The following is a 144,179-nucleotide window of genomic DNA, read 5'->3' on the forward strand; positions in this document are numbered from 1 at the left end:
GGGATGGAAACTCAGTTCCCTATGCCTTTATTCTGAACCCATATTCTGAAGCTCTGCTGGCTCAAGGCTAGGTACTGCCTCAGAGCAAGAAGGTGGAATGTCACCCTGCTCCAGTCTTGTCTCATGGTTTTCTTGCAAAATCCATGTAGGTCTTTTGCAGTTGTATAGCTCCAGATAGCCCCAAGATCTTCTGTCACACACTACAAGACATAACTGCAAGCTGTAACAAAAAGACAACTAGTTAATACACAGGTAATGATTTATGGTTAAAATAATACATGATTCTTGTACCAGTACTTGACTGTCCTCTAAAAATGTCATGGAGGAATTGGGGTTTCTGCATCAGTTCCTGATCTTAGTGGCTGTTGATGCTCTAAAGTAATATGTCCTTTCACTGCTTGGTGCCTGTTCATTAATTTTTTAGCTACTTGTTCTATTTGCTGTGATTCCTTAGTGTTTTTGTTATAAAGCTTCCAAATTAGCTCAAGGTTGGTGGTGTTCTGGGTAATTCTGGTGTTATAGGCAAACATTGCAAAAGTTTACCATAAATTAGATAGATAGATGATAAATGTTGCACACTTATTTCTCTACGCAGAGCACAGTTTTCTGGCAATTCCTACTGAAATAGATGCAGATAAACAATAACATACCCATATCTGGTGTCACAGATCCTACAATCATTAACTGCTAATTGGCTCCACATGCAAGTAGTTACTGCTATTGTAGGAGCAATATTCTGTTTCATTGTGGGGGCTTCTTCAGACTGCATTCCCATAGGGCAGACCTCGGTCTCTAGAACCCCATTTCTTACAGGGCCTTTCCAAATCTGTTAGTACACCATCAGTAATGCTACTTAGCTTCTGTGCAGTGACTGATAGATCTCTTCAGGCAGTAGCAATGCATGGTTGTGCATGTGCTGTTTTACAATCACTTCTGTGCCTCCTCTACAGTAGCTTGGCCTTAATTTCTCCTAAAATCACAGCTCTATCCCATTTCAATGATTGAAACTTTGGCCATTCTACACACTGACTGTCCCATAACTTGTGTGTTGGTGATTATTGCTCACGGAATCTACTATGCTATTAGTAGTTTAACAATGTTAATACCGCTTTCTAGTTCCAGCACTTTTCTTTCTATAAAACAAATATTTTTGCTACTTCCATCCACATTTTGATTCCCATATGACATTGTTAAATCTCAGTTAAATAACATTCAAAGATATATTTATATATATATTGTTGTGTCCCAAAGTTGGAGTGACTCAGGTTCATGGATTTCCTTTGTCAGAATTAAGGTGAAACAACACAAGGGGAGTTCATACAACAGTCAACATTTATTCAACCAAATACAAGTGAACTTATCAATATGAACCTTGCATCATGTCATTAAGCCGCCGTTTGAAAAGAGAAGGGAGGTGTAGAAAAAGAAGCAGAAAAAGGAACATGAAACTGTGTCAGAAGGAGAGCCCACCTGTTGAATCATGAAGTTCAGAGTGGACCTCCTTGCTTTCTGGACTCCTTCTCAGAGGAGACCCCAGGGGCAGCTAGATGCACTCCTAGTCCCAGACTTGGTCAACGGTTTATGTTTAAAAGGATGAGGTGTAGGGACTGTGGAAAAGAGAGAGAGAGAGAGGAAGAAAGAGAGAAGAAAAGGGTTTCACCAGTCCTGGGTCCAGCATTGGTCCAGCCAGCCTAGAGATCCAGTTCCAGAGGGCACATGCCGAGAACTCATCCTCCCTTCTTTTATAGTCGGTGGTCTTGACATGCACAGTTCACATTCCCGGGGTTCTCTGGAATCGATCAGTGGGCTTGGGGGGTCATTGGGGAATTGCCTCTCTCTGCCTGCTGGCATGACCACTTAAGATAGAAGCGCAGTCCCATCCTCTGTGGGGCTCCCTCCTCCAGGCGCATATGCTGTGCTTCTTCTCATGGTCGCTTAAGATAAGGAATTGCGGCTTTGGAGAAGAGCGGTCCCACCCTCCATGGGGCCCTCTTCTCCAACCACATTTTCCTGTTCACACAACTCCAGCACTTTTACAGAGGCTGTCCTCTCCACCAAAGTTCTTTAACAAATGTTTGAGACATTGACTATAATTTGTCAGACTGTCACATATATATTTATGTCATGGGTTTTGAATGTTGCATATAATATGCCCCAATTTTGATAATTTACTAGTCAAAGTTTCTACATCAATGGTGTCCAAAATTCCAGTTGTAACTGCTACTCCCTCTAAAATGGTATCCCTAAACCCTTTTGGTATGTTGTACTCAATCATATGGAATCCATTTCTGGGTCAATGTTACAAATGTCCCTTTAATAAAAGGAGTATATCTGTTCTGCCTTGGAAAAGTCAAAGTTCACAGTAATATGCACTCTATTAATTTGCTGCCACTGAGTAGTATCTTGTATTCCCAAAATTGCGAATTATCTCTCAACTGGAATCTCTGATTTAAAAAGTTAAATAACAACAACAACAACAAAACTCTGTGAACTAAACATGTTTGACCTTATTTTTTGGTTCCAGTTTCTACTTTGCTTCTGGCTTTCACACTTGGTTTAACCATCTCTGGTGTTTTCTACTTGTATTTCAGTTGGTGTGGTTGTTCACGTTCCATCACAATTGTTGTAGGTTATTTTGATTTTTAGCCAAGTAAGTAGAAATAAAATATCCAAGTTAAATTTGTATGCTGCTTCAAGCCCCCATAATACATTCCCTTAAAATCAGAGACATTCGTTAAAATCATAAGATTATTTTTGGCATCATGGAACACAGATGCTATTGTTTAGCCTTCACACGTGTCTCTCATAATTTTAAAGTGGTGGAGACATGTATCCAATGTTTTCACGATCTTTGGTACAAAAAAGCTTTCCATTGCCACTAGAGGTAGGGTCTATTATAAACAAAAAGCAGGGTGCTTGCTACTCTCTTGAAACACAAACAAATATTCACAATTTTGAACCTAACATAATTATCAATATAAATAAAAACATGCAAACTTCACTCAGACAAAGCCTAACAATTAATTTATGCTGCTGCTTTTAAGAGCCTTTCCGCTGATGGTGATTCTGGTGAGACTTCCCATACGCCTTACTCACTGTTAATTTTTAATAGCAACATCTATAATATAACATTCTTGCTTTTTTGTTAACTTATTTACTTCCCATAATTAAAATTGAAACTGGAACTACTTAGGCATTTTTCCGTTCTGGAGCTTTACTTGATATGCAAAAGGTTCCCTGCTTTATTTGTAATTGGAGCTAGTCCACCCCACTTACAGTTTAGACTATAAACTTGCGTGGAAAATATGGAACATTAGTTTCCATCTTCCTTCCCGTTCTGCAGAGTAGTGATTTGTTCTTGTTTGTTTATCCATGCATTGAGCATTCCTTCCCAGTTGAATTGCTATAACAACATTAATCTCTTTCCAGTGTTTAGATAGGGTTTGTAGCCCTTCTTCAGTTAAAACATTAGGCAGTTTTTTTCTCCCAGGCATAGCTATAAATCACATGAACTTGTGAGAAGCTGTTGTGGCTCACAGGTCATTAAAATGACAAGATGATATGGTAGCCCAAAATTTTCTGTAATTTTTCACTGTTTTGCTTAGTGCTATTTTTATAGTCCCATTGAGTCATTCAATTTACCTTGAACTGGGAGTTACGTGTAGTGCGGAACCTTTATTTTCTTCCCAGGCCTCTGCATAATTCCGTGATGATTTGTCCCAGAAAACATGTTCCTTGCTCCAAATCAATTTATTGGTTTAAATGTCATCTGGAAAACACATTAAATGCCTGCACTGTGATAGACTTGGTTGTAGCTTTCTTCACTGGAACTACCTCAACCCATTTTGTCAGTGGATCTAGTATTAGCAAAAAATACTTGATCCCACTTTGCATGGTAGGTGGGATTAAGATGGGACTACACGTGGTCTAGTGTAGTCTGTATCCTAGCCTGTGGTTCATGAATTCTCTCATGTTTTAATGTTATTTTTCTCTTAGTGCGGGTATTCAACACAGCACAAGTTAAGCAATTATGTATCCATCTGTCTTCACCTTTGGCCAACTAGCCATCTTATAGTATTCCCTTTTCCATTCAAGCAACCCCTACATGATCTTGTTCATGCACCTATCGAAACAAATCTACTTGAAGTGTATATAGTGCTCTCCATCTACAACTGTTTGTTATCTGGCCGCACTACGCTCTCTATGCTTTACCTATGTCTACTAGCCTCTATAGTAATCACCCTTCAATTTCCTCATTGTAGATACATTGTCAGTTGTTGATATATGGATTAGGCCAGAAAGGGGACATGATAACCCCTTCACTATCCATGTAATTTCCTCCACAAGTTGGATCTGCTATAGTAAGAAAAAAATATATTAGTTGAGATACAAGTATGGTAACTCTTTCAGTTTAGGCAGCTAGGTCTTTGATACCTTGCTTTGTATGATTTCCTTTGTTTTGTTTTCAAAATGGTTGTTTCTTCAAATCTGAAGTCTACTGGGACCACCACAACCTTGGTTGGCAAGGGCATCTGCTTGGCTATTCCAATACTGCTGCTTCTGTATTTTTCCTTCTGCTATGCTTTTACATGACCTGCATTTTTTTTTTTTCCTCTCTGCTTCTTTTTTTTAAACTGTTCAGGATTTCCTTTCCATGATTGTTAGGCTACCAGATTTCCATTCTGTGTTTGCAGGTCATCTTCATTCCATGTTGGTAGCCAAATAGTTAAAGCTTGATATATCCGGTCTGAAACTATGTACAAAGCCAGATCATTTCCTTCAGGTTCCTCTTTTAACATTGTTAGCAGAGCTTGTAGCTCTGCCGCTTGTGCAAAGTGAAGGCAGGCAGCTCTTTTTATTTTTCACAGGGGTTGCAGCATATCTAATTAAGGATTTTCCATCCTTTTGATAAAAACTGGACCACACTGAATATCCTGTGGCACGAGGTCAGCAACGGAGCTTTTATCTCGTGAGAGACACGTAAACAGGTAAAGGGCACTTATGTTCTGTTCCAGTGGTTAAAAGCCATATAGAGCTGGTGACAAAATCTTGTCGTCTTATACAGCAAGCTCTTCATTTATGAAGGCCAATGTCCATCCAGCTAACCTAGGGTTTGATACATATCCAGTTTGTACTTTTCCACTGATGATTTACTTTTGTGGAGTACATGTGATATGTACTACTGCAAAACAGTCTCTAGTGACGTATTCCCAAAGCTCATTGCCTATGCCAATGCTAAACCTGTTTTTTAATATGGACTAGTGTTCTTTCCCACTGATCTTAAGACTCTCAAAGCAAAGGCTGTAATTTGCATCTTATTTCTGTGTTCTTGAAATAGCACAGTCCCAAGGTCTAGATCTGTAGTGGCCAGCTGAACATGAAACAGCTTACAAAAATCAGGGCATCTGATGGTCAGGGTTTGAACTAGTGCAGCTTTGCTTTTTTCTGTTCTTTCCATTCTTGTTTGTGAGATTTCTTCACTAATTTGATTAGTGGTTTACTGATTTCTGCAAATGTAAGGATATTCTCAAAAAAATTTAAGCAATTCCAAAAGTGAATCTAATACAATTATTGCTGTGGGGCATGGGCTTTCATAGTCAGTTCTACCCTTTGGTGATCCCAGCATCACCCTCCCTTCCTGACCTAAAACTATTTCTGAATATTTCACTTCAGATTGTACCAGCTGAGTTTTGTCACAATTAGCTTTAAAGCCTGTGTTTTGAGTAATGCTGATTACTTCTTGGGTGTATTCCTGGACTTTCAATTCAGTTTTTCCATGTACCAACACGTCATCCATGTATGATATGACATAACACATTTTGATGGTAATTTCATCCACATTTGATACATTTTATCTGAAAGTCTTGAGGTACATGGATAAAACAATGTTGCTTTTCCTTATATGTAAATGCTTATTTTTACCAGCTTTGCTCTGCTAGGGGAATTGCAAAGAAAACATGGACTAAGTTGATAACAAAAAAGCAGTGAGATACTCCACTTAGTGCTACAAGAATTTCAGGCATGTTTCCATACAAACAACCTGAGAGGTGGCTACCTTATTTAAGTGTTAAAAATCCACTTTTAGGCTTTTTTCTTTGCTTTTAACCCTGGACAAAATGGGATGTTAAAATTATAGGTCTCTGTGCTAGGACCTTGCTTTCCAGTAAACTTGTTGATGGTGTGTTGGAGTCCTTCCTCTTCTTCTTGCGGGTGTTGATATTATTTTTTGGGAGGGAGGATCTGGACCTCCAATTAATACACAACTGCTATTTTTCCACATTTTAACTTAGAGACACACAAAACTTGAGGAAATTCTGTTGCCCAAATATCCACTGTTTTTACTTCCTCCGGATTCTTAATAACAAAGCATCAATGACTTGCAGGAATCACTCCACCCTCACCTCCCACTGGTCAGCCCCAATTCCACAAACATCCGTAGCAAAATCTGCAGCTAATTCATTTTGTTTCAGCAAAGCTGTGCCAATAATTCCCTGCTGTTTATAAGAAGGATCCTCCCATTCCTATACTCAGAAGGAACTCCTGAGCTTGACAGCTATTTAACTGCAGGCAGAGATTTAATACAGGTGCCTGAACATCCTTTCATGCATATAATACAATTTTTATCATTTTTCCACTTTCTTGAGTTCCAGCTGGAACAAATATTCATTGAAGAGTGTTTGACACTACAGTATCAATCAACATCATGGAACTAGTGGTCGTTAATGTTCTTTCCCTGACCACCCAGTACTAATATTGTTATTGGCCATTTGCATTGGTTATATTGTAATTTTACCACTAGACTGGGGCAGGTAGACAGCAGACTGTCCCTACTCTTTGTTTTTGAGAGGAAGAGATGATGCCCGAGGGCTTCACTGAGAGGGACCTGTTATGTTCCGTAGTTTTTGTTCCTCCTCATCTATTTTTGTTAGCTTGACAAAACAAGCCAGCAGGGAATTTATGGATTCTATCCCATTTTCTTGTATCTTTGCCTCTTTTTCTCAGATTTTACCATGTTGCTTTCCTGCAGTCCCATTGGTGTTCCCTAAAGGAAGTTTTTATGTTCTCCAAGGGTCTTTTGCAGTTACTCTTTCCACCTCTTTTTACACAAAGAGCTAAACCCACACTGAGGACTGTTTTCCCTTTTCTGTTCCTTTTGATCTTTATTTTTAAATGGAGGCTGTGGGTCCTTTATGACCACATTTCTGAAAATTACAGTATGTGCAGACCTTTTGTTAGATCCACAGAACTGAGATTTCCTTCCCTTCCTTCTTACCTACATTACCTTTCCCATTTGTTGAAGTTGAATTTGCTGCTCCTCCCACTGTATTTCTGCTTGATTCACAGGTCCCACAATTACTCTTGCTGACTTAACCCTTGTATGACTGCTACTTTAAAGGCACTGGTTCTATTAGGTTCTATTAACTTAAAGGTTCTATTAACTCAGATACTTCCCCAGATGCCAACCCCAACAATTTTTCCAGGATTCATATGATTTTACATTCTCATAGCGTTCTTCTAGGTGGAATAACCTGCTAGCCAAATCTCCTTTCAGTGCTCAGATAACTGTTCTGAGACATCTACCTACTAAATTTCTTACAGGAGATTTTTCCTGCCATGTAGCTGATAATCATACTACACTCTGGGGCAGTGTTTTTAAAAGTGGTGCAATCTTTGCTAGTTAAGGAAAGCTAATCCTTAAGGCCTGAAATCCCATTTTACAAGTTTCTGAATTCAGTGGCCTCAAGGTTTAAGCAATTACTCTTGCTTGGTCTGCAGTCAGGTCAGTTGCTATTGTTGTAATCTCTCAAGTTTTAGGAGCAATGCGACCAAGCAGAAGTAGCCAGTGCTGTGAGTTCTGGTTTTACCACTGTTTGGTTGTAACTGTGTAACTGGATCATAAAAGCCTATTTTGTTCTCACATTAACATGAATTTTCAGTATAGTTGTGGACTGGGTTTCCCATATATCCCTCTTTTATTCTGGATAGAGAAATATTAACATATTCATCGTGTATAGTTGACAGTTTTGTCCTGGATGACTGCTATTGAAGTAAAAGGGATCTCTGAGTGTGCAGAAATCCATCTGTACAGTATAGATTTCAGGATCTGTCTTCAAGTTAGTTAAAGGTTCACTGCAAAAACTATAAGGTAAACCTTGCAATCAAAACTGAGAACCTACTCTTAAACACCATTAGACTAGTATTATATACCCAGATCAAAAGAGAGACAAAAGTCTGACTGCTTTTATTATCATCTAGATCAAAGTTGATGCACAACAGAGGGGTTTGGTAACATTTGCCATTATTTCTACTCCTATTTTGCTGGTATAGAAGATATATATACATATTTCTTTTTTTCTGTTGTTCACACCCTCTCTTTCCATATATTCATATAAATATACGTGTGGAAGAAAGGGGATTTTTGTAGGTGATTAATGTCTTTATTGCTTTCCTCTATTTCCTGTCATGGTTTAACACTGATGTATGAGCCATCTAATATGGCATGACAATCAAGTCGTTATGTGTGTCCATGCGATCCGTTGGGAGGAGATCAGTTTACTCAGTTTACCATTATCAGAATAGCCACTACTATTAATATTGTGCTAGCACAAAGGATGTTTTGATCACTACCATAAAAAGAAACAGCATAATAATTTCTACCCATTTGGGGGGTTAAAATGTTTATGGGTAACATCTTACTGTGAAATCTTGGAGTAAGCATTGTTCTGCCTTCCTGTCTTCACCCTGTTGTGAACCAAAGGAAATTGTCAGTGCAGGTGCCATATTTCACTGGAACAATGTGAACTCTGTAACAAATTAAGTGTGATCACCCAATCTAACCTCCAGTATATGAAAAGACCATACATTCACTCATGATGCTATAGACTTATCTTCATTTTTAGGCCTTACAGAAGCATGTACATGTACTTTCCCTGAGAGACCTACCACTCTTAAATAGTTCAGTCTACTTGAAATATGAATATAGGTGGAAATTAATTAGGAAAGTAGGTGGTAATTCTGTCCTGTGAAGTGACCCACCACACCAGTATTCCAAAAGAGTGTTTGTCACAGATACATTTGGGACAAGATGAAGTGTCACATTTCAAATAATTTTTGTTCTTGTAAACACTATTTCACATACACATTAGATTTGGACTATCCAATTGGTGTGTGAGAAATTCTTCCTGGTCCTGTCATAGGAACAGGCATCTTTCTTTGCTAATGTGTTGCCAAGATGTTCTGTAAATAACCTAGGCAGATATTTCTCCTCCCTCATGTACCATACAATGGAAGAAGATTTGGTTATAGGACTTGGCCTTGTTCTGGTTACACCTCCTTATAACTGCCAACTCAATGGACCTCTTCATGAACCAATTGCCAGCCATGCCTGATCACTGAAGAAATCATCTATCTTCTTTAGGATGTGGGATAACCTAGCAATGCATCTGTCCCCAGACACCATGGAAAATGCTATAATGTCTTCTGCAAATGGCCCATGACATGGAATCACTACCAGATCATTTCCTCTGGTGGGTTAGATAAAAGGCTTTGTTTGCATGCCAACAAGTCCCAAAGATACTCACCAGAGGTAGTTTAAAACGGATCCATTTTCTAAATTCAGTTCTGCTTCATAGTATTGACTATACAAGGAACCCCAGAGGATGCTACCATGAAGGAATTCCTGTAGTATTTAAGAAGCATACATTGCTGTCGTGGTTTAAGCCCAGCTGGTAACAAAGCACCATGAGGCCACTCGCTCACTCCTCCCCACCCCAGTGGGATGAGGAGGAGAAAATATAAAGAAAAGCTCGTGGGTCGAGACAAGGACAGGGAGGGATCAGTCACCAATTATGGTCATGGGCAAAAGACAGACTCAACTGGGGGAAAAAACAAAATCAATTTAATTTACTACCAATCAAATCAAAACAAAGATAGTGAGAAGTAAAACCAAATCTTAAAACCCCTTCCCCCACCCCTCACTTCTTCCCAGGGTTAACTTTACTCCCAATTTTCTCTAACTCCTCCCCTCCAGCAGCACAGAAGGATGGAGAATAAGGGTTGCGGTCAGTTCATCACACATTGTCTCTGCTGCTCCTTCCTCCTCAGGAGCGGGACTCCTCACTCTTCCCCTGCTCCAGCGTGGGGTCCTTCCCACGGGAGACAGTCCTTCACAAACTTCTCCAATGTGGGTCCTTCCCATGGGCTGCAGTTCTTTATGAACTGCTCCAGCATGGGTCCTTTCCATGGGCTGCAGTCCTTCAGGCACAGACTGTTCCAGCGCAGGCTTTCCCATGGAGTCATGGCCATCTTTGGGGTCATCCCCCTGCTCCAGTATGGGGTCCTCCATGGGCTGCAGGTGGGCATCTGCTCCCCCACTCACCTCCATGGGCTGGGGGGGGACAGCCTGTTGTGTCACCACAGGCTGCAGGGGCATCCCCTCCTCTGGCGCACCTCCTCCCCCTCCTTCTTCATTGACCTCAGTGCCAGCAGAGGTGTTTCTCTCGCTTCCCGCTCCCCTCTCTGCTGCAGGTTTTCCCTTCTTAAATCTGTTCTCCCAGAGGCGCTACCACTGTTGTGGATTGGGTCGGCCTGGGCCAGAGGCGGGTCCAACTTGGAGCCAGGGAAGCTTCCAGCAGCTTCCCACAGGAGCCACCCCTGCAGCCCCTCCCCCACTCCCAAAACCCCACCACACAAACCCAAAACACTTGCCCACAAGGGGAAGCTGTGGATCCATAGGATGTAGGCCTTAGGATCTCTAATTTCTACTGGAACAGCATTCATAGTGTGCCAGGTGCAGACACTTAGTACGAGGGATATAGGCCTTCTCTTACAGTAGCAGGTATCTCAGTTTGACTAAGTGCTCAAAGGAGCTGGTGAGAGTTGCTTCCTTGAACATTGTTCCACGCTAACGAAATCACTTGCTCTCAGTGAATGGTGACGTGGAAAACAGGGCTGCTCTGAACACTTTATTCAGTCAGGATGAACTGTTAATCATTCATTATTTGTTGAAGACTATAAAAAGAAATCAAGGAACTGCATTTAGTGTCATGACCCTCACACAGGGTCATGTGTCGTTGTGTGCAAGAAGAATGTAAACTGGGTAGAGGTAGTGACTCAGGATTGAGTCAGAAAGGAGGAAGTCTGGAGTGCAAAGGGTGAGAAAATTGGAGTATGAGCAGAGATGACTGTGTTCCTTCAATTATCTCTGATGGTGCTGGAACACTGTCCTAAGCCTCATGGTTCAAGGGTCCATGTGAACATTGACTTTTTGTGGAGCCAGTCCCCAGTCCCTCTGGCTCTGACCTACGGCCTTCATCTCCCGTTCTGTCTGGGAAGTCGACAAGAAATCGTGTTGTGATTTCACCGTCCACACAGGGAAGGGGAGGAAGCATTGGGGGAGACCCCTGTGGCTTGCTGATTAGTTAAATACTTTGTATTTGTTCTTTCTGCTGTTTATTGGGCAGGAAGGTCTCTGTGTACTAATATTACTCTATGAGTTTGGCCATGCTTAGCACTTCTTAAATTTCATTGATCGTGTTGCTGTTTAATATGGTATGTCATGTCTATACAAAGTTTATGCTTAGAAATGAGTAAGAAATAAATAAGAAAAGAGATGAAATTTGGATTTGCAAGGCAGAAGTCTAATAAATTCAAGTTTCAGTGGAAAATGTATAGGAAAAGGTTGTTTTGCCCTTGATATGGAGAATATTTGGGAGTAGAGCAATAAACCTTGTTGGAATCAGAATACATTTTAATGATCTTACAGTGTGCCAGCTTGTCAGAACTGGAGTCAGTTTTGACTGAAAAGAAAGAACAGAGAAAAATGGCATTTTTAATAGGTGAGAAATTAGTTTTAGTTTAGAATACTGATATAAGTTTAAGTAAAATAATAATATTATTGTAGTATAGATATTAATGAAATTATATCAAGCACTATAATACTGTACCCTATAGTGGCTGCTTAATAAATATATGAAGTAGTTGCTGTGAAGATAAGACAGTTAAGAAATGTTTTTTTAGGAGTTTTTCTAGGACTGGCGCTCATTTAGATTTTTACATAGCAGACCTATCAATAAGATAGAATATTTTACTGACTTGGGAAGACAATTCTTCTATCCTTTAAAAAGTATGAAATGTATAGGATAAAGCAGATCAGCTATCAAAAGCTAACATCTAAATGCTATGCAGCTGTTTAGCCAATGATGAGGCAACTTGAATTGTGCTCACTAGTGACTTGAGAGCCTGTAGCTTGTAAAAGAGTTGATCTGTTTGGTAGTGTGAGAATAGATTTATCATAATTCTTGCAGACTAGAGACCAGAATAAGTTATGAGTCTTGGGCTTTTCTGGGTCTCTGTGAAAAAAATTTTTCTGTATCAAATATAAGCCACACTCCATATTTGTTTTTCCTAAAAGAAATAAAATAAGTTATTCCAAGAGAGGGAAAATTCCTTTATTCCCAAGAAACATTAGCTATTGTATATTTATCAATAGCTGATTAACACTTTTTAAAAACATATCTTGTACCCAGGAACTGGAAGCAGAAAATGGAAATGATACCTGGTAAACAACCAGTCCACAGGGAGACTAACAGTTGTAGTGAGTAAGCTTAGATAAACGTATCTTGCTTGGGATCAATGTAAATGTGCTTGCTTCTTCCTGACCTCTTTTTCTAGCCTCTGCCACCAGCTTCAGCTGTTGACAGCCCCTGGACTAAAGATGGCTTAGAACTGCAAGCAAACCGGGAGCTTGTACCTGGAAGTGTCGGGAAAGATGAGGAGCTCTGATTAGCCATTGGATAGGACTTTAGGAAATGACTTTGTGGAAATTAAGGTTAATGAACCCTTATGGAATGAGGGAAACTGGGAGTTAAGAGAAGATACAGATAAATTAACGAGACAGTAGAGCATCTAGTCTGGGTCAATAGAATGACTGCAGGTAATTGGCTCTTCAGTAACTGTAGCCATGAGGTAGCTGGTCACAACATCCAGAAATCTGATGTTCTAATCGCCGAAATCCTGCATGGTGAGAAACTTAATTCCTCCAGTCTCTTTAGAACTATTTCTTGCAAAGTGATCACATGCAGGCACATCTTGATATCATAACTGGAATCTTCCTGGTGGATCTATCTGGATTGTTGTCAGGGATGCATTGACATTGCAGCATGTAAAGCAGACAGAGCTGTGGCATGTGGCAGTGTGTTTCTGGAAGCAGAAGTGGTTGGTAAGAGGAAGCATTACCCCTAGTGTCTATGGGTATGGCTGTTTAAAAGGTTTGGAGCTTGTGAACAAGTGTGTATCTGCACTGAATGCAATGGCCTATAGAACCACATTTACCTTACTGTATACAATCATTTGTTTTACAGTAAACATCAAAAAGGAACAAAGCAATTTGACTCTGGTCAAAGACTAACATGCAGAACATGGTCATAGTGCCATAATCAATCTCTTGAGATGAACTGAATAAAGTGATTATTTTTAGTCATTTCACTACAGTAACAAATTTTTTTTGCCTAGAGAGGACAGACAACACTTGTGAAAGAAACATTAACATTTCAAACGTACTGCAAAGTGGAATGGAAGAAGTAGTTCTTCATATTTGCAGTGGGTAGGAAAGGAGTAAGAGGCCTAACCTATCTCAAGGGCAACTCAGGTTAGACATCAGAAAAACTTCCTAACTGTTCAGATAGATAGTCTAAAAGTCTCTATCTTTGTCTTTGGAAACTACCAAGGGAGAGACAGAACTCAAACATCTGTCAAGAACGACAGATGGAATAGTTGATCTGATCTGGAGGAAGGAGGATGGATGGGAGGACATTCTGACATCTCTTCCACTCCTCATTTTTGTGATTTGTAAGGGATATGATGAACTGTAACTGTAGAATAGAGAAATAAAAAAAACTTTTGAATTCAGTATTAATTGGCAGAAGTTGAACAACAGGGTTTTTATTCTCGTAATTTCCTGTGTAATCTAGACATTTCACAAATTGTATGGAATAGAATGCAAGTACTTATACAATTTTAAATAGTGTTGTAGAAGGGAATAAGTCAATATGAATAGCTTTGATTTCTGTATAGGATATAATATTAATACTGTTATATATTTCATATGTAATGACTTGACTTTGTAAACTCCTTTCTCTCTTCCTCAGGAGTTCAGCTGTCTGTGATCCATGACACAACTGTGTAACCCTCTCTGACTTGTGAGGAAATTGCTAAATTCTGAGCAAGAAATGTGAAAAAGTTGATAGAGTGGATTTCTGCAAGTTAAGAGAGGTAAAATTGCAGACAGAGGTAAGACTCTAGAGATGCAGCTAGGCATCAGTTCAAGGATTCAAGAGGAAAAACATCATCATGAAAAGGAATAAAATTCTAAGGGAAAAGCAGGGATTGGAAGACGGCAGTTCAGTCACACTGAGGTTCTATTCCAGGGGCAGTAGAAACCAGCCCTACCCCACCTCACTGAGAACTTCCTGGCCAGCAAAGACATTTTCTGATTCTTAGTCAGGGCAGTGAGCATACTAACGCTCAGTTTAGTGTTTCATTAATTCAAGTTACCTTTTTGTGTAGTAACTAATCAGTAACTGCTGAATACTTTTAAGTTGTATATATTCAGCTTACAAAGGCTCTTTGTGCATGGCAAAAGGTGTCCAATCAAAGTGATTCAGTGAGGGAAGGATAAAAGTTCATTCAAGTTCCTTGATTACTTGTACTGTTACAAAGTTACCAGGCATATCGTTGGCTAGAAAAATTATCAGGAAAAAAATTTGGATGTGTCTGTAATAATATATGCTTTACTCAATAGGGAAAAATATTTTCCACCTGCACAAAAAGCCACTTTTATTATTGTTTTTCCATCATTTTTCATATAGCATATTAAATACAGTAAACTGTGAAATAAGTCCTGAACACTTTTAAATCCCTAATGTTCTACACTATATTTCTTTGAATTAATATATTTTGGTTTTCCAGATTCAAAAGGCATCTGTTTTTCTAGATATGCTGAGGGTGAAAACATCAGCTCATCAGCTAGAAAGATGGAACTTTTAAATCCTGCTTTAAATAGTTCAAGAAATCTTACTAAATCTAAGACAAATGTAAATACCACTTCAATTAAATACATTTTTCTGTTATAACTGTAGTAAGAATCTCATTTTAAATGCAACTATACTGCAAGCAATGATTATGAAAAATATTACCTCCTCACACATTAATGCATCAAGTCGTATTTAATAAGTTCAGTGATAAATAAACACCAAGAAAGTTGTTTTCCATATATAGGAAATATCTCTCAAAGTGAGCTGTAGATTTGTCTGGATTTTCTGTTGTTGGTTAAGTATAAGCCAAAAAAATTTGAAGCTTTCAGAAACAAGACTGAGTTAGTAAAGCTGAAAACTGACACATTACTAATAGGAAGCTGGTGACATTAGTTTGTGGCAGTGCACCTTACTAGAATAAAAATTTAACTCCAAATCAAATCACCAGGCGATAGAAGGGGAGCTTTGTAATATCATTAAAACATACTTTTCAGAGTAGACTTTCTTTTTAAACACAAATAGAAGCTTGATGCTTACAATAACTTAATTTGGCCTCATGCTTAGTCCAGGACAAATAACATGTCTAGCAATTCCTATAGGTGGTATCTTGTGGCTGACCATACAGCATTGAGGAGATTGAAATAGACGGACGCCTGTAATCTTGAGAGCAGACAGCAGACGACCCTTTATTGCTAAAACACACACATACTTATAGTCACATATTCTGCAAAGTCACTGTACACGCGCACAAACATAAAATATGATTGGTTATATCAACGCTGTACATGCGCATAAACATAAGATATAATTGGTTATACTAACACTGTACATACGCATAAACATAGGACACAATTGGTTATATTAACTAAAACACGCGAAACTTGTCTCAGTCTAATTGGTCAAGATAAACTGCCGAATTGCGGTTCTTTGTGCCAAGTTCCCTTTATCTTGGAATGTGCACCTGTGTTCTTCTAACTGGCATCTTTCTTTTTTTGCCTTCTTGTTTATTCTGTTCAAGGTCTTCTAAAGGCATCTGGAATGCTCTTGCGACCGTTAGCTAAATATGTGTCCACACAGCATAATTCAAGGAACACAAAATTGTGTTTTCTGACGGCATAATTCTCTTCATATAGGACAATTCTCATTGATAGAACAGTGGCCAAGTTGGCAAAATTCCTGTATGAAGTAGTATTCTTTTCCAACACTGATTAACAGGAAAGAGGCTGCTAAAATGGAACAGAAGTTCCCTGAGTATCATGAATCAGAGCTTGTTCACAGTTGTTCTAACATATATTAGGGCTGAATGACATTGAGGAATCATTACAAGATTCCTGGGACCCTCTCCACCATTTCGCCTACCTGGAGCTTATTGGAATATCCAACTCTCCATCTTTAAAGGAAATAAAAGAAAAAAATAGTTTGTGTCCTTTTCTCTGGTTATAATATATAAAGGCTTTGAAGTATTTGCTTCAGTTTCTTGTCTTGTTTGCTATTTTTATTGATCAGCATTCAAAAAATGGTTAGGTTTTTTTGATATTGTTAAAAAAATTTTGAAGGTATCAAGCTGTCATTTCACAATGTTTTGACTCTGATGTCAAAGTTAGATTAAAGTTTCTGTGCCAGTTGTTTATTCTGATATCATGTGTCAATTGGTCATCCCCTTTGCTGGCCTGCATCAGATAAAAAAAAAATACATGGTACCAATGTGCGATTTGTGGGATGACATTCTCTCAACACAAATTCTTTTCTGGAAGCATAACTAGTTGAAACTTCACGACAAAACATGAAAGCCCCATTTTTCAAATGCCTTTTTTCTGCCATTCCAGCAGCTGACTTATGATCAGTTTGTTTATAATATGTTGACACTTTGACATATAGGAGAGGGTTGGATAAGTAAATTTAGATAAATAAATGCATGGAAACGGTCTGGAATAATTAAAAGTGAGTTATAATACAGAATCATCTGTGTTACCTAACTGCAGTCCAAAAATTGTGTTATAATCATGCAAAATATGACTTAAACACTTTTGTGAAGAACAGACCTATACTGACAAGACTGCTGAATGGTCTGTAAGAGCAATGATTTAGAGAAGGATTTAAGGTTTGTCATAGTTTATTGTTACAGTACAATCTCTCATTGCAGTAAGGTGCCCAAGAGAGATGATTCAAACCATGCATTTTTATCAAGTAGGAGAAGGGAATTAATTGTGCCTCAGTCAACAGCACTACAATGTCTCCAGAATATTTCAAGGGACCTAATGGTCATATTTCAAAAATGCAAGAAGCTCTTATGCTCAAAATTCTAAAAAAGATATGTGAATATAATCCAGGAGACATAAAACTATGTCAGGAAAGAGGAAATTGGCTTCTACCTTAATAAAGAAAGGGTTGAATAAACCTTATGAATATTTATAAGTATTTTCACATAGAAAAGGTATCTGACAATGAAGGTCCTCATAGAAGTAATAATATCCAAGATGTATTGTTCTGTCTTAAACTAAACATTTCCATGAAGGAAAATGGAGCATAGAAACAGCTAGCCAATAAGTGCAAGGAACTTGTGAGCAATTGCAATTTTTAAAGTAAAACTAGATGTTTTCCTCATGTATAGCGTTTAATTTAGACAAGGTCAACTTTCCTGATCCTATGAGTCACTTTCCAGAATTTTCAACTGGCTAAAATCTCTTAAGACATTTACCACATAACTCAATAGAGGTACCTCTTCAAGCTGCAGTTGTCTTTATCTTCATAGCGTCCCACTGATCCACTGTGGGATAGGGCTGAGGGTGCACAAACCTTATCAGCCATTTTTTACTTACTTGTACAACAACGGATTTGATTTGTCCAACAGTTCCCACATCAGCAGATCCCCGCTTATTCTGATCATAGGATAACAAACTGGTTTGGGAATGAACTTTGAATAGTTTATGAGCCTTAAATAGCTTGAAGGTCATAGATTGGTCATCTCTGTATAAATCCATCTTCTGTGGGAAATTTTGTGACTAGTAAGTAGAAGGAGAAAAAGAAAGGTTTTCCTTCTTCTTGGACTTTTGAGTGAACGGGACACTCCTCTTGCAAGATGTTCAGAACGTCTTTACTTTGCATCAAGTCAATGTACATTTGATACAGACAATGTCTATATGAGATTTCATGCTTCAGGGCTTCAGCCTACAGAATTAAAAAGAAATCTCCCCTGATGACATCAAAGATCGCTTAAAGCTGGGGGTAAGCTATTGATTTAACCAAATAACTGATCTGAGGCAAGACAGAAAGTATTTTTCAAACACTGGGTTTATGAATCCTGCTTATACATTTAGGGCAAAACTGGTTGCCAAACTTTGGATGAGAAAGTATTTCTCCTCAGATTAGATTGACTGGCACCTACATTGTTTCTGGGTCTTTTCATACATCTTGGGTTGTGAATTAGCTACTATGTTCACCTACATGTTTTTTATATACTCAAGTGCAGGTAATGTGCAGTGGTGATGCCCCAGATTCTTCTGTTGTTGGTTTATGACAAAAATTTAATCTCTTCAGACTGAAATTATACAATCTAACTCAAATTATCAGTTTTAACATGGAAATATCTGAATAATTTATAGCAAACCGTGAGATACAAGGGATTAGAAGAAAGATATTAGAAGAAAGATTTAGTGACCTTTTTCTGGCCTCAAGTTCTGTGCAACTGTGAAGCTATGTCACTGAAAAGTCAAAGTACAGAAGCTGTAGAGAAATAACATAATTTTGTAGCTTACTAAGTAGATGTAAAATACTGTACTTTCCCATTTCCCACTTTTTAAATATCAGTTTAATAGGTTCAGCTCCTAGTGTGATAAAACCAACTGTACAACAGTTTTTCATTTTCTTTGCACTACTGTATGCAGGCAATAGAAACTCTGGTACAAACTGCTATTCTGATTTATTTCTATTTATTTCACTTTCTTCTCATGATTGTACTGCAATAGCATTGAGACACTGCAATGAGATAACAGAACGTTGTGGCAGATCTTGTAGTTTTGTCCATTTTCGCTTTAAGGTCAAACAGTCGTGAAAGACCTGCATATACTGTTTCATTTGTTTAAATTAATTGACTTTTCTCTAGAGTCTCTCATTCAACTTTATTCAGTTCCCACTGAAATAATTGGACCAGTCCATTAAGATCAAGTCCAGCAAAGCACTTAGGCACACAAGTTAAAACCCAGAAGTATTCCCATTAACTGCTGTGGATAGAGGTCTATACAAATATATCGGGATGACTTCTCATAAACAGATAATACTTATATTTACTAATCCTTTATATTTTGCTTGACTGACAATGGTAAACTACCCTTTCTAAAGCAATCCTCACTCTGATAAGACTCTGTATTCCAAAACATTGTAAAAATACTCAGTTTTATCAAAATTTTGAGATTACAGGCATACATGACTAAAAGGAACAAAATTTATCTCTTCTGGTTAAGTATCAGATTAAGTAAGTTTTGTTCGAGTCAAGTGATAGGATACCTACAGAGAAATTCCTATAAATCTACTTGTCTCCTAGGACAAGGATTTTCATTTAACTTTTCATAAATTTTATTTCTCTAAAAGTGTTGAACATTATCTAGTTTACTATATACATTGAAATAACAGTTAAGAAGTGCAATTAATTTCTTTTAAATGTTTTAAATATTTGTTATTATTTTCATTGAAGTAATGCCTACAGATACTGATAAAAACAATACATTCCACAGTAAAATAAATGGTCCATTTCAAATAGTTTAGAATCTGAACGTACATTCGAAAATCAGGAGGATACTAATTGAGCAGATTTCTGCTGACCATAGCTATTTCCAAAGCATTTCTAAACTGAGTCTGAAATTCATCTTGCTGTTCTGCGGTTACTCGAATGAGAAATGATATGCACTACAGTGAAATCCTGTTTTCTTTCAGGCTAGATGGGTCATGTTTTTCTGGATTAGACTTAGAAGAAGGGAAAAGAAGCAAAAGAGTAAAACACTCCTTTTGTGTTATTTGGTTTCATTCTCACTGTGTATTCAAGAATGGGTTAATCTTTAAGTATAACAGTTACTTGGAGCATTCAGCACCATCTCTAACAAGGTAAAGAGGAATTCCTGGGAGTTTTAAGGGGCATAATTAGCCAACGGTAGATAAGGGGAACTTTTCCTGCTGGAAGAATAGACTATTCAGGCTTGTTTTCCCCGGGGTGACAATGAAAAAAGTGCGGGTCTAAGGACTTTGTTTGCTAAATATTCCCTTTAGGAAAAGAGAGGCAGAGTCCAAAGTGCATACACTTTACTGTCCAAAGTAGGCGAGGCAACAGGAGTGGTTAAAAAACAAGAGAAAGCTATTGGTCATCTCTGTTTTACCTAAGAAGAGCAAAGTCGAATCATGCTGCGTGTCCTTAACCATATTAATTCTGCTGATTTTTGAATAATTTTTCAGAGGACTAGACACAAACCAAGAACAACCTTCATGGTATGTCAATAATTATTTTTTTTAAATCAGAGATATTTTATAAAATTCACTGATACCTAAAATTGGGAAAATTCCAAATAACTGCATATTCTTTTAAATAAACATCTACTTTCTCATTTATTTTGTACATCTGTGCTGAATTGCAGAAAATATAATGCTTATATCATTCAAATGAAATTAAATGAAGGACCTGTATCTGTTTGTATCAAACAGATACAAATACAAAATGTAGATGTTTGTCAACAAGCTCCAAACTTCTGGACTTTTTTCAACACGTTTCTACTTGCCCATTGTAAGAATTCACTTGCAATGTATGACATTAATAACTTTATTGATTTTAAGAAGTATCTATATTTTTCTTTCAAACAAATTGTCATTGAGATTACTGTCCTTGGCTTAACATTTATATATTTCTTGGTCAAATATTATTTTACAGGGAGCTATCTTAAATTTAAAATGCATTCTGAAGATGAAAAGAAGCAGAAGTGTACTGCAGATGGAAATAGTCATGAGATCACTGCATCCAGCCAGAGTCATGAATCTGAAGACAAACAGTAAGTATTCTTAAACATTGTAAAGATGTTCTGTATTGAAGCTTCTAAGGTTACATTATCGTATTTTAGATTTTATTTTATCTTTTGTTTATTTTATTCTATTTTATTTATTTTATCAGGAAAGCCTAATAGCAGCAAGCTTTGTATCAAGTTGAGAGTAGCATTGATTGACACATTCATTTGGTGCAGAAGGACCTTTTATCTTTTTCTTTTAAGGACTAAGTGCCCACAATATTGACTACAGGTTATTGAAAAACAATTCTAAAATATGACAGAAATGATGTTGGAATGGACATCTTGGATCCAGTTATGTCATCAGCTAAAAATTATCTTAAAATTTTTAGTATGGCAGGGAATCAATGTTTTACATAACCTGAACATTTTATGTATTCCCCATCCCCCATGTGCAAAAATTTGATTTTATAAGTTATATCTTCTTCTTTCCTGTTTTGAAAGCTACATACTGCTTCAGTTCACAACTTCCCTAACCAGGCAGTGGAACCACCAGCCCTTGTTGGTGTTGTTTCACCCTTGAGAGGGGTGAACTGGAAAGAGCTTGAGTTAAATTTACAGCAGTCAGGAGCTAATGCTACTTATATACCTGGAAGTTTAAATACAAACATCTCAAGAATGCTCAATAAATCATATTCATTTTTTACACAATTCTTTCCTGTAAAATTATTTCATAATTGTATTTTAATTGAACTTCATTAATATATTACATTAGTATTTCTGTGAAATGTTGTCGCTTTTTAAATGCCCTAAAACTATCATACCTTTTAAGCAAGGGAAAGAAGAAGAAGAAAGTGGAAAAGGCTAAGATGGTCAGCCCATTTACACTGGTAAGATTTATTCTCTATCTATACATATATATACATGCACGCACATTTCAAAGTGTAAACAAAAAATAGTTAAAATTATGTTAGAGTACTGCATATATGATCTTGTCTTTACCAAATACTTTGACACTACAGAATATTTGATATAGTATAGCAATCAAGCCGTTCTTTTTGTGGATGTAGTTTTATTAAAGAAGCTGTCTTATTACTGATATGGATTCTTAGGAGTCTTCCCTTAGTAAGTTATCATGCTAAACACACCTGTACTAGATTTTTGTTTGTGAAAGCTAGGGATTTCCATGGTCAGTCATTTCCTCCGACACAATGAAAACGGTGTCCATATACCTAAGATTATGTGTGGTCTTGTCCTCTAAATTACCTGAGTCGGGTACTAATCACACTAATTAGCCCCATTAATCATTATTCAGTCACCTGAGTCAGCAGAAAAGGGCAACTCAATGGCACTGATGAAACTTAAAATTAAAAATTGTGTACTAAAATGTACTTTAAATTCCAGAATTTTTTAATTTTCTGTATATTTAAAAAAGGCAATCCATTATTATTTAATCAAAGTGAATCCTAGGTCCTCTTTTGGTAATACTGAAATTTTTTATATTTTGTAGTTTTAAGTGTGCATAATGCGCAGCAATGATATGGCAAATAACAGAAATAAAACTATAGCTCATGATACTGGCCAGTGCCCAATTTTTCTGCTTTGCTAGATCAGCTTGCACTTGTACAATTACATCATACCACTATAATTTACAACAGTAAACTTAGTATTTTACAGTACAGAATAAAGCCAATGATTTTGTAACAGATAAGCTCAAACTTTAAGTTCAATGGCAAGAGGTATTTAGGATTTCAGTATATTTTGATAATGCCTATGGTACATGAGGAACAGTTCTTCTGACTGCACAATAATTAATTTACAGTAAAAGTAATTATTGTCTTAGTTATCACAATGCCATTAAAATTTCTTATAATTTGATCTTTAAATGGCAAGCCTAAAAAGGGCAAATGTCTTAAGCCTTGTTTTCTTATGGCCTTTCTTACCCAGGTGCAGATATTGATACATTAAAATAGTGCACTTCTCTGGTTTTGAGAGTTCATAGTATAGAAGTGCTTATATTAGAAGGATTTATTCCTGTACATTTAAATTGTTTTGTAAACTTAATTTCTAATCAGATAAGGTTGTAGTTTTGTGACACTAGATGTACAATTCATAGCTTTTGCTTGACTTTCTTGACTTTGTAGACATAACACTGTGTTAGCATTCTAATACCACAGTTTGAATTAATTTCTCTTCTCACTCACAGTTTCGATACTCCAATTGGTCAGATAAATTACTAATGATGCTAGGCACTCTCCTGGCAATAGCCCATGGAAGCAGTCTCCCTGTTGCGATGGTAATTTTTGGTGATATGACTGATAGCTTTGTTGCTTCTGGAGACTCAAATTTTCCAGGTAAGAATATATCTGCTATGAAGAGAATGATGGCTCATATTTGGAAAAGAGCCAGGAAGATTCAAGCATCCTGAAAGGAGATACTGATGTCAGAAACCCCAACTTGCTACTATACTATGATGCAAATTAGTAACTCTTGTGTTTGTTGTAATAGGGATACACTATGGAAATTTTTTTTGCTCCTAATTCTTAGCTTCTGCATTAGGAGATTTTATTTTTAATTTTTTCAAATTATCCACTACAGCACACATTCAACAAATCATGTTTAACTGTGGCTGTGATAAATAGAAAGAGGCTGGTTTTCCATGAGTTCCTGTTGATTCCCTTGCATCAAATCTGACAATTATAGTTCACAAGGTGAATCAGATCAGTAAGTAGGTGCAACAGAAAATTCGTTACCAAAATAAAAGTACTTACTAACTTTCTCTTGGATCCATTTGTTGAATATCCTGATTTGCTGAATCAGAAGTATGAAATCAAACACAAAGGGGGACAGGCATGCACAACTGGATACAAGAGGGAAGAGTGATACTGTCACTTTGGTATCAACTCACAGTTAGACCAGATTATATTGTCCTCTGAACTCACACATTAGGTGTTAAACTTGTGAACAGGTTTCTTGCCTGAAATATTATCTAATAAGATTTCATTAAACATTTTAATAAAATAAAAGGTGATAGAGAAAAAATAAAGGATGTGACTGTCTTCTGTCCTGCATCCATTTTTGTTCTTATTATGCTGCTATCAGACAGAAACATGAGCATACTGCCTTTATCAGAACAAGTAATTTATGATTTACTCCTTCCCAAGTACAATAAATTGATCAGATTTTTATGGTGCAAATGCAAAATGCTGCAGCCGTAGTCTTCTCAAAAGGTTTGTCACTAAGTCCTTACGCGGGGCAGTAAAATTTTAGTGCCAACACCAACTTTATAGTCAATGTTTTCATAATGGGTTAAGCTATCCACAGTTACTGATTTGATGTCAGTGTCTAGACCTGTATTTTTAATGGGTTTTGGCAATATACAAATGCCCTATATTTTCAAAAAAGAAAAAAATCAAACAGCATTTAATGAATGCTCAGGAAGACCTTTTAGTCTCAAGTTACATCAATGTAGTTTTGTAGTCAGTGGAGTTACGACTAACCTTATATCAGTATAATAATTGTTTTTTAATAGGTAGAACCCTGAAATCATCACACTCCTCCTTTTATTAAAATCAACTTGATTCAAAAGGAGTTGTAGCAACTCAAAATTTGCTGGAGAGCATGCAGGAAAACAAATTTGTTAAAACTTGCTCTATTAAAAGTATTTACTCTTTTCTTCCTTTCTAAGGAAACATTTCTGCACTGAATTTCTCTTCAGATATTCTTGGCAAGCTGGAAGAAGAAATGACAAGGTAATGAGAAATTTATATTTCCTCTTTTTTTTTTTAATGTAGGCACACTTTTCTAGTCAAGTCATTCTTCTCCCACAGATGTTTTGCATACTTTAAACAATGTAAAAGCAATGGTTGATTGAATAATGTATGTAACTAAAGATTTGCACATGAGATTATTGGAGGCACTGGGATGATTCCTGAACATCCCCAGCCATTCCCAACAACTTCCCTGCAATGTCTTGCTCTCATCCATCCCACCCCCTTTTCAGGGGTGCTCTGTGTCCCAATGCCATCTGCATTTCCTTTCTTCTTTCTCTTCCTCTGAATTTATAAACAGTAATTGTTATGCTAAAAAATTATATTGATATCATCCATCGATTCTTTGAGCTGTGGTGATTTACTGATAAAAAGCAGAATTAAAATTGCCAGGTAGTACCTACTTTGCTGCCAAAGCATCAAGTTCAACTAAATTATCTGGGCTACAGAAAATACAGAGTTAGGTTATGCGTGACCTTAAATCTAGCACTCTAGAGCTGGCAATAGCAGAAGAGAATAGTCCAGTAGGTGCTTCTTCTACAAAGCTTCATAAAGAAAAGGTCAAATAAGCAGAAACATCAGCTGCCGATAGATATGTTTTGTTAAGGGGCTTTATTAACCACTGTCCATAGACTTGGTTTATGCAGAATGCCTAAAGTTCATGTACAATTTCTTGTACCACTTCAGCTTCTTTTCTTCAGGTTGAAGTCTGTTCCTCATTAGGTATTGAAAAACATCTGACATCTCAGGAATGCTGATGTGGTCTTCAAGGCAGTTGTCTTTTCTGAAGAGAAGGAGATAAGGCATTCACTCTAGCGACTCTTGCTCATTTATATTGAAGTGCATTATCATTTCTGGTAACAGTGGACTGTAAACTTATAGATCATTTAGATTAAGTAGTTAAGTTCTAATCAAAAATATCTATTTACACCAAAAATAATTCTTTACCCTAAAATAAATGAGCAAGAGCTAGTTAGGAAAAGGCTGTTACTTAGAAATGAAGAACTCTTATGTAATGAGAATGAACTGGCAGGGAACTGGCAATTATGTTTTATAAGAGAATATAGACACATAGAGTTTCTTGCTCCCACAGCATTTCTGTCAGTTAGTCTCTGACATGAATTCAAGTAATGCATACACATTTCAGTGGAATAGTTTTGTGCCCAGTGATTTGAAAGCAAATTTGAAGGCAAAATTGCAGAACAAAATAATTTGTGCATTGGTGAAGTTACCCTAACTGTTCTATGTTTTGTAAATACCTGATGCTTAGTTGCACAACATTTGTAAAGTCTGTCCTATGCTGCTTCTAAAGGAACTTTAAAAATAGTTGTTCTCACTACATATGCAATTATAGGATTCTTTTTCTGAAACTCACTAAGATCTTAGTCTCCAGCATATATTTTGACAAGTCCAATAGTTTTATGAAGTGTCATATAAACAGCAATTCCTGTTAAAATGTAAAGTTAGATCATTTGAATTTAATTGAGTGTTCTGTTATTCTTGCAAATGTAAAAAATACCTGATTCATTTTCTCTACAGCAGTTAATTGTTCTCTATATTTCTACCTGTTTAATTATCTCTTTCTAGTAACTGGTCTTATGGTTGGATTGCCTTTAAAACTGTATCACTTGCTGGTTTTAATTTCTCTTAATTTTAAAGATATTTGTGTTAGTGTTTTCATTTCCGCTTTGAAATGAAAGTAATGGCACAGCTTTAAAATCAACATATTTTCTTTTTTTTTATACTGAAGCATATCTAACCTGTATTTTAAGAGCAGGATGTACTAGAATTACACAAGGTATTACTGACCTTTATAGCATAAGAGTAGTGTGTAAATCAATGTGTCATTTATAAGTCTTTTAGACCAACAACCAATCACAACTATTTTTGATTAATGGTTTGGGTTTCTTTTAATCTCTGAACTCATATCACATCATCTCAACTAAAAACAATAGGAATCCTCCCATTGTCCTCAGTGGGCTGTTGTCTAGGAGTCACTACTGCTTAAAGAACAAAGAGTACAGGAAAACAGACAAGCTGACACAAGGAAAGTGTAAATGTTAATATAGATCTACATCAACATCTAAATGTTGAGAACTGCCTGTTCTCATGACCCTAAGAGATGGTCTATTTGAGGGAGCTCCAAGATGGACCCACTGCTGGCCAAGGCCAAGCCCATCAGTGACGGTGATAGATATCCTCTGGGATAACGTATTTAAGAAGGGAGAAAGAAACCCTGCGCAACAGAAGCTGCAGCCGGAGAGAGGAGTGAGAACATGTAAGAGAAACAGCCCTGCAGTCACCCAGGTCAGTGAAGAAGGAGGGGGAGGAGGTGCTCCAGGCGCCGGAGCAGAGATTCCCCTGCAGCCCGTGGTCGGGAAGACCACGGTGAGGCAGGCTGTCCCCCTGCAGTCCATGGAGGTCCATGGTGGAGCAGATATCCACCTGCAGCCCAGGGAGGACCCCACGCCAGAGCAGGTGGATGCCCGAAGGAGGCTGTGACCCCGTGGGAAGCCCACACTGGAGCAGGCTCCTGGCAGGACCTGCGGATCTGTGGAGACAGGAGCCCACGCTGGAGCAGGTTTGCTGGCAGGACTTGTGACCCCACGGGGACCCACGCTGGAGCACTCTGTGCCTGAAGGACTGCACCCTGTGGAAGGGACCCACGCTGGAGCAGTTCGTGAAGAACTGCAGCCTGTGGGAAGGACCCCTGTTGGAGCAGTTCGTGGAAGACTCTCCCATGGGAGGGACCCCACGCTGGAGCAGGGGAAGAGTGTGAGGAGTCCTCCCCCTGAGGAGGAAGGAGCAGCAGAGACAATGTATGATGAACTGCCCAAAACCCCCATTCCCCGTCCCTCTGTGCCACTGGCAGGGAGGAGGTAGAGAAAATTGGGAATAATGTTATGCCCGGGAAGAAGTGAGGGCTGAGGGGAAGGTGTTTTAAGATTTGATTTTATTTCTCGTTACCCTACTCCGAGTTGATTGGTAATAAATTAAATTAATTTTTTCCCCAAGTTGAGATTGTTTCACCCGTGACGTAATTGGTGAATGATCTCTCCTGTCCTTATCTCAACCCACAGGTCTTTCATTATATTTTCTCTCCCCTGTCCAGTTGAGGAGGAGGAGTGATAGAGCAGCCTTGATGGGCACCTGACATCCAGCCAGGGTCAACCCACCACAAACATCATGCATGCCACCTGGTCTTTTAGACATTAACTCTGAAAGTACAAGTATGAATAAAAAGCAGCCTGAGTTTCTCTTAAAAACAAATTGTTGAATGAGGAATGTATTACTTATTAGTAGCACAGGAGTAGGTTCTCTTTTCTAAAGTTTCTAGTTAAAGCCTTGAGTTGTTAGTGTGTTCACTGGTTTGAAGAAGTTGTTTGTACCCACCTCTTATTTCTCTAGAGAGAACGCCTGCCAGCAGGTCAAATAATGATAAAAACTGTTTACCAGGACAAAGTTCTCACACAGCTGTGTTCAAGTACCGAACTACATGTGTGGACTTGGTTGTATTTGTTACTCAAACAACAGTTTGCCTAAAACCCAACTATTTCTCAAAAGAAAAAGAACCATTATGTTACAATGCAGTGAGCATTTACTCTCTGTTAAGTTTCAGCAGTGAAATTACAGAATATATTTCATCAGCATGGAATCTGGCAAAGATATGAATCCCTTTTGATACAATTTCTCATAAAATAAAGTCCAAGCATAAAACAATTCTTTGAAGTGATGTAACATCATAAAGTAATTGTCTAAAGTAATTACTGCTGAATTTTGAAGCAGTGTTCTTGGTTTTACTTTGGTAGTTTCTGTGTAGAGTTTTAATGGAACTGAATATGATCAAAGTCAATATTCAACTAACCAGCATTCAGTTAGGCATTAACCCATTTTTATTAAACAGTTTAGATAAAGTTCATTTCATAATAAGTATAGTTCCAAAGTCCCTGACTAAACTGTGTAGTATCTTAGCCACAAAAAAACTGGATTAAAGTTTAAAAAGTTTCATCTATAAAGCCATTATCTCCTTCTTTGAGCAGAGCATTTACACACAGATTCCTGCAATTTGCTCCTGCCAAGTTTCATGCTACAGTTCTAAAGAATCTGTATGCATAACTAGCTACATGTGAGTGAAAGTCCTAAGAGTTTTAAAGCTTTTTGCTAATGATTTATATAAATGCAATGGTCTTACAATTGCATGTAATACACACGACAAATATTTAGCCATTGGTTTTGGTCATGTTTTACAAGCAGGGAATCAGTTCAGTTACATTTTTCTGGTTTAGTTCTGGTTTAAGTTCACCTGTAAGTGATTCTGATGTCAATTCTGTATTAAATCAAGTCTGATTTGATCCTGTTTGAACGGTTTAAAACTGTGGCTCAAATTCAATTCCAGTTCGAGAAATATAGTGGTTCACACACTCCTTGGTTTTGATTTGATGCCCTGCTCATAGCACAGAGCTGAATTAAGTAAAATATCACTTATGAATAAAATAGAGAGCAAAAGAATTTTTGATCTAATGGCATTTGCTTGCAATAGATGTATATATAGTAATGCTGTATTCTCAATCAGGAAATATTTACAGCATCCATGCATATATATATTTATATAGACAGGCATGTTGTATGATGTAAATTTGTGTGTAATATAGGTATACATGTTTAGGTCTGTCTATACGTGTTAAAACAAAAATGTTACAGCATTTTTGGAAATGAGACATTTAAGTGAAAAAGGTATTGTATCTGAAATACAGTCCTAAAATAATCTTATGAGAAAATATATACTATATTGACAAAAAGTAATTCCTGTCCAACCTAATTTATTGCGTATCTGAAAACGTATTAAATCCTACTCTTAGAAAACTTGCCAAGTTTTACAGAGAAGTGTGAAATCTAGTATAAACATATAAACTCTAATTCAGGTCTGAAACAGAAGAAGTAAGCATCAAGCTAAATACAGACTAGCAACGTAATTAAAAAACTAATTTCAGGGAATCCTGCCTTTTTTTTTTCCTTTCAGATATGCATACTACTATTCTGCAATAGCAGCTGGTGTTCTTCTTGCTGCTTATATCCAAACTTCATTTTGGACTCTGGCAGCAGGCCGGCAAATAAAAAAAATTAGAGAAAAATTTTTTCATGCAATTATGAGACAGGAAATTGGATGGTTTGATGTAAATGATGTTGGAGAACTTAACACTCGTCTTCTAGAGTAAGTATACTATACATTTCCCAGTGTTATTTTACCTTATTAAGCATGTATGAGTTACAATTTTTTTATTTTTATTTTAAAATTGAGTTATTTCATTGTGAAATGAAATTTCACTGTGAAATTAAATTGAATTATTTCATTGTCAATTGAAGTTTTCAAGTTTTCTCATGGAGAGTCTCAGGGACTGAACTTCTAATACTTCTGATACTGGACTGTCACAAGGATATCAGAAAAGCATTTTGATAAGTTCCCTTGAACTCTGAGGATGACTAAAGCCCAGCCTATGAGATTATCCCCATGACAAGAAAACATAGTTAATTTCTGTGCACACTGAGGACTGAATAAGGTGCCAGCTGACCCCAGCAGCGTGAACAGCTTTAACTGCATGACAAGCTATTCCTTTGTCTTTGCCTACATGAAAGGCTTTATCTTTTCTTTCCAGATATCCCACAGTTTCCAAACAGATCAAAAATTTGGAGTTAAGAAAGTGAGAGTAACTTTGCACTGCAGACAGAATTACAACCTTTTCAGACAAAAGAGGTTTATAGTATTACATTTTCACATGAAACATGAAATTTTCCTTGCCCAAAATATATAGTGCTTTATCTTGAAGCAAACTGTTGTTTGGAAGTAATTGAATAATAAAGATTGTCCTCCACACATATGCCCATGTAACAAAACTGAAAAGCTTTCTTGTGCTTCCTACATTTTCCTTCCTGTCTGGATGTAATTTGTTTTTCAGTGATGTCTCCAAAATCAGTGAAGGAATAGGTGACAAAATTGGATTGCTTGTTCAAGCAGTAACAACATTTGTAACAGGATTTATTGTTGGTCTCATAAGAGGATGGAAATTAACACTTGTAATATTAGCAGTCAGTCCTGTCCTGGGACTTTCAGCAGCCATCTGGGCAAAGGTAGGTTAACATACATTCAGTGACAGGTTTTATATTAATGAGAGATAATGAAATAAATCTACATATCTGTAATTCCTACTGTTATAATGTATTGCTTAGAACAATTATAGCTTTAGGCAACATCTATGTACATAAGCTCTCAGGTGAACTGTTTGTAAGTACTCTCATGTAGTTTGAATATTATAATTCCCATAGATTGGACAGACTTGTTTGATTTGAAGCTGTTTCTGTTAATATAGCATATTTTTATATAGAAAAGGAAGCAAGACATACAAGTAGAATCCACATCTGTAATTGTTAAACTTCATCCACTTGAGTACTTGTTCTGTTGAAAGGAATAATTGCATCTCTTGAAAAATAAGTGAATAAATTAGACCAAGCCTTGGTCCCAGACACAGAGTTTCTTTTCAGAGTTGTTAACAGCTTTGGTAAGAAATTTTAGACAGACTTAGGTGAGAGAAGTACTAAATTACCATGGGACTGGAGTGACTTACATTTGTAGTCCGGAAGCCTTTGGATTTTTATGGGATTTTATTTGCCTTACATTTCAAAGATCATATAAGCCTTCTCTGTCTTGAGTGAGTATATTGTGGAAAACGTAGGGGTAGAGAAGCATGTGCTACATATGTCTACTGCCTAAAAGTCTTCATGGACTGTGGCAAATTAATGTAAGCTATAGAGCCCTGTGGCTAATGTAGCCAGAGATGAGAATGAGCTGAGGAGATCTGCCTGGGGAGAACCACACCAGCTCAGTATGAGTAGTCATCTAATCTGCACTGGGTGAAAGCAAACTGGAAAATCCAGCCCTTAGCTGTTGAGAATGGGTAATGTTGAATTATTTGATTGAATTCATAATATACTTAAGGATTTTGATATTGAACATTCTGCACTCATACATAATATAATCAAAAGGCTTCATATTGGAAGAAAGTAACTGTGATAAAAGCCATGAAGTGCTTGAGCTCATTCTGTTTTTCTTAAGCCAAAATATTTGATTCTGTACTAGGTTCTCTCTGCTTTCACTGACAAAGAACAAGCTGCATATGCAAAAGCAGGTGCTGTTGCAGAGGAAGTTCTGGCAGCAATCCGTACTGTAATAGCTTTTGGAGGACAGGAAAAAGAAATTAAAAGGTAAGAGCAATGTTTGCTTTCATCAGCTGATTTTAAAGTACTTGCTTCAGATGGTTTGAAATTTCCTTTTATCTTTGCTGTTGAAAGTTTGTCAAAACAAGTAAGTCTTGTGCTTCCTGCATTTTTAGGTAATGCCAAATTGCCTATTACAGGCTATTATAAGTTTTACTGCATGTTGAAAGACAATTAGTCATTTTTCTAGAAAAGGACAAAGTAAGTTGATATATTGTCTCTACTCTAGAAAGTGTAAAAACTGCTTTAAACTTCACAGGGTGAGAGCTTTAGACAAAAAAAAAGCCCCTGCCATGAGAACAGATGATGGTATTCTTCATTATCTGATTACTCAGTAGTTGTGAAGGTACTAATAAACAATACCTCTATTTCCACTATACTGTCAAACATCATTCTTGTGATATATTTTAACCTTTTATCTTAAGCTAACAATTATAATCTCAAAACCTGTCATGAATGGTTCACGGTCAAAGTTCACTGACCTGCAGGTTATTTGAGGAACTCGAATGCCAGTCCCTGAACTGCAATGTCCTTTTTTTTCCCTATATACCAGGTTGGCTGATGGCCTTTGTAGGAGTTACCTTAAAGTCTCTGTGCCTGACTACCAGGCTTACCTTTGTACAGTCTTAGGGTTATGTATTTTATGTATCTTGTTGTACTTTATGAGTGTTCTTTTTCTAATTCGTCCACAGACTTTTTGGTGCTGTGTGCCACAGTACAAGTCTGAGGCTATTTTGAACTTCTTTCTTTCAGATACCATAAAAATTTAGAAGATGCTAAACGGATTGGAATAAAAAAGGCTATTACAGCTAATATTTCTATGGGTGCTGCTTTCTTACTGATATATGCATCATATGCACTGGCCTTCTGGTATGGAACTACCTTGGTCTTAACTGATGATTACACTATTGGCAAAGTTCTTACAGTAAGTATTAATAGTAAATTCCCAATAATAGTGAGAAATACTAAAGAAAATACATTAAAGTGTATATTTGGAACTTATTTGAGTTTAATAATAATTATGTCCCAAAATCGACAAAATAGCATCCCTTCTTAACAAAAAGGTTCTCACCACAAAAGTCTACATGTTGTTTCTATAGCATCTCAAAATCCACATCAAGCCAAATAAAAGACACATTATTTTCAACTGTTTCTACTTCTTTTCTGAATTCCATGAGATCAGACTGATATAGAAACTGTTCAATCAAAAACTGAGGTACAGTACCCTTCCTAGTTGCTTTTTGTTTTCACATTTGTTGGGCTGAATATATTTTCAGGATGTGGAAGAAAATACTTCTATTTTAGCTGGTGTGTTGTCTAAGTAGATCATTTTATTGATACTTTTCTTATATTTTGCACCATAAGAGCTTGGAATCACTTCTCAGTATTTTTAGAAATCGAGGGTGAGAAAAATACACTTGTGACTAGGAAATATGTCACCATCTAACCAAAGGAAGAAAACCATATCTCATAACTTAAATTCTTTTGATGTAGCAACCATTCTAATTTTGTGTGAGATATCAAACAAACATCGTAAAAAGAATAACTTTGTTAACCGTGATGAAACCCAGCCAGGAGACCACATATTTTTTAAACTACCTGTTTTGTTTTATTTGTGAATCACTGAAGTTTGCGAAAAATGGCTCTGATATGTTATTGGCTCTTTTGAACCTGCCTATTTTATTTTTAAAGGCAGGCTGGCATACAGAACATCTCAGTGAGGTTCATGCTCTTGCGTGTCATTTTTTCAGTTCAAAGTATTTTCAATTTCTGTTATCTATGTTGTAGTTCATTGGAATGGTGTTGTTATAACATGGACGGGAGGGTGTTGAGTTAAGTGTCACATCTGTGAATGACCACTGTTGGAGAAAAGATGACGGGTGTGATGGACCTTTGCTCTGACGTACTATGGCTGTTATTATGATCTCTGAGCAGTGTGGTTTTACTACTTTTGTCTTGATACTAGCTGAAAGCAATAAACTATGATTCTCTGAGAAAATAATATTTTTTTTCTTTTTCTGTTTTTTCTTGTTTGCTTGCACTCACTCTCCTTCATTCCAGCAGAGGAACCCTATATTACTTTGTAATGGAGAAGTTGGATTTGTGTACTTCTGTTTCACTGTCACTTTGAAAGCAGAATGAGAGTGCCTTGCATATCTGTCTTTGTTCCATTGGAAGATATGCAATATACTTTCTGGTCTTTGGAACATCTTTTGCCAAAGAATGAATTAGTACAATAAATCCTGAGACATCAAGTGTAATTATACATTTTTTGGCATAGATTTTGCAGGTCTCTGTCACTTTTTACTTCTTATCAATGTGTTTGCAACATTCACATTGTGCAGGAGCTCAGTTCTCAGCTGAGTCTTAAAAAGCCCTTTTCTTAATGTTATTCTCTGTTTAAGAGAGACCCTTTAATTTTTTCTTTAATTCTAGATTCCTTAACCTTCCGTTAACAGGCATGGAGACTCCTGACCCAAAGATATCTAATGTAAATAAATAAAGAAATGTAATTGTCTGCTTGAATAAGAATTTATATATGTCACTTAAACATTTCTTTCAGGTCTTTTTCTCTGTATTGGTTGGAGCTTTCAGCATTGGACAGACTGCTCCAAGCATAGAGGCATTTGCTAGTGCAAGAGGAGCTGCCTATACAATCTTTAATATCATAGACAATGTGAGTATCTTTGCCCTCACTCTCATTTCAAAACTGAGACACCCTTCTTTTTAAAGTACAGGCACTTTTTATGGAGATGATGTTAGTAAAAGTAAATAACAGTTTGTAAAATAAGCAGAAATATAAACATAAAAGTAGATAGAATGTGTAATTATTAGTCAGTTCCTCTTTGTCTTCTGGAGTTATCAGTCCTTCCTTCAAAGGTAAAAGTACTGGATCTCTGATCACTTGGTGTTGGAGGTATTCTCTAATGTTTTTATCATGAAAGGCACGTCACTAGTAGCGTGAGTGTCAGCAAATCAGTAAAACACAACCTAGTAACCTGGATGTGTACTTCAATTGCCAAGAGAGTCTGAAATCAGGGAAGCTGTGATTTTACTAGCTAATGAAGCTCTATGAAAGGCAATTGCATGTTCCGGATTATTGTTAAGACACGCTTCAAGTTCTAGACCCACCCTGGATGGAAAAAAAACCCAGTGATAATTAAGAACTCTATTTCTGCTTAATGGTCAGGGGATTGGTTCTTTCTCACACAAATTGTTTCAGCAGAAAGGGCAAAGCTATAAACAAACAGTGTACGAACAGCTCATTCGAGATGATTTGTTCAGGTTAATCATCAGGCAGTAAAATGAATCTCAAATTGTGGCTACCTGTGGGTACAGTCTTAAAGACAACGTACTAAATTCACACAAAAGCTTAAATGGAGAAATGATAAAAGTCTTCTTGCATGAGCAGATCATCAATGTAGTAATGAGACAGCAAGACAGCATGCAATTTACATGTTTCAGAAATCTCGCTTAAATGACTTTAACATTACATTTAATATCTCTGCAGAATAATGGTGCACGCTAGGACCTTTTTATGAAAAAAATCATTAGGAAATATGATATGTTTGTGTTTGGGTTTATTTATTTATTTTATTTTGCACAGGAACCTCAAATTGACAGTTATTCAGAGACAGGTTACAAACCAGACCACATTAAGGGGAACTTGGAATTCCGAAATGTTTACTTCAATTATCCATCCAGACCAGATGTTGAGGTACTGTAAATGCAACTTTACACATATTACAGTTAAACATGTAGATCAATTGTTAGGGAAAAAAGTATCATAAATAAAATTTTGTTGAAAATATAACAATTCCAAGTTGATTCTCTAATTCATATAAAACTACCTTGACATCACAGTGATTTTAGATAGAATTATTTACACCTTAGCTAAACGTGTTAAGTTTTCTGAATAATTTTCTGTCTAAAGCTATAGTCAGTGTGGTTATGCAATAAAACTTAAAGATTTATTGCTATCAGAATCTAAATTTATGCATCTAACCCAAGTGTTTGTGTATAGTAGTAATAATAATGAGATAGTGGGTTTCAAAAGTACTTACAATGCAGCTCTGTTAAGACTATATCTCAACAAGTTAAAGAAAGCAGATCCAGCAAGGACCTGTTATATAAGGAATAGAGATCAGAATCTGTGTTTTTCTGTCTAGACAGAGAAAAAAGTTTGCTTTTTAAAGCACTGTCATAAATCCAGGGTCTTAATGCAGTGGAGGTGGAAGATGTTTGAGTGATTTCTGAAAATATTTTCACGAAGAGTGTTTTTGTGCTGTGTAACTATTTCCTTCCCTATGTTGAAGGAAAATCACTGAGCTTGATAAAGGGATCTTTCTTACTTTTGAAAGGCAGAAAGGAAAGACACAGAGCTTTCTTTTTAAGCCATTTTTACTCATAAATATGTTAAATATCTTGGCTTTTCCTTCTATCAAGAAAGTGAATGAAGTGAATGTGCTTGATTTTTCTTCATATAGAAATATAAATGAAAAGACAACTATTGATCTCAGTGGATTATTTTATAAGTTTATACAGGTATGATACAAATAGAGATTTCTCCCCCATGGTTTCAGAGATAATAATTATAGGAAGTTAAGGCTACACCAAACATTTAGTAAGTATTTCATAAATTACAGTAAAGAGAAAAATAAGGAGGTCAGATAACTCAGGGTAGTTAATTTCTGCATAAGTTTAATCTACATGACTTTCAAGTTAACTCTTCTTTTCAACAGGATTAAGTGCAGCAAAGTAACTGACAGGCATGATGAAGACTGCAAGTTACTTCTTATCTCACTAGACTGATTTATTTGCTGTCCTTACTGTCTCTTCTCTGTTTGCTTTAAGTTGTTAGAAACAGCCTAAATGGATTTAATTACGGATTTTATTTTGGTATAGGAAAAAGTTTCTGATCAATAGTCCACTGAAATCAGTGGTAATCCACAGGTTTTATATCAAATTCTATTTGCTACTTTATTTACACTAGATTTGTTTTATACAAGGTCTACAGACTAAATGATCTATGGCATTATGACAAGAGGATTAAAAGATTAAATAAGACTGCTTCATAAATTTTCAATTGTTATCACTTATGTTGGACTTCTTGTTTCGATCTAAAAATGTTATAGCAAAATAAGACATACTAGAAGTTATGATTTGTCTATGCCTCTTGTTCCTAAACAGTGAGATAGAATTCACTTGTAAAGCACACAAATATCAGTACTAAGGGTGAAGAGGCAGCAGTAGTGCTGAGGGTAGAAATTTAGGAAGAAAGAGACCGTGACAAGGACACAGGGCTGCAAGGTATTGGGAAGTACATTGGGAGAGTATCGGAATGTATCGGTGCGCGGTTGTACATTTAGAATGGAAAAATGCACTTAGCCATGATGAAGATGCTGACATTCAGGTATGCATAGTTCATTGTAGCCTAGTCCTTCTAGAAGAGTAATTAGCAAAAAATATGCTGTTCTTCATTTCAGTATACATTTCTAACCACAGAAGTTGTACAAAGTCATGAAAGCTGTACAGACTCCTGTACACCTTTTCTTGTGTAAAGTAGAAACAAACACACTTTATTCCTTTTTTCCTATTGTTGTATCTTCTTACTACTCAGGTGAGCAGGTGAAGAAGAAAGGTGGGCAAAATTAAATATACATGGCATGGATGTGCTAACTGTGTGTCTGTTCTCCAGCCCCACTACACAACCCAATACAGGTTATATTCTTGAAAATAAAATGAAGAAGCAATTACATGGCACCAAAGAGCTATATTTACCCTTTTTAAGAGACCCAAGGAAGGCAAAACTTTGTATCTTCCGTGGTTGTGAAATGCTATATTGTATGCTGACTAGTAGAAAAAGGTTATATATTGTACAATGAAATGTCACCATTGTAAAGAAGCCCCACCAGCAATTCCAATCAAAAGGGGAAAAATTAAGGATACTTCGAGGTTACTAAAATGACTTTCCCTCCAAAACAATGTAGAGTATATTCTGTCACTTTGAACTGTGACTTTTACTGTATAATAGTTTTCCTGTAGTTTGCAATGATGCATTAAAGAAAAAGGTGAGGCAACATAATACAGAAATATTGCATCATATTTTTTCTATATTATATTTTAGTTACAGGTAGTAATCATATTGTTATTATTTTGTCATATGAACTGGTTCATGATACGGGTAATTGTGAAGTGTGTTGTATAATACATTGGTATTGGACCAACTGTGATGTAAATATGAAGAAAATTAAGCTGAAGTCATTAGTTATCCAAAATTTAAACTCACATGTTTATAAATTTTACTTTGTACCAGATTCTGCTATACATATGAAGGGTATTTTATTGTAGTCTTTAGAGTTTCTTCAAATTTACACTGACATTTTTACATACAGTTATGTTTTTGGTTACCCTTCTTATATGCACAGATACTGAAGGGCTTGAACCTCAAGGTTAGCTGTGGCCAGACAGTGGCCCTGGTTGGTGGCAGTGGCTGTGGGAAAAGTACAACTGTTCAGCTCATCCAGAGATTTTATGATCCCAAGGAAGGCACGGTAAGATACCTCAAGTAAGAGGACTGCTCTGTGTGTCACAGTTGTTGGAAGTCTGGTTCTGGCCTCACGGCCCTTGTTCCAATGACAAGATAAAGTCTCCCCTAAAGAGGTAAGTGCCAGCCTGGGGAGAGAGGTTTCTTGACCAAAACACTTAGTAAACAGTTTTTGTCTGCTTCCTTTCATTTAGGTTACCATTGACGGGCAGGATATTAAGACCTTAAATGTAAGATATCTGCGGGAGATTATTGGTGTGGTGAATCAGGAGCCCGTGCTATTTGCTACTAGCATTGCAGAAAACATTCGTTATGGCCATGAGGACGTCACCATGGAAGAGATTGAAAAAGCTACCAAGGAAGCGAATGCTTATGACTTCATCATGAAGCTACCCAATGTAAGCAAACCAGCTGTCCTGCTGAAATAACTTCTCCTAAACCTTGTGCCAAAGAGTTCCTTAGAAGGGATTCTTGTAAGCAGAGGAAGCTATCCCTGGAGCTGTGAATAAGCAGAGCTATGCAGACCTTCCTCATAACTTTTGAGAATAATGTTAATTTTAAATCTTTAGGTCATGAATTGGTGGGCATTTGGAGAACTATTAGACTTCCAGGGACAAAAAAAATTAGGCAGGTATATCTAAGTGGCTGTTTATCCTGTAGAGTTTTAGAGGAAGGAGAAGATGCTGCTGGGGCTACTGACACCGACGCGCCTTTTCTTTACACTGCCTTTCTTTGGCGAAAGGACTGTGCCACTGAGTGTTTTGGAAATGTGTGTGGTTGTCTTGTAGAAGTTTGAAACCGTGGTTGGAGAAAGAGGGGCACAGCTGAGTGGAGGTCAGAAGCAAAGAATAGCAATCGCCCGAGCACTGGTTCGCAATCCTAAAATTCTTCTGCTTGATGAGGCAACGTCAGCTTTGGATACTGAGAGTGAATCAGTTGTGCAGGCAGCACTGGACAAGGTCAGTAGTGTTCTAAAATGAAGTAGGTAAGCAGGAGCCTAATATTTACTTTTTTCCCAGACATTTGTTGAAAGAGCTGCAAGAAATAGAGACCCTTAAAACACAAATGGTAAACTTCGATTTGGCAAATATTCTCTGTACAGAGAATTTTTGAGATCCTGTAGGTATTACAGACAGGAATCTTGTTTCAAGTGAGAAGATGGAATTATATTTTCTGCATTATTAAGCTTAAATCAACATTTTCTTGGTGTAAACACCATCCCCTGCAATTTTCTGTCTTACTGACATGCATATTGTTGTCAGTCACCTACTTAATTAACTTTTGTTGAAGACTGGCAGACAAGGTAAGTGCTACCAGCATGTCATAAATGATCATAGCAGTGACTTCACAGGAAACACTCCAAGGAAACATTTGCTTCAGTTAACATGAATACTTCTAGGTTCTTGGTTTGTTCTTAATGTAGAGCTGTCTCACTAAGGGACAGCTGATCCCTGGTGCAACTCAGGAGTCTCTATATTGGTACTGGGGCTGTACCCCCAAATGGTATTCTGAATTTACTCAGTCAGATTCTGCTGGAGTACTGTAATGCTTCCCACTGCTGTTGGATAGAGAAAGACAGTTTGAGGAGAATTATTAATGGAAATACATTTAATAGAGAAGTTATTTGTCTAGCCTTTCTTGGTCACATTATCTTATAAATTTGGATCCTCATAAACCTTTGCAGAAGGCCTAGGGACTCATAGAATCATAGAATGGTTTGGGTTGGAAGGGACCTTTAAAGATCATCTAGTCGAACCTCTCTGCAGGGCCATCTTTCACTAGATCAGGTTGCTCAAAGCACTGTTCAACCTGATTTTGAACACTTCCAATGATGGAGAATCCACAGCTTCTCTGGGTAACCTGTTCCGGTATCTCACCACCCTCACTGTAAAAAATTTCTTCCTTATATCCAATCTAAATCTACCCTCTTTTATTTATAACCATTGTCCCTTGCCCTGTCACTACAGGCCCTGGTAAAAAGTCTCTCTCTGCCTGTGTTAGAAGCTCCATTTGTATACTGAAAGGTCACAATAAGGTCTCCCCAGAACCTTCACTTCTCCAGGCTGAACGATCCCAACTCTCTCAGGCTTTCTTCATAGGAGAGATCTTTCAGTCCTCTGATGATTTATGTGACCCTCCTCTGGACCAGCTCCAACAGGTCCATGTCTTTTTTGTACCAGGGACTCCAGAACTGAATGCAGTACTCCCGGTGGGGTCCCGCCAGAGCGGAGTAGAGGGGCAGAATCACCTCCCTTGACCTGCTGGTCATGCTTCTTTTTATGCAGCCCAGGATATGGTTGGCTTTCTGGGCTGCGAGTGCACATCGTCAGCTCATGTCCAATTTTTCATCTACCAGTATTCCCAAGCCCTTCTCTGCATGGCTGCTCTCAATACATCCATCCCCCAGTCTGTATAGATATAGAGGATTGCCCTGACCCAGGTGCAGGGCCTTGCACTTGGCCATGTTGAACTTCATGAGGTTCACATGGGCCCACTCCTCCAGCTTGTCAACGTCCATCTGGATGCCATTCTTTCCTTCCAGCGAATCAACTGCACCACTCAGCTTAGTGTCATCCGCAAATTTGCTGAGTGTGCACTCAATCCCATTTAACTATGTCAATGATGAAAATATTAAATAGTATTTGTCCCAGTATGGGCCCTTGAGTGACATCACTGTCCATCCAGGTTTGTGGTGGGTTGACCCTGGCTGGATGCCAGGTGCCCACCAAAGCCACTCTATCACTCCCCCCAACTCTCAGCTGGACAGGGGAGAGAAAATATAACAAAGGGCTTGTGGGTCGAGATAAGGACAGGAGAGCTCACTCGCCAATTACCGTCACGGGCAAAACAGACTCAGTTTGGGGAAAATTAACTCAATTTATTACAAATCAACCAGAGTAGGGTAATGAGAAATAAAACCAAATCTCAGAACACCTTCCCTCCACCCCTCCCTTCTTCCCAGGCACAACTTCACTCCCGGATTCTCTACCAACCCCCACCCCCAGCGGCACAGGGGGACAGGGAATGGAGTTTATGGTCAGTTCATCACATGATATTTTCTGCCACTTCATCCTCCTCAGGGGGAGGACTCATCACACTCTTCCCCTGCTCCAGCATGGGGTCCCTCCAAGAGGAGACAGTCCTCCATGAACTTCTCCAACATGGGTCCTTCCCACGGCTGCAGTTCTTCACGAACTGCTCCAGCATGGGTCCTTTCCACAGTGTGCAGTCCTTCAGGAGCACACTGCTCCAGTGTGGGTCCCCCATGGGGTCACAAGTCCTGCCAGAAAACCTGCTCCAGCATGAGCTCCTCTCTCCACGGGGCCACAGGTCCTGCCAGAGCCTGCTCCAGCATGGGCTTCCCATGGGTCACAGCCTCCTTCAGGCATCCACCTGCTCTGGCGTGGGGTCCACCACGGGCTGCAGGTGGATATCTGCTCCTCCGTGGACCTCCATGGACTGCAGGGGGACAGCCTGCCTCACCATGGTCTTCACCACGGGCCGCAGGGGAATCTCTGCTCCAGCACCTGGAGCATCTCCTCCCCCTCCTTCTTCACTGACCTTGGTGTCCGCAGGGTTGTTTCTCTTACACATTCTCACTCCTCTCACCAGCTGCCATTTACGTCTGTCCCAACTTTTTTTTGCCTTCTTAAAAATGTTATCACAGAGGCACTACCACTGTTGCTGATTGGCTCGGCCTTGGCCGGCGGCGGGTCTGTCTTAGAGCCAGCTGGTATTGGCTCTCTCCCAAACACAGGGGAAGCTTCCAGCAGCTTCTTACAGAAGCCACCCCTGTAACCCCCCCCACTACCAAAACCTTGCCACACAAAGCCAATACAAGGTTCCAACAAAATTCCACTGCTTGGGATCATTACTTTGATTATTTAAACTAAATATTGCTTGATCATTTTAATACAGCCTGGTAATTAAAATGGCAAGCCATGACACTTGATACATTATATGTGATAGGTTTATAAATAACCAAAGACGGGTAGTTAGTTGAAATGTATTTCACATGAAATTGTAGAGAATTTTATTTTCAGTGAAGCTACTTGATTCAACAATGACTTAGAGCTTAAAACCCTGAAATTTTTTTAAATGTCAGTGTGAAATATTTTCTAATGCTTCTGAGTGTAAACTAACCTTCACAGATTTTAAGGTTTAAGTGAATAACTATGGGCTTAAATATAAAAACTTGTAGCATTTTTTAAATTTTAAGGTTTTTAACATTGTAACATTCTAAAATATTAAATACTGAGAATTTTGTTTAGATATTTGTGATCAAAATTTGATGGGTTTATGTGCCACAGTGAAAGATTGTCTCTAATATTAATTTTCAAACTAAAGATTATATTTCTGGTTTAAGGTACTCATTGAAATCTGTTTCTTAATTTTTTTTTGAAAGCTATGTTTTTCTGTGAGCCATTTTAATGTTTCCCTTTGGTCTTATTCAACTCTAATAGGAAGATGAACAATTTTTTAATATACTTAGAAATACTCATACTAAATATTGTTATTTCTAGGCAAGGGAAGGACGCACAACGGTTGTGGTAGCTCATCGACTGTCAACAGTCCGAAATGCAGATCTTATAGCTGTGTTCAAAGGTGGAGTTATCACAGAACAAGGGAATCATTTTAAATTGCTTGAGAGAAAGGGACTATACTACAAACTTGTTAACATGCAGGTACTTTTTTCTCGCTAGCTGTTGCCTCATTTTCTTTTCTGTATTCCATGGCCAAAGTTATTGTATACTATCAGAAGTATGGGGAATTCTGCAGCATATTTTGTTACAGCAAAAAAATATGTACTTTGAAAGGAGAGCAGTAATTTGAGAAAGAAGACACTAGTTTTGATATCAGACCTATTTAAACCCAGGATAGTACATTTTTAATCTTCTAGGGATTTAAACTTAAAAGATTATTTTATGTTTTCCTTTTATGCAGTTAATGTAGAGCAGCTGACTACAGTAGTCTGCTATTCCATTGCTTGCTCTTAGCCTATGATAAAAGGTAAAATACAGTAGCTGATACTGGAGGAATAGATTATGCACATTTTAAGCTGTTTAGTTATAATCCTTCATACTGAATTTCTTTCTAAAGAAAAAAAAATGTGGAGCAATAGGAGAAAAAGAAAAATAATCCAGCTATGCTGAGTGCAAAAATATGTACACTATTAAAGTTATCCAGCCAGAAAAAAAGAGATTGGAAATTAATATAAATATCAGAAAAGTATTAGTTATGAAGTGAAGAACAAAATACTTTGATACTTCCCAATGTCCCATGCCATAGCTAGGTTATAGCTGAGTTTCACTGTAGCCTTCTGTGTCAATGGTGTTTTACTGCATAAGCACCATGCTCATTAAAGAAACTGAAGCTGCTGTCTCAGTATGTCAGACTGAAGAGAGTAAACTAGGCCAATTAAAACATTTCTTCATAAAATAACTAAGAGAATGCATTTGGTCACCTTAGATTGAAAGTAACTTTGTATTCAAGCAAATGTGATAATGGGACATATTAGAAAATATAAAATGGAAAGAAAATAAAAAATAACAGAAAATAACATAAAATTGAAAGAAAGCAAAAGAATTTATTTTTATTAGTAGCACAAAAAGCGGTAAGAAATAAAATCTTTCCAGAAAAAAAGAAATACAAGTTGAAGGCAACTTTGAATCCAGTTGCTATTAAATATCTCAGTGGTGGGTAGACATTTATTTATTCTGTCAAAGAGACTGGCAAAACTGCCACCAAAAGAAGGACTCTTTTCCAGACTGTTCAGATTTTTTGGTCAAAATCTCTTTTTGACCTGTTCTGTCCTGATCTTCCTTATTACATTTAAAGTCAAGAATTGTTAAGTGTTCTGCACTAAAGAGGGGTAATTTTTTCTCACTTCATGAATAAACAGTGTATCCACCAAGAACTCATTCAAAAAGATCCCAAGATAAGTGCAAATGGTTTACACTCAGTTTAAAACTCTGTTAGGAGTTAATTCATTAAAAAAGAGCAGCTACTTCCGTACCATTGCCTTCCACTTAGTATAAGTATTTTCTTGAGAGGTGAGATACTCATATATGAATGAAGCTCTGAAGATAGAGATCTACTCAGATTTATAACACAGATTTTCATATCTGCTTTATAGCATTACATTTTTTTCCCCATATCTCTTTCCACTGAAACAATCAAAGTTACTTTTACTTTGATTACCTCATAATTTTGGAATTTCAAAGTAATACATGCATAACTAATCTTAGCATCATGCTCTTCCCTCTTTTAGGCAATAGAAGCTGAAGTGCCATCGTCAGAAGATGACAATGCACTCAGTGTCAAAAAAAGTGAATCTGAACCAGAATTTGAAGAATCCTTAACAAAAGGATTGAGAAGACAATCAACTCGGAGAAGCATGAAAAAGCCAGGAGCACAAAATGATGATCCTGATGAGAAAACAAGTTCACCTGTAAGTATCTTTGCACAGCTGTTAGTGAACTTTGATTCCTTTCAACAAGGTATGTTAAAATTAAATTCATTCTCCTGCTTCAGAAAGGTACAAGAAGAAGGAGGCATTTGATAGGGGTGAAAAAACCATGAGAATTTTCCAATTCTAAATAGCCTTTGAATGATAATATTCATAACTTGTTTTGTTATTCCAACCATGAATGATTATACAAATAAAATGGGACTTTAAAAATCTGTAACAAGAATGAGTTTATTCTTGGAAATCAGTTTGCTATAAAAGAAATATACTTACATATATTTGCATACCATACCAACATAGTCTATACAGGTTAAACATTCATTTTTGCATCAGAAACAACATTCAGCCCAACATACAACCCTTAAAACAAACCTTACAAAAGAATCATACAACATACGACTGCATTCATATTTGCAGCAAATACTTTGCTGTTATAAAGTGCTTAATGAACAATTACTTGAATTAATCTAGTCATGGATTACACATAGCAATATGCCCAGAATGAATAATTCAGTCACCATTGACCAAGAGTATTGATAAATGAAAATGATATAGATAAACTAAAATATGATGACAAGAGCTGTAGATATATTCTATCAGCTCTTTCTTCCTTTTATTAAAATAATAAAAAGAAATGTACAATCAGTTAATTATTCATGTTATTAAAAAGCATACATTTTGACTTCCCCTGAGTAGATTCTGGGAGCAGGAAATTGACTATTAATCTCTCTTATTCTCCATATTTCTCCAAATATGTACATGTTTGTACTAACAGAATTCCCATTTTTTTAGGATGAAGAATTACCTCCAGCTTCATTTCTGAAAATTATGAAGTTGAACAAAACTGAATGGCCATACTTTGTAGCTGGAACTGTATGTGCAATCATCAACGGAGCTTTACAACCTGCATTTGCAATCATATTTTCCGAAATTATAGGGGTAAGTTTGAATAAAATATGCAAAAAACTATAAAGCCCACAAAATTTATATCTAATAAAACCAGGTCTTAAAAAAATCACTGCATAATGAAGCTGAGGAGTGGATGAAGCACTATTACAAAAAACTGAAAAATTATATGAAATTTACAAAATCCTCAAAATCTTATTACAACCTCAAATTTGCTTGTTACACCTATAATCCTATGTAACATATGCTTGAATTTTATATGAATACAAATGACTAGCAAACATAGTTATTGAGAAAGATGGGAGTATTTTAGATTATTAGTTGATTAAAAAATATATTGTTTTAAATATTGTTTTATAGATTTTTTCAGAAACTGACAAGACCATTTTAAGAGAAAAGAGCAACTTATATTCAGTGCTGTTTTTAGTACTTGGGATCATTTCCTTTTTTACTTTCTTTTTTCAGGTATGTTTTATTATTTTAGCTTTATTATAATTGTTCATCATGTTTTAGAAACCAGATCTGTAATATACTAAAAAGTTGTATCTTCTTAATACACATCTTCAACTCAAACCAGAACCCGCATTTCTGGTTCTAGATGTGTCTTGTGCTGAACTGAATCTTTTTTGACCTAGAGCTTCTCACGTGTTAGAGACCTGCCAACCTATTCTGACCTCTCAAGTTCAGAACTTCCCCTCTTCTTCACCAAACACATCTCAGCATGAAACTCTGGATTCTCTCTCTTTTTTCCATTGCCACCTAACAGCCAACCCCTCCAGCCTTTACACTATACCACTCACTTCTCACACTGAAGCCTTCCTATTTGAATCTGTCAGTAACTGCAAATCTACTGATCTCCTACCTTAGCTCTCCAATTTTTTACTCCCCTAACCCCTTCCCCATTCTTATGTGAGCCTCCACAACGATTCCCAGGCCCAGTTCGTCAAGTGATACCCATCATGCTGATATTCAGTTCCTCCTGCTTAAATACTAATGGTTGAACAGTAATACCTCATCCCCTGCTCTCACTGATCTCTATAGCCCTCTCAACTTTTAAAGAAAAAGTATTTTAACTTTACCTTAATTCTTATATGTATCTAACTGCTACAAGAGTGCCTCAGTAAAAAAAAAAAAAAAGAAGGGGGGGGAGTAATCATACAGGTGCCAACTTTGGCATTTAAATATTTTCATATATGGTCTGGTTTATAATTTCTGAATATGTTTGTGTAGTTTTATCCATTAAATGAGCCTACGCAGTGAAATCATAAAGTGCACTTGGGACAGCAGCATAAACAGTCTCTTGATAAAACCTCCTGGTTTATTTACGGAATTGTCTTGTTGCCTATGCATGCAAAAAGGCCTTGAGTATAGAAGACTGAGTTGTAGATGGCTATGACAGGTTTGCTCAATTTATAAATATTCATATAATGTTTTAAATATGAGTGGGAAGAACTCATTGAGATGTAACACCCCCAAATTAGTGAGAATGAAAAAAAATTTAAAACATCCTTATAATCTCTTCATATAGTGCCCATTCTCTGATGTTCTTTTGTGCTTTTTTCTAAGTAAGTCACATACGTGTGCAAATTTACTGACAGTGTAGGAGCACAGCAAAGATAATGATCAAAGTTAACTGAGAAATATTTGCTGATTGGAATATGCCATAATAATTTTCCTTCATGTCACATAGTACACTTGCATCTGTGGTTTGTATTTTAAGAGTATTCAATTTCACAAATGTAGATTCCAAACAATTAATATTTTTAATCACATAAAGGTGGTAGTGAGCTAAAAAAAGCTAATTATAAACACTGATGTCATATTAAAATGTAGGAAGACTGTATCTTCCCAAAATTTTAACCAGCATATTCCTTTTTGTATCTTGTTAAATTGAATCATATATCTGGCTAAAAATATGTTTAATTCATTATAAAACATCACTTACGTATTGCTGCTGATAGCTATGTCAGGTTGTGTTAGGATCCCAGGGAAGAAATCTTAATTCCATTGGAGTCAATGGAAAATTCGCATTTGACTTCAATGAATCCAGATTGCCTTATGAAGTCTTTAACCTCAAATGAATGGCCTAAAAGCTACTTGTTTAAATCTGAGTTAGGTCAACTTAGATAAAAATGAAGTCAAAGGGTTGATTAGTGAGCTTTTCCTTGGAGCATGCTGGTGAAGCAGTGCTGGGAAATATTGCTATGCTCTATATATTTTTTTGAGTTGAATGTCTGTGCTGTGAACCTACTAGAATTTATGAATATTAAACCTGTTCTTACATTTGCTTTGTGCAATCAGGACTGCAATATTTTATACTTTGACATTGTAGAGACAATGTATCTAAAATATTTATCGAATAAACACAATGTAATAGTATGCTAAGCATTGTACCTTTTCTCAAATAGGGTTTCACATTTGGCAAAGCTGGAGAAATTCTTACAATGAGGCTTCGATTCATGGCATTTAAAGCAATGCTTAGACAGGTAAAGGTGATAAATATTTTGATTTCCAGGGTTTTAAAAATAATTAATTGTATGGATATAATAAAATAACTGTATTTTGCATTATTCTATCATATTATGACTTGTCTACAGAGACGGTTCTTTAAATCAGTCTAGAAACCAATTTAGTTAGTTACATGTGGTTAAGCAAAGTATCCTTAGAGGGAGAGTCTTAAATCAATGCAAGTACAAGAGCTTTTTATCTACTCCTGGCAAGGACTTAGATTTACAGCCAAGTTACTATGGCCTGACAAGTTGACGTGCACCAGCAGTATCCCATTACATGTTCATTTGCCTGCTTTTCTTTCTTGGTGCCCTTTCTCCCCTAAAGAAATGCAATGCAACACAGCTTACATTGTAACTCTTACTTCAAATGTCTGATTTAAATAGTAATATGTACAGACATGTTTTTATTTATTGCTTGAAGGTCTCTTTCAAAGAGTTCCCAAATCTGTAATTGTTGTTCGTTAATATAATAGTGAGATTGTATTCTTGGTGAATAATTTATAAACTGTGTACCTGACCCAAACAATAGACTTTGACCAGATGGACCAGTTTGTTTTGTGGTTTGGTTTTTTGTTGTTGTTTCATAGCTTCCAAATTAGCCTCTTCAATGTAGGAAGAAACAAAGCAATGAATTGGGAGTTTTTACCTTGAAAATGCTTTACACTTAATTCATCCCCAAACAGCTTTGCAATTGTGAAGGATTGTGACTGAAAAGTCATCTCCTCCAAGGACATGCAGTTTCAGCAGCAGTGGGGGAGTGTAAATTTTGGTTTTGGGAATCCCCCAGGCTGCTCTCCTTCCTTCTCAGCAGTGATAGCATACACACCAGATCATCCACAAGCATACACTTTTTTCTAAAAATATTAATTGTGCAATGAAGGAATTAGACTTAATTAAATACACAGAACTCATGCACTGCCACATACACAGTCTTCTGACACTGAACTCAGTTATATTAGGTAGACCTCAGTTTTACTTTGTGGTTTATATGAAATGTCCAAAAATTAGTCCTAAGAAAAATGTTTCTTCTTGCAGGACATGGGCTGGTTTGATAATTCTAAAAATAGCACTGGAGCATTAACTACAAGACTTGCTAATGATGCCTCACAAGTGAAAGGAGTAAGTAAAATTTGTTTTGGAATTTTTCGTATTTGGTTTAGTATGTAGTAAAGTTGCTGCTTGGGTTTGACTGGTTGGATAACAGTCTTGACTTCGACAACTAAAATTCGCTATAAAACGATAGCTGGTATAGAATGCACTGATGTGTTTTATAACAATGATGGTAATATATGTTTACAAAATAATTTTCAAGTAAACCTTTTTTAAAGTTTACTGTTGTGGTGTATTGTGATCTTCATTATTAAACAAACTCATTGGGAATCTCTTTATCTAAGAAGTCTGTTTAGAGGTACCTTATTTACCTAGAGATATGCATCTAAATTTGTTCAGTTTATGACCTCCTACTAATTTTTTGATTGTACAGATTCCTTATATGAAAAAAATTAAACATACTAGCAATAGAATTCATTTTCCTTGTTACTTTTTGGAGATTCTTTAGAATTAATTTGTAGACTTTCAGGGGCCTGTATTTAAGTAACCTGAATATGGGGAGAGAAGAATTAAATGTGGTCTAGATAATTTTTTACAAAATCATTTAAGAAACTCCCATTTTGAAAAACAGCAAAACTGAGTTAAGACTTTCTAAATAGTCTTTTGAGAATCAGGAAAATTATAGGTGAAAATGCTTTCCTTATTTAAGATGCGGTTACTTTACCAAGAAATGTCTTTTTTTTCCCTGCAGGCTACTGGTGTCAGACTGGCATTAATTGCCCAAAACATAGCTAACCTGGGGACTGGAATTATTATATCATTAATTTATGGCTGGCAGCTGACCCTGCTACTTTTAGCTGTTGTACCAATCATTGCAGTGGCAGGAATGATTGAAATGAAGATGTTGGCTGGGCATGCTAAAAAAGATAAAGAAGAACTGGAAGCTGCAGGAAAGGTGGGTCTAGAGAGGTTTATTTCTGTGTAATGTATACAGTCATGTTTACCAAAGCATTGTTGATGGACATATTACTTCCAAATACAGAACATACCATAATATATAACTTCCAAAGCCAGGCAGACTCTATGTAGTTACACTAGTAGACCTACAGAGCATAACACCTCTTCAATAATAATTGAAGACTTATGTTATTAACTGATATTTATTTTATAATTGATAAACCTCAGAATGTGCTAAGCACTATTCAGGCACATTCTTTTCTCCTTACTGTTCTGATCATTTCTATTTTCCTTATTTTGCAACCCTCTTCATTTTGAGAATCTCTTTTTTTTTTCTGTCATCCCTTTTTGGCATGTTATCTGTCTTACATGTATCACACTGCTTTTTTTTCTCTCTCTTTCACCTTATTAATGTTTGCAGGGATAATATGTATGTATCCACTGGTTTCTGAGTCTGTTTGCCATTCCTTTATTTCTTAAGTGGAAAAGAAAGATGGGAACTGAAAAGCGAGAAGGCTAGACTCTTGTTTAAGAACTTAGATGAAGGCATTTAATATCACTTCATTCCAAAAATCCTTTTGGGACAGAACAACTATTTCATCACTTCCCAGATATTGCTTTCTTCAAGGTAAAACTTTTCTAAAATCCCTTCCTATGTCCTACTGTTTTTAAAAGCTGTTGAGAAGAAAATAATTTATCTAAGGCAATGCACGTAAGGAAAGGTATTAATCTTCAGATTTGGTGTTTAAATGTATGTGTCTGCATATATGCTAGCAGTCTAGTGTCCCCTTACAGTTATTGGAGATGCCATAGTGTCTGTGTGGCCTCCAGCTGCCATTTCAGAAGGGCATGGGTCTACTCTATGTTCTGTGTCATATCTGCCATGCCTTACCCAAATGTCTGAGTATCCTAGAGCATCTCCAATGGCACAAGCCATCTGCATGTGGGCACCTGAATTAGAGCCCTTCCCACTCCAGTCAACAATCCTGCACAAAGAGACTAGGTAGGCACATAGTGCGTAGACAGGTGAATTGCTTTCTAGTTCTGTTGAACAGGTATCCATTGACTACACTGGTAGCTTAGACACCTAAATTCAAGTGTCTTAACCTGGATCCGACCCCACCCCCAGTAACTCCTCTTTACTTAATGGGTTTTATTTCCTTCCGTCATGTCTGTAGATAAAGTTGCCTAAAAACATTTTTGTCCCTCCAAGTCCACAGGAAATTGTGTGTAATGATCTTTCCATGGGCTTTTTTGTACAAGCCAAAGGATGCATTTCCTTTCCTTTCAACTGACTACATTTCTTCTGCTTCTTCTTCCTAATGGCTGAACATTTATTTCATATTGTTTTGTTGTAAGATATGACAGAAAAAAGTTGACAATTCTTGGAATAAGCACTAGAGATTTTCTTAATGCAGCAGACTGTGAAAAAATAGCACAGGTGCTACAAAAATTTATGATTTTTTTTCAAAGCTTGAGAAAATACTTTATTTTCTTAGCAATGTATGAGTTTCCCCTCTCGAGGCCACCTAAGCAAGCACTAGACTACAGGCATTTTATTCAATTACCAATTTTTTAAAAATCAGTTTTCTTCAGTGAAAATGGGGTCTACCTGGGAAAATTTGCTTTCTGCAAAGGGTTGCTGAACTTATGTTACTAATGAAAAAAGAAGACTACTCCTTTGAGTATTGGTGAGACAATATAACTAAGAAGAATAAAATCTATTTCGTTTCTTTGTTATCATTGACATTGTGTATTACAGTCAAATCAACAAGTTAGTCAATTATGTGCAAATTTTCAAACAGCAGCACAAGCATTACTGAGGCTATAAGATAATTATATCCCTATATAATAGAACAAAGATAACAGTACCACGGTTTAAAAATCTTTGGTAACAGTTCATGAAGAAAAATGCTTTCAGGTCTATGGTTTAGATAATTTAGATAAAAGTAGCAGGGTATGGAGGATATTTGTTTTTCTGTTTTAAACTGTAGGCATTTGAACTGTGTGGTGAATTGCCCTATCTCTGGTGTCTGGTAAGACATAATATACAGGATCACTTTTCAGAACAGAATTTCATTCTGTTCATAGAATCAGAGTCATAGAATATCTTGCATTTGAAGGGACCCATAAGGATGATCAAATCCAACTCCCTGCTCCTCACAGGACTCCCTAAAACTAAACCATATGACTACATGCGTTGTCCAAGTGCTCCCTGAACTCTGACAGGTTTGGTGCCATGACCACTTCCCTGGGGAGCCTGTTCCAGTGACTGACCACCCTCTCAGTGAAGAACCTTTTCCTAATGTCCAATCTGAACTTCCCCTGACGCAGCTTCATTCCATTTCCTCGTGTCCTATCGCTGGTCACCAGAGAGAGGAGATCAGCGTCTCCCCCACTGCTGCCCTCCTTGGGGAAGTTGTAGACTGCGATGAGGTCACCCCTCAGCCTTCTCTTCTCCAAGCTGAACAAACCAAGTGACCTCAGTCACTCCTCCTAAGTCCTGCCCTTGAGACCTTCCACTGTCTTGGTGTCCCTCCTCTGGACACACTCTAATAGTTTGATGTCCTTCTTGTATTGAGGCATCCAAAACTGCACGCAGTACTCAAGGTGGGGCCGCACTATTGCAATGTAGAGTGGGACAATCACCTCCCTTGACTGCCTAGCTATGATGTGTTTGATGGACCCAGGACACGGTTGGCCCTTTTGGCTGCCAGGGCACACTGTTGACTCGTATTCAACTTGCCATCAACCCAAATGTCCAGATCTCTTTCTGTGGGGTTGGTCTCCAGCCTCTCATCCCCTAATTTTTATATATAACTAGGATTACCCCATCCCAGGTGCAGAATGCAGCACTCATTCTTGTTAAATTTCATACAGTTAGTAATTGCCCAGCTCTCTAGTCTATCCAGATCTCTCTGTAAGGCCTCTCTACCCTCAAGGGATTCCACAGCTCCTCCTAATTTAGTATCATCGCCAAACTTACTTAGTGTACATTCGACCCCTGCATCCAGATAATTTATAAAAACATTAAAGAGCACTGGCCTTAAAACTGAGCCCTGCAGAACCCCACTAGTGACTGGCCACCAGCCTGATGTAACTCCATTTACTACAACTCTTTGAGCCCAACCCGTCAGCCAATTTTTCACCCAATATATCATGGACTTGTTTAGCTGTATGCTGGATATTTTGTCCAGAAGGATAGTGTGAGAGACAGTATCAAAAGCTTTGCTAAAATAAAAAAACCCCACATATACTGGCTTCCCTTAGTCAACTAGATGCATGACCTTGTCATAAAAGGAAATTAATTTAGTTAAACAGGACTTTCCCCTCGTGGACCTGTGCTGGCTATGACCAATGACTGCATTGTGTATCAAGCATTTTTCAATAACTCCCAGAATAACCTTCTCCATGATTTTACCAGGCACTGAAGTGAGACTGTCAGGACTGTTGTAGTACAATAACTTATTAAATGTGCTCATGCTTCTCCCTGAAGCTTCTCTCCTGCTTTTTATGTAAGTGCTCATTTCAGAAACCTTTGTGCAGACCAGGGACTTTGCTGACTGCTAGGCATGAGCTGGACACAGAGGGACTTCAGGGAACTAGGTCCAGAGAAGCACAGTGTTCCAAAGCACTGATTCTCAAAGACCTTTATAGAAAATATGAGCCCTGTAATACACCAAATGCAGTAACAATATTATGTAAAATAAATGCATATCTATTCTATGCTTTCTAAAATTAAAATATAAAAGAATTTTAAGATTGAACTTTTATAAGTTTTAGGATGTTAAAAAACATTGCCAGTCTCTTGGAGAAAAAAACATCTCCCCAGCTTCAAATGTTTAGATGCAAAGAATCAAGGGAGTCACTACACCTGTGGGGAAAACCCAAGCATAAATAGAAATTAAATGCTGAAAAAACACCATCACTGTGTAGAGCCCTTCCTTTTATAATCTAAATTTGCACTAATATAAATATGCAAGCAGATGTACCTGATTTCTCACCTTTTTCTGGGCAGACATCATCTAATGGTTAGCTTCAGATTTATACATTATCTATAGCACTGTGATCTCTTACCCCATGGCCAGTTCTGATTATTAAGATGAAAAGTTCACTCATTCTCAAGTCTTTTGTCTGGATATACTTTCCTTTGGTTATATTTTCCCTTGAACTTACTTTATGGTCTTTCTTATACTAAAAGCATAAAGAATGAAATGGGTATTTCAGCAAAACATTTTAAGCCTTGAGGGTCTCTTTTGCAGACAAGGTCTACAAAAGTCTAGCTACATTACTGTTGGCATTGTCCGTATACATTTCCTGCTAATGTATACTTTCTTGTACATACAGTTCTCTCAGTTATAAACAGACTTGTTACTGTGCATTTGTACGGTATCTGTGCTCATAAGTGAGCTCTCCTGCTAAATACCCATTCTTAGAAATGAGACTGGCTGGCAGCTGAATAGAGCCCCGATATAGGTGTTTAATACTATTTGAGATGCATTAGGAAATTGAAAACATCCATCCCTATGGGATTGTCAGGTGTAATCCAGTACATGTGGGAATCCCTGCCCTCCCAGAGCAACAGCAGTTGAGGGCAACCGGAATACCCAACATACCACATATTGCACCAGAGGCAATGCATAGGCCATGCACTCAAGCCCGGTGTTTCAGAGGTGAATAGAGGGATGCAGCACCAGTTTCAGTGTCTAAAGAGATGTGATTGTTCCAGGTGTCTTCCATTGGCCGTTTCTAAGCATCATCCTCTTCTACATGCAGATGGACTGAACTGACCACAAAGGCTCCTAGCCTTACTGTGTGGTCACTGAGGAAGACTTTATGGGCACCTACATAGACTTAACAGACTACATAAAAGCCTTGCGTCAGTTGCTCCCACATAGGCATGCATCTACTGCCTTCAAAAGTTACTAGGTACCTTTGTGTATGTATCAAGTCTAAAGAATCTGCAAGCTTAAAGGTATTATTGATCAGATCAAATTTTTACTGCTGAGATCTAAGTTAGGCTCTAGGCACATAAGTAACCTGGACATTCTGATTATAGCCCAAACTCAGTGTACTAGACGTTGAATGCTAAATTGCCATTTTTCTTATTGGATATCTTCTCCATAATTGTCACTGCTGTCTAATGGTTTTTCACTACTTATTTGGAGGACATTAAAGAGGTCTTATCAGAAAATTCTGAACCTCATCAGAAAATCTCACTGTCATAAAAAGAGAAATGTCAAATGCTTACTTTTGATATCAAAGGTCCATGATTTTAATAACAATTATAAAAACCACAAAATTGTGTTCCAGCAGAATCTTTTTATTAGTTTAGAAAAGGAATCGCAACATAATCTTAACTTTTGATTAAAACATTTGTGTTTCTATTGCAGATTGCCACAGAAGCCATAGAAAATATTAGAACTGTTGTTAGTTTGAACCGAGAAAGAAAATTTGAGTTGATGTACAGAGAACATTTGCATGTACCATACAGGTATAATAAAAATAACTAAGCTAAAAAAACCCTGTATTTAAATTATAGAATAAATTACAAACATTTACTTGGACAAACATTGATTTTTTTTGTTAGTGTGTATGATTTAATGTATAATTTAATTACCTCAGAATTAATGTAAATATTTTGAATATTTGTTATTAACAAATGCAACCACCAGCCAACATTTTTGTTCTTTGATTTAATTAATTTTCTATGATAATATCAGTATCTTCTATTGCAATGTCATTTGGTTTGGCAATATGTTAGTTTTAAGTGAGCTTTGGAAGTCATCTAATCTAACCTCCCACTTGAAGTGTTTCAGATATTTAATTAAAAACTTTATAATGTAAATCAAATATTGCATTAAGACATTTTTGAAAGTATGAGTAGAACTGAAAACATTTGAATAGTTACTTATTGGTTTGTGACTGAAAAAAAGAAAAGGAACATAAATCTGCCTGGACTAAATCAAAATTTAAAAGTCTTAAAGTGAAAAACTAAAAAGATACTGTCAATTAGTTTTATTTGTTCTAGAATGAAATGTTTCATTTTCAGACATCCATGAGAAAAGTAAAGCAAATGACAGCATATGTACACAGATATGATGGGAGACAAGTAGGGGTGCTGCTAATACATCCACCGTAATAATTGAGTGGTTATAGCACAGTGCAAGACATAAAAGATATTACTTAGCTTTTTTTCTCAGGCTGCTAGATTCTGAGTCCATATCTCACAACTTGCAGGATGGTGCCTAACCATTCTCAGGTTTGACATTGATGGGATTGCTCCAAGACTTTCATCTTAATGTTGTTCTAGTATAAATAAGAACTTACTACCCTATGGGTCAATTTGTCTGGAAGACATAGGACATGTGTTTTTCCGTTAACGTTTTAGTGCATGTTAAACCACTGATTAGGCAAAGAGTTTCTATTTTATAAAAATGGAGCTTAGGCCTTCTGTTATACTGGATTAATGCACAAACCAGCTATGTAAAAGAGAAGTCACAACAGCCTCTTAATCAAAAAAACCCCACACTTGTGAGTCTACCTCCTATTTGTTTTGGTATGGGTTTTTACCAGGAGAAACCACATAGTTGTGAGTTAGAAATAGCATCAATAAAATTAAAATATGTTCTTTCTTTTTTCTGGTATCATTCATAGTTACAGAACATTTTCTCTCTGCATTGCTTTTAGTTATAGGCGTAGTTTTATCATCCAAAATCTAATTTCTGCATCAGACTTGCCAGCTTAATCTTATCTGGGAGGGGAATTTTGACTGGTTAAATTGAAAAGAAACAGATTCTCAAGTGTATAATATTGAACTGTTTAATATCTTTGTTATTTGGTTAACATAACATTGCAAGTAAAGAAAAAACGACACAAAACTTTGGCTTTGGCTGAAGGTGAGCTAATAGTTCTGCTCTTTTTTTTTTCTTCTTGTGTGATGCAGTAGTACAATTTCAAATGTGTTATTTACATCTTCAAAGTAGAAATCATGGACTAAACTGTAAAGTGTTTTAACACTCAAACTATGAGATGGTAAGACAATAATTATACATAGCAGCTAAGGTGTCACATTCTTCTGCACCCATATTCCAAGCTGTTCTTGTAAGTAAATAAAGTAAATAAAATTCTGGAAACAAAGCTAACTTTCTCTTGGACACAGTCTAATAGGAGAAAAGGGATTGTGTAGTTTAAGCATGAATATACTTCCCATTCATAACAGTATCATCTGAAGTCAATTAATTGGTTTTTGCATACTAGGACTTAAGTATGATTACACATTTTTATGAAAATATGCATTCTTTCTCACAGAAATTCTGTGAAGAAGGCACATATATTTGGATTTTGTTTTGCCCTTTCACAAGCAATGATGTTCTTTACCTATGCTGGCTGTTTCCGGTTTGGTGCCTATCTAGTGGTAAATGGACACATGCAGTATAAAAGTGTGTTTTTGTAAGTATCTCTTTTGCAATCTTTTTCTGTCAGTACAGACAACAGTCTTTGTTACTGCTAAAGATATCATGAATCCATTGAGTAAGCTATGAGAAAACAGGCAAATTCTTCTTCTGTACTTAAATATAATGAAAGCATATTACAAAGTGGATACTCTAGGTGACTACACAGTCTGAGCTATTCAGATAGGCCTGATTTTCGATTTCCTTTTCTGTATTTATTTGGGACTATTATGTTTTCCAGAGGTTGAAACAGTATCCTACTTAAATCACTTTGTTTATTCTTACCAATCTTATTGTTCGTGTAGCTGTGAGGTCCTCTGTATAGTCTGCAAAAAACATAGTTGTACCTGTTTATTGAATCATAATAATATTGTAAGAATCTTTTTAAGAACAGGTCATCAGTCTCTTCATCATTTCTGTGTCAGGTTTATTCACTGAAATTTGAAATCTTCTCTAAATTACATGTTAAATAATTAGTCTAATGAAGAACAGGTTTCCATAAGGTAAATGCTGTTCACTATAAGAGGAGGATAACTAAATTATTTTAGATGACATTCTGATAACAAGCTTGTTCACTTAAATGAACCAATTTTGTGTGGGAAATGAAAGTAAGAATGTATGTAGACATGAATGTAAGAACAGTATGTAGAGTACTTTACATACCCCTAGTCAGGTGGAGCATTTTATTTTTAATTTAGACAGGTACTGCAAATAGAATATGATTCTAATTTGCAGTATTCTTAGAAGGTGTGTCTATTGCAATCTGAAATTATACTAGGAATAGTACAATTATTTGTCTCTAATGGCAATTTATAGGCTTTTAAGGGCAGAAACTCTACAAAAATGAAAGGAATAATTTTGAAATTATAGCTTGTCCTTAGCTTCTTACTTTTATATTTTGGGTTTATATTCACTGTTTATACAATCGTTTGCCATAATACCTAAAAGCCCCTGTCATAACCAAAGTCCTATTCTTCTAGATCATATATAAACTCAGAAGAAATATAATTTATAATTTAAGAGGCAATAGCTCAATACAGGCCTATGGAAACAAATATGAAAAGAATGAGATTCTACCAGTATGGATATCAGTGACCTCAATCCCTAAGAAAGGCCAATCATACCAATTTTTTGTTAGCAACCTGATTAAAGGTAGTTAACACAGCTCATTTTGACTGGAAGATGTTGGAAAGTGTCTGCATCCCATCTGCTAGCTGAACATCTCTAGCCAGCTGGGTGAGGTAACTTCCAGTGGCTAAGTTACATTTGGAAGGGATTGTCTAACCTAAAACTGTGTGAGCCCTTGTAGGCTGTTCAAATGCAGAATAAAGCAAATTAGTTTATATTACTCTGAATAGAAAAGATTAAAATTAATATACATTCATTTATTTTATTTTGCCTTAAAACAGGCTAAGAGGTCTCATGTCAATTACCATTTCTCAGCGATGAGTAGTCCTATGTTGTGTGGCAGTGATTAACAGCTGAGGACAGCAGGTTCTTAAACGATTCTAATGTAGCCTGTAAAGATACATCTACATTCACCATAAAACAATAAAAGCATAGTTTTCAACCTCTTTTTGGTGTTGTGAACCCTTCAAATTTTTTCCAGCAGGGCTATGACAGCAAATTAAATCTTTATTGTCACCTTGTTACAGGCTTGATTTCTTATTTTCATCGATGCCTTAAAAATGAATCACTAACTCCCAGAGGTCATTGAACTATAGTGAGGAAACCACAGCAACAGTAGAACAGGGTTAGAGTAACAATTTTACCATCCATTGACCACTTTCCTCCTAGCCCCAACTGAGACTTAATATAGTTAGCCAGTATTAATAATTAAAGAAATTATTGCTAATAAATAACAAAAACATTGAATTTGGAATGGAGGCTTATTTATCTCACTTCATTAAAGGAGGAAAAAACAAATTTCTGGAGCTAAATTAGTAATTAAAGCAATAATAGTTGGTTACTACTTTATTCTTTTTAAATTTAGCCCCCTTTGTTTTCCAAGTAAAAGAAAAAGTTAACTGCAGCCCCATTTCCATTGTCCTTTTCTTCATTGTCTATTGATTTTTTTTTCCTGATTTCTTTTATAGAGTGTTTTCAGCCGTTGTATTTGGTGCAATGGCATTAGGACAAAGCAGCTCTTTTGCTCCAGACTATGCCAAAGCCAAGACATCAGCAGCCCACTTGTTTCTGCTGTTTGAAAGAGTACCCTCAATAGATAGTTACAGCAAGGAAGGAGAGAAGCCCGTAAGTAAGCCATGTGTGATGGGTGATATTATTTATTGACAATATGGACAGTAGTCTTCTCACTTCCTTCAAACTGATTTTTCCTCTCCTTCTGATTGCTTCCTTACCTCACTATATTCTCGACCTTTTATACAAACACAACATGGACCGGGTTCTCTATTGTGAGTCCAGATTTTGCCCGCACTGTCTAAAGGTTATTTGTTTTAAAAATCTGGTTAAGGTACAACTTGTGTGGAATTCAACCAGCAGAATTATGAGCATTTTCAAAATAGTTCAGTGCTGTACTTTGATTTTAGAGCTTCACAAAGATTCAGACCACAGAGTTAAAGTCAGCATTCCAGCAAATGCAAAACCCTATTGATTGCAGTGGGGAAAAAGACAGACTTCTGCAATTCTATTTGAATCATCTGTCAAATTGTCTTAAAGATGTAACAGTGATACTATTTCAATTACAGGAGACATTTGGGGGAAGCATAATGATCAAAGATGTGGCATTTAACTACCCAAATCGACCAGAGGTCAAGATCCTCCAAGGTTTGAATCTGAAAGTAGAAAAGGGACAAACTCTGGCTCTTGTTGGTAGCAGCGGCTGTGGAAAGAGCACTGTTGTTCAGCTGCTTGAGAGATTTTATGATCCACTTGATGGAGAAATGGTAAGTATTTTTGTAAGAACATGTTAAGTGAGGGTGTGCTCATTTCGGTTTATGTGATGTGATAAAGTATAATAGATATTTCTAGTTTTATTTTTTAAATATTTTTAATGTTAAAGACAAGCAGTGGCTAATCAGGGCTCCTTATTTAAATGCAATGAATGATATAAGGGAAAAAGTCCCACTTTTCCACATTATAATGAATTAATGAAACAAGACCTGTGTGGTAAAAATATGCCTGAACCACAGCCCAATGATGGCTTTGAATTCAGAGCAAATTTCCTGAGTTTTTTTTGTAAAGAACACTTTAAAAGTTATTAAGTATACATATCTAGTTCTGTATAATGTAGTAATAGAATTTGCCATCTATGTTCTTTCCTAAAACAGTGAACATTGACAAAAATAATTTTTATCATAATTTTTACTTGTCAGAAACATCTTTCAGAGTATGCCCACTTACCAAGCGATAGATTGCAAATACTTTTAGTAATTTTGGTTTTAAATACATCTAGGGTTTCCTACAGTACTTATTCAGCAACTTTACATATTTTTTTCACATAATGGTATTGTTTATTGCCATTTTCTCTTTGATGTAAATGTGCTTAGAAATTTTGTTTGAAAAAGATCCCACACATTTTGCATTAGGTGAGGTGAGAATAAGATAGATTTCAGAACTTGTCTCTGCAGACATACTCACAAAAGATAAAGCAATATTTAAATAAGGCCTAGCTGTAATGGGCAAGATTTTTTTGAGTTGGAAATGCCCATACAGGTGCAGTGTAGCAAACTGATGTGTAGAAAGATGCAGCATAGGTGCCCCAAAAGTATGTTTAACCAAGTGCAATGGTTCATCATCAGTGTTTTTGACCTTGTATCCATAAATAACCAACAATGGTTTACTGAAGGGAAAAGCACAGACCTCTGGCATAGAAACCACAAAAGTGATGGACTAATTTACAAGCTGAGTTGCACTGTGAACTGAGTGAAAGGAGCGTATGCTTAAAAGCACTGTCAGAAGAACAGCTGTTCACAACAGTGACCACTATGCTAGTCTGGTAAAGAGAGTAACTGTGCCTAAAAGTTGTGCTATTTGGTATGGTGGATCCATAACAACTGAGTTCTCTAGCTTCATCAGTGATTTTTCATATCAAATAATGAACAGGAAGCAGACCTTAGCAGCCTGCAAATCCATTGGAATTCTAAGGAAAAGAGATAGCAAATACCTCTGTAGTTGAAAGCAATTTCTCCTTTCTAGCTTTTTTCCCCCTTTACGTCTGCAGACGTAGAAATGCTGCCACTGATTTCAGTGGATTTTGAATCAGGTTCATTATCATCTCTTTCCTTTGAAAAACAACTATATTGGCTGTAAATTGGCTGTTCTAGCACAAACTGTAGAATTAGTAGATTAATCACATCCAGTATTCATGCTATGAAGGAGGCAGTTCTTCAATTATCCAGCTGATCGTGTTACCCAACACAGAGCCTGAGCACTGCGCTGGGTGATTCTAGTGGAGATGTAACAGCCCTCTTAATGTCCTGGTATATTTGTGTCCAAGTTAATAGGACTTGTATAATTACAAAACTGATCGATGCAGAAATTTTTTTTCTGTTCTCATTTATGTAATAGACAATGATAGCAACTCAGTAGCCAAACTTAGCAGAAGTGTGACAGAGTTGCCAATCAAGAAAACTGGCTGCAAATGATGTCTTAAGGAACCCAGAAGTAAATTTGTCCAGCATTACATCACAATTAAATTTAAGACTGGATGCTTGGCTTAGAAGTGTGTGAATGAATGAACCCAACTCTTCCTTTATTTTAATGGAATACTACTGCCAATCTGTTCCTTCAGTGGGAATATATATGCAAAATAGAAGAAAGTTTTCCCACCAAAGAAATGAAAGAACTTTACCCAAAGTTCTTGGAAGTTGCCTCAGCATATCCTATCTTCCACTGTCTTCAAAACCCTGATTAAATGTTGAAGCAAAGAAAAGGACTGAGGCAGCAGAAGGGACTGTCCTCACTTTTATACAGTAGCCCTTAGAAAATTTTGGAACGTAGAGGAGAAGGAGGGGAAGAGATTATGTGAGCTTTCAATATGGTATCTCTAAGGAAAGAAAGAGCTGCAGTTGCACAACTTCTGTGTATGAATTTACAGTAAGTCTCAAATACACATATAGCCATGTGACTGAAATTTAAAATGTTTGGTTTCTCAGCTTTTTGATGGCAAAAATGCAAAGACACTAAATATCCAGTGGCTAAGAGCTCAGATTGGTATCGTCTCACAAGAACCAATGCTGTTTGACTGCACTATTGCTGAAAACATTGCATATGGAGATAACAGTCGGCAGGTGCCACATGAGGAAATTGTTAATGCAGCAAAAGAAGCCAATATTCATTCCTTTATTGACTCTCTACCAGATGTAAGTTCTTCCTTTTCTCTCCTACTCAGAACTGGAGGTCACCTACTGTGGCAGGGAAAAATTGTGTTCATTTGTGATTCCCTGGGGTACAATAATTCCCTGAGATGCAAATAGATCTGAAACCGATTTTTAAATCTTATCCTTTCTTAATTGTGTTTACCATACTTATTTTACTCTGGGAGACTCCATTGTCAGATGGAGAGCTGAACATTTAAGATATCAAGGAAGAAAATCCACAATTATAACTAATTGAGAGCTGGAGGTGTGGGGTTTTTTTTTTTTTGAGTTGAACATTTCTTTTTAAGCTCCTATTTATCTCAAGCATATGTAAAAGACTCTGCTAGACTGACAAGTTTCTTATGCATTTCTTCTAGTTATGCCTAGTCAGAATTTAAATTTCTAGTATTCCTACAGTTCAAAAATTACTAAGAAAGTTTTTCATATAGATCTCTGACCAACACATAATAACGTAAGAATTAGCATCTTGGGTCAGATGAAAGGTCTGCTGTACACAAAATCTAGTCCCAGGCAGGGACCAGCAAGACATATTTACAAATAAGCATTCAAAAAGGCTAAACATTTAATCACGTTTCCCCTGAATTGTCATCTAACTTTGCGTAAGTTGTGACCCGGGAACTTCCTAAGATAGAAATCATGTTTTATTATTTAGTTCTGGATAGATTTTTCTTCTGTGCATTTGACAAATCAATTTCTAACGTATGTCAACTTGTATCCAAAACTTCCTGAAGAAAGGAGGTTGCCAGTTTAGTTGTACGTTGTTTATATTCAGCTTTTCAGGCTGTTAAGCTGCTTTTTGCATTTATTGAAAAAACACAAAGGCCAAAGCCCATGATTTTTTGCAGGTCATGTTTAGTTTCTAATGACTTATCAAGATCTGCTCTTTCAAAAACTTTGTAGAGAAATCTTGTGTTATATAACAATGTCTCATGAAACTTTTGTGCTTTTTGCAACCAAATATATAATACCTCAAAGACTACTATGACCTACGCATGAGTTTGTCGAGAGATCTGACTGGTCCGCCTTAAAAGACATGACAAAATTAAAAGCATAACTGTCCAAAACTGTAGTATAAAGTGTATAAATGTCTATGTCTATATAGAGATATAGTGTATCATTTTCAGGACAAATTATATATCTTATACATTGGTACTTTTTTCTTCAGGATGAATAAATGTGGGTTAGAATAACTGATTGGTTAGGATGCTAGCTTGGAGTGTTTAAGGGCAGGGTTGATCCCCAGTATTGTCATAGACTTTCACTGAGCTTTGGTGTTCTGTTTCCTGATTGAGAATAATGTTCCCTTCCAACCCTGGAGGGGTTGTTGCTTTGAATTTATGAAATGCTTGATGCTACAAAGAAGTCTCCTAGCGAAAGATCTACAGATCTGTGGCAGATAGCAATTCTGGTCATCTGTTTTCAGAGAGCTATTGGCATAGAATATGCAGTTTATGGATGGCTGGTGTCAGGGTCTATATGCTTAAATACACTTCAGAGTCAATTTGCATTCATAGTCTGAACTTAATATGTTGTTTCTAGAAATACAATACTCGCGTAGGAGACAAGGGAACTCAGCTTTCTGGTGGTCAGAAACAACGTATTGCTATTGCCCGAGCTCTTGTACGTCAGCCCCAAATTCTGCTACTGGATGAAGCTACGTCTGCCTTAGATACAGAAAGCGAAAAGGTAACTTGATTGTAAGCGAGGAGTTCGGAATCTAAATTCATGTTTGTTTGTATTATGATTATTGTTTTCACTCGCACAGATTAAAGCTCAAAGCTGGAAATATGGTGCTTTATGCAAATTACATATTTATGCTAATAATAGACAAATATAAAAGTCTTACCCCTCCTTGCCAAAAAAACATAATTTTTTTTGCATCTGTATGGCAGTAGGCAGATTGAAGGAGCAATGAAGGTGGCATTTTTTGCCTGGAATTCTTCAGGCTTCGATTGGAAAAGTGCTATCGAAATTGAATCAGGAGGCACAAACTTCAGAAGCTGAAAAGATTGAGGATGCTGCCAGAGAACTTTTTTTCTGGGAAACTGCCAAATCTTGCTTTTGTAGTTTTTCTTGCTTCTCCCATTGCTCTCCAGTCCTTGCTATATGTTCATGGCTAATATGCAAACTTCCAGTGAAAAAATTGCCGGAACACTTATTTCCTTGTTAAGCCCAAAGTTGCAATCTTGGTATAACAGAAGTACTATCTAACTGTAGAAAATCAACACAGATTCTAAAAAAATCCTTACTATTAATGAGGCAAATATTATAACAAATACTATAATCTGAAAAGCTCAAACCCTATGGACTAAGTTTTGATCAATTCTAGGCATAAAAACATAAAGTTTGAGGGGAAAATACCATTAAATAATTCCAGGATTCTTTGTTTTCTTAATTACATGCCAGTTAGGTACAGAAATTTCATCTCTTATTTTATTCTGCATTAATAAACATAAGGAATAAAGAAAAGAAAACAAGAGATTCTTATTAGTATTTTTCTGCCAGTGCTAGCTTTAAGAAAAACTCATGAGACTCCCTGCAAAATCATGAGAACTAGTATGATAGTAGTTGACCCAAGATTACTGACTTAAGTCCCACATATAATTAATCAGTCATGGAAGGGACCTCTGGAGATCTCTAATCAAACCTCCTCTTCAAACAAGGGCCAATACTGAATTTAAACTAGGTTGCTTAGTGATGTGTCCAGTAACGTCCTTGAAAATCTCCAAGATTTAACAAGCTCTCTTTTGTCCCTGTTCCAATGCAGTGAATATTTTTCTTATATCCAGTCAGAACCTCCCCTGTTACAATTTATGACCATTTTCTCTTTTTCTCCTACCATGCATCTCAGTAATGAGCCTGATTCCATCTCATCCTTTTAGCTATCATGGCATCATCCACTATGACAGTTTTGACTCTTTGCCAACACGGCCTAATTCTAAAACAGGAAGCTAAAGCCACAGATATTCCCTTTCCCTCACTGTCATATTACAGTTTACTTCACAGATGGCAGCTGAGGTATATCTCATGACAGCTGCCAGAATAGTTCACCTTTTGGTTTGTTTATTGTGCAGATTGTTCAGGAAGCACTGGATAAAGCCAGAGAAGGTCGCACCTGCATTGTGATAGCTCACCGCCTCTCCACCATCCAAAATGCTGACAAGATTGCTGTGGTCCAGAATGGCAAGGTCATAGAGCAAGGGACCCATCAGCAGCTCCTGGCTGAAAAAGGCATCTACTATTCTCTGGTCAATGTTCAAAGTGGGTCATGCAACATGTAAATTAAAAGCAGTACTTATCTCTGAATTGTCACTGTAATTATTTCAAAAATGCTATTTTTGTCACTGTAATTATTTCAATATCAATAGTCAGTTTTGATACTTTTGCTTTTCCTCCTTCCTTTCGTAAGTCCTACGAAAACAAGAAATACTAAGTAATTATGTACCAATTTCTCACTACTAGTTTTCATTATTCAAACCACTCTACTACACAGCCAAAGCAGAGACCTATTGCACTCATAAAAGTAGAGGCATACTAAGCCAAGTGTAGTTAATATTAGCTTGCTTTGAACTATGTCAAAATCACACTAATCAGGCATGTCTGGTAAACCTGTAAACATTTTCATGCTCAGTAAAAATAGTTTTGCTATTACCAGAAAGAAACCTCAAGCTTTATCCTCACTGTGCCTTTGTGAGGCAGTCAGTCCTGGCCTATTAGGCTTGTTATCAACTTGTTATAAGAACTTGCAGGTCAGCTGGAGCTTGATGCCAGATGTCTCTTGTTATGATGTGGAGTTTTAACCTGGGATGACGCAAAGGTCTTGGAAACATGGGTGCAGGCTGAAAACAAAGGTCCCAGAACTGTAAGTACCTCACTGATGATCAGTTACTGATCATTGAAGAGATGCAGCCTTAAGAGCTGGGGAAAGACTACTTCAAGTATAGCACAGAAAAGAAGCAGCAGATAAGAAAAACCCACAACTGATGGGCAAGGCAAGACATCTGCTGCAGCCTGGGAAGTAGTTTCTGCAAGTTTCCCAAAGCCCTAGGGGCCAGATGTCAAGGGCTAAAAACTCTCTAAAGACTGCAATATATTTCAAAAGGTGAAAATCTTGATTTGGGCCTTGGAGGAGGGGGAAGGAGGGCATCCTTTTCAGTGTTATCTTCCTTTATTGAAGAGCTCTTGAACCTGATCACCCTGATGACTAAGACTCTCAAGGACTGTAACCATTGGTGCTAATTATGTGGCATCAGCTTTGTGGTATTGTGTATTAGTTGCTAATTTAGGATGACTATTAAGGACTAACTGCTTTCAATATGTGGTAATAGTGATTAATAATTATTACAAACTAACAGTTAGCAATGTATATTGTTAATGATTATCTATGCAGTAAAGTTTTGTTTTTAAGTTTAAAACTGGCCTGATTAATCAGTCTTCAACACTTCCATCATAGCAATTTCTGATTCCCTGAGATTTATACATATGATCTGTCTTATCTACATGTAGATATTTATACACACACAAACTGATAGGCAGTTATGCTTATTAATGTACTAATAACACTCTCCGGGATGTTGATTGATGTAGTCTTATTGTATTACTCTTGAATCACTTACCTGTTTTCTTTTGTTCCTGTCTTAGCTGGAAAACCAATTTGACTAGCAAATTTGTTTGTTTCCTATTTATGTATTACTTCATACAATAAGGTTCTTGTCCATGAGTAAAGCTATTAGTCTGCACCATAATATAAATTAGTTATACTTGCAATTACAAGAATGGAATAGATATTCTTTAACATTATAGGCTGACGATTCAAGTGAGAACATGTTTAGGTTGATTTTTTTTTTTTTTACTAAATTCTGGATTTTAGTCTTTTAAAACTAAGCTTTTTAATTTTTGATGATACAATTTCTAATGATTGGATTAGTAATGATGGGATTGTTTCCCCAACTTGTATTATTTCAAAGACGCTTGGTTTACCAGAAAAATTTAGCTCTTCCTGAAAATCAGGCAAGCATTGTAAATGTTTTACCACAGACATCTGAAAATCAGTTTTGAAAATTTTCGCCATATAGTTTAAAATCTATTTCAGAAATTCATGTCAAATGTAGAAACTTTCCAAAACAATCTACTTTTTTCTATCCTTTTCTTCCACATTTCTAAAAAAGTATTTCCCCTTTGTTGAGATTTACATAAAAGTTTGCATAATAGTTGCTAAACACCTCACTTTTGGTTGAAAGGGGCTATAAGGAAAGTAAGCACTTTCTTTTAAGGATAATGGATCTTTGTTTCCAAATCCACCATAAATGCTTAAATAACTATGCTGCTGATCACAATTGCTTTCCTTTCAGAATTTCCTTTTGGAAGACCACAACACCATATTAATACTACTGTGCTACCACCAGATACCTCATGAGGTAATTTTTAGTCACAAAGCCAAAAGGACAGACAGGGACATCTCAAAAAATGTGTTCTTTATCATATTCTATTCATACACTTTTACATTATAATGCTTGACCCAAAGGAAGGGTTGACTGACCTAGAATAATTCTGCTTTAAGGACCATTATTCTACCACATCTTTCTACAGAGTATAAGAGATCTTACTTCCTAGCTCTGCCTTTTCGGTTGGGCTCCGAGACATTTTGGGTTCACCTTGATGTCATAAAATACTTGTCTGAGCTCTGACTCCTCATTGGAATGGTCAGCACTCATCTTTGACCATAAGCACCCTAAACACTTGATGATATATATATATGTTGCTATTCTGAAGTAATAGGCCTTTTTTCCTCTGTCGTCTTCTTTTGAGAGGCTGCAGCAGTTTCAAGCAGAACTTACCTTTCTGGAGGAAGGTAACCTAGCAGTGTTTTTCACACATTTCTTGTGCCTCTTGCCTAATTACCTTTGGAACAATTCTTTAGAGAAATGTTGGCATCAACACCACCTTGGCAATCCTAACCACTTTCCAAGCATATGCCACTGACTGTCGGAAAAAGGAAGCAAGGAGGTCTTAAGTTCAACAGTCTGATAGCCTTCCTGCTGAAACACTAATCAAAAGAGAACTCTCAGAAGAAAAACAGGGTTTAGGTCTAGAAAGCCTTTCTTACTGCAGATTCTTATCAGGGTATTGAATACTACAGTGTCCTATTGCCCAGCATTGTCCAGCATACTTACCCCTACAAGGGCAATTTGCTGTTCCTTATGCAACAAATACCTCACTACTAAGCCCTTCTATAATTCCTGACACAAAGCAAGAGCATAGATAAATTCCTGCATTCTCCCTCCCCTCCAAAGATTCTGAAGGAGTATTTCTCACCAATACCATAGACCACATACCATCCCCAAACAAAGACTGTAAATCAGTTCTGGATCTCCACTAGTCTCTTCTTCAGGCATGCCCTCAAAGTTCTTCCCGAACTATCCCACATGTTGGGAGATGTTCAACAATCTTCCACCCTGACGTTGGCTCCACATCAATCTAGCTTTAACGGAACCAGTTGTCCTTCCTTATGAGTAAATCCTTTGAACCAGTTGCCTCTTTCTTGCTGCTATACTTGTCTATGAAAACAACCTTCCTAGTAACATGCATTTCTGCAAGACACTAAAGATCTCCTTGAAACATTTGTTAATGAGTAATCCTTGTAATCATTCATAGTACGAATAGACACACAGTTAATCTCTTCCTCAAGATGTATTGTCTATTTGTACATTTATAACTCTTCCTCCTATTCCTCTCCCTCAAAATCCAATCATCTACCTTGTAGACTTGCTCATTGAAAGGAAAGAAGACGACAGCTTGGAGGAGAGGAGAAACATGGCACACTGCCTATGAATACAGGGTAAAAACACTCAACTAGCAATTCTTGTGCAGAAAAGGCCACACTGTAAATGTATCTATAGCCAGTCTAAATAACTGTTATTGTCAAGTACCCAGTCTTTCTTCTAGATAAATTATCTAGAACAATGTAGTTTAGTCATACATTCATTCTGTATTTCTAAGACAGGATGGTATCTTTTATTCTAGTTATTTTAATGCAGTAAACTGAAAGTGGAAAGTAAGAAACAGGACCAGCAGGCAGGCACTTCAAATCCTTTGCTGTGAATTCCATGGACTGTAGAGCTATCAAAAGTAGAAAACAGGAAGGAAAAGAGCAGAACACACAAGGACAACTATCTTTAGCAATCCCTGTTATTGTAAGGTGAGTACATTTCCTTTTGTCTTCATATGCTTATTCCTGTGGATATTTCATTCTAGCTGTACTCTGTTAACTAAGGAGATCAGTATACTGACACTGTTGCCGTAGAGGTCTAGGACAGGACTGCATGTAACTGAAAGTGAACATTCATGCCTAAGCTAATTTCTCTAAGCAAGCCCATCTTCTGCAGGGTTAACAAAGGTCTGGCCAATGAAGTCTAGGACACAGTTCATCCCATTCTAGAGTTGCTGTCACTAGCAGGCCAGATTAACAACAACCTTGTATCCTTTTATCTCTTCATAAAAGGACATGAGCATGATTATCATAAATACCTACATTGTCAATGCCTTAGTGTAGAGAAAATGAGTCACATCCTGAATGACTGCTTTATTAAAATAAGCATCTTAGATCCTGCACTACATAATGTTTCATAAAAGTAGATCTGTAAACACTAGCTGCAGCTTTGTATTCACCAAGACAGAGACATTTTTATGGAAATACTAGAAATTGTATGGGGCTGTTCTAAAATGCCTAAACATTTAAAGTCATTGATATTTTAAATAACTTAAAAGTAAAGACTGTGTTTGCATATATAACGTGTATATAATCTGTGTCTTAATAGATTTGCTTTAAGAGTCTGTGGGTAGAAATGATATATCGTTCATTTGCTTAGTAAAGGAGACAAATATGTTAACACATTTTTTGAATACAGCAAACAATTGTTCTAAGATGAAATAGCATGTTCCTTACATCATCTAACAAATAGGAATAGTTTTATTTCCATGTTAATTCTGATTTGGTTCTCAAATCACTTATGAAAACAGAGTAAGTGAATAACGATTAATGTGGAATCTAAGAAAAAAATTAAGCTCATGATATGTAAGAAGTTAAAATGAAGAAATGTTGAGGGAGAAGGACTGTGTATCTATCTGACACAGTAACTCCTACTTTTCAAGTGTCCTTAGTTAGGTCAGCTTTGTTTACAGCAATATATAAAAAGAGTCAGGGCAGAACTTAGAAAGGGTTAAGCTACTGTAGGTGTAAAGTAACTAGCATTATCTACTCTCTGTTTACCACTGGGGCTCTGACAAGCTGTTCAGTTAACATTGGCATCGCACGTTTTTTGTCCTAGGCACACTTGGCTTTCCCCAATATTAATTTCTTCTTACCTTCACTTGTACATATATCACATCTGGTACAGCTTTCGTTTTGGATTAATCAATGATGTGCTTGCTTGTTGTAAAAACTCTTCAGTCATTCCTTTACATGCGTGTATTTCACAGTGATGTAAAACAATAAGTCATTTCCATGTTGTTCAAAAAAAACCCCCTAAAACCTAAAATTTATGCACACATTCCAAGGGACAGGTAGAAGAAGGCACTATAGAATTATGACACGTTTCTCCATCCACAAAGTGAATTCAGCATAGAAATTCCTAATCTAAATTAAGTCTTCCCAAGATTTTCTGTTGGGTAGCTCCACGGAATATTTATCTCCATGTACCTGTCGATTCTTCAATGTAAAAGAAGATGAGTTATTAAAGAGGAGAATTATTTACATATCTGCTAAATCAGAAACAACTCACACATGACTCCTCATGCATGCTAGAGTTGAGAATTACAGTTCACGATGCTAATACTTCAAGGTTCAGCTTGTTAACCATACATTCAATGAAACTTACAACAATGTAGTTTTGCAGATGTTTATAATTTTATTTCCTATAATTTCCTGAAGGGCTTGATAAATCATCAGAGACTTAGTTGCTCACTTGGCTCTCATTTGAAACCTTTCCTTTGAAGACATAATTATTCCTTCTAACTCTCATTCTTCCATTATTACCTATGAGACTTTAAAGATAGAAAAAATGTATGTGATTTCCATCTAAGAATCCTTAATTGATAAAGGTTTTCTAAAATGTCCTTCAAAATTTCTCTAGACTTCCTTATGAAAAAAATGAAAAGCTAGGAGGAATTTCTGTGTCTGAACTTTCACACCAGTTTCCTTTGAGTTCATGATGGAAGGTGTGTATTTTCTTCATTATCACCAATACTATTAATCAATGATTTTTCTTTCTGTGGCCACGTCTTTAATTTGCCACATGATGGCCTCATTTGTTCAGACAATAGCTAAATTAATCTGCATTTTCTTTTAGAAATTTCTTTTTCTTTTCTTCTTCATGTATTTCTTGTTCAACTCAATATATGCAGTGTTCTGTCTAATCCAAAGAGCAATATTCTTATGAGCTTTTGGTTACTGTCCAGGATCTCCACTCTCTTTTCTGCCCAAGGGAATAGTTCTGACAGCATTGCTACCACGTCTACTGAAGTCAGAGTTCTTACGACCTAGACTAAGGCAGTAGACACTAACTGCTCTTCCCAGCTTGTACCATGTTAAGCAGTCCTACTGGAGGCAATCAATGATGGTAGATAATGTTTATCTTAGCATTTAAATCAAAGACCTTTCATTTATTTCTTCCTAATTTAATCTTATTTGTCACAAAATACATTAAGATAAAGGAGAAGATTAAAGAAGAGTCTTCCCATGTATTAAAAATATTTTTGTGTATTACAAGAGCAAAGAGATTTTCATTTAGTTTGGGTAATTTCATTCCAGATATAGAGTTTGAGTGCCATTTTCCTAAGTGAATTACTTTAAGAGATAGTACATTCAACACCACTATCATTCTACACTGAATTTCAGGTGCCCTATAATTTTTAAAGAACAGACATAAAAATTTACAAAATAGGGTATTAAAATGCTACAGTTATGTTAAAATGAAACTTTTCACCTTCAAGACAGCAGACATTTTACCACCGACATCAGTATTTTATAGCAGGTGAATTTAGTATTTCCTGCTAATAGAAGATAAAAGCATTACATAATTGCATAATTTTGCAGCTGTGGACAGGAAAGTTAATGTTTGGTTCAATTTAATATACTACAGACTTTAAAACAGATGTGCAATGCACTTTTATGTCACTTAAAATAATAGTCTTAAAAGAATTTAATTATGTAATTGGTAAAACTGGCTGCAATGAGGATACAGAGATGGTTTATCGCTCTACACTGAGGAAAAATCTGTTTCTAGGATGAGATGATTGCTTCACAAGAAGAAATGTCTGGTGAGTATATTCACAAGTATCATAAAGGAAAACTGTTCTGAGAATATACTCTCATCCAAAAAAAAAAATTTATTATAACCACACAATTCAAAACTTTCAGCTCTACAGCTCCCAGCTGTAGAGGAAATGTACATCAGTTCAGTCGGTAAATAGTTTGGTGCTTGAGACACAAAACCACAGTTGACATTTCTGCAAAGCCTCATGGAGCACTAACTCAGGCTTCTCTGGCTGCTCCTGCTCATCCAGCTTTAGGAGTTTATGTGTGTAGCTACTTGGGCACTTGGGCACTGGCCATGACTACAACTATTGTACTATCACATACAAGCATCAGAATAGCAGCTGCGGTCTTCCTGCCTGTCACCCCCCACCTGTCTCCTTGTGACTAGAGCAAACCCCTGGTTTAGGTGTTTGCCTTGGGATTTCCATATCATGTCTAAAAGCAAAGCATCAGAATATTCATGCAAATAAAAGTAACTTCTATCTCGGATTAAGTCAACAAAAGTTTTGGACTATTGTTTTCATCCACAGCTTTTTTTTCTAAATACTCAAAGCATATTGCAAATGTTAAGCTTCACAATACCCACATATCAGTAAGAAATATTGCACCTGGTTCAGGGGGAATTATTTCAACATTTCCAAGTGTTTTTGCCTACCGACTTCAGTTTCAGAGATGATCAATAACCGACAAACTGGCCAATTACTTGGGTTCCAGCCTACGGTTTGAGGTTACAGGGCTTAGGCATCTGAATATAATTTTTTATCCATTTACCATTATCCACATAACTCATTAAATCTGTTGTCTTAAAAAGTCCATATTAGGGAATTCACATATTAAACAGATACTTGAACACTGTGATATAATTTTTTTCTCAAATTATATGTTTTCTATGTTTATAGCGGTAGCTATGTTACGCTATTTGGTCATAGCAAATTCCTTAGCTTTACTTTATTATCTTAAGTGCGTTTGACCTAGAAAATCCAATTTCTACCACACAGTTGTTCTTCAGCTATAGCTATCTGAAAACCAATGTGGACTTTTGTTTCTAAGTTTCATCAAGAAAATGATCAAATGAGCTGGTGGCCAATTCCTCCCAATATGTTCCAGATTGTCAGGTTTATTATGATTCCTTAAATTATAATAAAGTATATATCTAGGATGTCCATGCCAGAGAAGAGCTTACTTAAAATAATTCTGAATAACACACCAATGAACTTCTCATTGTGGGTGACAACGTATAGTCCATACACATTACTCTTCTCAGCTGTATCCAGTAACAGAACAAGAAGTGATGAGGCAAATTCCATCTGAAAGTGAGAAAACTGTTTATTATTGTGAGGGTGGTTGAACAGCGGAAGACGTTGCTTAGAGAGGTTGTGGAGTCTACATTTAGATATTCAAAACTAGAGTAGACACATCCCCAAGCAACCTGCTCTTTGACCCTCCTTGAGCTAGGGTTTGGACTAGACGATCTCCAGAGGTGCCAGCCAACCTCAGCCATCCTGTGACTCTGTGCAGGAAAAATCATGGTCACCCATGTGGATCCCACCAATTAAACAGATCCATTCCACATGCTGGCTTCCAGTATGTCAAGACCATTCAATACATTACAAGCTGTATTAAGAAGAAAATAGTCATAAAAATAACGCTTGAAAATCACTTCCTAAACTTTTGTCCAAAGAGTACATAAAAGTTTCCTGCACCTCAAAGATGACCAGAATATGACAAAAGGAATATTTTAGAAATACTTTATGATCTCTGCTTTCATCCCAGTGTGGTAGGTTGACCCTGGCTGGGTGACAGGTGCCCAGCAAAGCCGCTCTATCACTCCCCCTCCTCAACTGGACAGGGGAGAGAAAATATAACAAAAGGCTCGTGGGTCGAGATAAGGACAGTTTAATAAAGCAAAAGCAAAGGTGGTGCGTGAAAGCAAAGGAAAACAAAAGATTTTATTCTCTACTTCCCATCAGCAGGCGATGTCTGGCCACTTCCTGGGAAGCAGGGCTTCAGTACACATCGCGGTTGCTCCGGAAGACAAACGTAAATGAGAAATGCCCCCCACTTCCTCCTCCCTTTACTTAGCTTTTATTGCCGAGCTAATGTCATATGGTATGGAATATCCCTTTGTTCAGTTTGGGTCAGCTGTCGTGGTTATTTCCCTTCCCAAGATCTTGCCCACCCCCAGCCTGCCCGTGAGGTGGGGGAAGTGTTGGAGAAACAGCCTTGATGCTGTACGAGCACTGCTCAGCAGTAGGCAGAACACTGGTGTGTTATCAACGCCCTTCTAGCTACCAATACAGAGCACAGCACTACGAGGGCTGCTATGGGGAGAATTAACTCCATCTCAGCCAGAGCCAATACACCCAGTTTTGGCTGACAGCCTGAGGCAAGGAATTAGCCTTAGGTTGTGACTCCCCAAGGAGAGAGAGGGGTGTTTTGTCACTTTTACCAACAAGTCATCACTTCTAACAGAACATTGTTTTGACAGCACAACAGCAAGCCATGCCTTTACTCAGTGAAAGCCAGGGACTGGCAAACCTTTGTTAGGAATTGCAGATAGCTGTTTACAGGACAACATTGGAAGCTGAAAAGTGGATGCTCAGGTACTGCCATGGTTGCTTCTCTCTCCTTTTCTGCCTTTCCTGATGAGAGAGGGGGCTGCAGCAGCTCTCCCCTTCCCCTCTGCCACCTCCTCCTGCCACTGCCTTGCTGTAAGGCCCTCAAAGACCACCCTGAGAACTCATAATGAAAGGAAAACACTGAGTTCCTCCTCTCACATCACCAGACCTCATTCTGACTGTTTTTTAAAATTTCTTCTTAAGCTTTCCATCCCTTCTCAACCAGCACTATCAAACTCTGAAAAGACAACACTGATTTTCCAGATATAAACACAACCATCCACAGAACTTTGATGTGAGCTAATTCAAGTGATAAAATATAGAATAGTTTAAATCCTATTATAAAACCTACATGCATTATCTGTTACCTATTATAAGAGTAGGCCTAAAGAGACTTTATGAGCATTTGTCATTAAGGAAAGTATATGATTTTCTGTGTCCATCTTCTGGGCACAAAATATCCAAAAGGGACCACAGTGACTCCCATTCAGTTTGATCATGGATGACTGAACAGTGATAACAAGAGCACCTTTCCTTGAACAGCTTATAGTGGATTCACAGCCCAGTGTAATGGTCTACTCCAGGAAATGGTGCTTTTTCAGTCATCCTGATTACTTGTGAACCTTAGGAGGAATGATTAAAGCATGCACAAAGAGACTTCCTTTCAGAGGAGTTAAGAGGAGACTTCTCAGATGCTTTCAAGAGTGACAATGACAAAGCAGGCTCTTCAAAACTATTCATTCCTGAGCACTCCATTTCTAGAGGCAGAGTGTGCACATAGTCCTTTGCAGACCTAGCAGGCTCCAAGGGTGCTGCAAAAGGCTGGCATACACCAGTTTTTGGAAGTTTTCCTCGTTAGAGTTTTATGTAAATTGAGCAGAGTCCAACCTCACTGCTCAGTCCTAACCAACCTAGCCCTACTGACTGCTGAATAACCTTCCAGAACAGGTGAAAACAGATTAAGATCACTCCCCTTGGTAAGTCAGCACGTTTATTTTGTCTGAGACAGATTATCAATGTTCAATAGTGAACATTATAAACTAAGCAAAAACATCCAGTGAAATTTCATTCTACTTTAAAATACATTTTACTGTTTATTTTGTATTTATTAAACTGCAGAAATTTACATCCTTTGAAATAACATATTACTAAAGGTTATGCAGAGGACACCACCGGGGGTTCTGCTTAAAAACTGAAGACAAGCTGGTTTGAAACAGCATGTCAGGATATAGGTTCAGATTATTAGCTTTGCTTCTCTCAGCTAAATACTACTGGTAGTTTTTGCTGAGGTACTTTGTTTCTCTGAGAGATTAAAATATTCTGAAAATGAAACAGTCTTACAGAAATGGAAAGGGTGATAATATTGCTGTATCATATCAGGATTATGGATCTGAAGGCAAATGGTAAGTATAGCAGTTGATTTCAAAATATCCCCACGAAAGGTTGAACCAGATGATCTTTGAAGGTCCCTTCCAAGCTGGGCTGTTCTCTGATTCTATTCTAATAATGTCTTACCTTTAACTGCATAGGCTTAAATTTTACTGGTAAACAACACAAGAATAATCACACAGTTTTCCTTTTTTGGAAAAGTCTTTGATATCCATTATTCTCTTCAGACAATATAGACAAACACAGATATAAAAATATGTCAATATCTATGTCTAAATATGGATAAATCTAGTTATAGATAAATTATTAACAGATAAATCCAGTTGAATCCCCCACGTCAGGGGAAGCCTGTTTGAGAAGCAGAAGGCTTTGCTTGTAACTTGATGCTATTATTGTGAATTTCTATTGGAGTTATTGAAAATTTGGCTGCTTCACTCGTTCTTTTGCAAAAAGATACTGACAGCTTGTATTGGCTTTGTGTGGCAAGGTTTTGGTAGCGGAGGGGGGTTACAGGGGTGGCTTCTGTAAGAAGCTGCTGGAAGCTTCCCCTGTGTTCAAGAGAGCCCATACCAGCCGGCTCTAAGACGGACCCGCCGCCGGCCAAGGCCGAGCCAATCAGCGATAGTGGTAATGCCTCTGTGATAACATTTTTAAGAAGGAAAAAAAAGTTGGGACAGAGGGTAAACGGCAGCGGGAGAGAGAGTGAGAACATGTAAGAGAAACAACCCTGCGGACACCAAGGTCAGTGAAGAAGGAGGGGGAGGAGATGCTCCAGGCGCCGGAGCAGAGATTCCCCTGCAGCCCGTGGTGAAGACCATGGTGAGGCAGGCTGTCCCCCTGCAGTCCATGGAGGTCCACGGTGGAGCAGATATCCACCTGCAGCCCGTGGAGGACCCCACGCCGGAGCAGGTGGGTTCCCGAAGGAGGCTGTGACCCCGTGGGAACCCCGCGCTGGAGCAGGCTCCTGGCAGGACCTGCGGATCTGTGGAGACAGGAGCCCACGGAGCAGGTTTTCTGGCAGGACTTGTGACCCCACGGGGGACCCACGCTGGAGTAGTCTGTGCCTGAAGGACTGCACACCGTGGAAAGGACCCACGCTGGAGCAGTTCGTGAAGAACTGCAGCCCGCAGGAAGGACCCACGTTGGAGAAGTTCGTGGAGGACTGTCTCCCGTGGGTGAGACCCCACGCTGGAGCAGGGGAAGAGTGTGATGAGTCCTCCCCCTGAGGAGGATGAAGCGGCAGAAAATAACATGTGATGAACTGACCGTAAACCCCATCCCCGTCCCCCTGTGCCGCTGGGGGGTTGGTAGAGAATCCGGGAATGAAGTTGTGCCTGGGAAGAAGGGAGGGGTGGAGGGAAGGTGTTCTGAGATTTGGTTTTATTTCTCATTACCCTACTCCGGTTGATTTGTAATAAATTGAGTTAATTTTCCCCAAGCTGAGTCTGTTTTGCCCGTGATGGTAATTGGTGAGTGATCTCTCCTGTCCTTATCTCGACCCACAAGCTCTTTGTTATATTTTCTCTCCCCTGTCCAGCTGAGAAGGAGGGGGAGTGATAGAGTGGCTTTGGTGGGCACCTGGCATCCAGCCAGGGTTAACCCATCACACAGCTGTATCTATCCTTTTGCTAAAAGGCTGATACAAAATACTGGGAGAATTGAAGTCAGAGTAGTTAAAGGACAGCTAAGTTGCATGCTTCTCTGAGTTCTCTGAAAGTAGTGTCACTTTTTGCTAGAATGGAGGGCCAAATGGGGTCAGATGTCCTGCACGCTCTCCTTTCTACCCCACTCCCATTTCAAAAAAAGAAACAGATCATGGTGGAACATGATTTAAAGAACTGCATAATACTGTAATGCACTGTTTCCCATGTTATGCAGTAAAAGACACCTAATCCCCACATACTTTATGGGGGCGGACTTACGATGGTGTGAGTGGGACTTCCAGGCACCAGAATCTGACCTGTGTGCATGGCAGAAGTGGAAACAGTTACTCATCCCAGCTAGGATTAATAAGAGTTTATGAAACTGTTGACTGGCACAGTGCTTCATGTCCTTTAAAATAACTTGCGTCAATAACAGACATATTTGATCTGGCACTGAACTTTTTAGAGCTGAGAGAAGCCCTATTGCAAAACAGTGGAGAGTTTGACATTTTACCTACATCTTTAAAACACACTGGATGGGCTTAGTTTTAACTGGAGAACACAGGCTATTTGGAGGGAAAACTTAGTTTATTCAGATAACAACCTTCTCATGTCTCCTCTCTGATGTTGTATAGGTCAAGAACACTTATTAAAGCTCTTCTTTCTCCTTTTTCATGCTAAAAAGGAGATTTTTAATTCTGATTTAGACAAAAAGTCTTAAAACTTTAACAAATTGTTCTGAATTTGTCCATGGAGGTAAGTTATCATTTTAGTGTTCATCAGCTTGCAGTCTCTGGCACGCCAGAATAAAGCCTACTGCTATCTCTGCTAGTTTCAGCATACCAAAAAGCTGTGAAAATGTCAGGTAAAAATAAAATATCTTACGTTTTCACTTTGAATTTATTAAAAAAATCCCACCTACAACCAAAACCCCTATTTCCCTCTGCAAATGAGGCAGACTTTAATAATATTCTCAGATCTTGGTGCATTTTGGAAGAAGGCAAATCAATACAAAATTGTATAGTGTTTTAGAGTATCCACTGAAAGTCTGATGCACTACTGATTGACCAAGATGCCTATATTTATTGAAGATAAATTGAATTGAATGCGCAGCCCATTTATAGTGGTAAGTTTCATGATATTTGCATGCTTAGCAATCCCAGTCTACAATGTTGTTTATTATTTTAATGTATGTATGTCTACTCATGTTGCAGAGCTATACTAGAGGCACTTTGCTGTTTACAGTTGTCATGGTTTAACCCCAGCCAGCAACTAAGTACCACACAGCTGCTCACTCACTTCTCCCCCACCCAGTGGGATGGGGGAGAGAACTGGGGGAAGGGAAAGAAAAAAAAAAAAAGAAAAAGAAAAAAAAAAAAGGTAAAACTCATGGGTTAAGAACAGTTTAATAGAACAGAAAGAAAGAAAATAATAATGATAATAATAACAACAATAATAAAATTACAATAATAATAACAAAAGGATTGGAATATACAAAACAAGTGATGCACAGTGCAATTGGTCACCACTCACCAACCCATGCCCAGTTAGTCCCCGAACAGTGATCCACCCCTCCCGGCCAAGTCCCCCCAGTTTATGCACTGGACATGACATCACATGGTATGGAATACCCCTTTGGCCAGTTTGGGTCAGCTGCCCTGGCTGTGTCCCCTCCCAACTTCTTGTACCCCTCCAGCCTTCTTGCCAGCTGGGCATGAGAAGCTGAAAAATCCTTGACTTAGTCTAAACACTACTTAGCAACAACTGAAAACATCAGTGTGTTATCAACATTCTTTTCATACTAAATCAAAAACATAACCCCATACCAGCTACTAGAAAGAAAACTAACTCTATCCCAGCTTAAACAAGGACAACAGTGTAGAGTAGTCAGAAATCTGCAGTAGGAAGGGGAAATGTAGGAGAAAGGAAAGAAAAGGCAGACACAGGAGATGGAGCAAACTAGCTTGAACCCTGTCAATGCTGGAGATTTTTTACTGTCACAGCTACGTTCAACAGATGTTGACATAGGTCTATTAATAGATGGGTGGGGAGGGGGGTGTAACATGGACCTGAAATGTGTTTGGAGACACAGAAAGAAAGAAAAGGAAAATCCCCAGCATAAGGGTAGCAAATGCCGGAAAACTTATCTCCCACACTAGCTGTACTTCATAAGCACCTGGCATAGCTGCCTAATGGAAGACTTTTCAGAAGACATTGTCAGAAACAAGGAAATCTTAACTTCTATTTTCAAGTTATTCTTTGCAATTGATTCTAACTTACCAGTACTATACTAATTACTAACCAGTCTCTTCTCAGCTACTCACCTATCCAAATCCATATCCAGAAAACAACAGGAGTCACAGCAGATTTTACAATACAATTGCATTAATTTTTTAAACAGGTGATTTGGAAGCACACAGTTTTAATTTTCTTCTTTTATATGCAGGCTACAATATTTTTGCATTTTACATAGTTAGAGCCATCACAGATAAAGGGGACCTCAGGAGATCATCTGGCTCAATGGCCTTCTCAAAGTCAGGCAAAGCAACAAAGTTAAAGCAGGTTGCTCAGAGCCTTGTCCAGGCAAGTTTGGAAAATCCCCAGCAGCTGCAGTTCCACAGTCTCCCTAGGCACCTGTTCCAGGGCTTGACCACCACCATCAGAAGAAGTTTTCATAACATACCATAAGAATTTCTCTTATTACATCTTTAGTTACCTGCCCTCTTAAGGGCTTCAAATGAAACTGCACATAAGCTATTTGAACAAGCTTAGAAAGGAAATGATAGGGCAACTTCTGTACTATTTCAGTCTCAGTGATAACTGTATTAAGATTTAACAGAGTAATTCAATTTCATGCTTAACTAGTAGCAGACTTAGGATTTATTCAGATTTGACTCAGGTCTGCATCTAACAGAATCTGAGGTAGCTTTAGGAAAAAAGTTTTTCTTTTGTAGGTGAAAAGCTTTCCCAGCTCTCCCAAATACCTATGGAAAACTCATGCCTCTTTACCTCCTGAAGGGTAATTCCAGCATTTGAAACAAAACTTTTTCCTGCAGAAGAAGCAAGAGAAAAACACTACTTTGCAGAGCGATGACAGCTAGCATCACACTCTCTAGATTGCCAGTGCTAGCACTGCATTCAGCAGAACTCCCCTCTTTCTCCCCATTTTCTGAAAACCTGTGAGAAACTAACAGTAAAAATTCACACAGAGGAGAAAAGAAAAACACACATTGGTAATTCTTCCTTCCACACAGAGAGGACAAGAAACAGTAAACTGCTCTGACTCACTTGAAAGACCAGGTCAACTCCATTTAAGTAGCAGCCACAGCTAAACCTGTTTCCTTCAAAGATGACCCAGCTAAAGGTGCATCCCATGGACCCCACCTACATGCCAGAGAGCACAGCTTCCTTCATTTAAGGGATTATTTCACAGCCACACCTTTCAGACCATCACTACAGGCTCAGAGAGGAAAATCCATTCATTTTCTCTTGGTTTTGTTGCTTCTGGAAATCACATCCCCAGACTGGTCTGAGCACTCTTGCCTATTTTCTGGCAGCGGGGTCAGACATGTATGTCATGCACAAACCAGCATCTCCCAGGAGTACCCCGGGCTGGCACACTGACACGGGCGCCTCCTAAGAGCCATGGGATGCTGAACACATCCACTCTGTTACTCATCCACAGATACATTTTTACTCAAGGACTCATGCTCATTATTAGGCAATAAGAAAGACATTTTTACTCCTTTTTCTTTTTCTCTTCTTCCTCATTTGGAGTATGGGGACAGGAACAACCTGCTCTGACCTAACCATTCCTAGGCACTGCCCTTCCAGGGCGTGAGAGTTGATTTACCATCTACCCTACAAGGAGAATAAGGTATCTAGCAATTACCTGAGAGCCTGTTTAGAGGTCCCTGTGGCGACGTGATATCCCATGGCTCCTGCCTCCATGCAGATCCAGTAACTGGATTTAAGATTTTTTTTGGCTTCAGCAGCAAGCTGACTAAAACCCAGAGTTGTTATTTTCCACTTTGTTTTGGGGTTGTGTGGTGCGGTTTTGGTAGCAAGGGAGGGGCTACAGGGGTTGTTCCTGTGAGAAGCTGCTGGAAGCTTCCCTGGCTCCAAGTTGGACCCACCTCTGGCCCAGGCCAAGCCCATCAGTGATGGTGGTAGTGCCTCTGGGAGAATGTATTTAAGAAGGGAAAAAAAAACCCCAACCCCACCTGCTAGAAAACCTGCAGCCGACAGGGGAGTGGAATGTGAAAGAAACACCTATACAGACAGAGAGGTCAGTGAAAAGGAGCGGGAGGAGGTAATGCCCCTGCAGCCCATGGAGGTGAATGGTGGAGCAGATGCCCACCTGCAGCCCATGGAGGACCCCATGCTGGAGCAGGGGGATGCCCTCCAAGATGGCTGTGACTGCATGGGAAAGCCCACACTGAAACAGTCTGTTCCTGAAGGACTGCAGCCCATGGAAAGGACCCATGCTGGAGCAGTTCATGAAGAACTGCAGCCTGTGGGAAGGACTCACACTGGGGAAGTCCATGGAGGACTGTCTCCCGTGGGAGGGACCCCATGCTGGAGCAGGGGAAGAGTGAAGAGTCCTCCCCCTGAGGAGGAGGAGGCGGCAGAGACAATGTGTGATGAACTGATCGTAACCCCCATTCCCCGTCCCCCTGTGCCTCTGGTGGGGTTGGGTAGAGAATTCGGGAGTGAAGCTATGCCCAGGAAGAAGTGAGGGGTGGGGGGGAAGGTGTTTTAAGATTTGGTTTTACTTCCCATTATCCTTGTTTTGATTTGATTGGTAGTAAATTAAATTGGTTTTGTTTTTTCTCCCAGTTGAGTCTGGTTTTTGCCTGTGACCATAATTGGTGAATGATCCCTCCCTGTCCTTGTCTCGACCCGTAAGCTTTTCTTTATGTTTTCTCCTCATCATCCTACCGGTGGGGAGGAGTGAGCAAGTGGCCTCATGGTGCTTTGTTGCCAGCTGGGCTGAAACCATGACACACTTGTATACACACTTGTACAATAAAATGCATGATGAAACTCTGACTCTCCTTAGTACACAGTCTGTGAGAAACTGAAAGAGTTAATGTCTCAAACATTGTGGTGGGGCAAGTTCTGCTTAAAGACAAACCCTGCACAGCAAGGAGCCAAGGTGAAAAGCCCATCAGCTCAGACATCAGCAACAGGAGGGGGAGGGCGTGCTGGAGAGTGCACAGCTCCCTGTTCTGATAAAAAGATCAAACAATGGCAGTGTCTGCAGGGAAGAAGTTACTCCCCAAACGACCCCCAAGCCCAAAGGCTCACAAACTGCTCATTAACCTGGAGTTCGGGTGCCTGCCCGAAGGAGGGGCAAGGATGATAAAAGGACACAAACTGAAGCCCCAGGTGTGCAAGCCCACCGGGACTGGACCCCTCAGCTGACTGAACCAACACTGGACCCAGGACCGGTGAAATCTTTCTCTCTTCCTTTTTCTCTCTCTGTCTTCTTCTCTCTTTCCTTTTCCTTCTCCACAATCCCTACACCTCATCCCTTTAAGACATAAAACCATTGACCAAGTCTGGGACTAAGTGGATCCAGCCGCCCCTGGGCCCTTCTCTCAGGAGGAGTCTAGAAGGCAAGGGGGTCTGCTCTGAACCTCGTGACTCGACGGGAGGGATCTCCTTATTCCATGAACTGATGTATGTGGTTACCCTGGGTTACACAGTTTACAGAAGTAGTCTTATGCCAATTCCTGTTGTGAGAAACTCCGCCACCTACTATCACGCCTCCCCAGTTCAGTTTGCTTCTGTCATGAATAAAATCTTTAACTGATCATTTGGTGTCATTTCACCTTAATTTAGCCCAAGGGAATTTCGAATTAAACATGACTCCCCGGTATGTCCAGTCTGGGTCATGACACAGTCATATTTAGTTTTTTTATGACCATTGCTTCATGGGAAGTATTAGTAATGTTACAACAGAAACAGGAGACATCACTTTTATACAGCTTTAAATATATTGGACTTGAAACTGCTTACAGTAGTAAAGACCCACCAGCCCAAAATGTAGACCTAAGATATTATAAAAGCAAAGAAATTATTACAGATATATTATTAGATTTTATTTTTTTAATTTCAGTTACAGTCTTTATTCTTAAAATGATTATTAAGAAGTTAGTTTTATGTTACAATTTTACCTTTTTATGTATTAAAATTTTCTTATTTTACTTTTTACTGCCTCCTGCACTGTTAACGCTGTGTTGTCACTCAAATGCATTTGCTGCAATTAGGGAAGTTTTCAGCTCAGTTCTGTTTCTGCTTTTAGTTTCGATACTCCAACTGGCAGGATAAACTCCTCATGGTGCTAGGCACTACCATGGCAATACTCCATGGAGCAGGTCTCCCCCTTATGATGATAATCTTTGGTGACATGACAGATAGCTTATACACTTGAGAAAATATTACTTGTCCAGGTAGGAACTGTTGTAACTTCTAGTTGGTGTCATTGAAATATGGCTTTTATGCAAAAAAAAAAGAGTTGTAGTTAGACAAAATAAAGGGTAGTATAGCAGTGCACCTCAAGCTATTGATTCCCAGTTTGCTCCTATGTTGTGGGCTAGATGTGTCACTGGCCCAGTCACTACTGTGAGAAGTGACAGGGCTTTAATTTTGATTAGTTCTGTATTTCTTCCAACTAGTCTACTGTGCTGTTACAAACAGTTCACTTATTAACTGCTATGTCAGGTTTAAAGGAAACACTTTAAAATATTACAGTTTGGGTTAAGGAACTCAATAAATGGATTGATGGAAAATGGTAAAAGAAACTGAGAAAGAAAATCTGTTGTGCTATGCGTTGAAATCGGAAGCAGTTCTTATGCAAAACTAAATATTTAAACCAAAATATGTAATAAAGCCCCAGTTATAAAAAAAAAGTGGGTGTAATAAATACATAACCCAGCACAAATGTTATTAGATATTTCAATATTTACTAACCGCTGTGTATTTTTGGTGCTACCATCATCTATGCTGATTCTTACACAACCTTTAAGGGAGCTACAGAGTGGATATGTCATTGGGAATCTAGTAAGTGGGAGTAGGTCATGTGAAAACATGGAGGACAGAGCATTGGCAACGTCTCCTGGCAATAGGAGATCCCAACCTTTAAAGGTGGGATGGGTGAAAGGACATGCTTGGGATAGAACCCCAGCTGCGAAATGGAATCAACAGGTGGACCACCTGGCCCAAATAAGGATGGTCACCAGTGAGAAGGAAGACTGATAGACTAGCAGAATGGTTGCATATCAAGTGAGGCCACTCAGGGAAAGCGGATCTCTATTATGAATGCCGATCTTGGGGTTGGCCAGTGTCTATGAAAATCTGTGAAGCAATTCTTACAGCTTGCCCGCAATACCAAATAAGGCTTAAGGCTAATCACCCAAATCAAGCTCCAGCCCAGCATATCAGACAAGGCAAGGCTCTTTGGAGCACGTGGCAGGTTGATTACATTGGTCCTCTGAGACCATCCCATGGAAGGAAATATATTTTGGTGGGAGTGGAGGTAGTATCAGGATTGCCTATGGCAACGGCTCTTGGCACAACTACTGGAGACCAGACAGTCCAGGTTTTGTGAGAATGATTTGGTATTCTACCTATTCCTGAACGTATTCAAAGTGATAATGGGTTGTATTTCACAGCCACAGTGGTACAAGACTGGGCATGGGGGGAAGGCATCAAATGGGTGTTTCACACCCCATATTACCCGCAAGCTAATGGTATAGTTGGGCGAACCAATGGCTTGATCAAAAAAACATGCTGTTGTCTCATGCCATAACTGGGACACACCATTACCACAGGCAGTTTTTACTGTTAATAACCAATGGGGAAATTATGGAAGTCCAAAAATTCGAGCATTTTGTCCTATGGGACCATTAAGGGGCAATGACTCTATACCAGATGATCAGAGACGCCATTTTCCACTGGAGACATAGGTGGGCCAACCTGCCATGGTGAAACTGCCCTCCACTGGTATTGTTCCTATGACCTTAGCAAAACCCAAAGGCTTGTATGCCTGGGAAGCCTTAGATGGGAACGGAAAGACTCGCCACATCAGTGCCTGGTGGATAATCCTGGACTTCTAATGCTGTGAACCAGTTTAAGACCGAGGCCTAGTTTGTGCTTTCTTACAGGACAATGAAGAAATGAGCCCTTCCAGTGCTTCTACTGGCAGTGGTGATGGTGGCAGGCATGGATGGTGAAGATCTGGATGATAATGTCGTGGTGAAAATGATGGACATCAATATATCACGAGCCCTTGACCTCACATGGGAGCAATGTAACAGTCATAGTTGGAGGTTCAGATTGGATGGGGGAGGAGGTTATACTCATGTTGTTTATAGTTGGTCACCGGCTGCAGTAAATGCTAGTTCAGTATGCAACACCAAATGTCACTGTATCCTCCAGCTAACCCATGGGATCACGGGGTGGAGTTGGAATGGTACTACACTATGCCCTGAAATTCCAGGGGGGGGACTGTGTATGGTACCCAAGGGAACACCGATAGAGCATTCTAGAGCTGAGTTTACAACTATCAACCTCAGCCAACACTACACGTGACAGTTTGGGGACTCTTGAACAATCAGTTATAACATACTGGCAAAATGACTATCCAAAATTGAGCCTTAATGGATTCAATGTTACTGAAAGAGAAGGGTGTATGTGAAGTTTTTGAACCTGTCGATGGACAACTGCTGTGTTCACTCCAAATGTGTCAATGTAGCTTCAAGATCAAATCAACAAAAGAAAGTGGCAGGAGACTCAGAGGCAATTGCTTCTGCACCAGGGACTAACTGGCTGGGAAAGGTTTTGATATATTTGGATTTTCTTTGACAGGGTGGATGACTAGGCTTCTCTAATCTTTAATAATGCTTGTAGTTATGATTACTGTAATCTGTATTGCAATAAGTTCTATCAAACGCTTGGTAGTGAAGTCTGTACTAATAGTTAAGTATACTCCTTTAAAACCTGTTTGTGCACTGGATATTCCTGTGTCAGATATTCCACTTTAATTCTAAACCAGAATGGAATGATGACCCACAATGAACATCAAATTCAGCAGACTGTACTCCTTTTTAACTTTGGAGGCAAGAGGTGACTGTACCACCACTCCAACGAAACCAGTTGAATCGTGACTGTGGTCATGGGGTGGATTGTGTGGCAGTACACTCCCCCCAGCAGGAAACGAAACTTCTCCAGGCAGGGGGAAGAGAAAAAAACCCAAACCCTAGAGGCTGCAGGTTGAAATTTGAACTGACCAATGGAGATGTGCCAGGTACACTGAGGTGACCCTCTTGGCCATTAGGGATTAAATGACCACAGATCAGATTCGACAAGGGTATAAATGGGTTCCCGCCAGAGGACATGTGGGAATCAGTCCTCCTGGGAGCAGCAGGTCTGCAGTTGGGGACTCCCCCTCGGGTTGGGGCACCACCCGAGGTAACTCCTCGAGGGAGAGAGCCCTCAGCTTTTAGGTGAGTGATACGCGCATTTTGGAGCCATCATTTTAAATCTTAAGAATTTTTAAGTCAGCTGTGTAGTATTAATTCCCTTTACATCATTGAGCTTGTGGTTTACAAAATGTTACCGGAGTTCTAACTTTTTACTGAAGAATAATCTGAGCTTTAACACCTGTTGGATTTGATTGTGCGTGCCTCTGTAACAATTTTAGAAGGATATTAAAAGTGTCCCAAAGACTATGGTTATGGGTCCGCTTATTTGAACAACAAAAAAAGACTTTCAGACTGATATAAGGATGAGATTATCAGAAAAAATTGCTTTTCTGCTGCTAAGTTTGAGCATATGAGAGATGCACCTGAGAGTCCCTTTTGTCCAAACATCATCAACTTTGTCCTTTTCTTCTAAACCAGTGGGAGCCTTGCTCATGTTACGTGAATTGGAATTTCCTAAACTTCTCCAAAGACCTCCATGTTATTTCCCACTTCTCCAACACCACTTTGTTCCTTGACAGAGAAGTAGATAAGGTACAGAGGGCAAAGAGCTGAACACTATATTCATATAGTTCCATGGTTCAGCCCAATGCTCTTCATTAAAGAGCATTATGCTTATTTAAATCACCTAACTTACCTGTCAAACATTGATTTCAAAAGGAGTTAACCACTCCCTCTGAATATTTGGACAAGAATGACTGTTACTGGTGCACAGAGTATAATGATATTCCTCAAAGCATCCCCAAAAGAGTCAAACTATTAAGTGTTGTCACCTCTGCTTCATCATTTGATTTCTACTGTGCAGTATTTGCACTGGAAAATTAGTCTAGGTTTAAATCAAGTGTAAATATAAAGTGCAGTATCTAATTCTGAAAAGTTGTTATGATCACTTCTTACTGCAGAGCCAAACCAGAACAAGGCATATTTATTCTGAAATTAAAGTGCCAAATGCACATTCCAGAATTGTTCATTCCTGATTAGCTTTACATGTAGACGAATCCTTATACAATTTAATTACACCTTTAACCTCTGGCAACAAGAATTCATTAAATAAAAACATGTCCCCTGGACAATTGGAAGGAAGCGCCTAATACCGTATTCATTAATTTTCTGAACTTTACTTATTTATGAACATACATTTGTAAAGTACTCCAGAGCACTATTAAATAAGGTGGGTTTTATAGCTCCTGTGTATTGTTTTATAAATATTCATAAAACCAGCACACATTCCAGAGAAAATATTGTATTTGAAATGTGGAATTCAGGCTAGTGATTGTAGAGTACCTGAATTTAATTAGTTTTTTTAACTGTTTATTATCTTACAGGTAGAATGTTCACTTCTGGCTTCAGAAAATGCTTTGTAGTGTATTGCTTAGCTCCAGTTCCCTTAAACATGGTCAGGGGCTAGGTAAGGTGCTAGGTATCTGACAGCTTTTAATCTCCAATCAGCATTGTTGGGATAGGAGCTTACAGAAGGAAATTATTATCATGTGATTAAATAAAAATAAACTAGCTTTTCTCTAATTTGCTCTCTAGCAAATTTTTCTTTATTGAACCATATGTCAGTGAATTTTTCTATATAAATTTTTTCTTATGCTCTCATGGGAAAGTTGGAGGACGAAATCAGGAAAGTTTTCATTCACTTCATGGCTATTCTTTTCTTGTAATAGAGATCTCAAGCAATCATCCTGTAAATATTATTCTAATATTTAGCTCAAGATTAATCTCATGATAAATATCTCATGGAAAGGAAGGAATTCGGTTTTTGTTATGTCATCATTGTATGAGTCAGGGGCACCTTGCATTTTCTCACTCCAATCCCAGCCTGTGCCAGATGGCTCCTGCAAACCTACAACCTTTATGCCACAAGCTCACTCAGAGGGACAGTTATTCCTCCCTTTCTTGTGTGTCAGGATACCTTGTTGTCCTCCCATGCCAGTTCTCATGCCTTTCCCTCAATGCGTGCTCCTGCTCTTGCTCTTCCTCCTTGCCCACATCATTCTACTCCTTGTCCTCCCCTTGTACTCTTCTCCAGCTCCCATTTTGCCACCAGCCCTGCCTGCCTGGCCAGCTGGCTTCTCTTCTTCCTGCTGCAACTTTCCTGTTCATCCTGTCCTGGTTTTAGCTGGGATAGAGTTAATTTTCTTTCTAGTAGCTGGTATAGAGTTATGTTTTGGGTTCAGTGTGAGAAGAATGTTGATAACACACTGATGTTTTCAGTTGTTGCTCAGTAGTGTTTAGACTAAGTCAAGGATTTTTCAGCTTCTCATGCCCAGCCAGCAAGAAGGCTGGAGGGGCACAAGAAGTTGGGAGGGGACACAGCCAGGGCAGCTGACCCAAACTGGCCAAAGGGATATTCCATGCCATGTGATGTCATGCCTAGTACATAAACTGGGGGGGAGCGGGGCTGGGAGGAATCACTGCTCGGGAACTGACAGGGCATGGGTTGGCGAATGGTGAGCAATTGCACTGTGCATCACTTGTTTTGTATATTCCAATTCTTTTATTATTATTGTAATTTTATTATTGTTATTATTATCATTATTATTTTCTTCCTTTCTGTTCTATTAAACTGTTCTTGTCTCAACCCATGAGTTTTCCTTTTTCCTTCTGATTCTCTCCCCCACCCCACTGGGTGGGGGGGAAGTGAGTGAGTGGCTGCGTGGTGCTTAGTTGCTGGCTGGGGTTAAACCACAACAATCCTTTTTCCTTTTCTCCTTTGCTTTCCTTCCTCTCTCAGTAGCTAACCACCACAAGAGAGTAAGGCACAGTCCAATGCACAAATGGCTGCCACCCACCTGGTTCTGAGGGAGGTCCTGGGAGCAGGACCTCTCACGGCTGAAGGAGCTCTGTGCCAGCTCTGCAAGAGCTTCTATAGAGATTCCCCATTTCCTGCTCTTTGGCTTTCTCATTTTCGTCAAAGCCACAAACGTTTTGGCTGATGCCTAACAAATGCCCTAAAATGTTGGAAATGATCACATGCAAAGCCCCAAAATTACTTTGTTTAATCCGTAATTAAATGACACCTTATCAGTCAGCAAAGTCAACTAATTTCATACATCTCTAAACCACATATTTTCTATTAATTTATGAACTTTTTAAAGGACAGTACCTAGGAGACCCTAGTAGCTGGATGAAAACTGTAGATACTGTTTTCGCATAACTCCATCAGCTAGTGAAGTTTGGATCCAGTTTTATGAAAGAAAGTGAAACAAAGCTTCTTGTAACTCAGAGAAACTACTCCCTTTCTTCCTCCCCCATGCATCCCTTCAATGTCAAAAGCTCATCATAACGTCTTAGGCAAGCCATTTATTCTCTCCGTGTTCTTACTGCACAGGATCACACATTTAAAATTTGTTGACAATAAGTGAAATTCTGAAAAACATTCCTTAAAGACAAACACCTTGTACTCTACCAGAAATAAACCAAAATGAGACGGTTATGAAAACATGCATGATGGAGTTTCCATTAAATTTCCAGGTTTTCTGTTTTCATTTAGTCTTTGCCACTACAAACACAGAGTAATATCCACCTAATGGTCACCCACATAATAATAATGATTGCCATTGGGAAGGTAAATCAAGTACTCTTTGGTACCCTTTTCTTCTAGAAGGACAAAGAACAGACAGTGAAGTCGAGAGACACCAAATTTAAAACTGATAATAGAAATGCTTTTTATATAATGCCCAACAAATCTGCAGAGCTCATAACCAAAAAATATAAATTAGGCCAAGAACTTACATATTTTTAACATTTCTAATTGGATAAAATTGTAATAGGGACTGAGATGCAACAGTTGGTCTGATTAAACTATCTCACTGAGAAGCTATTTCATGTTAGTCTAATAATATTTATTCACAGTCTTCTAAGTTGTTAAGCACCAGTTATTTTCAGAGACAGGCTGTGAGGGCACATCACAGGTGCCGTTGTCTGAGCAATTTCCAGGTTTATGGTTGGAGGGGGGGTTGTTCCTTTTTCTCTCTCTGTCTACCTATACCCTATCTCTTCTTTTGTCATGCTTTGCCCTTTCCAGGTTTTCCTTCTGTTCCCACTTCTTTTAAGGCCTAGCTCCTCTTTCTTCATGCCCCCTTGCTGAAATGGAAAGAAAACCCTAGTCTTTTTGTTCAACCTCAGAGAACGGTATTTGTTTTGTAAGTAAGCCAGGATGGTCTGCTCCTTGAAGGGAGTATGAAATCACAGATGGCAAATTCTACTCTTGTTGTACAAACCCCACTGTGTACGATAGGAATTATTCATACAAAAATTATCTGGCTCAATTCTGGAACTGGAATCTAAACATAAACATTCAGTTTATTTGTCATGCAAAAAAGCTGGCAAAAGCAGAGCTATGTGTTTCTTAACAAATGTCATTGAACAAATAATTCACAATGTCATATACTTTTATTTTCTAATTAATTATTAATAATGATATTATAAAATAACCATAATTAATAGGGATTTTGAACCAAAATTAAATTAATTCCATTGTGTTTTGGCATAAACTAAATGTTAGAACAAATGTATAAATTCTGTTTTTTCCCTAGTTTTGCTGCTTTTTGTAGCTTTTTTATTATGCTGGCAATGATTAAGAACAACATTCAGCTGCTCATTTAATTTTAAGTTATTCATTAATGTACTAATATTTTTCAGTTTAAATATGAAATGTTTTGTTTAATTGCAATCATGAATAAAACATCTTTGGCATTCATTTGTAACAAAAGTACTTAGAATAGCTTTTGTTATTGCTTTTTCTTTTTTTGAATGTGTGGAGCCTTATTTTGTGGTAATTGCATGAACAGTACCTAGACACTAATTTATTTCTTTTTCCTTAGGAACGTACACAATTTTTAAAAAACTAACATTTCTCAAAGATGACTAAACAAAGCAGTTAAATGATGATACCATGCAAACAATTAAAATTCAATATCTATATCTTTACTTCGTTAAATGAAAGTGGACATCTGGAAACTTAACTTACTTTTGCTTTTATATCACTTAAGCATTTTTAAAATCCCTGTCTTAATTTTCATTGATTGTGGGAAGTATTTCTAAGAGTCAATATGTCATTCTAAGCTTGTTTTTTTAATCTATGTCTTCATGGATTTTAAGACAATACTTTTAGAAATTTTTTTCACTTTGTGGAAGTTGTATAATAAGTTAGCAAAAGATAACAACTGAAATTTGATTCTGAAAGAAATTAAAAATATTCATTATAGTGAAGAAAGAGGAATAGCAGCTAGTCCTGTTTGGAGTAGAATTAATTCCGTTTCCAATCTTTTTGTTTCCTTTCAGATATGCATATTATTATCCTGGTATAAGAGCTGGTGTTCTTTTTGCTGCACTACATTCAAGTTTCATTTTGGATGCTGGCTGCTGGCTGGCAAATAAAAAGAATCAGACAAGAATTTTTTCATGCTGTAATGACACAGGAGATTAGATGGTTTGATGTAAATGATGTAGGCGAATTTAACAGTAGATTTCTAGAGTAAGTATTAAATATCAGTTAATTGCCAACTGAGTACTAATTCTAATTATTGAAAATCAGTTGTAATACTTCCCTCAGAGCAGTGTGATTTTATCTTATTAAACTCCTCTGTAAGCTATGCTATTATTTATATGGATCCTGAGATGTGTATGGATCATTTAAATGGAGCCTGAGGAACAGAGGTGTTGGAGAATGCTGCTCCATGCCCTCTGTGGCTGCAAACTTGTAGCTGTGTTGAATTGCAGGTGTTCGAAACATGATGGAGCACTGACAAAGTGTACTGCACCCAAAGAGTTTATTTCTGTCTTTTCCACCCATTCTTATTTGTTTGGATATAATTTGGTTTTTTCAGTGACATCTCCAAGATTAATGAAGGAATAGGTGAAAAATGGCAATGTTCTTTCAGGCTGTGGCAGCCTTTTTCACTGGATTTATAGTTGGCTTTACAAAAAGCTGGAAAATAACACTTGTGATCCTGGCACTCAGTCCTGTTCTAGGGTTCTCATCAGCTCTCTGGGCAAAGGTAGGCAAAAAGTGTGAGTTTTCAATAAACTGGTAAACTATATCTTCTATAATCCCATTTGGTATCTGTAAGATTTAAAAATGCAATCTGGCTCTTAGTGAATTTAGACCTTGCCCACATGCAGAAAGGTGTGGATAGGTGCATGACGACACTGGTACAGCTGGAGTGCCTCCACCATGGACTCAGCTATACTGCTGCAAAGTTTATGTAAGTATAAACATGAAAGGGTAAATAAGCAGTACCTTTGCCTTCTTCATTGGACTCCATGACAACTACAGCAAAATGACCAAGTACTGTGAGTAAAAACAAATAAATACAGAAATGAAGTCAAATGGCACAGCTGCAGTCATCGCAGGTAACTGCAGTAAGTTCTGGCATGAACCTGGAGTGAATCAGGTTTTCTATGATAAGACCCGTCTGTGGACTCTGACCCCAAGGCGAGGAGGGCTTTACCCCCAGGGACAGCACAAGGACACGGGCACCGACAGCCGGGCAGCTGGCACACCGTTAACTCTACTCCAGACCATGCCTTTGCCATTTGCTCAGCTCCCAATCACTTACTGAAAACAGCACACCAGAAGTGGATGCAGACCACTGGGAGAGAGAAAGAGACTTCATCTATAGAAATATAATTGCTTTTGGCTAGGACTTTGAAAGGGGCATCAGGACGTCGAGTACCAACTGGCTACTGAGTTTCAGTGACACTGGCCAGCCTTGCCCTTTCAGCTAAGATGAAAATCCCAACCCTATTTAACATGTGCGGTCCCTAATACTCCATAGCACATGAGTACTCTGCTACAACTTCATCTGCATCCTACTATGTGTTTGGAGCATGAATGTTCCCATGGTTGTCAGGCAACTAATTGTCCTGACACAAACCAGAACTGCCTGACCGTGCTGGTGCAAGTATTTTTAAGTGTAAGGGATCTTAGCTCCTCTGGCTGTCCAAAATGATGAAAGTATAGAACTGAAAATCCAACCTCATTTTTTGGCAGCAGATAACATGCATTTTTCTAGTCAATATATTTTATGCAATGCAAACATTATCATGATGCCCTTCATTAAATTTCTGCCTTGGAAGTCAAATGTGGATTCTTTTATAAATCTTTATAATAAAATAAAGCAGATAGGAAATTTGGTACAATAAATTAAGAATTCTTAGACATCAGAACAACACTTGAGCTCGTTCTGGTTTTGTTTGAGTGGGGGAGTTAAAATATTTTTCTTCTGCACAGATAATTTCCACATTCACTAACAAAGAGCTAGCTGCATATGCAAGAGCAGGAGCTGTTGCAGAGGAAGTTCTGGCAGCAATTCAAATTGTGGTAGCATTTGGAGGACAAAGAAAAGAAATTGAAAGGTGAGAATAAAGTTTCCATATGTTCATTGTTTTTATAATAGTGACTAAAGAGATTTTGAATTTTTTTATATCTTTGCTGCTGACTTTTTTCTTGTCTCTACTTTTTTATTAGCTTCAAAAAGCATCATAAAACATGCAGAGATGCAGTTCCTTTCCCAAAGAGAATATGGTCTTACAGACCTCATAAACCCAGTGAGAGTTGTAAGCAAAAAAGACAGGCACGCGGCAAAAGAAAGACAAGTATAACACTAAGGTCACAAACCAAGGTTATGCATATGTATATATTTCTATTATACTATGGAACATCATTCTTGCCATCTTTTTGATCTTTTATCTAAAGATAACCAGCATGACCACAAATACTGCCAGGAGTTTTTCAAACTCAAGGTTCAATAACAATTGTTATCCACAGAAAACACACGCCATCCCCTGACCTGCTTCTCCCTTTATGCTCCAGCTGCCACTGCTGCCGGCTCAGGCAGCTGAAAGAAGTCCTTTGGGTATCTGGTCCTCACTTCCCAGTTCACCCCAGCATCTTTCTTTAGTTACCCAGTGCTGTTCATCACCCTCATACCTCTCATCACCTCTTTTTCCTACTCATCCTTAGAGCACTGTTTGCCAGCCACTTCCTGCCATGGGTGCACTAAATGCGATGTAGGTCTTTCCTCGTGACCCAGAAGTGGGAAGGACCTCCTGTGTTACCAGGACCAGGTAGTAAGCAAATGTGTCATCTAATTCCCTTGTTAATAAGCATAAAAACTCCATTCTAAAACCAGGTAGGCTTTTTAACTCTGCTGCTGGTGGGAGGCTATTCTACTGCTTGACTGTCTGAAGACGGGACATCTCTTTCCAACAAAGTGTATGCATAGTTCCTATACATTAATTTGTTACTGTATCAGCACTGAACATTTGCTTTAGTAGTTCCCTCCCATGGGTTTACTTTCCTGTGCTGTTTATATAAATATATCATAGACTCTCTCAGGTGGCATTTTGCTAGGACAACCAAATTAAGTTCTTATAGTTTTCTCGTACAGTATAGGTTTGCCATTTCACTGGTCATCTTTTATTTTACATAATTATGGTTCATCTGCTTCTCTTATTACTACCCTCCAACATCAAGTCTCTAATTCTGTAAGACATTCTGGTATTCTTTTTCCTGGTCCTCTCACTGGTCCTCTGTACTGATTCTCTTGGTTTTGTACCATCAGGAAATTTCATTATCCTGAGTATTATTTGCATGCCCAAGTCACTAAAATAAGTAAAAACAATAAATCCCAAGACTGACTGAAGAATTCATGTTGTCAACTCCCTTGGGTATTATAGCTCCCTGCTGAACACCACAGTCTTGCTTCAAACTGTACTGTTCTTTTATTACTTCACAACTACTGTTCAATTAATAATTTATCCTATGGCTTTAGGATAAATTGGCATTAGATGGCATTAATGAAGTCCCAAAGGACTAGTTTTACTGTGTCTCACCTCTCTAGAAAAGACAGTATTAAAGAAAAGTAAATGGGTTAATCCTTTGCTTTCATAACCCATAACACATTTAATTTCTTGTAATTTCGTATGATTTTATTTCCATTTATTTCTGATTTTATTATTTTCTTCAGGATTTGTTTGCAAGCTTTATGTGCTGTTTTTGTCAGGCTACAAGCTTGTAATTTCTCAGGTTACTGTTTCTTTTGTAATACTTCGGTCCTGTGGCTCTATCCACAATTCAAGGCACTGCTTACCTTTCTTCATAGCATCAGTAATATTCACTCACAGTCGGAAGATTCCACCTAAAATCACAACATGAGAGCTGTTTAACAGCTTGCCACAGCCTTTTTCCACTCCTCCAGGACTTGTTCCAAACAAAATTGATCAGCTCAGTCTGTTACAACATGAAAGACAGTCAATACATTTTCATCTACTCTTAGCAAGATCTTTCTCAGAACTGGATTACTGTTTACAAAAATATTTTATATATGTTTGATTTATTTTATGGGAAATTTATGAATTACACAATGTAAGAAAGAGTAATTTCCTGTATGTTCTGGGTTTGGTTTTTTTTTTTCCAGAAACAAAAAAAAAATTAGAAGATGCCAAACACATTGGTATCAAAAAGGCTGTGTCAGCCAATACTTCTATGGGTATTGCTTTCTTTTTGATATATGCATCATATGCTTTGGCCTTCTGGTATGGAACCACTTTGATACTCTCCAATGATTATACAATTGGAAAAGTCTTTACAGTATGTATTCACCAGTAGCTGAACAATGTTTATGAGAAATACTGAACTGATCTTGTATAATCTTTTTGGAATATGTGACTTTAAATTTTAAGTGAGGTCGAAGTTAGCTTTTCAAACTACATTTTTCACTTTTTCACCCCTGCTAATAAAAGCAAACAGTACAGTTGTTCTGCATACCACTGATACTTCTGTAAGTTGGGTAGCAACATAAAAATCACCTAATTCAAAGTCCCTTGTGAAAAAGCCAGTTTGGATCAATAATAATTAGCTGTTAATTTTTTATTCAGTCACACCAAATCTTTGCTGAAGTACTGAGATATAAATTCTATGTATCATGATTTATGCCAGGTGGTTGCATTCAGGAGAGAAAGACCAGGCGTCAGGCAGCATTCCCTTTGTAACTTGTTAGCTCCTGTCTTAGGCAGAGTTCATTTACCTACAGTCTTTATCTATGCTGGTATCAGGTTGGACCTTTTGTTGGAAGGCTTGGGGTATGACAGTGTGGTTGAAGGTTTGATCCCAGTCACAGCCTGCCTGCTAAGGAGTTTATATCTGTGATAGTCAGCAGCTTTTGAAGCCATTCTCTCCATTGTGCTCAGGCACCAGGGTCACTAGCTAGACCCAAGAGTCTTTGAGGAGCAGCTCATTTAATTGTTCCCACTTGTGACCAGGTGGGTAGGTCCATTTTGTTGCCAGCAAGAGCAGGGAAGTGATCATCCCCCTGTACTGGGCACTGGTGAGGCCGCACCTCGAGTGCTGTGTTCAGTTTTGGGCCCCTCACTACAGGAAAGACATTGAGCTGCTGGAGCGTGTCCAGGGAAGGGCAACCGAGTTGGTGAGGGGCCTGGAGCACAAGTCTTGTGAGGAACGGCTGAGGGAGCTGGGGTTGTTTAGTCTGGAGAAAAGGAGGCTGAGGGGAGACCTTCTTGCTCTCTACAACTACCTGAAAGGAGGTTGTAGCGAGGTGGGGGTCGGTCTCTTTTTCCCAAGTAACAAGTGATAGGATGAGAGGAAATGGCCTCAAGTTGTGCCAGGGGAGGTTTAGGTTGGGTATTAGGAAAAATTTCTTCACCAAAAGGGTTATCAGGCATTGGAACAAGCTGCCCAGGGAAGCGGTTGAGCCACCATCCCTGGAGGTAGTGTAGACATGGTGCTTAGGGATATGGTTTAGTGGTGGACTTGGCAGTGCTAGGTTTACAGTTGGACTCGATGATCTTAAGGGGTTTTTTTCCAACCTAAATGATTCTATGATTTGATTTTGTCCACTCCAGGACAAAGCCAGGCAGGTGAGTTTGTACTACCAACACCCTGCAGAAACCAGCTGGGAAGGAGCTTTGTTCTCATGTCCTCAGTGAAAGCAGCTGGTGGAGCAGGGAAAGCAGGAGCACCTGCAGCCAGGCTTCTGCCTTACCTGGCAAGCAGCACGACTGCAAGGTGGGGGTTATTACTGGTCCTTGCAGAAGGCCATACTCACTGTCACCTCCTCTGGGCCACTAACAATTTAGACTGTAATGTAAGCTTGGTATATGCTTAGATACTTAGATACAATTAGAATAAAACGCAAATAAGCGTTTATTCTCAACATCAGAAATGGGTGGCAGAGTTGCATGTGTTCAGAAAAAACACCCAAACATTAAAAAGTCAGATCCAAGGCTGAAAAAAATAGATTAGAAATTAGAGTCTGCTTTTGGTGTGACAAACAGTTTCAGTTTCATGCAAAGAAATTTCCGGTTTCCTCAAACATTTGGTTCTGTTCTTGCCAGTACCACAGTGGAGTAGATTACTGTGCCTTTACCTTTTGGGTTGAAGTACCCTTGGTTTTATGTTATATGAAGAAAGAAAGCAATTTTTTTCTATGTTTAACCACAAAAGTAACTGGTGGCTAATTTTTTTTCAGGTGGAATTAGAAACAACCTTCTGTTCTCGATTGTCAATAAAGAAGAATCCCAGCCATCAGCACCTCACAATATCCTTCTTATCGTCCAGTTGTGGAAGAAGGAAATTTGATTCCCTTTTTTCCTACTGATGTTTACCTTTTGATAAATGATTGCCACCTGTTTAATTGCTGCTTTGATTCTAGACTTCCTCATATTGCACAGCATGCATGAAACTACTTAAAGCAATAAGAGTTAATATTCTCAGATAAATGAAACTACCTAATTAGAGTTATGAATTCCTAGCTATGTATTATGTGGTGGGTTTTATTTTTTCTTTAGGTCTTTTGCCATGTCTGTCATCCAAAAGTGTTGAACATCTGACTTCTTTTCTGAACTAAAAGTAGCGATTGTGTGTACAATATCATAACATTTAAAAATTCTACCTAACACAAATTTGGATATGGGACAAGCATCTAAATACTGGAATGTGAGCCAATAACTGAGGAAGATGCAAATTCCTACCAGTAGTTGTTTTATCTGGTAGTTCAGAAAACCAGGTTAAAGAAGAAAAAGAAATTATTGCAAAGCTTCCCTGAATAAATATACTTCAATCTTCATTCTTAAAAAAAGCCCAACCCAACAACTGAGAGACAATTCTAGATCTTCTGTAACTATGCCCAAGTTATTGATAATATTTCTTTTCAGCTTTCAATAATTTAAAGGACTGCCTTTATAGTGACTACATCTGTAGTGATTTGGCAATGTAACTTCTACTTTCAAGTCCTTTATCAAAAAATATTAAAATATTTGTATAGTTTATAACATTATATGACTTTTCTAAATATTATGTATAAAATATAACTAAACTTAGGGTTGTGTTTCCAATTTTTGCTGCATCAGATAATGGTTATGAAACAAAGCTGAAGTGTCTGCTGATATTTTTACCTCTGAGGTCACATCTACCTTGTAGTGCAGAGATGTGAGTGCAGCTGTTGTAATTATTCCCATGCTAACTCAAGTAACTAGCTGAAATACCAGTAACAGAAGCACCATGCCTGACAAGGATTGGTTTGAGCTATAATATTTACTTACCAGACTTATGGTACATACTGGCTAGCTGAGGCTGTAAACTGGTACCTACTGGATGGCTGGCAGGGGCTGAACCTTGCTACTTAGTGTCATAGTGACTACAATGCTATTTTAAAACTAACCTTGGGTTGTCTACACAAGCTATATTTCTGCCTTTGGATATTAGTGCACTATTCCTGGTTCAAGACTGTTCTCGGTAGGAATGAAAACAAATGCATTAAAACCTAGTCCTCTGTCTGCATTAATATGGCACAGCTGCTGTCTCCTACAGTATATTAAAGGAAGGAGTGTAATCATGAACACAAGTTACTGTTAATACTAACAGTATTATGCATTGGCTGGATGTGAATGTGTAGGTTACTCCTCCCTTTCACTGATGTTTTAGATTATATTTCCTCTATTCTTAATTTATGCCAGTGAAGACTTAAGGCCCTAAGCATTTGCCTTGGTTACTCACCCCTGACAGCAGATCTTCCAGTGACCTGGACTGGCAGCTTCATGCACCCATGAGTAGTTGCAGCTACTTTGCAATGAGGCCTGCTATGCCTCATTAGCTGGTAACGTTAACTTCTAAGATGTCACAGCCCTGTACCATGCTAAAATGCCATTAGGAATCTAGACAATGTTTTTTTCCCTTTTCTTGACATGTTATTCTGCACAGGAACCTCAAATTGACAGTTCATCCAATGCTGCCTATAAACTGAAGCATGTTAAGGGGACTTCGGAATTCCAAAATGTTTACTTCAATTACCCTGCTGGGCCAGATACTAAGGTATTACGCATGGAGGTGATACAGATTCCATTTAGATAACTTGATTGCTTAGAGAGAAACAATTGCTATAATTGAAAAAAAAAAAAAAAAGTCCTAGAAATTATAGAAACCTTTGCTTTTATCTAGAACTGATAACACATTTTAGCCAGAACTGGTTGGTTAACTAAATTAAAAGCCAACCTTTTAAAATAAAATGTAACTACTTGAAATTTCCACTAAAAACTAAAGGGTTGGAGATCCTTATAAGTCACAAATATAATGAAAAACACTAATTGTGATAATACTTGTTTTAACCCATTTAAAATGTTATAGCAGTATACTGATCTGCCAAATTGTCCACACTGTATGTCTGGTAAAAGTATTTCTCTGAGAAACTGGCAGCAGATCCAACACGTACTTTATTACATTTACAATGCAAAACCTGCCCCTTTGAAGGAAATTATTGTTTTGTTTGAGAGCTCTCACTAAGGTAAGCCTTGATGCAATTAACTGGGGAAGAGGTCTGAATGATTTCTGAAAATACATTTATTAAGAATGTCTTGGAAAAGCATCTTTTCCAGTGTGAAGGAAGTCCACTTTCACTAATCTATAAAAGGGGATCTGTTTCCATTTTGTTCAGTTAGAACATGAAGACAGAGAAGAAGGGGGCTTTCTTAGTCAACTTTTAAATAAATAAAAAAAGAAAATATTCCAGCTCACCAGTTTCTAAAGAGAACAATTTAAACATTTGGCATTTATATTAGCTAGCTTCCATGTAAATGTCTAACAATGTAATAAGTGTATTTCCATGTAAAGACTTGCAGAACAAAGACTTTCGATTGAGTTCTAAGGTAGCTTGAGGGTTTAAAATAGGTGGTCTCAGTTCATACTTGCTCATTTTGACATCACCTGAATCTCACAATTTAAAATATTCTTGATTAAAATGGCAAAATTCAGAGGTTTTAGTATTACTGAAATGAAAAAGTGTTTGTTTTACACTATTGTTCTGAAATAAGAATAGTCCTGGCAAATGTTTAATGGAATATCAGCTCTCCCACTTCTTTTAAGCTAAGAACTTCCTCATGATGGCTTCCTACCAGGTTACTTGTAATGAAATAATATGATGTTTTATATAAATATGCAAAAATAAAACTATAAATTATTCCTCCTTGGTAACTGAAGAAGAAATATCCAAGAAAAGGTTCCCTTTCATCTTATTACATAGAGATTTACAAATATGTCTCTGCTTGAAGTTTTAGAGAAACCTACAGAGAAAAGCCCCCATAGGTCAACAGCAGTGTAAGAGGGAAAGAAAAGTTCTTCTTTTCCCCTACAGCTACAGTGATTGCTTTGTGGCATCTTCACCACCTACCTGAAACTCAGCGATCGAGGGACGAGTAAGTAAGTTTGAATGGAAAGCAGACCTTCACTTTTGCAGTAGGTGTGAAATGCCACATTTTGAAGGGATGAGCAGAAGTGTCCTGGTTTCAGCTGGGATAGAGTTAACTGTCTTCCTAGTAGCTGGTACAGTGCTATGTTTTGAGTTCAGTATGCGAAGAATGTTGATAACACTGATGTTTTCAGTTGTTGCTCAGTAGTGTTTAGACTAATGTCAAGGATTTTTCAGCTTCTCATGCCCACCCAGTGAGAAAGCTGGAGGGGCACAAGAAGTTGGCACAGGACATAGCCAGGGCACCTGACCCAAACTGGCCAACGGTGTATTCCATACCATGTGACGTCCCATCCAGTATAGGAACGGGGAAGTGGGGGGGGCAGGGATTCGCCACTCGGGGACTGGCTGGGTGTCGGTCGGCGGGTGGTGAGCAATTGCACTGCGCATCATTTGTACATTCCAATCCTTTCATTATTGCTGTTGTCATTTTATTAGTGTTATCATTATCATTATTAGTTTCTTCTTTTCTGTTCTATTAAACCGTTCTTATCTCAACCCACGGGTTTTGCTTCTTTTCCCGATTTTCTCCCCCATCCCACTGGGTGGGGGGGAGTGAGTGAGCGGCTGCGTGGTGTTTAGTTGCTGGCTGGGGTTAAACCACGACAAGAAGGAAGAATCCCTTCATAGTGCAGTAAAACTCCAGAAACTCCACATCAGCCTTTCCACAATTTCACATGTAGTTCTTCCCCTTACTAGCTAAAGCTCTCTTGCAAAATCTTATTGTAGTCTATAGAGTTTCTTCAAATTTACACTGACATTTTTACATACAGTTGTGTTTTTGGTTACCCTTCTTATATGCACAGATACTGAAGGGCTTGAACCTCAAGGTTAGCTGTGTGGCTGTGGGAAAAGTACAACCGTTGAGCTCATCCAGAGATTTTATGATCCCAAGGAAGGCACGGTAGGATACCTCAAGTAAGAGGACTGCTCTGTGTGTCACAGTTGTTGGAAGTCTGGTTCTGGCCTCACGGCCCTTGTTCCAATGACACAATAAAGTCTCCCTTAAAGAGGTAAGTGCCAGCCTGGGGAGAGAGGTTTCTTGACCAAAACACTTAGTAAACAGTTTTTGTCTGCTTCCTTTCATTTAGGTTACCATTGATGGGCAGGATATTAAGACCTTAAATGTAAGATATCTGCAGGAGATTATTGGTGTGGTGAATCAGGAGCCCGTGCTATTTGCTACTAGCATTGCAGAAAACATTCGTTATGGCCATGAGGACGTCACCATGGAAGAGATTGAAAAGGCTACCAAGGAAGCGAATGCTTATGACTTCATCATGAAGCTACCCAATGTAAGCAAACCAGCTGTCCTGCTGAAATAACTTCTCCTAAACCTTGTGCCAAAGAGTTCCTTAGAAGGGATTCTTGTAAGCAGAGGAAGCTATCCCTGGAGCTGTGAATAAGCAGAGCTATGCAGACCTTCCTCATAACTTTTGAGAATAATGTTAATTTTAAATCTTTAGGTCATGAATTGGTGGGCATTTGGAGAACTATTAGACTTCCAGGGACAAAAAAAATTAGGCAGGTATATCTAAGTGGCTGTTTATCCTGTAGAGTTTTAGAGGTAGGAGAAGATGCTGCTGGGGCTACTGACACCGACGCGCCTTTTCTTTACACTGCCTTTCTTTGGCGAAAGGACTGTGCCACTGAGTGTTTTGGAAATGTGTGTGGTTGTCTTGTAGAAGTTTAAAACTGTGGTTGGAGAAAGAGGGGCACAGCTGAGTGGAGGTCAGAAGCAAAGAATAGCAATCACCTGAGCACTGGTTCGCAATCCTAAAATTCTTCTGCTTGATGAGGCAACGTCAGCTTTGGATACTGAGAGTGAATCAGTTGTGCAGGCAGCACTGGACAAGGTCAGTATTGCTCATTTTTTTAAAGAGCTGCAAGAAAGAGACACCCCTAAAAAGTCTAAGGTAAGCCTGAATTTGGCAAATACTCTCTGTTCATACTGTAGAGGGCTTGCATGGCCAGGTTTAGGTAGCAGGGGGCTACACAGGTGGCTTCTGTGAGAACCTGCCGGAAGCTTCCCCTATATCAGACAGAGCCAATACCAGCCGGCTCCAAGACAGACCCGCCTCTGACCAAGGCCGAGCCCATCAGTCACAGTGGTAGTGCCTCCTCAGGGATAACATATTTAAGAAGGGAAAAAAAGTTGCTGCAGCACAGAAACTGCAGCTGGAGAGAGGAGTGAGAACATGTAAGATAAACAGCCCTGCAGACCACAAGGTCAGTGAAGGAGGGGGAGGAGGTGCTCCAGGTGCCGGAGCAGAGATTCCCCTGCGGCCCGTGGTGAAGACCATGGTGAGGCAGGCTGTTCCCCTGCAGCCCAGGGAGGTCCACAGTGGAGCAGATATCCACCTGCAGCCCAGGGAAGACCCCACGCCGGAGCAGGTGGATGCCCGAAGGAGGCTGTGACCCCATGGGAAGCCCGTGCTGGAGCAGGCTCCTGGCAGGACCTGTGGCCCTGTGGAGAGAGGAGCCCACGCTGGAGCAAGTTTTCTGGCAGGACTTGTGACCCCGTGGGGGACCCACACAGGAGCAGTGTGCTCCTGAAGGACTGCAGCCTGTGGAAGGGACCCACACTGGAGAAGTTCGTGGAGGACTGTCTCCTGTGGGAGGGACCCCACGCTGGAGTTGGGGAAGAGTGAGGAGTCCTCCCCCTGAGGAGGAAGGAGCAGCAGAGACAACATGTGATGAACTGACCACAACTCCTATTCCCCACCCCCCTGTGCTGCTCGAGGGGAGGAGGTAGAGAATTCAGGAGTGAAGCTGAGCCCAGGAAGAAGTGGGGGGTGGGGGGAAGGTGTTTTAAGATTTGATTTTATTTCTTATTACCCTACTCTGGTTTGATTGCTAATAAGTTAATTTTCCCTGAGTCAAGTCTTTTTTGCCCATAACGGTAACTGGTGAGTGATCTCTCCCTGTCCTTATCTTGACTCATGAGCCTTTCATTATATTTTCTCTCCCCTGTCCTGTTGAGGAGGTGGAGTGATAGAGCAGCTTTGGTGGGCACCTGGCATCCAGCCAGGGTCACATACTGTCCTGGTTTCAGCTGGGATAGAGTTAACTGTCTTCAGTCTAGAAAAGAGGAGGCTGAGGGGAGACCTTATCGCTCTCTACAACTACCTGAAAGGGGGTTGTAGTGAGGTGGGTGTTGGTCTCTTCTGTCAGGTGTCTGGAGACAGGACAAGAGGAAATGGCCTCAAGTTGAGGCAAGGGAGATTTAGGTTAGATATTAGGAAAAATTTTTTTACTGAGAGGGTTGTCAAACATTGGAATGGGCTGCCCAGGGAAGTGGTTGATTCACCATCCCTGGAGGTATTCAAAAAGCGAGTGGACAGGGTACTCCAGGGCATGGTTTAGGGGGCATGGTTAATGGTTGGACTCAATGATCTTGAAGGTCTTTTCCAACCGAAATGATTCTATGATTCTATGATTCCTAGTAGCTGGTACGGTGCTATGTTTTGAGGTCAGAGCGAAGAATGTTGATAACACTGATGTTTTCAGTTGTTGCTAAGTAGTGTTTAGACTAAAGTCAAGGATTTTTCAGCTTCTCATGCCCAGCCAGCGAGAAAAGCTGGAGGGGCACAAGAAGTTGGCACAGGACACAGCCAGGGCACCTGACCCAAACTGGCCAACAGTGTATTCCATACCATGTGACGTCCCATCTAGTATAGGAACTGGGGAGTGGGGGCGAGGAATCGCCACTCTGGGACTAACTGGGTGTCGGTCGGCGGGTGGTGAGCAATTGCACTGCGCATCATTTGTACATTCCAATCCTTTCATTATTGCTGTTGTCATTTTATTAGTGTTATCATTATCATTATTAGTTTCTTCTTTTCTGTTCTATTAAACCGTTCTTATCTCAACCCACGGGTTTTGCTTCTTTTCCCGATTTTCTCCCCCATCCCACTGGGTGGCGGGGGAGTGAGTGAGCGGCTGCGTGGTGCTTAGTTGCTGGCTGGGGTTAAACCACGACACATACAAAGATTGGGAACTCTAAATGGGGATTAATAGTAAGATGCTTTAAAAAATAAATACATAAAAAACCTGTTTTGAAATTTGCCAGCACTAGCTCTATCAGGTCAGGCAGACTGCCCAGTGGTGAAGTGTTTTGTAAGTGCCTGTGGAATTTGGTTAATGATGTTATGGGTAGGACTGAATTGCAACAAACTTTCCCAGACAAGCTTTAGTCTTTGGAGCAGTGGAGAGCTCAACACAGGCTAAGGGCTAAATATTCTCAAGAAGGTTTGTGGATCCATGTGGGCTATGTTCTTATTAATACCAGCAAAGTAATTCAGAGCGAACTCAGGGATGTCTTTGAGAGCAGCTGCTACATGTTGACTGCCATCTAGACATAACTTCTAAGCCACCTAGACAACTGAAAACAATAGCCTATCCTGTATTTCTTGTTGTCTTCTCAAAGCAAGTGTATGAACTGTTTACAAAATAGTTCCACCTATTCCTCAGACTAAATCAGTCATATTCATTGGTATTTTCCCTCCCTCTGTTTCTCTGTCTTACTATGCATCTATGCTTATGCTCTGGGCAAACACAAATTCCCACCCTAAACTCTTTCAGCAATGATCATAGTTGATCTATGGGCAATATCTTTGGAAAGCATTTTGCCTCCATATGCTATTCTGCCTCAGGAGAAGTACCTTACGTTACCCACTGTACAGCATTGTGTCTGGAAGAATCAGACAAGAGAATCTATGTTCTCATCTTCAAAGAGATTTTAGTCCCTAATGTTTACTTGGATGCCTAATTGCCACTAATCTCAGCAAAAGTTAGACTCTCTGTCCACTAGTCTTAATTACTGATAATTCACACTACTCTGTGAAACTACACTAGCTGGCATACTCAGGGATCTTTCTCCCAGCTCATGCCCTATAAAGTGAATCCCAGAGACAGAACGGCAGAGAACCGCTGTTTGAGACGTATTTGGTGGGATCTCAACTAACTGCTGCAATATAAAACTTATACAGCTATTTTAAACAAGTTACTTAGCCTCTCACCTCCCCCACCTATCTTTAAAATATGTTGTATGGTGAGATGAATCTCGGTGTTGATGTTTCTGGTAAAGCATGCCAGAAAGAGTTGCTCAGACTAGACTAGCCCTGAGATAGCTGATGTTAAGCAAGACAAAGCTAAGCTGTTGTGTGCCAAGCATTCATTTGTCCTTCTCTTGCCCACTTTTTCCCTTCCTCACTGTGCTGAGCATTTACCTCTATAGAAGGTTCACATCTGGTCTAGAGTAGACCACTTTTCCCTGCAGGCTTCAACAAACCTGGTGAAGTGCCGGGTCCTGCACTTTGGCCACAACAACCCCATGCAGCGCTACAGGCTTGGGGAAGAGTGGCTGGAAAGCTGCCCGGCAGAAAAGGACCTGGGGGTGCTGGTGGACAGTCAGCTGAATATGAGCCAGCAGTGTGCCCAGGTGGCCAAGAAGGCCAACGGCATCCTGGCCTGTATCAGAAATAGTGTGGCCAGCAGGAGCAGGGAGGTGATTGTTCCCCTGTACTCGGCACTGGTGAGGCCGCACCTCGAGTACTGTGTTCAGTTTGGGCCCCTCACTGCAGGAAAGACATTGAGCTGCTAGAGCATGTCCAGAGAAGGGCAACTGAGTTGGTGAAGGGTCCAGAGCACAAGTCTTATGAAAAGCAGCTGAAGGAACTGGGGTTGTTTAGCCTGGAGAAAAGGAGGCTGAGGGGAGACCTTGTCGCTCTCTACAACTACCTGAAAGGAGGTTGTAGCAAGGTGGAGGTTGGTCTCTTCTCCCAAGTAACAAGTGATAGGACAAGAGGAAGTGGCCTCAAGTTGTGCCAGGGGAGGTTTAGATTGGATATTAGGAAAAATTTCTTTACTGAGAGGGTTGTCAGGTATTGGAACAAGCTGCCCAGGGAAGTGGTGGAGTCACAATCCCTGGAGGTGTTCAAAAACCACGTAGATGTGGCACTTCAGGACATGGTTTAGTGGGCACGGTGGTGTTGCGTTGATGGTTCGACTCGATGATCTTAAAGGTCTTTTCCAACCTAAACGATTTGATGATTCTATGAAACCTCTGCTGAATCTCTGTTTACTGTTTATGTGGAAGGGGTCTTCTGCTTTTTATAATTGAGGACATTAACTTGATTTTCTTCTACATCTTGATGTGATTTTAACTTTTTAAGATCATCTCAGACATAGTGAAGCTTTCAGACTACCAAGAAAATGCCTCCTATTTCTTATAGAATGGCTTGAATAGCTGTCATTTCCAGTTCTTAAAATCATGTGACAATATTAAGATATCAGGTTTAGCTGAAAATTCATTGAGAATATTCCACACATTATACTTTTCTCTCTTATTTCCTAATTGTAAAACAATTAGTAAACCATTATTCTAACAGTTCAAGTGTTAAGTGAAGATTTTTAAACTGAATTATATGTTTGGATTCACTTGTTGAGTCATTAGACATTAACACCAATTTATGCCAGCACACACTGTCACAATGTGCCTGTAAAAAATATCTTTGTTGTGTCAAACTACATACTTACAGGATTTATTTTATTATTTGTGAGTAATGAAAAAGATGGAAAAACAACACAAGTGATAGAAATATGATTTTTAAGTACAATTTTAGATAAATATTTCCAGCTAAGTCACCCAAGTAATTTAGAGTGAGTAAAAGTGCTAAGTGATTAATTTTTAATATTTGTGAAATGCTCTAAAATAGAATTGTCATTGACTTGCTTAATGGTAGATAGTCTTTTTTCAGTGAAAATTGGATACATAACCTGGGAGGATATTGAAGGGGCAGTTTAAAAAAAAAAAATTTAGATATTTGTGTTTAGAAAGTAATAGTCCAACATGAAAAAAACAGAGTACCTTAATTCATATTTTCAAATGAAATATGTTTTGCAGTATTTGATTTAAGTTACATTTTTTCTTTAGTTTACCTTTGAGGAACTGAAAAATGTTGTGAAATTCAACATTTCTCAGTTGACAATTTTCATCTTTACTAGAGCACCATTTCAAGGAAAATTTTTCAGTTAAAATATTGTGTTCAACTCTAATTTGAAGAGGGGACATATCATATGTACCTGACAATGCTAATGTGGGGCCATCGTTATGCTCTTTCCAGGTCAGGAAAGGATGCAATACACTTGTTATCATTCATCATTTGTCAACAGTTCAAAATGCGGATCTTCTAGCTGCATTTGAAAATGGTGTAATCACAGAACAAGGAACTCATAATGAATTAATAGACAGAAAGGAATTTACTACAAGCTTGCTAACATGCAGGTAGCTTTTTTGCAAACTTTTTTTCATAGCTTTTATCATATTGTGTGCTATTGAGTTAAACAAATTTAATTGCTTCCAAATGTACCTCCAGCTTTGCACTGTTTTCTCAGCAGAAAAACTCTAGGGGGGAAAAAAACTTCCCTGAAGAGTGTTAAACTTCATATTAAGTCAAATGTGCAAGTTTAATTCAAAGTTGTGAATTACACGAATTCTAAGCAAAAAAAGTTTCTTTAAAAGTATGACATTAAAAATAAAGGATGCGAGACGGTAAAAATTAAGCTTGTGGTAGAAATGAAGTTCTAGAGCTGATCGATTCTCAGACTACTTTTCCAAGTCATAAAATTATAAAAAAACTCAGGTTGGAGGGGACCTTGGTGGCTTATCTAGTCCAATCCCCACTGAATGCAGGGCAGACTCTGAGGTCAGACCGGGATGCTCAGGGCCATGTCCTGTTGAGTTTGGGGTACCTCCAAGGATGGAGACTCCACACCCTCCTCAAGTCACCTCCTCCAGTGCCTCCCACCCTCATTGTGAAAACTCAAACTCTTTTACGAAAGTACTTTTGCAAATCACCAGCGTCTTAGTGACTCAGGCTCCTGAAGTTTTGTCATGTAGACATGGTCTATTGTCGTGGTTTAACCCCAGCCAGCAACTAAGCACCACGCAGCCACTCACTCACTTCCCCCCCACCCAGTGGGGTGGGGGAGAGAATCAGAAGGAAGGGTAAAACTCATGGGTTGAGATAAGAACAGTTTAATAGAACAGAAAGGAAGAAAATAATAATGATAATAATAACAACAATAATAAAATGACAATAACAATAATAAAAGAATTGGAATATACAAAACAAGTGATGCACAGTGCAATTGCTCACCACTCGCCAACCCATGCCCAGTTAGCTCCCGAGCAGCAATTCCCCCCAGCCCCATTCCCCCCAGTTTATATACTGGACATGATGTCACATGGTATAGAATACCCCTCTGGCCAGTTTGGGTCAGCTGCCCTGGCTGTGTCCCCTCCCAACTTCTTGTGCCCCTCCAGCCTTCTTGCTGGCTGGGCATGAGAAGCTGAAAAATCCCTGACTTAGTCTAAACAATACTTAGCAACAACTGAAAACATCAGTGTGTTATCAACATTCTTCTCATACTGAACCCAAAACATAGCACTGTACCAGCTACTAGGAAGACAATTAACTCTATCCCAGCCAAAACCAGGACATCTATCTTGAATATTTTTATTATCTTTCAAGCTGTCTCCTGAACTTCTCTAACAGTTTCTCTCAGGCCTTAACTTTGAAGCAGCTGGAAGTCTTGCTCCTGTTCTTCATGGTTCCCTCCTCATGTTGAAAGTCCCTCTTCTTGACTTTCTGATTCTCTTTTACTTTAAGGCTCTTTCATATAATTTTTGCATTTTAAAGAAGTTTTCCAGTGGGTTTGTTCAATTAACTTAGTTAACTCTCCTGTATGTTTTCAGAAGGGTTTAACTTGACAAAAAATGAGAAAAAAAAAATCTCTGTGGCTAAAATTCCACTCCCCCACCCCTACCCCCCCTTGTAAGTGTTTGTGCATTGGCAAGTTTTTCACTGAGTATAGAGAGGAATTTATGAAACTTCAATACTTGCTTGGGCTTTGTAACATTGTTCAGTTCTTATCAATCTTCCATTTACTTCACAGAAGTTGTTGCTATTTAGAATTGATCATCAGTTGAAAATACAGGATAACATGGCCATAAACAATTTTTAGCATGATACTGTTTCATTTCAGGCATCAGGAACTGAGGATCAGTTACAGGAAGAAGGTAATGCACCAGCTATCTCAGAGGAGGCATAGAAGGGATCAATGCTGGCTGGACAGAAAAGACAATCCGCTCAGAAAAGCATAAAAAGGTTCAGAATACAGAATGATGAACCTGACGTAAAAGCTGTTCAGCTTGTGAGTGTCCCTCTATTCTTACCTGCATGTGTTTTCCATAACTAATGGGATAAGAAAGAAATGTGATCCCACTCGAGAGAGTAACTTTTTAACAAAATATGCGAAGGCAACCTATGTGTTTGGTTGAAGACTCATAAATTGACAAAATTACACAAGAGTTCTATGGAAACAGTCTTTTCCCCTGAAGCTAAAATTAATTTTTTGTTGTGAAACTTGAAATAGTTTATTTGAGGAATATTATGGAAAAAAATTACTTGAGTATGGGAATAGCCTAAGTAGCAAGATAATTCATTTAATTATAGAACAAAACCAAAACCAGGTAGTTAGTCATACCACTCAAATAACACACCCTGAATAGGAAATAATTACTATTTTTATCTAAATGTTTTGCTCTCTATTGTCTAAAATGTCTGTGTTAGCAAATAAATTACTGAAAATTAAGATGTAATTATTGAGCTGGCTAATGACCTAAAACTTCAAAAGGTCATATTCAGCCGCGAGTAAGGAGCAATTCTTTTAACATTCAATACCATCAAATGCAAAAAGTGGTTTAAATTCACAATTTCTGTTTCTGGATAGTCCCATGAAGGGTAAGTGGGATTTGTGACTCATCCTTTCAGGTAAAGGCTCAGATTGTTATTGTTGGAAGAAATGAGAGCTTATATAGCATTCATTGGTCTTTTCCTTCTTCTTTTATGTTATTATTATTGGGTACTGAGTAACAGTAAGAATTTCTAAAGTTAATTAATACAGTTTTTAAAGATCAGTTAGTTTGGATTTTCCCAATATGGAATATAGGATAAGGAGCATATTACAAAGAATATACACGTCCCTCATTTCCCTCCATTAATGTTTAATATTTATGCAGATGGAATCCTTTTATTTTAGGATAAAAGCATACCTCCAGTTTCATTTTTTAAAATTATGGAGTTGAATAAAACTGAATGGCCATACTTTGTTATTGGAACTTTACGCACCATTATCAGTGAGGCCTTGCAACTCATATTTTCGGTCATCATTTCAGACATTATAGGGGTGAGTATAAAACAAAGAAGTAAAAATCTTCATTGTATGCTTTACCTTTTGTCATTATTTCCTGACTACCTTTATGATAAACCAATAAAATGATACATTTTTTTCAATTTGCACTGCAAAGGTGACGAATGGGCAAAGGTCCTTGCTATGGAGAATGCAAAATGTCAGCTTGATGTCTCACAGAGCAGCGAGGCAAATTGCACATCCTCAAGCAGATCAGCTCACCCACGCTGTGTGAGGAGGTGTTCTCCTGTGACGTCTCCAAATCTGCTTCACCCTTACCCCTTTAGAGAAGGCAGTATGTCAGCATGAGCAGTGCAGGCCTGAAAGGTGATCCTTGCGCTGTCTTGCCCACATGCACTCAGCAATAGCCTTGCAGAAAACATGATGTGAACACAAAGCAGTGCAAATGCAACAAGTTGAAAGGGATGTGAAGTAATGCTTCTGATGATAAACTTTTCATTATACAGACAATTTCTGTAAACCTGAATTTATGGTGTTAGAAAATTAAGTAACATTCTCAAGCTAGCAATACTTTATCCTAACATTTTCTGTCAGAACACATTGTTTTGTTGGAAAGGTATTAATATTGATACAGTGCAGGAGAGAGACAAACTGAGTGTGAGAGTACAAGTATACGTGTTTATGGGCACTTACGTACCCATATGCCATGTGGCATTCATGCCATACTGAGAAACAATATATGGCCATGTTACTTGCATGAGTTGCAGAAGACAAAGATTACCTTATCTGTCCGCTACAGGAATCTGAATCAGTTTAGAAACAAATACAGTCCTGGAACTGAATCTCAGATTCATGTTTTGACTGTTTTGGGATGAGGCGCTCAGTCTTGTTTTCTCATATTTTTCACAGTTTCACCATAAAACAAGAAAAAGGAAAAAATGAAAGCACAGCAACATCTGCATTTACTGGAGCATTTTTTACAGCCAGTCAAGCTGTAGTATATAACATCAAAGATACTGAAATAGCATATCTTAATTTTTTTGTACTCATACATGAGATGTTACCCTCCAAAGAACTGTTTCGGAAAAGAGCATTATATTGCTGTTATACTTCAGCTTTTAATGTAAAGTGTAACAGGAAACATCCCTGAGGGAAGGGGAGGACGCTATGCAGTTGCAGTCTTTCAACAGTTGTCCCCAAAGGATTCCAACATGGAAAATAATCTGACAGAGGGCAGAAGATATATATTTGGAAAAAACAGAATTAAGTTCCTTCCTTTATAAAACATTAATTTCCTGTAAAAACTTTTACAAATATTTTCAGGTGTGAAAGGATTTACAACAAATCTATATTAGAAAATTTATATAATTGCATTGTAAATTTTATTGCTATGGACCAAGGTATAAAACAAGGTAAACTGGAGTCACTCTGAGCAAACAATAGATAAATTTTTACTAAGGCAAATTAAATTTCATTTAAAAATTTAAAAACACAGCATCCAAAATATGCAAACACAATGCAACAACAAAGAATATACAACATCTTGAAAGATCTATTTAAAAGACTTCGAGACCTTGAAGACCTCAAACCTTATAAAACATATTTGTGTCATCCAAACTTAAAAGCATTATCTTTATTGCTCTACAAACTTGGTGAAACCAAAACTATATGATCTTCTTGCTTCATGAACTATGATTTTTTTACCATATATAAAAGTATGATGATGGTTTGAGGATGCTACATCTTTAATATTCATTTATCCACAGTTGAGATAAATAAGTGCATGGAAGCTTCAAATGGAAAATTATTTCCACAACAAAGCAAAGTCTCTATACAATGTATATCGGGTGGGGGAGTGTTGTTAACATACAGAAAACAAACAATAGAAATCTGTTTATCGCTGAGTCTTAGCCTAAAAAAATAATGGATCTGTAAAATATAACACAGCATATTAAGAACAATTTCCATATTTCTCTCTCACTAACTAGTCATTGTTTAACATGCAATAATCTTCAGCCAGTGCCTCCAGAAATGCTATTCTAAAGTCCTAAGACATGACTCAGCATTTTACAGGTGTAAATTGCAATAATAATTTACTGATATAGGTTGTTCACTGACATGTGTTACTGATTTTATCTTGCCAAAATACCAATGAAGCCTTCATTCACAAGACATGTAAAATTGCTTCAGATCTGTAACTTCAAAGGAAAAAAAATCTTAGTTCAACAAGAAATGGACTTATCACTTTAAGTGTATGTAATGCATATAGCATGTATGTAACAGTAACAGGAAATTATTGCACTGTAACTTAAGTAAATTAATTTTCAAAATTTTCTCTTATAGATGTTTGTAGAAAAAGGAGAGGCTGCCATCAGGGAGACAAATAGTATATATGCACTGCTGTTCTTAGGTTTTGGACTAATTTCTTTTGTCATTTTTTTTCTTCAGGTAAGTTTTTGTTACTGCAGTTGTTCATGGTATTTGAGGCACTCTATCTCAACTGCGCTAAGTTCTCAGCACCTTGGTGTTACGCAGTACACAAGAAAAACGATGATGAACTTTCACTATCAGATAGGTTCAAAATATAGTAAGAGGTTTCACATGTTCTCTGTGCTATAAGCTGACCTCCATTTCCTCAGCAAAGTAAAGTTTGCATGTAAGGCCCACGCTACGCCACAGCCTGTGTAGGAAAACCCAATACTGACAGCTCTGATAGTACTGATAGTAACTTTGGCAGCACAGGTTTAGATCAGGTTTTGAATCTTCTGTCTTGAGTAAATGGTTGCCTCAACATCTGCTCTGAGCTCTGTGCAACACTCCTGTCAGCATCTGATCTGGTTGCACTGCAACTGCTCTGCATGTACATGAACTCAACCCCTTGGATTTCTAAGAAAACATACCAAAAGTAACTGAGAAAGACCACATCATATGCTTAATTTAAGATTACTCACAGCTCCATACCATGAAAGTTAATTAATATTTCAGATCACCTCTTCAGTCTATGGGATGCATCCTTCTGTTTGTACAGGGTCAAAAAGTTTTGACCACATTTTGTGAAACACAGTCTAAATTTCTACGCACACATAATTGTTCACGTGGTCATGTGTATTTGCCAATGCGTGGAATTACGTATATTGTGGGAAAACTGCCAAGTTCATATATAAATCAGTTCACTTCTTATGTGACTTGATGCGCATCTCATTTACATGCACAAATCCCTTTAGTTATTGCTCAGCTACTTGTGTTGGCCTTGCCCAATCATCTGTAGACTTCTGAACACCACCTTGCAACCTTTTGCCTCATGCCCCTGAGGCAACAGGGTGCCTTTTCTGAAATGATGTCCAGTACTTGCCTCTCTTCAGGCAGAACCAACCTCAAAATTCCTACTTCTGTGATGCCCTTGGACAAGAAAATAAATTGGTGGTATAGCTCTTATGGAGATTTCTCCACCCAAATGTGTCTCCCTGTCTCCCTCATCTCATTCCTGCGTAGTCTGACCCTGCATGGCCCTGACCCAAGAGTGACAGATTCACCAGTACATCTTTGTGCACACTGAGTTGTGTTGTAGTCAGTGAGTACCTGTGCAGGTTCAGAGGCTTCCTCTAGAAAATAACGAGTAGCACTATGTTTTTTTGATTGGAAGCTCTTTGAGAGAGAGAGGGAAATCCCTGGTATTTGTACAGTGACTAAAATGAGTATATGGTCTTACTTGTGATAGCACCAAGCCTGTTACTTTGAAGTGAGCAGTTTCTGTTTAAGATCAGGTGTGATAAAAATATTCCTGCAATTAAAACAGTTTGGTGGGGCCTGAAGACTATTACATGGTATACACTTGTTTCTCAAAAAAACAATGTCTCATTCTTTGCTCTACCCTTATAGGTGCTGAATTTAGCTTTTAAAAACTTTGATTACCTCAGTTACAGCTAGAATATTTTTTAGTTAGTAATATTCTTTTTAATATTATACACAGATAGTCACTTAACTATTTATCTGAAAAAGACAAAAACTGTGATTAGGTAATAAAAAAGCTGTTTGGGGTTTTTTTTCTCAAACTGGGTTTCACATTCGGCAAAGCTGGAGAAATCCTTACAATGAGGCTTTGATCCATAGCGTTTAGAGCAATTCTGAGACGGGTAAAAGCATCATATATTTAGCTTTCTGGAGCTTTAGAAATGCTTGGTTGTTTACATGCCATAAATTGTCTTTGTGTTTAGTTATGTAGCCATGCTGCTATCATATCCATAAAGATACCACACTGATTTCTTTAGCTCAGTTTAGAAACTGACTGGACTAAATCTTCGTAACAGGTCCAGGTAGATATTTTAAATGGTTTTAAAACCTTTTTATTGATATAACCATAGGTCAAGTGTAAGAAACCTCAAAGGTAATGGTAGTGTTTATTTAGGATATTTAATAAAATCAAAGCACCTTTGGACTGAGAGCCAGAGAATTTAGGCTGTGCTCTGAGACTAAATCTGAAATTCGGATCAACCTTCATGGTCAGCTAACTCCATGTATAGGCTAGGATCCACAAATAATTACTAGTGAAGGTTATAGGACCTGGATATCTGACTAGCTGCACTCACTAAACTGGTGGCTGCTCCTGTGCAGCAAGGACAGAGTCAAAGAGAGCCACAGTAGGGGGTCAAGGGTAGAAACAGGGCTCTGTTGCCAGTAGAAGTACATTCAGCAGTGGAGTGAAAACTTCTTAAATAATCAGCCTGAAATCCAAGCACAGCAGCCTCTAGTTGCTAAGCAGTGAGGAGGATGGCAAGGATCCTAACTGCCTGCGTAACCAGCCTTATTACCATCGTTTGATGGTTGGCATTAGCTGCTTCCTGGTGCTGGTGCTCAGCATCCCTGCTCTGCTGCAGTGTGGGTAATGTACCAGTGCAAACTGGTAAGCCCCGCCTGGGAGGCACAGTCTGCACTGGTACCTGCCCTGAAGGCTTGCCAGCATTTCCAGTTCATATTTCAGCACAGCTAGAGCTAACTCAGGTATTTTTACCCCTCTTTTGCTGCCACTCCTTACCAGTTGATCTCCTACCGAGTATTTTTTTTTAATTCATCAAGTATTTCAAGGAAACGTTGGTATTCAGTATCTTATTATCAATCCACCGCATAAATTCATTCCTTCCCTGAATTTCTATTAAATTTTACTCGCAGCTGTAGGTGTGCATGTGATCCCTGAGGTAGTAGAAAGCAGAGCAACACGAGACCAGACACATCACTCCCTTGCCTTTCACTCACTACAGACAGTGATCTATCCCAACCACGCTGTTCTGATGTATCAGCAAGTCCGGGACCAAAAAGGAGGTTTCTAAACAGGCACAACTCCACCACTTCTTCAGTCCATACAGCTGAGTGAAGTTTTCCTGGACTCCACAGAGGGTTGTTCCCTCCTTGAGAAGTTCCCAGAGCCAACCTGAGCCGCATCAGCTTCCCTTTCGTTAACCCCTTTCACTGGAGGCCCAGATGCCCCCTTCTTTCTGGTTTGTATGGGAAGGGATTATAGGTCACCTCCTTGGAAATTAAACCCCATGAGACTTTTTTTGACTAGCCCAGGAGTGAAGTGAGGTCTCGAAGACCATGCTGAATCCCAACAGATCCCTGGAGGAAGGGCTTGAAAGACCCTAAGGGTAACAGAGAGGTTTTCATGGTCTGAGTCAAGTATATGTCATTATATTCACTTTTCTCACCCTGGTGTGAAAATAGTGTCCACCTGGCATCATGTTCAAGTATCAAGGACTACAGCAGTGGGACCTGAGAGGGTTTTGTGTATTAGCAGCAACACATGTGGTGCATTCTCCATATCATATAACACCAAAGCTACTGTCTGGCTAGGTGAGCCTACAGCCAGACTGAAACTGGTTTACATCTTTTTTTCTTACTGTATTTAAGAATACAGTACTTTACTGCACTTAAAAATAATCCCTCACCCTCAATAAAACCCCAAGAATTCAAAATGTAGCATGTTTTTTGATGTCTAAAGGTTATGCATTTATACACTAATGCTAGGAAATAGAAAAGCTCTTACAGTAATGTCATGAACAGTTATTACACAAAAATTCCATATAGTTGCTACGAGCTATGTATGCATAACGTAATACAAATACTTAGATTGTTTCGTGTTAATAAACTTCTGGTTTTGATATTTGGCAAATCTGGAGGAAAGATAGAGTGAATGCTTTATTTTTGCTTCCTAGGTTTAAATAAGACAAATGTTTTGCATTTAACTCAGACATTTTAATTTTCAAATAAGTGCTTTAGAGTCACTGATCCCTCTGACCAATTAATCTGAATTGCTAATGAGATACAAAAGATTGACAAGATTTTTTCCCCTGAAAATAGTGTCTTCCAGATGAGGATGAAGTAGTGTTGAGTAACCTCCCAGTACTGCATATCATTTTACATATGTCTTCTCAGACACCACAGCAATTTTGCAGCAACACTCAGACTTTCGTAACGTTTCACAGCAGGCATACAGATTTCACAGTACTTGTAACTGACAGAGAATGAAGATGTATTTTTAGCTTTATATCAGGAGAAAGTATACTGTTTAGTTAGTAGTCTTTGCAGATGCGTGTTATACATCAAAGTAATTGTCCCTAAATGGCACATTCCTTTGTATTGCTATTTAGTGAGCATCTGATCATCAAAACCATGTTAAATTCACAGGCAAAAATTTCTTGTAAAGCTACATTTAATCTGAAATAATGTGGTAGTGTTTGTGCTGTTGCAAAAAGGATATACAGATTGTTAACACAACTTAGGTTTGAGGTTTGTGTTCCTGTATTTTTATTAAACTTTTAGGTCTATTGTATTTATGGTTACATGTAAAGAACACCATATTGTGTTGTCATATGTGTGTCATTCTGTTGTAATCTGAAGTGATTAAGGTCTCTTATGTAGCCTAATTAGGTGATGTGCAGACTAAAGTTTTTAAGATGATAATACTCTACTTCATGTTGTAGGAGATCAGCTGGTTTGATGATCCCCAAAATAGCACTGGAGCACTAATTACAAGACTTGTTAATGATGCCTCACAAGTGAAAGGAATAAGTAGCAAGCACTGGCATTTTTCATATCTGGTTTAGCATGGAGTAAGTTACAGATTGGATTCTATAGGTAGAAATCCTGTACCCACAGTCATCTGGAAGCTGTTATTATTTATTAAATAATATAATATTATTTATTAAATAATATTTATTTTGGTGTCACACAAAAATTTAATATCATAATAGTAGGTAAGATATGTATTTTTTATAGATATATATCTTTTCTTTTAGTTCATATTAATGTTCAGTCCTGTTATCACTAGTATAAATGAGTCATCCAAGTAGTCCATTTATTTAAAGTTATTTGTCCAACCTGCTTAGATGTCTAGACAGCATTGTATTTCCCTGCTAAATGTTACAAATATTAACAAAATACTTAAGTGTATGCTTCAAAATGAGGATTGCTCTCATTACAGCACTATGTTTGTTCACATGCTTAAAGTTAAAACTGTTCAGAGAGAAAAAATGGTCATCTTGGACTCCAAGTTAGGAAATGTCATGTTTCAGGAGACCTAGCAAGTTTGAAGACATGGTTCTACGTCTAAAAATATGAGATTTATGAAATGTCATTGTATTTTCTTTGGCAAAACATGAAAACAAGGACTCTAAGTCTGAGCGAATAAATGGAAACAGAGGAGGAAGACTAGATGAGTTACAGAAGACTTGAGGGAATGATCTGTACAATAGAATTGTTTTTCAAAAGATAAAGCATCCCGTTCTGCAAAATATTTAGGCCAAATTAAGCACTTTCAGATATCCTCTGGTGAATAAACCTCAATTGTCTAGGTAACAAATATTTCCTGTCTAGTTTTCAAATAAAAAAGTGTAATCTACAATGGTTTCATTCTTTTCCAGGCTACAGGCTCCAGACTGGCACTAATTGCCAAAAATGTAGCTAATCTTGGGACTGGGATTGTTTTGTCACTGATCCATGGCTGGCAGCTTACTCTTCTGCTTTTAGCCATTGTGCCAATTATTGCTGTAACAGGAATGATTCAACTGAAGATGCTTGCTGGACATGCAAAAAAAAGATAAGGCGGCACTGGAAATCACAGGAAAGGTGGGTTCAGTGACATTTTAATTTGTTTTTATGTTGTACTGCACAGTGTTGCTTAATAGGGACATTGGTGATGGATCAAGAATATACTCCTCAAAGAAGTAAAAGTCTGCATTGTTGTATTGTTCTGACAAAATGGCGATAGCAAATATGAAGCTGAAAATTGAAAATGTGAGTTATTAATTTATGTGCCAAAGTATTTTGTAGCATTCAGACTGTACCAAGCATTGTAAAAGTTATGGGTCCCTCACGCCTGTCCCGAGTTTGCATTCATGTTCCCTATTCTTTCCCAGCACTCTGCTTTTTTTCCCTCTCTTCATGTCTTTCCAGCTTGTTTCTTTTCAGAGCCCCTCTCTTCTACCTGTCACACATCTTCTCTTTCTCTCACCTTGCAGTTGTCTGTGGGCTTAGTATAAAAAGGCAAAGTATAGAAACCATCAGTAACAAGGATGCATGAAAACATCATGGTGACAGTGTAGCTGACTGTGCCCTGCAATCCCTTGCTCTGATTTTCATTCCTTCCCCTCTCAGCTGGGAAGGGAAGCAGGAGCCTGAGAATCTGCTTCAAAGAAAAATGTGAGTGTGGCAGCAAAGAGGGAGGGTGTTACTTCATTTCATAACTTTGAGGAAAACTGTTTTCTCACTTCCCAAGATGTGCTGTCTCAGGACATGCTTTGTGAGGACTGGGTTTTTGACACACCCCAAGGAGCACAGCACCTGTGTGATCTCCTCTTCTGCTCTTTCCCTCCCTCCCGTTACACCGTGGTCAGTTGTGTGGAGGAGTCTGGGCACAGCAAATCTTATTCTTTCTTTCCTTGGTCTATATTAGGAAAGTTTCTCAGAGGTGCTTCTGTGACTCCAGGCTGATTAGAAAATGTTCTTGGGTGTTTACTCCTAGACCTTTTCACACTGAAATAGAAAGAAGGAGATTCCTCTTGGCTTTGCCTGCCAGGCATTTTGGTATAAATCTACATAGCAATGAGTCATTGTAAGGTCAAATCACAAGGCATCCACAGAATGTTGTCTCCTGACACATGTAAATGAGTATTCTCTCATAATATTTTTTCCCAGTAAAAATTAAAAAAATAGTCAAGAGAATGCAAGGGAATTAACTCATCTTTTATTTATTGTGATTTCTACAACAGTTTTCAGCTGAGACTTACCATGCAACTTGAATTTAACAAAGTCTCACAAAACTCTTCTGAAATAAGTATCCAGTGCAATCATTGTATGACCTGGCTAAAATTGTTATCTATGTCTCCTTTCAGATCATACAATGATTGCACTGGCAACTTATCAGCCTTGGCTGATGACAGTGGTTGGGACCAAGAGAGGCAAGAGAGGGTAATGCAAGGACCAGAAGTGAAACTTGGAAACCTCTGTGAGCTCACAGGTTGGCTGTTAGAAACAGTCCAAAACAATCTTTCTTCTTAGAAGAGCAAATTCATTAAAGGTTGTTAGTGAGACAACTGTAAAGCTTCTCAGCCTCAAAGCATATTTAAATTGGCTGTGCAGAAAAAAATTTCACTTTACCTGTCTGTAAAACTATTCTTATCAGTAACAGAGACATAAAGAAAACATGACGTTTGTCTTTGTAGGGGAGCCAGATAATATTTACATGCTGTTATGTTAGTTTTTCCACGTTATTTAATTATTTCAATATCTTATCCCTCATGTTACTTTGTTGTGTTTCTTATCTGTAGATTGTCTAAACATTTATTCTACTTATTATGTAGAAGTAATGATGTAGAAAGAAGGGTCTGCCAAATGCATAGATATAGTTAAGGTTTTGGAGGTTAGCTCTTGTGTTTAGATCTGCTAGGCTTTTCCTTTTTCCTACTGAGTTGAAGGCTGAGTCGTGTTTGCTTCCAAGCTGTTTTCTACACTTACAGTAAAGGCTGATGATTCACAAGCCTAGAGGTGTTTTGTTACACATAAAAATAAGAGGTTTAAAGAGATTTATTTTTAAAAGAATATATGTGTTGAAGAAAAAATTCAAAATACTGTTACTAATTATTCATGAAGTTTTGCCAAACAAGTAACCCGTTGAGTGCATTTTTATGCACTGAAATATTTTAAAGTTATCTCATAGTCAAGTTGTTTAGACCTGATTATCATTATCTCATGCCAGCTTCCTTGGAGACTATTTGTAAGAACAGTTACATGATTGTTAGGCAATGACCTGAATATCTGGTTTTGGCAGACTGTATTAATCAAAACAATTTTTTGCAGATCCCCAGTTTCTGGCAAAATTTAAAACATATGTATTTCCATAGCAATTCAGCAAAATGTTTTACTCTCAACATATCAAGCAAACCTGAAGGAAAACAAGTCCCAAGCATCTATTTTTAGCTCTAGGTAAAAATCTACTCTTCTCTTTGAAAGAGGGGTTCTTCCTGGAAAACTGCCTGTGGAGAAATGCCATCTTCACACGAGAGATAAACTACTCTCATTGAAAGGTAGTGCAGAAACAACATAGCTAAAAGAGAGTAAACGTAATTTATGCCTTCCTTATGAGCAGCAGAATTCATCATAGGCTTATCTAATGGAGTCAGTTAGCTCCTGGTACAATCCATGAGCACATGTTTTGGAGTGGTACAGACACTACAAGGGGCTTCTGTGAAGGTAGTGGGATTCCACAGTGTACAAATCTTACATGGGTGACAATATGTGAGAAAGAATTGAGCTTGAGTCCCAGGTCCTGGTGACTTTCTAGACAGTGGATAATTTTTAATTTTCTTTTCCCATAAAATGAGTGTGTTGGAACTAAATTATGAGCTGGAATGAGTATAGTGCTCCATGAATATACCTTACAAAATCACTTTCCAAGATGCTTTACATTTTGAGGTTTGATTTGCTGGATTTGACCAAGGCTAAGTCAACTGTTGTTATTAAAAAATTTGCTGATGATATTAATTAACTACAAGTAAATCCCCTTAATATTTGGGGACCATTAAGATAAGGCATGAGCTTCCACTAGTTTTCAATCAAGATTGGGTACCTAGCATCATTAATCATTTTGGAAAACTTCTACTGTTTTTTCTTCTGTGGAAAAACAGGAAAATTTTCAAAGTTATAAAATTAATAGGAATTAGATGCCAAGCTGCCATATGGGCCAGGAAAATCTGTCTCTACATTTTTCGGAATCGCTAGTGGTTTTGAGTTTCTCCTTTAGGAGTTTTGAAAGATTCCTGATTTTCCAAAAATGCTGAGAATGCACTGTGGGAAAGAGAATTTCTTTATGGGTGAGCTCAAAATCACTAGTTGCTTTTGAAAATGTGGACATATGTTTACCCTGCAGTTCCAAATGCATTTGCAGGTGATGTAGACTTGTTCAGTGTATCCTGACTGGGCTCCTGCAGCAATGACAGTTGCATGGCATCATCGCTGTGACAGATTACACAAGCCCACTGGAAAATAAAATCCTATTGCTGGCCTGTGCTAAAATATACGCTGTCTCAAATTCACTGCTATAATCCATGCTAATTGGATATATTTAACAGCAGCATATCTACAAATGTTGCAACCATGCTTTCAACAGTATTGTAGACATACTTCTATTGCAGTTATTCTATCTATCTGATTATGTTTAAAAATTTCCATATAATCTTGTTTTTCTGCTGATGAATATCTGCTCTCCAATACAGATTGCTTCAGAGACCATAGAAAATATTTGAACTGTTGTTACTTGGACTCAGGAAAGAAAATTTGGGCTTATGTATGGACGAAGTTTGCAAGCATCACATAGGTAAAGAAATGCTTCTTAAACAAAAGTTATTGAAATATTCCTTTTTAAAATTAGCATAAATTATCAACAATAAACTGAATCACAATTTATCTCTGTCAGTGCATCATAAAATCTTTCATTCCAAATTCAGCTTTGACATGAAAAATATAGATTATCTTTCCCTTCAAGCTAATGTTGTTGACATTTGAGCTAATGTTCTAAAGGTAACATTCTAAATGACTTCTTTTTTTTTTTTTCAAAGTCTCCATGATGTTGTTATTGGCTGCTGTAATTCTAGAAATGGAAGCCTTTATTAATTCTTATAATCATGAGCCCTTTCTTCTGAGGGAATCTATTGTTTAACAAACAAAAAGTCAGTTTTTACCTGTATGTTTAGGTAAGATACCTATAAAAAACAGGGGGATTTTCCCAAGGAAGGAACCAGAGGGGTAGACCTGTATAGCAGCTTCTATATTTGTTTACTCTGCTATTTTATCAAAGTACTATTGCAGAACATATGAAACCTCATGAATTGTCACTTGCTTTAGTTCAATGTAAGATAAAGCACAAAGATTTGTTCTAGTGAAGTAATTTCTGCTTTGTAGAAATTCTAAAGTTCTCAATGATTTTCCTCATGTGTCAGTTAGTTGAAACTTTGAATTTCAACTGTATTATAATTTTGAAAATAATTTTAATGAATGTATGAGGTGAAGACAATACAAATTTTACATGCTCTAGCTATTTAGAGTTAGAGCAATTTCTTCTTCTATCCCAATAGTCTCATTGGTTTTTGTAGACAGAGAGGAAACTGAAGCGTATGTGAATGATGATGTCTTAGGTTAGGTTATTACAAAGAGCTAGAGATTATTTTTCTTTAAAATACTAAGGACTTGTGGATTCCTTTGAATTATAGGATACTCTTCAGATTCTTGAATGTTACAAGCAAATGTACAATATGATCATGATTTTTTTTCTGTCACAGAAATTCTGTAAAGAAGGCACATATCTTTGGATTTACTTTTGCCTTTACACAAGCTATTATGTACTTTACTTACATTGGGTGTTTTGGGTTTGGTGCTTTTCCAGTGAGAAATGGACATATGCAGTTTAAAGGTGTGCTTTGGTAAGTATCTCTTTGTTAGGTTCTTTTTTGTCCATATGGGAGAATATATTTGATTTTTCTATAGGTATCATGAAATTATGGAGTACAGAAGTGAAAAAATCGGTATATACTTCTGTTTTCTATTCTTCACCCTTACATTCCCCTTTCTTTCTTACACTATCACAAATCCAAAATAAGTGATGCTTTTAGACTGTGTTAGCTACCTACATATGATTTCCCTTGTAATCAGGTTGCCCAAGGTAAAAAGAAGACAACATGAAGACAGGCCTTGTTTTCATGGTCAACAAGGTTTCCTTAACAACAGAATCATATGGCTTAGCTGTAGGGAGTGTGGGTAGGCAAGATTAAAAGGTAAGTGGAGCAAGCAACGAGTGAAACTGAGGTGAGGAAATTATGAGCCCTGGGATGGAGGGCAGAAGCAGTGGAGAGCAGGAGAAATGTTCGGCGAACACCCAGTCTGGAAAACATCCAGCCAGAGCTGAAAAATCTTTGAGTGTTTCTGGTGAGTTTTTCCCTCTGACTGGCACCTTCCCAACCTTCTCTTTCCTCTGTCCCTATCTCTAGCACCTACCGAAGTCTTTTGCTTTTCTCCCTGCAGCTGAAATCCCTGTCTGTATTTGTCAATAGCCACCTTGTCTCCCGTGCACATTCCATGCTTGCTTTCAGCCTTGCCACACACTTGCCTGGCAAAATATGTTGCAGTAGCTAAAGCAGCTTCTTACCCTGATTCTACCAACCCCTTCTCAAATACCAGGATTACCCTCCCTTCCCCTACACATTCAAGTGAATCCCTTCTGCTCGTGTATCTCCTCTCCTAATGCCCTTTGCTCATCCCAGATTTCATGCTTCTTTCTCATCTCCCATTTGCTTTCTGCCTTTTTCTCCTGAAGTCAAGGATTTGGTTGTGCCTGGAAGACTGGACCATTCAAAGGAAATATGGAATGGCAAATTTCTCCATAATCTTCAGACTGCTCCACAACTAATACCTTCATTTTTATAGATGAAGAAACTGAGCTGCAAGGAACTATACATCCTACCACATCTCATGCATTAAGAACAGAAATCAACACATCCATTTCTAATAAATCCAGACGAGTGGGCAAGGAAGGGAAGCTTAGAGTGCTACTCTCCTCCCTACAAACAAATTATGGATTTTCTCAGTAAGCAAAAAAGTCACAGATTTTGCAGTAGACAGCTCTTACCCTACCTCAGCCTTATTAATAAGTATTTATCTGAAGCCCCTAATCTGCCCATAAAAGCTTTTCTTGCCTTTGCCACACCAATGTCAATATATTTTTCTCCTTTTTATCTTTACAGAGTGTTTTCAGCTATTGTATTTAGTGCAAAGGCATCAAGACAAAGCACTTCTTTCACTCCAGACTATGCCAAAGCTAAGATGTCAGCTGCCCACTTGCTCATGCGCTTTGAAAGAGTATCCTCCATAGATAGCTACAGCGAGGAAGGAGAGAAGCCTGTAAGTAAGCACAGTGTTATGCACAGCATAGCATATTCCTCTAATTTATTTCAAGCCTGTTTTTCTTTTTTTTCTCCCACCCACATCATAGCTACTGAGAACAAGTACTGTGTGAACCCATCCGCATCTGACTCATCTGACCAAAATGGGGTTAAGCTTTGCTTTGTGTCTTCTCCTGCCAAAACCTCACCTGTCTCTTGATGAAATATCTTTAAGAGCCAATGGCAATAGGGTTAATGCAGCAGAGGTAATTTTTCAGTACTTTCTTGCATGAAGCTACCTGAGCATGGACCTTGAACATATAACTAGGCCTCTAATATTTAACCGAAAATTTTTGAGGGATAACTTATTTGCAAGTTGTCCATAATTGTCACATACTTTAGTAACCAACAATGTATATGAACTTATGGTTGCATGTGGCCTGTCATATAACAAAGAAGACAGAACGTTCCAGAAAACTATCACATATATATTATAAACCTGTGTTTATTATGTATATATATGTCTATATATGCATATATATGTATACACACATAATAAAGGAAAATAGCTGTGAAGTCTTATGAAGTTTCATACATTTGAGCTGTTATGTGGATTGGTCATTTGCATAGGTCTATATTTACATTTTATATATACTCATTGGTATGAACTATATTTCTTCTTGTGTAGGCATATATCCATATTACATATATCACATTACATTTTATAGTAAATTAATTAGAAAAGATCTTTAAGTAGAAGGATTGACTCTGTGCACAGATCAAAAATAGTAAATTATTTTCAGCACCTTTAAGGACAAAAATAAAAAAAAACAGCAAAGAACATGCCAAGAATCTGAACGAGGTCCTTGCAAAGCAGACAGAAGCCAGCCACCTAGAGTTATTGTTACTTTTGAAAATGTAATTTGTTTAACAGATGGTGTAAGAGAAGCTGTCAGAATTTGTGTTTAGGGAACAGATTTTTAATTAAAATATGCCTGCAGAGTAGAATATTTAGGAGAGAAGTTGTATTTTCACGATAGCTTCTCACTACATACTAATTCCTGGGAAAAAAAAGAAGTCTGATCCTTTGGAAAAACTCCCAGTGATCTCTTTTATGAACGTTCTTCATAGTCCTTTATGATCTGTTACATTAGCCTGAAAAATTGACCTAACTCTACTGTTTCAGTCAGAAAATATTTGGTGGAAACATAACATTCAACAACGTGGCATTTAACTACCCAACCTGACCAGAGGCTAAAGTGCTCCGAGGTTTGAACATGCATGTAGAAAAGGGACAAACTCTGGCTCTTGTTGGTAGCAGCAGCTGTGGAAAGAGCACTGTTGTTCAGCTGCTTGAGAGATTTTATGATCCACTTAGTGGAGAAATGGTAAGTGTTCCACATCAAAGTGTAAGTTGCAGGTACATGATACATGCTTACTCTATTTTATTAATATAATTTATTTGCTTTTTTTTCCCCTCTTAACTAATCTCATTACATATTTCCTAGTGTAACTACTCACTTTTGTCAATGTTTCTAATATATTTTTTTGTGATATTTTTGAAAATTAAGGGTAGGAACACATGGATTTTCAATATTGTCTATGCAATCATGGGGCAAGTAGAAGGAAAGTAAAATTTCTAAATTTCCCATGCCATTTCAAGTTATTAGAACAAGATCCAATGGAGAGAAGTTGCTACATTGGCCTGACCAGACCCTACTGGTATCACTGAGGTTTAGTTTAATTAGAGTAAGGATGAATTTTTGGGAATTTAACAGCAGCACTGCTTAGGGTAGCCACTGAACTTCATTGTGTCATCGCCTAGTATATAAAAAGTAAGTAAAGGGAAGATGAAAAAAACCTGAAAAGCTCCTCTTGGATCTTGAAGCATCTGGAGGCTGCAGATAGATGTCTGTGCGTTCCTAGGACGATTTTGTACTTGCCAAATAAAGTGACCTCATATTTAATCTGTTTCTTCACTTATATCTGTATTTAATCCATGGTCAGGGCTTCAGTTCAGAGGATTTTGATCCTTCCTCTAAAAGTCAGAGAAAAACATGACCACCAGACTTTCCAAACCCAGATATCTACCTCCCACCATAGTCCTGACTCTCTGTGAAAGGCAAAACTGTCACCTGTAGCTCAAACTGAACTGCAGCCTGAAGCACAGATAGCCTCCTTGACAAATGGAGATGCTGGAATGACCTTTTGGCTTCTTCTCCCTGGAGTTTGTATTTAGTTCCTGATGCTTGTCAATGAGAGAATGGCCTTGAACTGTGAGAAATCTTTTTCTAAGATTGGAAAAAATACTTACTTATTCAGTGCTTAATCATTTAACTGCTTCTATTACATTCTGAGGGAGTAAGAAGACAGATTCATCTCATCAACCCCCACAGAAAATAGCTGGCAAGTTGTTGTGGTTTAACTCCAGCACAAGTCAAGTTATTCCTTACAAAGGAGTCCCTATTCTCATGTGCACACAAATACAATTTTTCTTGTAAAGATAGAAACATTTAGCCTATTATTTTTTAGTTGATCATTGTACTGAGGAATCTGAGCTCTGGGTTAGGGCTCTCTTCAATGTCAGGCACTGTATAAACAGAATAAAAGGATGATCTGGGCTTCAAGGGTCCAATGTCCCAGTGTACCTGCAGGCACAGGATGGTGATTTAGTCCACAGCTCATTAGTTCTGCTTTAGATAGAAGTCATGAGGATAAATACTGATATTTTATTTTAGACAAAATAAATCTCTGCATAATGGAGACAGTTAAACTTATAATTGTGGATGCTAATGTCCAGATAAGGTACAGTGGGAGAAGAGGAGGAGTTCAAGTACTGATATATAGAGTTTTACACATGTATCTCATCTTACATGAGCAAGTGATGGTAGATGAATTTTTCTCACTGATGTACAAGGATGATATTCAGTTATGGGATTAGGGACTACTGTCCATTACTGTCCCCCATTACTGTCATTTGAGAGATGAGGACATCTGACTCCCAGATCAGCATAATAGAGATGGGATAAAGCTGCTAATAAAGGAAGTGGCTGTGGAAACACTTTATGATATAGATCATCTACTGGTTTCTGAATTAGATCTTTCTGTCACCAGCATAGTACCAATGTCTCTAGTACTGATAGCAAGATGGCAGAGAGAGTAGATCTGTATTGGCTCTTTTAGTTAGGGTGATAAACAAGTGGGGTGCGATACAGTGGCTTCATACAGCTGAAGTTTTTCCAAGATTCATAGAGACATCTGACGTTATTGTATTGATTGCAACATAACTAGGCTTTAACAGTCACCTCCCATCTCTGCTGCCATGCATAAGTGCCTAAGTTAACAGACTCACAGCATGAAATGGCCTGAGTGCCCTGTCTGCTAAAGGCCTTAATGGCGCTAAATTAAAAAAAAAAAAAAAAAACACAAACAAAACCCAGCCATTTGTAAAGTACTATGATTAAAATATTTTTTTTCTGACTTTTTAGCTCCTGGATGGCCAAAATGCAAAGACACTAAATAGCCAGTGGCTGAGAGCTCAGACTGGTATCCTCTCACAAGAACCAATGCTGGTTGACTGCACTATTGCTAAAAACATTGCATGTGGGGATACCAGTTGGGAGGTGTCACATGAGGAGATTGTCAATGCAGCAAAAGCAGCCAATATTCATTCCTTCATTGAATCACTACCAAAGATAATTAGGCCCTCATTTCCAACTTGGAACTGGGGGAAAAAACCCCATAGTGCCTATTCATGCTTTCCTAAGTAAATATGGGTTAAAAGCATTTATATTTCCATGACTTACTGAATTAGACATTGAAATTTGGGGGGGGGTTCCCCCCCAGAAGACCTGAAGGACAGAGAGCTAGGAGGTGACAGCGGCTGCAGGCATTTGCTCAGTCCCACTGCCGCAGGTACCTGGATGGGGGGAGTCTTCATCTCCGCAGGAGAAGCGTCTGTTAATAAAATAACCTGGATGATACTGGTACTCAGGCAAGTCATTCTAGGGAGCAAGGGACATGTAGAAAGTACTGAAAAAGAGGCTGGTTACTTCCCTTTAGTTAAGTGAAAGCAACAGGAAAGTGCTAAGGCAGCCTAAGGAGTGCTGGTCTCGCCCTCCTTTCTTTCAACATCTCATTAGCCAGGTGTGTAAAGTCACACACAGAGTTGGCTTGGAAAACCAGGCAGAAACCCACCATCTTGTTCCCACTTCCTTCTCTCCCTTTCCTTATTTATACCTGTTGATACCTCCTGGTTGCATCTGATGTGACAAGCTAAGTCTCCAGTAGAGTGGATCTTTTTGCTGCAAAATAAATAGCACCTTGGAGGGAAAAGCAGTCTCAGGTTTTCTCCATTGGTTGTGAATAATTACCCTAGGAAAAAAAAAAAAAAAAATCCCTGAAGTTGATCTGCTCATGTCCCACTGAGCAGCTGCTGGCAGCTGAATGTAGGCAAAGGTGTTTCCTACCTGCTCTCTGAACTGATCCGCTGAAGCTGACACCTGCTTGTCAGCTTGCTCTTGTGGAAAATACAGGCTAGGACAAATATTTCTCACGTCAATAAATTCCCACAGACTTAGGAGGTTGGTGGGTTTTCCCTGCAAAGCCTCATCCCTTAGATGAGAGATGTATGTTTGTTCACACAGCAGTAACAAACGGGGGAAGCACAGAGCTGGAATCAAATTTTGTGAGTAGGTTTGCGTCAGCTTTAAAACAGGGTGGGAGGCAGATGAGATTTTGATTTTGACTGGCTTCTCATTCATCCTAAATCACTCTCAATGTCTTTCAGGCTGAGTTTTCTTCTTACGGAGAGCTGGGGCAGCGAAAGAAGAGCTGACTGCTCAGGCTGCTTGGTGCTAAGCTGAGTCTTGGGTTTGCTCCCAGCAATGTCGCAACCTTCCTCCGCACCCTGCACTCAGCTTCTCTGCACCTTGGTCCCCTACCCCAAAACAAATGACACTGCTCTTGCTCAGCTTCACGGGGTTTGCTCTGCAGTTAAAGAGACTCAGAAGTGTGTTTCTCAGCTTGGCTACTGTATGTAGGCTCCTCACCCACACTTGCCCTGGTGGCTGGGAAAGGGGCTGCCCCAGACTCATCACTCAGTGAAAATGCAGCTCAAATGTCACATTCCACAGGATTAGATCCAAATCCAGGTTTACACTCATGCTTACTTTCTGTATCTAGAAATACAGTACACGTGTGGGAGACAAAGGAACCCAGCGCTCTGGTGGACAAGCAATGCATTGCTATTGCCTGAGCTCTTGTATGGCAGCCCCAAATCCCGCTGTTAGATGAAGCTCTGCACCAGATTACAGAAAATGAAAAGGTATCTTGGCTTTGCAAACAGGAATGGGGATTTGCAAGTTGGCTGGTCATGCCAACAGGAGGCTTTTCTTTTGTAAAAAACAAACAAACAAACAAACTTACCCACCCCCCCATCCCCAAAACAATGCAGTATTATCAATTTTTGAAATAATTTTATTGCAACATTTGGCATCTTTGTGGCCACAGAGCCCAGATCATCAGGTGACATTAAAGAATTTGTAACCTTCAGAGTATTAAAAAAAAAAGGGGGGGTAAAAGTGTGTGTACCAAGTATACCATACTTAATGCTTAGAAACTAGAATACAAAATTATCCAGCATGTTATTTGATTATACCATGATTTTATAATGGAACTATTTGGGGGATTAAGTTGTAATTATTTAATGAGTGGGACTGAAATTTGGAGCAGTTTTCCATGTTGCTGAAAGTGAGTGAGACAGCACATGGCTTGTTGTCCTGGTTTCAGCTGGGATAGAGTTAACTGTCTTCCTAGTAGCTGGTACAGTGCTATGTTTTGAGTTCAGTATGTGAAGAATGTTGATAACACTGATGTTTTCAGTTGTTGCTCAGTAGTGTTTAGACTAATGTCAAGGATTTTTCAGCTTCTCATGCCCAGCCAGGGAGAAAGCTGGAGGGGCACAAGAAGTTGGCACAGGACACAGCCAGGGCACCTGACCCAAACTGGCCAACGGTGTATTCCATACCATGTGACGTCCCATCTAGTATAGGAATGGGGAAGTGGGGGCGGGGATATCGCCGCTCGGGGGGACTGGCTGGGTGTCAGTCGGCGGGTGGTGAGCAATTGCACTGCGCATCATTTGTACATTCCAATCCTTTCATTATTGCTGTTGTCATTTTATTAGTGTTATCATTATCATTATTAGTTTCTTCTGTTCTATTAAACCGTTCTTATCTCAACCCATGGGTTTCGCTTCTTTTCCTGATTTTCTCCCCCATCCCACTGGGTGGGGGGGAGTGAGTGAGCGGCTGCGTGGTGTTTAGTTGCTGGCCAGGGTTAAACCACAACACTTGTCAAAGGAGCCAGACCAATTTGTTGGGGACAATTTCTAAAACTGACCAACTAAGACCTGCCTGCAGCAGTAAGGAAGGGCCAGGCTGCAACCCTGGAGAGTCTGCTTGACCCAACTTCTGGGGCAAGCGAAACTATGAAGACATGCACACCAGCAACCACTGTCTGTCCCCTGTCCCCCATCCCAGATGTACAAACAGGGATCTGTACCAGTCATCAGGGATAAGTTTTTCACCTCCGAGGCCATAGAAACATCACCTCTGTCATTGCTCTATCACAGATAACTTAACAGATGACAAGGGGCATCACAGGTGGAAACAGCTGCTGTATTTGTTTTTAATTCACCTTTTGGTTTGTTTATTGTGCAGATTGTGCAGGCAGCACTGGATAAAACCAGAGAAGGTCACACCTGCATCGTGATAGCTCACCGCCTCTCCACCATCCAAAATGCTGACACAATTGCCGTGGTCCAGAATGGCAAGGTCATAGAGCAAGGGACCCATCAGCAGCTCCTGGCTGAAAAAGGCATCTACTATTCTCTGGTCAATGTTCAAAGTGGGCCACGCACTGTGTGATAGTGGGCAGTACCTGTTGCTGAAATGCAGCTGTACAGCTGGTTCTGGCTTTTGTATAAGACTATTAAGGATGTTTCACTACTTCTGGTTTTGGAAAAATTCTGTAGTTTCCTTAAACCCCATAACTAATAAATAACAAAGCAAATGCACCTAAGAACCCAACCCTCTTCCACCTCCACAAAAATTCAGAGTTGCTCAAATTAAAGATTACACAGCAGTCATGAAAAAGCCCCGCTGACTTGCCAAACTGCAAAGCAAAGGAAGGACTCTGGGTGTGGAGGGCCCCTTCCGTGCTCCAGGCGCCAAGATCATCATCTCTGCAGCACCTAGTATAGGTGCTCACAGTGAAGGGATGTGTGTACAAAAACAGGGAGAGGGTTTGAGGGCAGACGCACTGGAGATGGAATAGGCTGGTCTTTCAGAGGTAGGGAAAAGCAGTGTCCAGCCTAGGGACAGCAGCAAGCTGTTACGTAGGGCGCTAGTGAAAAAGGGATGAGAACTCATTCATCCGTTCAGGTTTTGGGAGTTGTGTTTTCACAGGCTGATTGTAACTACATGTTCTAACTTTGCATTCTCTCTAACTCCAGTGAGCAAGGAAGATTATGGCAGCAAGATGTATGCAAGCAAGACACCAAAAAAATTTTCAGAAAAGCAGTCTCTGGAAAGAAAAGTAGCTATTGCTTCTGCACAAAGATGCCAGCACTCACAGGCAGAAGGAAGGTAGTGAGCAACACGTTCCTCAACACAGATGGGCCCAAAGCACCATTCCAGGTATGACAGTTTCTAAATAAACGTACGCGCAAGCTGGAGCAGGGGAAAAAGGAAGCCTGTTGGGATTGGCAACTGGCTCAGTCCCACCAATGCAGAAACCTGGCTCCTATTCTTGGCTTGCCAATGCACTAACAGGTGCAGCCAATTTCTGCAACCCCCTGCTTTAGTCTCAGTGGCTTCAGAGCAAATGGTGCCTGTCCTATGACAACAGGACTGCACAGCTTAACCATCCTGACCTGAAATCAGAGCCCCTACTGCATTATGCTCCTTCTGCATTGATTATATGTTTTCCCAAATCCACACAGACAAAAAACAAACCAAAAAAAACCCCCAAACTGTTTAACACTGTATGCTTAACATAGAGCATAAACTTCGTAGAACAACTATGAATCAAAAATGCTTTACTCCTTACAAGGAAATTAACACCACGCTCATGAATTCATGCATCCACATCACCTAACAAATAGCTCTAACAACTCAGAGAATTTAATTTTGTTCTTTCTGGATACGCTTCTGTCTTCAGTTCCTCTAGGCAAGGCACAGACTGTCCCAGCTGAACAGGAAATTCTGCTTACGCCAGTGATGGAATGATGTTTTCTCAATAATAAACTTGCTGAAATAGTTTTCCTTTTTCCATATTTCTGCCAAGATTTCTACACTCCCAGAAATCCCAAGAGAGGGGTAGGTGTGTGGAAAATAAATGCAAATAAATACAAAATTACACCATTCATCAGATTTCAGGCTGTTCTAAATGAGTGTTCAAAGCTAACTGTACTTGTCACTGTTGCAACCAGGTTTACTAACCCAACTGAGGGGTGAAAGGTTGTAACTGTCAGACAGAACTTAGAATAAAAACCATCAGGCATAGCTTGATCCAAAATCTTAATCTATCTCACAGAAATCACAGCATCATAAAGACACATGCTTTACTGAGAGATTTCAGAAAGTCATTTACCTCTGAGAAAGAGAGTGTGTTATTATAAGCACTCCAGAACAGAAATGGATTCTTACTCTTTATGAGTTTCAGAAGACATCAACCATTAAACAATGAATAGTTGTCAGATTTAATTGAGACAGGACATAGAAGTAGTCCAGTAAAGGCAGGGAAGACAAAGGCTGAAATAATGAGACTGTTTTCTGAGGCAACAAGACACAGTATAACGCACTCTGGCCTGTTATTCAGAGAAGTGTCAGGCCTTGAGGAAGGATATAAAAAGGAAAACTGTTCTTGCTACTGTGGAAAAAAGCATGCAACAGAGCTTCCAGAGGGCAAAGAGACTGGTTCAGTGTTAGCTGAGGATGCAGTTGTTTCTGTAAAACAAATAATAATCTCTGATCCCTCTCAAAACTCCAAAAACTAGAGAAAAGAGAAAACAATAGGTACTTCAGAATCTCTATTTCAAGTTCATCTGTCCCCAAAATCATCTCTCTTTCACAAAGTTTAGTTGCTACACATTAAACAGTCCACCCATAAATCAACCAATACAAAGCCAATTTTTAGAAGAATTTTATTTCTATGACAGGAAAATACAAAGCTGCTCAAACAGAGGAACCAAGTCTTAAAATCCTGAGAAACGTACCAAACTGCATTCAGTGCTTACTTTTATTGTGTATTATTAGTGTAAAGCAGCAGACATTCACAGTTCACTAGAAGTTGAAAACTCCGAGGAATTTGGAACTCATATGCTGCTTTCTGTCTTTATTATTGTGAGCTCCTTTTTCAAAATACTTCAGACTGTAGTGCTCTCATACTACAAATGTAGTGGGAACATCCCCATTCACGGATACAACATTTATTTGGTATAATCCCGACAGCAAAAATGAAAGATAACTTATGAAATAACATATAGCCTGATGGAGGCAGCCCTTCTATTTCATGAACCACTATGAAAAGGAAGCATAATCACCGAAGAGGATAGTGTGGTTACTCTTAAGTACCCAGTTAAGTGCTCCACTGGCATAAACAGTATCAGTAAACTACAAAGTATTCTATGTGTTACTACTAAGATCATAAATACAAATCTCCCATAAATTCTTCACTTCCGACATCCCATCTCTCAAGTATGTTTGCATTGTTGAGGCTTATTTTAATATTGCATAGTTCTACATAGATAAGGTACTACTGCTTGCATTGTTGTTGCAAATGGCTACATTACTCTTCAACGGCTACTGTTACCACAGTAAATCCCATAAAAATAGGTAGACTTCACATGGATCATTAAATTTCTTAACTTGAACGTAACAGTACTCTTGAGTAGTATTTCATTTATAAGTACTGCGTATAACTCGTGAGCTTGAAAAGGCTTTTACATCATTATCAACCTTACAGCTGAGCTGCAACTGTTAATTGTAGCATGTCCTGAAAACACTGGAATACCGTTCTAGCAAGCATTTCTGCATCAGTCTCTGGACATGATTTCCAAGAAGAACAGTTGGTAACAATCCTATCAATATAGAAAACAATGAAGTTACCACTCTTAATTGTCATGGTCTAGCATAAAAGTCACAGAAATTGCCCTGAAATGTAAAATTACTGACATAAATTCTGAAGCAAAACTTGTCACATAAACATACTGTCTCAACATTCAAAAGGACTCAGATCCCTAGTGCCTTCAGTAGGCAATAATGTTGACAGATCTCGAAACCAGATACTTTGATTTAAATACCCATTTCTACATATACAGTGACATAACTTTTCCACTTATATTTGAAAATACTGTGAATTATGTTTCTTCTCTGCAACTAGTTTAAGGTATAAAGTACTTTTTTTCTTTTTACCTAATAAAAGCTAAATCTTTATCTAGTTCTATTTATCTTAAAAGAGCCATAGATCAAAGTATAAGTGGTTTGTATTCTCAAACTGAATCAAATCTGCACACAATCCATATTTAGCTTTAGAAAGAAGTCACTTGAATTCCACCTAAATCACAAAATTGCAACTTATCTCAACACATTATAATCAAAGTAGTTGATTAGATTTGATAAGGAAACAATAATTTTTGTCCGTAAGACTAATAAGCCAAAGTTGGATCTTTTCAAATCCTACCATTTTATGAGAAGTGAAGCCAAATGTTTTAACTTCTCCTTGTTACTCAAAGAGATGTGTGTGTCACTGCCAAGAATGATGGACTGGTCTATCTCAGTCAATTGATACTTCTTAAAAAAAACACCTTTGCATGTTACATTTAACCATCTCTAAAATGAAAGCTTATTTTAAAGTAAGTTAACTTCTTTTGTTCCTCCATTCTTTCACTTTCCCCACTCTCTTCTTTCTGCTTATTGTCAGTATCTTGGTGCTCACTTCACCTCCACCATTCGTCCTTCCTCCCACACGTGCTTTCCCAGAATGTTAATGCCTCCATTCTCATGTACCTCACTTCTCAACTTTTTCTGACATGTTCAGCCATATTTCTTCTGTCTCTTCCTTTCCTCATTCTAGTTGTTAGCCGCCTTTCCCTTTGTGATAGAGACAGAACCATGCCCGCAATGAAATTATATCCTTACCTGTCATCTCTGATTGAATAAAAAAAGCCATAGCCATGATCTACCATAGGGAGTGCAGATCCACAAAACCTAGTGTAGCCAGTCAGACTAGTTGAAAGAACAAAATTCCCACCTCCTCCACTGTAAAACAACACAAAACAAAAGCAGCACTTTTAAAGATTATTTAAAACAAGGTGAGTTTTACAAAAAAGTTATTCTGTCCTAGAGATCAAGAAATCAGCACACATAAGGCCAATATAACAAAGTCCTCGGTTATCAAGGGATACAACCTCCCCGCAGGACAAGAACACCAATTACCTAGCTGTGAAGGCATGATCCATGTAAAGTTCTGGCACCGGCAGTCCTTGCTCCTGTGCTATGAGTAGGAGACCCAGAAGATGACGATCAAAGCCTGTCAAATAAATGCAAATACTGCATCATTAATAGCAGCATTTCCTGTTTTTCTGCTTCTTCTGGTCTGGATAGCTGGAAGCTCAAATAGCAGCTGAAGGACAGATAAATGACAGAGTCTAGTAAAAAACAAGATTCATATTGTAGCATACAAAACCATTTCCCAAACCATTTCCTTATTTGATCTAAGAGGCCGTCATCACTTTCAGCTTGCAACACTGAGCCCAAACGCAAATGAACTAGGTAACATAAACCCAGCACAGTTCCTGTGGAAAACAAAAAACAAGAAAACTTCCATTTCAGCCAAGGAGGAGGAGTTCCACACAGTGAAACTGGCCCACTGGCAATTACATGGACACGGTGAAAAGGCTTTCAGGGCCACAACTGCCTAGATAACTCACCAAGTAGGATGGAGAGAGTATGAAGGTTCATCAGGTGATTATTTCCCAGCTACTCACTCTTGTTCATAGAATAGCTTACCACGCTACACAGGTGGGTAAGAATTTCACCCAAATCTCTCCTCTGCCTTAAAGACCGTATTGCCCACTTTCCAGCTGTGAGAGACTGAAAGAGCTAACGTCTCAAACATTGTGGTGGGCCAAGTTCTGCTTAATGATGAACTCTGCATAACAACTCTGTGTAACAATGAACCCTGCATAGCTAGGAACCACAGGTGAAAAGCAGCTGATCAGCACAGGACATCAGCAACTGGATGAGGAGGGCATGCCAGGGGGTGCGCAGCTCCCTGTTCTGATACGCTGTTCTGATGTGCTGAGCAGGGCAGCAAACCCTGCATGGCCAAAGATCAAACAATGGTCACGCCTGCAGGGAAGGGGAAGTTACTCCCCAAATGACCCTCAAGCCCACCGACCCGACCCATTTCCCAAAGGTTCTGAAAGCACAAACTGCTTATGACACCTAATTAGCCTAATGAGTTTGAGTGCCCACCCAAAGGAGGGGCAAGGAGATTATAAAAGGGCACAAATTGAAGCCCCACACGCATGTGCCCACCAGAACTGGACTTTTAGACTGACTGGGCCAACGCTGGACCCAGGACCAGTGAAATCTTTCTCTTTCCTTTTTCATAATCCCTACACCTCATCCCTTTAGACACAAAACCGTTGACCAAGTCTGGGACTAGGAGTGGATCCAGATGCCTCCGGACCCTTCTCTGAGAAGGAGTCTAGAAAGCAAGGGGGTCTGCTCTGAACCTCGTGACTCAACGGGAGGGCTCTCCTTATTTTCTTCCCTGAAATGATGTATATGGTTACCATGGGTTACAAGGTTTACTGAGGTAGTTCCATGCCAATTCCTGTTGAGAGAAACCCCGCCATCTACTGTTAACGCCTTCTGTCAGGCATAAAATGTTTAACTGATCCTTTGGTGTCATTTCACCTTAATTTAGCCCGAGGGAATTCTGAACTCAACATGACCCCTCCCTGCTCTGTCCAGCCCGGGTCATGACACCAGCCAAGCATATATTTGATTAGAAGGTATTCTGAAATAATGTTTAGCTGGGCAGGAAAAGTGAATTAATATTCAAAGTGAACGTGTCTTTGAGGCACGCGGAAGGGTGCAACGACTAGGTTTTAGTTCTTCTCCCCAAAATTAAAGTATAAAATGTTAAGAGGTAGTTTTTAGTCAGGTTGAAAACAAAGAGACAGAGAAAACATATTAGCATACAGAAATACTCCCTTTTCACCCATAAGAAAAAACAAAAAACCCCTTTTGATCCCAGAGTACCTTTTCCATTCTCACATTCTTTCCTCATTTTATTGTGCTTTGCAAATGCCTTCTGCATCAGCTGTAGTCGTTGGTAAGCCTGTGTAAAGTAGGGGAGACAGGATTAAAAAAACAAACAAAAAAAAACCCAACAAAAAAAACCAATCCAGATGAGTAACATATCAGGAATCACAGATCAGCAAGTTTCTCACTTTCACAGTTTCTAGCAATTTTAGACAGAAGAAAATGGAGGAACTTGAAAGGTACACTAGAACCTCTCTCAAACTCTTTCTCCCAAATCCAAATTCTTTCTTCAGGAGAACCCGCTCATTTGTTTCCTGTATCTCTGTTCTGTTCCTTGGACCACTTTTGCACTGAAAAATATTCTAAACCTCATGCTCTTTCTCAAGCAAGCTGAAACAATGGAAAGTAGCCACAGTGAACTAAAGTAATCAAAACCAAAAACTTCCTACAATACTACTTACTTAGAAGCATGCTAGCTTTCAGCAGGTGTAGTTGCATTTGCATGATCACCATACCCTGAACTGGTCAGGCAGTTGGATTAGATGATCATTGCAGGTCCTTTCCAACTGAGATATTCTATTTATAGAATCATAGAATGGTTTGGGTTGGAAGGGATCTTAAAGATCATCTAGTTCCAACCCCCCTGCCATGGGCAGGGACACCTTCCACTAGACCAGGTTGCTCAAAGCCCCATCCAGCCTGACCTTGAACACTTCCAGGGATGGGACATCCACAACCTCTCTGGGCAACCTGTTCCAGTGTCTCACCACCCTCACAGTCAAAAATTTCTTCCTAATATCTAATCTAAATCTACCCTCTTTCAGTTTAAAACCGTTACCCATCGTCCCATCACTACACTCCCTGGTAAAGAGTCCCTCCCCATCTTTCCTGTAGGCCCCCTTTAAGTATGAGAAGGGTGCTATAAGGTCTCCCCGGAGCCTTCTCTTCTGCAGGCTGAACAACCCCAACTATCTCAGCCTGTCTTCATAGGGGAGGTGCTCCAGCCCTCTGATCATCTTCTTGGCCCTCCTCTGGACCTCTATTCTACCATTTTTCATCACCAAAAAAAAAAAAAAAAAAAAAAATTAAAAAAGAAATCTGTGAAACAAAAGCAGAAAACAAAACAAAAAAAGACCCTAATTAAAATATACACAGATGCCAACCGCATTCCCAAGTTTTCTCTGCTGATTGAAATATTACTTCCATGACAGTAGTTCTGCCCAGTATTATGGGTTTTTTTTCAATTTTGTTTTGCAACTTACATATTAAAACCAGAAAGAACAGAATACAAATATCTGTTTTAGTAAAGGAGGCCTAGAGAAACATCTCTAGACACCCAAGATCTTGACTTCTAAGATCTTAGATCTTACCATCTCTTCAACTACTTAAGAAGCACCCTTTATCTTTTTATTCACTACACGAGAGGCTGCAGCAGAGAACGTGAAACAAGGGCAGTAGCCACTCAATTTGGATAAAAATCAAACTACTAAGCCCACAAGGGGCAAAAGAAAAGTTGAGACAAAAGGATTTTTTCCAAAGTACCTAACTTTAGGTATTTTCTAGTACCTTAAAAGTAGACCTTTAAGCATCTTAATTTCAATACTATTGAACAGGTTCAATGCCTTTTTTAAGCCCCAAGAGCTCATCATAAAAAAATAGCAATAGGAAGATATTTGGAGATGCTATTTAAAATTACAAAGAGAAAAAGAAAGTGCTACAGCTAGTGTTGGAAGTAACAAACCTCTATGTGTATTACCCATAGAAGTCTGATAACTGGTTAGAAGATAACTGAAGAGCAGGGAAATAACAGGAATCCGTATTTGAAATAGGAAAGCAGATTTGAACAATGGCCAGAAAACTGAATTTTAAAGCTGCACCACATGCCAAAAGAAATCAGTGAAGACCAGGAAAATATGCTCTTGAAGACTATAATTATCCATCACACATACTTCCTCTGATAGCCATATTCCTGTATGTTTTTCAGATGCATTAATAATATAGAACCTTTGAATTTCCTAAAGATGCGCAGCCCTTTGTCTCAAAAATCTTCTCCTTGCTTCATTTCTCAGGCTCTGAGAAATGTGCAGTGAGGACAACAGAAAGAGCTTTAGCACAGCTCTCATTTGGCAAGAAAGGCATGACATGCTTTGCCAGCCAAGCACCAGAGGGTAGCTGCTGGGAAAAGAAAAGGTCACCAGTTCAGCTATTCAGAGACAAATTCTGGAATGCATCCCTGTTGCCACTAGGACACAAACACTTTTCAATCTCGCTCTCAGACTCAACGATGAGACTAACGTTTCCCAATTTCACTTAAAAATTAAAAAAACAACAGAACCACTCCACAGCAGAATACATTGGTTCCGACCCAGTTCCTTTTTGAGGTGTGAAAAAAAAATCAGTGTGAATGTAACTCAAGACACTTACATTCTTGAAACCAAAAGGTAAATAGGATAGAAAACCAAGCAAGCCCACACATGACAGCTCACCTCAGACACAATGACCAGAGCCAGACTTCAAGCAACCCAACATTTGAAATCTGTCTCACTGGAAACAGGCCAACTCCCATTAATGAGACAATAGAAAAAGGAGTTTTAAGCAGTTCAGATGACAGGTCTTCTAAATACATGATGATTAAAGTAGGATTTCAGTATTTACACTTTCAGAAGGATCCAGCATGGACTTGCACCATT

The 144,179-nt window shown here is 38.4% G+C and overlaps 2 protein-coding genes and 1 pseudogene across 6 annotated transcripts in view; 2 read left to right on the forward strand and 1 right to left on the reverse strand.

Moving 5' to 3' along the window:
• Positions 1-4,782: 4,782 nt before the first annotated feature.
• On the forward strand, positions 4,783-66,593 carry LOC128148780 (ATP-dependent translocase ABCB1-like). Of its 3 annotated transcripts, XM_052803004.1 has the most exons (29): positions 4,783-4,988; positions 14,148-14,289; positions 20,944-21,061; positions 21,846-21,903; positions 23,220-23,367; positions 24,702-24,765; positions 29,804-29,995; positions 30,738-30,909; positions 31,916-32,040; positions 32,806-32,977; positions 34,616-34,729; positions 35,660-35,770; positions 38,481-38,606; positions 38,794-38,997; positions 39,388-39,558; positions 43,123-43,284; positions 44,871-45,050; positions 45,861-46,007; positions 46,335-46,439; positions 48,383-48,460; positions 49,520-49,603; positions 50,286-50,489; positions 55,885-55,985; positions 57,803-57,943; positions 60,042-60,198; positions 60,654-60,851; positions 63,063-63,269; positions 64,827-64,973; positions 66,362-66,593. In XM_052803004.1, the coding sequence occupies exons 3-29, from the start codon at positions 20,964-20,966 to the stop codon at positions 66,566-66,568; spliced, it is 3,873 nt and encodes a 1,290-aa protein (XP_052658964.1). In that variant the 5' UTR covers positions 4,783-4,988; positions 14,148-14,289; positions 20,944-20,963; the 3' UTR covers positions 66,569-66,593. The 3 variants fall into 3 exon arrangements, with proteins under 3 accessions (XP_052658964.1, XP_052658954.1, XP_052658973.1); XM_052802994.1 differs by lacking the exons at positions 4,783-4,988; positions 14,148-14,289 and adding an exon at positions 20,294-20,511; XM_052803013.1 differs by lacking the exons at positions 4,783-4,988; positions 14,148-14,289; positions 20,944-21,061; ... (17 more) ...; positions 49,520-49,603; positions 50,286-50,489 and adding an exon at positions 50,917-51,119.
• Positions 66,594-79,532: 12,939 nt separating this feature from the next.
• On the forward strand, positions 79,533-135,078 carry LOC128138693 (ATP-dependent translocase ABCB1-like; annotated as a pseudogene).
• Positions 135,079-136,224: 1,146 nt separating this feature from the next.
• Positions 136,225-144,179, reverse strand: part of CROT (carnitine O-octanoyltransferase) — a 25,817-nt gene continuing 17,862 nt past the window's right edge. For 2 of the 3 annotated variants that reach the window (XM_052803026.1, XM_052803035.1), the window contains exons 13-17: positions 144,145-144,179; positions 141,487-141,565; positions 139,651-139,744; positions 139,354-139,473; positions 136,225-137,206 (exon numbers count right to left, since the gene is read on the reverse strand). The exon at positions 144,145-144,179 is cut by the window's right edge and continues 89 nt beyond it. In XM_052803026.1, coding sequence (XP_052658986.1) covers positions 137,029-137,206; positions 139,354-139,473; positions 139,651-139,744; positions 141,487-141,565; positions 144,145-144,179 — 506 coding nt within the window. In that variant the 3' untranslated portion in view covers positions 136,225-137,028. Of the gene's footprint in view, positions 137,207-137,340; positions 138,294-139,353; positions 139,474-139,650; positions 139,745-141,486; positions 141,566-144,144 lie in introns of those variants that run through there. The other variant, XM_052803043.1, reaches the window with a different exon arrangement.

This window comes from Harpia harpyja, chromosome 1 (genome assembly GCF_026419915.1).
Source record: "Harpia harpyja isolate bHarHar1 chromosome 1, bHarHar1 primary haplotype, whole genome shotgun sequence".
NCBI classification, from domain to species: Eukaryota; Metazoa; Chordata; class Aves; order Accipitriformes; family Accipitridae; genus Harpia; species Harpia harpyja.

Bases quoted from the DNA above. Each gene is read 5' to 3' on its own strand.
- LOC128148780 (XM_052802994.1), top strand. The intron at 32,978-34,615 runs GTAAGTATTAAT...CATTTCTTTCAG, and splicing joins CTATTGGCAAAGTTCTTACA to GTCTTTTTCTCTGTATTGGT. The intron at 46,440-48,382 runs GTATGTTTTATT...TTTCTCAAATAG, and splicing joins TTTTTACTTTCTTTTTTCAG to GGTTTCACATTTGGCAAAGC.